The sequence below is a fragment of the Micropterus salmoides genome, unplaced genomic scaffold (genome assembly GCF_014851395.1).
Source record: "Micropterus salmoides isolate LMB-PRFRI ecotype aquatic unplaced genomic scaffold, ASM1485139v1 Ms_hic_scaffold_8, whole genome shotgun sequence".
Taxonomy (NCBI): domain Eukaryota; kingdom Metazoa; phylum Chordata; class Actinopteri; order Centrarchiformes; family Centrarchidae; genus Micropterus; species Micropterus salmoides.
The window spans coordinates 25,448,807-25,592,985 of NW_024044570.1; the positions used below are offsets into that span (position 1 = coordinate 25,448,807).

Consider the following 144,179-nt stretch of genomic DNA (forward strand, 5'->3'; position numbering starts at 1 on the left):
CTCCAGGCGATTGCGATGCTCATGTTGATTTCAGCTCTTAGTGTTTGCATGTGGGTGTTTTAATGGGAATGTGGATCTTTCAGATCAGTTTGAGAAGTACCTATGATCTCGTTCCACATTTTATTGTGTGTCATGTAATGCGAACTGGTCTTGGTCTTGACTCGGTCGCGCCCTCCCTTGGTCATGGTCTAGATTTGGTCTCAGCCCCTCAAAGTCTTGGTCTTGTCTTGGTCTCGATAAACTCTGGTCTTGGTCTTGACTTGGTCTCGGTTTGGGTGGTCTTGACTACAAAAACTACTTCCATACCGTATATGATCAGTGCTCTAGGCTACATGTGCTGTGCCTCTCTCTTGCTCTTTGTTTCTCAAACAGCCTGTGCTTTTCTAAATGTCATATCTGATAAGTCTGATTGTGGTCCGGATGCACCCACATATCTACTTTGTGAGTCATGTTGGATATGCTCAGCAGGATAAAAAAAATTCACATCAGGAGTCATAAGTTATTCAACAACGATTTCCATCAATCATTATAAGTGGCCTGAGAGGTCACTGGTCACAAATAGCACAAATAAGTTTATTACTGGCTTACAGGATACAAGGAATGATGGAAAGAATCCAGAATTAATGTCAGGATCTATTCAACTATGAAACTATTTGTATGTTTGCTTTGAGGAGAGTGTCCACTTCCATAAACACGTATGCACACACCTTGTTTTGCGTTTCCTTAAAGCTACAGCAACTTCCAGGAAGCTTCTCTTACAACTCAGCACTTCTCATCTCTAACCTGCCAGAGTGTCCAGAAACATAAACCTCCTTGTAGTAGTCTAAGCACCATGTTAAAGTCTTATCCAACCATTTTGCCCTGCACCGGGGTCACAGAAGCAGCATAATGACGTTGCCCATTCCCCCTCCAGCAGTGGCACACAGCTCTGTGGCTGGAGAGACTCCTGATTAGATTTACCTTTCCTTAATGGGCCCCTGTCATCCAGCAGCCCTGAGGGCCAAGTCAGTGCAGCTCATGACAAAAATCAAGCAGCTGGAGCCCACAATAAACGTATGAATGATTGGCAGAACTACTGCTTGTTCTGCTAATCATACAGTTGTGTGCATAACCTGCTCATATAATCATGTTCACGTGAGTGTCCTGAGTGAGATGTGTCCGATGTTGGCTGAAAAATATCCAGTTTACACCAAAGTACAGTATTAACTCTCTTCTCACCTTTGCATCATATGAGCTGCACAGGACACAACATACCAAATGCTCAAAGTGCATAATGTGTCCTTAGTGCAGCAAAAGATTGTCTACATGCCTGCACTGAATTAGAGGCCCTTAAAGGGGGCAGTAGCTTGCACAGCTGTGTGCCACAGAGGCAAAATTTCTAAATCTAAACAAAGGTTTTCATAGGCTGCCAATTTATTTCAGAAAGATGTGATGGATGTGGTCGGTCTGTTGATCTGTCAGCTGAAAGCAAAGGGTGATGTGCAAGAAAGAACTTTGCAAGAAAGTTTTTCTGCACATTTATCTTTTAGGGTTTTTCAAAGTTGTTGTTAAATTGTGGAGTTTGCTCAGTCTGAGGATGGAGTTTGCAGTTTGAAGAACATGAGATGAGTACATTATGCTGACACATTTTACACTTGTTCCCTGGTCTGACCTAATCCCTTATCAACCGCCCATGATGAGTTGAAAATTTAGGGCTAATTTGAACACCCTAAATGTTTATCTCTTGGCATCAATCTTTGGCAAAAGTAGGAACTAGAATCACCCCCCATGGTTATATGCCTCCGCCAACCAGTCAAGTTGCAGTTTTCATATTATATATTTGTGTATTATAGTGTATTTTTTGGCTAAATGGAATATATCATTCTATTGATTGTTTGATCTATTGATTGTATGATTTCAGTGAATACACAATGTAGAAATGATTAATAAAGTATTATCATAGATATATTTGCTACACATGTACTTGATTACTATGTAAAGAATTGTTATAAAGAAAAGCTATGCAAAATATGGTGCATTTGATTTCTCCAGGCATTTTTAGATCTGAAGCCTCTCTGTGAACTGTAGGTTACACTCCCTCACTCACTCACAGGATCACGGCAAGCTCCAATACGTTGTTTGTAGTCACTTGTGCCTATGATGATGCTGAGGCAGGAAGTGAGTTATGGCCAAAAACCTAGTCGTCAAAGTAATTTTGAGGCCACAGTGACCTTTCAGTTAAAAATGGCATCAATTCATTGCCGACCAACTGTGAAATACGTTCATCAATTCTTGAGTTATGGCCAAAAACTTATTTTTTGAGATAGCAGCAACCTTGAACTTTGAACTTTGACCACCAAGTTCAAATCAGTTCATCCTTGAGTCCAAGTGGACGTTTGTGCCAAATTTGACTCTTGATTCCCTCAAAGCCATGGCTATTGCCGTAAAATATCATCAGCAAGTGGCAGCCTGTTGGGCTCACTGAAGGTTACACATTGGTTATTGCTTCCTAGGCTTGCAATTAACATACTGTGGTCGCCACACTAACTGACTGGGCTGGTCTGCCCTTAGGAAGCACAAACTCAACTGTCTTCAAACGGAAGCACCAGAAGCAGATCTCAGTCTGCTCAAAGGACAAAATGTTTGGTACTGTCCATCTTATGCAAGTCTGTGGAAGTAACCTGAAAGCACACCTATTAAATGTATATATGCCTATAAAAGTAAGTGAGCACAAGTTTGGGAGAGCCACAGAGCACTTCTTACTTCTTTAAAATAACCCCAATAACTTACTTACTATTTGTTTTGGAGGCAACAAGACAAATGGCTTTGATGAGAGTGAATGTCAAATGTCACATGTTTTCTTTAGATCGCTCTTGTCAGAGCCCCCAGACTCCATTAACAAAATACCTCATCTCTGGTCTACCACTACCTCATTTGGTTAGTTTGTGTTATTGTGTGACTTTGGTGTTTTTAAGGGTTAAAACACCTAAGCCACACAATAACAAAACCAAACAACAACAACCAAATCACACAATAACACAAACAAACAAACAAACGAAGGCAGCAGTAGACCAGCAACTCCTGTGTTCTGCAAGGTAAAATTACTGTTTTTATCTATGGAGTCTGGTGGCTTTGAAGAGAGCGATAGTGACTGTTTCTGGTAAAACAAAAAGGTCTGTCTCTGTAGGGATCCTTTCCATAATGTTGTCAGACACTTATAATAGCTAACAATATGAGCCTGACAGTGGCAAAAACAAGCATTTTAGTGGATGGGTTGCAATTGCTCGGAAGGATTATGTTGCAGCACTGTTTCACTGCTACCAACTGCAGCACGCTCACTCAATACTAGACAATTTCAAAAATATTAGTCACATAAATATGCAGCATATAATTTTTTACTGAAAACAATCCTGTGTTTTGTGCTAGAGCAGCAAGAATCTACAGCATGACATTCCAAGGTGAAAATAAAACTTGATTAACTCTCCATTATAATGTGCTGGATAGAGAAGCGTTTGAATGTAAAGTAAATTGTTGTTCCTACAGGATACCAACTTGTGCTCCCACAATATGCTGATCTTGGTACAACAAGTGCCATCTTTCGGGACATCATGGGCTTCGTAAAAGAGCGATCCACCACTGCGGTTATGTCAGAGACAAAACCTTAACTTAAAGCACATGCAACTGTGACTCCTACTTTGCTGTTACTGTTACGTATGGACACTAAAAACAATCAAACAATTCTCTCTTTTTTTTTTACATAGTAATTACATCAATGACAAAAATGATGAAGGCAAGTGTGCCCTTGATCGAAAATCCTTAACTGTCTTTTTTATTTTAATAAACCCAGTTTTATTGTCAAAAAGTTGATGCTGAAATCACAGGGGGAAAAGAGTCATTTACATTTTGTCAACACATAAAATTTGTCATTGTGTGTGTCTGCGCATGTGATAGTAGGTGTTATGGGTTGTTTTTGTTGGTGGCTAAAAGGGTTAGCTGTCGTTGCAGAATCAGAATGATGGAGACAGCAGAGGACAACAAATAGAAACAAACAAACAGACAGGATGTCATAATTGAAATTGCTTATCGGTGCAGATGAAAGTAAATTGCACTCAAATCGCGTAAAGCGTGAGCGGACAACTCAGCCTGCCATAAGTTTGATCAATGGCTCTGCTGAATATGTTACGCATGCAGGACCTTCTGACGCAGCCACCTCAGAGGAGATATAGTAGTTCCGCTTGCCATTTTTCATCCCTCACCCTCCACCCAAGACCTCCTCCTGTGAATAATGACTGCAGCTGTGTCAATGTGGCTGCTAGCCGTGTGTGTGCTTGTTTTCTTCTTTTGATGGCTTTTTACAGTCAGTGTGTATTTGTGTGCCTGTCTGATTATGGTGTACAGATAGGCCATTACCCATGTGTTAGGAGGAGAGGGGCTTAATGGACGACAGGGGATGCAAGGGCAGGATGGCTTGTAAACACTGCCCTGTCCTCCCGGCCATATCAATACTGCCATCTGGGAGTTTGGCCACTTCATTCACAAAACCAATACCCCAGTGGGATGAGCTGGGCCATTGTAGATGCTGTTGCTACGTGTTCAATCAACGGAAAAAGACCAGGGCTATCATGATATCCACTGTCAGGAGGGTGTCGATTATTTTCTTCTGTTTTCCCTACTCTTTGTGTGTGCGTGTATTTGCGCAGGTGAGAAACAAAGACACAAAACAAGAAGAAAAGAGGCATTGACTAGACCACTGTGGCTGAGCTAAAAATATTGATTGGAGAGATTTTACAGATCAATCAATGTATGAGAAAGTAAAGACAATTACATGCAAAGGTTCAATCATTCATTTATTGTGTAACCCACTTATTTCTATTCATGCTCACGGAGCAAGAGCCTATCCAAGCAAACATCTGGCAGAAGGCAAGGAGACAACTTTGTCATCGTGTCCCCAGTTGGTTGCATAGAGAACGACAAATACAATCACACCTGTTTTGAGTCTCTGGTCTCTGTTCAGCCAACTTGTATGTTTTGGGAACAAACACCTTTTGGAGGATGGAAAGAGATGCTTTGCATAGGTGGCGTGTATGCACAAGGGAGTATAAAACAAAGAATATTAAGGAAATATTAAGGAACAAGAAAACAGTCTACTGGACTGTAGCATAGTTGCTATGTTGAAAAGAGAAAACTAGAGAGAAATATAAAGCGAGACATGCATTTAACTCGTACAGGTTTTGGGTAAGTACTACAATTATTATTACATTATCAAGGCAGTGGCGTCATGGAAGTCATGAACTCTGTTGTGATGGTTTCTGAGATTCTTCCAGCCTCCAACAATCAAGACAAAGAGTGATGTATGATGAGAGCATGGATCCGTGAATGTCACTTTTTAACATTCATTCTGTAGTGCTTTTTCTGTAATTCACACACAGTGAAATGTGTGTACACACCACTGAGCTCTGCCGTGACTAGACAAGTGGAGATGCACCACCTGTATCCTGCCCACTCAGAGGGTCAAAAGACTGAGAGGGGGTGTAATCTGGGATTACTTACTGACGGGCTGAAGCTGTAAAGCACAACTTTGTGGGAGAGCTGCAGGTGTTACTATTGTCTTAAAATTTCACAGTCATTTCAATAAAGACTTAGGCTGAGGATCGCAAAACTGTCAAAAACTGAATTTAAAGTCATTTTTGTTCTTTACACTGAGGAGATAGTGGATAATGAGCTCCACTGCACATTTAACCACACTTTCCATTTCAAAAAACAATACCATATCACCCTACATTTCCAAAATTAGCAATTTCTGTACACTTGTTTCTAGATCCCAAATGCTACACAATCACATTTGATTTCTTCTGTGAGTACAGATCCTGCTGGTAAATGTCACACTGTGACAGGCACAAAGCCTGGTCACCACAATCGTACCCTGAGGGGCCCCAGCACTGTCACTTCCTTTCAAGTGTGTAGACTACTCAGTAGTTGATAGCAAACAGAAAGTAGGCCGGATTTTAGTGGTTTTGTGTCTGTTACCCAGTAGGCTATTTCCACAAAAAGCACATTTCCAAAAGGGAAAAAAAACTTTATGGTAGATCAGCAGAACACTGTATATATACAGATTTTCACTTGTCTGATGCAAGGGTGTAGAATTTAGTATTTAGTATTAATATCTAGCAACTACTGAATTGTCCCTAAAAATATTTTTGATCAAAACTATTTAAAATAGTGTAATGGGAATTCCAAACATATTGCATGTAACCCTGGACTCAGGGAGACTAATCTGTGATGCGGCACTGAATCTATGTAAACGTAACAGTCAAAATATCTCTGTTCTCTGTGTTATCCAGACTTCTTCTCCAGTCTCTGTGGGATGATATGATTGATCCTAAAGCTGGATAAATAACAGGCTCACTGAGCTCTCCTCACTCATCCGAGCATACACGTACACGGTGTATGTGTGTTGCTGTGAGTCCTTCTGCAGAAGACTTGAATAAAACTCACAGAAAGACAAATGTTTGCCTGAGCCGTTTATTTGAACACTCTAATTCCCACAATAGCCACTGTTGTCCATCAGTGTCTAGTCAATGTATTTAGGACACACACAGCTCTTGTTCTCTACTATTAGTCCAAAAAGTTTTTTCAGTTTTGAAACATTATGTCCTCACCCCTCATTTGCATCACAGTGGTTTGGTCCACTGCCAACCTTTTTCAGACTTTATTTCTAAAAATATCCTGCTGGGAGATGCTTTATTGTCCCCGACACCAACAGTGACAAGATACTTCTGCCCTTGAGTAAAAGAATATTCCTACACAAAATATGTCTTAAGCATAATAGAAGTATTAAATCCAAATTACAGTCGCAACCATAATATCAAGAATTGGGCTAGGCCTATGATCCTCTCCTGTAGAAGACAGCGGAGGGTAAGAGAAAGTACAGCAGCAGCTTCACAGAGAGTGATCAGAATTAAATAGACCTGTTCTCACTTGTTATTTTTTAAATAAAACAAATATTTCTGCAGCAATTTAAGTGTTTATTTTACAATATAATATAAAATTCACACTTCACATTATTTCTGAGTTTAGTAAATGCCACTAAAATCAGTTCAAACAGGCAAAAAAAAAGAAGAAACTCACATACTCTGATAGCCACTGTACTCTACATCCTCTACAGGTTCTCATTCCTATCCAGAATGTGAACAACATGTTTTCATCCTGTCTGAGTTTAAAGAATTTCTTAATAAAGTCGTAAGAACACAAATGTGGGGTTTCAAACAGGAAAACTGTGATTCACTAGTGCTCACTAACACAGATTTTTTCAGATTTGTGAACAATATTTGAGAGAAATAGGCCTTTTGTGTAGATAGAGAAAGTCTTAGAGTTCAGCTCATGATGAATGGGGGCAAAAACAAAAGTGTTGCGTTTATAATTTTGTATAGATGGCCAAGATATGCTGCTGTTGTGATGATAGCTATAGCAGCAGGAGAGTTGTTAGTATCACTGTTGGGAGCTGGTGCGCTGGCTCTGGGACCTTCTCGTACTCTGCATGTTGCATGTCTGCAACTGTAGCGACAGTTTGCTAACCCACAAATTTGCTAACGTTAGTGTCATTACTTTCTGTGTCGTTGTTCACTCTATATCATGCTATTTGTCTTGGTGTCGGATTTCTCCAGAATCACATACCCCACCTTTAACCACTGTTGTCTGTCAGCGTCTAGTCAATGTATTTGGTACCCAAACAGCTCTTTTCTCTACAATGAATCAAATGTGCTTTTTAAGTTTTGAAAGATTATGTCCTCCCTCCTCATATGCCTGCATACCTTTTTCAGACCCTCAGAGAGTTTATTTCTAAAACCCTCCCGCTGGGGGGATGATTTTACTGTCCTTACTTACTGAAACAGTGACATGATATATCTGTCCTTGGTCTCCTGCAAGATGTCGGTGCGGTCAAATTCACACATTTTATATATTTTTTGTATATTTAGATTTTTTTTATTTTTATGTTGCTATGTTTTTATTTGTGGGAATGCATTGTCAGGATTGCATTCAGTTTTGTTGTACTCTGTGCAGTGACAATAAAGGACTCTGAATCTGAATCTAGCATGTTTTGTGCACTTGTGACAGAAAATTTTAAAATAAACACCTAATTTTTTAAATAAATATGATGTGAAATATCAATGGATTTTCTCATTTGAGATGTAATTTCTATTGACAAGAGAAGAAAAGCAAATAAGTCCGTTTGTGGATGCTGACAACAAGTTATTAATCACTTCCCACTTTGAATCACACATATTTAATATCTCCATCAATCTCATCTCTTGGATCCAATAAAAACACTGATGCTATCTGACAAGGCAGGTCAATGACAGCTCTTGTCCTACTGCCTGATTGTTTTTGGTGTAACAATAAAAAGTAAACACGGTATCTCTGCCATCTACAATAATCACTATCTGCTTCATATTCAAGGTCAAGGCCAAGGTCAAAGTTTATTTATATAGCACGTTTACAAACAGTTACTGACCCCAGAGTGCTGTACAGATACAGAGAACAGCATAAGATAAAAAGCATAATAAATAGCCGAATAAAACCCTTCTAAAACAGATTATGCCAAAAACAATAAAAACAGACAACAAATAAAACCTATACTTAAAGCAATAACAACAATAAAATGTCACAGCTCAGCATGTGTTAAAAGCCAGTACAAAAAGATGTGTTTTTAAAAGTGATTTAAAGCTCTCAATAGAGGTAGCTGCTCTAATGTTGAGAGGAAGAGAGTTCCAGAGCTTAGGACCTGCTACTGAAAAAGCTCTGTCCCCTCTGGTTTTCAGTCTGGACCTTGGACAGTCTAAAAGCAACTGGTCAGTGGACCTAAGTGCTCTGACTGGAGTGTACAAAATCAGCATATCAGATAAATACAGTGGTGCCAGCCCATCAAGAGATTTAAAAACAAACAATAAGATCTTAAAATGGATTCTAAAAACGACAGGCAGCCAGTGGAGAGACGACAGTACAGGGGTAATGTGGTCACTGCGCCTTTTCCCTATCAGCAGGCGTGCAGCCGCATTCTGAACTAATTGTAATTGGCGAACTGAAGACTGATCAAGGCCATAGTACAATGAGTTACAATAGTCCAGGCGATTTGTGATCAGGGCATGCACAACTTTTTCCAGCTGGCTATGGTGACACCCAGTTGGCATACAGTGACACTCATTTCAAACTAATTGACTAATACAACTCTGCTGAATTCTAAGGTGCTGTTCCTGTTAAATAGCATGTTTTCATTGGCAAAATTTGGCTTCTAATGAATATACTGTATGTCTTCAATTACATTATTTATTTAGAAATAATTTATTGGGGGGACAACGTCATGCTTTTCAGAAGTTCCACCACCCCCCTGGCTGGAATCAGCTCCCAATAATGAAATATGTCTGAGAAGAGTGAAAACAAGTACATTTGAGTCTCTCACAATTGCTATAATGGGAATACAATACATGAAAAATGTTGAGTACACACACTCACCATAACACACACACATGCACAAACATCACCTGGTGACGTATTAATACATTTACACAATATGAGAGCCTCTTTCAGTGTACTTTCACTAATAGAGTTACTGGCTCCTATGAAGCACGGGTGTATGAAGCCCTCTTGTGGTCTTAACAGAATCTGTCTGATTCTTAAGGTTTTGGACAAAAGTGTCTGCCAAATGAATAAATGTAAATAATATCAATAAGCACTCCCAACATTAATCAATAGACTAAAATCTCACAAAGCTACAAGATGGAGTCGTTATTACTTTCGACCAAAAGGACTTCTAATATGTGGATCACAAGTTGTAATTAGGACTTCTGAATTAATTTGCAGATTTTAGGTGCAGCTTTGAAATAAATATGTGGCCATGTAATTCAGTAAAGCTGTTATCTGAAATGTGGCAGTTGCTATTTAGAAGTCACAGGATGGAGAATGCAGTGGCATCTACACAAAGGGCAAACATTAAAAAGCGACACTTGGGTTGACCTCTGATGTGACATTATAGCAGATACTAGGTGAATAGCATTTCAGATGTCCACCCTTTGCCTTTTTTATTTGGCTACACTCTTCCAGGAAGTCAGAGGGTGAAGCTGAGAGCTTGTCAGTGATGAAGTCCACCTGCTCTGCTCAGGAGTCTATAATACATAAACAGACCTCCAAGATCATCTCACCCTCTTCCCCTGGCCTGCCTGTCTGTGCTTTTATTTCACATCCACACACTGACACAGGCATTTCACACACCACTAATCTGCTTATAGACGCATTTCATTGAAACTTTTGAATTTCATATATTTAATGTAAACATTTACGTGTATTTGTGGTCTAGGCGTGATATTTTTACTATGTTAGAACAGTTTAGGCAGGGCAGAAATTATGAAATGTGTGTGTTCAAACTAAAGAGAATATGGAGACAAACGCACAATGTGAATATTGTTTTGAGATATGTTCAATAAAAGTGCTTTACATTCTCTCTAGATCTTGTGTTTTGTATGATTGCCGCAGGAGAATAGATTTAGATTTATTTGTGCAAATACTGATTGTTTATCCTTCGTTACTGTTTATATCCTCGGGATTGTCATTTTCGCAACGCAGCACTCGAATGCAGCACCACGCCCCGCTTCACCAGCTGTCCAATGAGAACCCAAAATGCTGGAGCGCGTGTGTTGTTCGCGCGTGGGGGTTGAGGCGAAGACGCGTGAGCGACGCGACTAGCTAAAACTCCATTAAGCTAGAGGTAAGATGCTAAAGCTAGCAAACTCAGACATTTCGTTAATACGAACATTTACTTACATGATAGTGTATTAATCATTACCGCTACGAGTTATCTCACATATTTGACAGACGGCTGGTGAACTGTCTTCAAGACACTTTACTCTAACTCTTGGTGTTTTTACTAACACGCGAGCTAACGGTAGCTAGCTGATATTAGCTGGTCAATGCGCTAGCCGTAGGCTAGTAGCTGTGACCGTAACGGATAGTTTTATCGACATAATAAAAAGGCAGAACATTGCAGGTCAATAGCACGCTGTATCACAGTTGTCTTATACGAATGCGATAGAAAAGCTTGGCGTAACGTTATAGTGTTAACATTCGCACTTGCTGTTCGCTAAAGCATTGTTCACAGCACGTTGGGTCGTAGTTTCTTACTAGCTAGCTACACAGACAGCTAGCTAGCCCGGTTAGCCGCTGTCAGATCTTTGGCACCGCCCATACAAGGTGGTTAGTATGTGCTTGCTGGTAAACCGATGTGCGCGTGTACATTCATTTGATACGGTTTTATCTTATCAGTGATCCTCTGTTACTGTCAGAGGCAGCGATGGTCATTTCAGTAAGTGGAAATGGACAAATGCTAACTTTGGTTGTTGGAGCCCAGCTGCCATTAGCTTGTCTGTGCGTCATCGGCCTGCGCTTGCTCAACGCCTGTGTTGCTGATCGGCTGGTCTGTCGCTCTGTTTTCTAGCTGACGCTCGTTTCAGTTTGTCAGCGGTTTAGCATTTGAGATTTTAATACTGATTACTTCGTGGCATTGTCATCATGAAACACATGTAGAATAATTGTTAAATGACATGCACTCGTCAGTGAAATACGATCGACACTCCCCACATTCACTGTCAGTAACGTTAGTTTCTCAACCAATGTCTGCGACTCATGATGAGTATATCTGATATAATTGATTTGTTTCTTTCAGAGGAAGGAGCTGCCACTCGGTAATGGACGCCATTAAAGGTAAAGACAAACGTGTTTTAAACTTAACTTACTAAATTAAATATTCAGTGTTAGAAAAGTTAGTTCATCTGTTTTGACTATGTGTTTAACCTCAGCTGTATATATTTATAAATGTTAAAGAATAAAGTACAAACCTGGTGAAACTTTAAATGTTAATTACAACCTCAAAAAGTTTGTTTAATCTGCCACAAACAGTATAAACACAAATGCAACTTGGCAGGTTTCACAGGACATTTATTAGTGCTATTGTATTGCTTTGTGTTGTACTGTTAAGTGTATGGTGAGCCACAATTTAAGTGAAAAGGATAAGCAGTTTGTGTAATGATAATGTGACAGGCACACATTAATGTTCTTTGCTGGTTTGGCAGGTAAAGGGGATCAAGGGATGCAAAATCCAGGTGGGCAGGGCGACAGACCTGTCAGTTTCCACTTCTTGGAAAGGTCAGTGTAGATGGTTTATATTTTGTTTGTTATGTGAGAGAGAAGGTACAAATGGAAAGGTTGTCATGGTTACAATATGCTGTTATTCACATAATTTTCCAGGTAACTTAAGATGACATTCGGCAAAATGGTAAATGCTTTTGCTTGTCATGCTATATTGGCAGTTTAACGATTTTAAATTGAATACCTATTAGACAGCAATTATTATTACAAAACAGCATGTTTGTATGTTCCTTGGACACTTTGATATTCTTTACTGCCTGTGCAGGTTGAAACATTAAAACACGTACAAGCCAAAAGATGGCAATTACAGTAACTTCTACAACATGGTGCTGTGTTACCCAAGGTGGCAATTGTGGAGAGGTGATCTCATAGTTAATGATGTTCAGGATTGTGACCATGATATCATTTGGTAGTTTTGTGTTAAAGTATACTTAAAACTTAATTACTTAGGCTCCAAAATCAAATATATGCAAAATCACATATCAAATGATCCACTTGTGGTTCAATACACTGAACTATTTTGCTGTTTATGCTTAATATCAGACAAAAGTTTTCACATATGTGAAACATACTTGTTTGGTAAATTATTGACTATTATTATTACTTTCTCTGATCAACATATACAGTTGACAAATGACATTGATAAATTATTTATTTTTTAAAATACTGAAAAGATTACCACAAACAAAACCATCTTTCATTCTTATAAAACCACCTTCGGTGGTTCCCAACCCTCTAGGTTCAGGAGTCACCAGTTTAAAGGATTATGTAAGAATTGGTTCAGGATAACAGTTTTACTTCTAAAACATGGGTCATGATATTACAATTTCTGTAAATGATTTAAATTCACATCAGTTTTCATGTTTCCCTTCTCTTACAGCATGCTTCCCAAAGCAGTGAAGAGGCGAGTACATGCCTTGAAAAGGCTACAGGTGCAGTGTGCCAACATAGAGGCTAAATTCTATGAAGAGGTCCATGAGCTAGAGAGAAAGTATGCTGCCCTCTATCAGCCACTTTTTGAGAAGGTACTGTGAATAAACAGATATTAACAGAACTTTGTCTGTTACTTTACAGTAACACCACACACACATAGAATTTATAGAATCGTCTTTGTTTATTGTATGTTGATGCAAACAGAGCTAACAAAGAGATAAAAGTAAGGTCACTTATTTGTTAAGAGACCAAATATGTAAGAATCACCTGTGTTGTTCTCTGCACTAATGGATGGTGAGGCTTGTCTCTCTGGTCTGATCTGAGGTCAGTAAGGATGCATCCTTGGTGCTAAATTGAACACTGCTACAACGAGTAGTCAACTGTTCTTTTGTCAGTCAAGGCTATTTCCAGAGCTAGTGACAAGAAGTCAGCCATAGGCTGCGTGTGTGTATATATGTGTGTGTGTATATATATGTGTGTGTGTGTGTATGTATATATGTGTGTATATATATATATATATATATATATATATATATATATATATATGAGAGAGAGGCTCTCAAATGGTGTTAAGGTTAAAAATAATTCAACCTTATTGAATGAATGTTTGTTCATATAGACAGATACTATATATACAGAAATCCCTTTCTAAAATTAAGTTTCATTGTCTAACCCACTGTTTGTGTGTGCTTGTGTGTCACAGAGACGAGATATCGTTACAGGAACAGTGGAACCCACAGATGAAGACTGTGAGTGGCACAGTGACCGAGAGGAAGAGGAGCAGCTAGCAGTAAGTACAGCTGTTTGTCATTAGAGACTGATCACTTTGCCAAATCCTGCTTCATCTGGGTTTCCACAGCAAAGGAAAAGCAACGTTTTATTTTACAACCACACGTGCCGCCTTAATCTGGAGTAGTGGATTTATCAGTAGTTATCAATCTATCAATATGTTATTAGAGTGTGAATTTGCATTAGATTAATTATAACAGACTGAGGCTTAGTAGGTTTACACTTGCTGCCAGACTTTAATCGTGTAGCACTGTTTTTGAGATTAAAGAAAATCTGCCAAATCACTTGATTAAATTAAAAATAGAGCGTTTTCAATTAAAGCACAAAATTTTTCACTCCATGGTGGATGAAAGAATGAGTGCAAGAAAAAATCATTTTCAACATCTACGTCTTCTTTAGTAAAGCAAACAGGGAAAACAGACACATTTGTACAAATAGGTGAATGGGGTCCAACGGGGTTATGGTTTTAATAAGAATCACCAGGACAAAGGCTACATCCACACTACTATTTTTTTTTTTTTGCCATCCTGACTAGAACAGTGAATCCGAACACCTAAAACAGACAGTTTGGAAATTCTGAGTTTTACAGTGTCATTGCAAAACTTCGGGATATCAGTGCAGTCAGACGAGCACTTTCTGTTTACACCGGCACGCGCATGCACAGTGTATGTGAATGGCCACTTCACGTGCGTTTTCAGTCATTTAAATATGGACTGAGATCCGATCTGATGTGTAGATGAAATGCTGCTGTGGATGGAGAGCAGTTTTCGTTTTAAAACTCTGTGTTGATGTAGCCTAATAAACCTCGAACCACTGTTTTGTGTGACTGACTAGTCTTGCTTTGATCTTGTATCTGATTTAGTTGTTTTGTAAAAGGTCCTGATCTCAGTGAGACATTTTGAAATCTTAAACTAAATTGTTTAGATTTTTTCGTGAAAAATGGATTTTGATGAGTTCTCTGCCCCACTGCCTGTAGGAAGAGGTAAAGGAAAAAGCTGCTATTGAGGATGCAAAGAAAGAAGAAGCTACACCAGAGGAAGATCCAAAAGGCATCCCTGAGTTCTGGCTCACCATATTCAAGACTGTGGACATGCTCAGTGACATGCTTCAGGTACATTTAAACTATTAATCTCTCACTCAGTTCTTATACACATTTAACACCATTTCTGAACAATAACATGTGTCTCTGATCTGACTATTGATCTGCCACCAGGAGCACGATGAGCCCATCCTAAAGCACCTGAAAGATATTCAAGTCAAGTTTTCTGAGCCAGGACAGCCAATGGTCAGTGTCATCATGTTGTAATGATGAATTGATATCATTACAAATTGATAAACTAAATGGTGTTAAAATGCTGAATGAATGAGAGGTCTGTCTTGGTCTTTCTCCTACAGAGCTTCACATTAGAGTTCCACTTTGAGCCCAATGGTTACTTCAACAATGCAGTCCTGACTAAAGTCTACAAGATGAAGTCTGAGCCTGATGCCTCAGACCCGTTCTCATTTGAGGGGCCAGAGATCATTGACTGTGAAGGGTAAGAGCCTGGGCACACAAACACGCGTGTTAAACTGTAGCTTTGACACACATGAAGTTGACGTATAAGGAAAAAAGACTTTGTAGTTTATATAACATTTCTTCACTCTTTACATCCCACATATCAGCTTCCTCTTGGTACTTGTTACAACTTGTTGTTGCGTCCTGCTTTCTCTCACTTTTTGCACACTTCCTCTGTCTAGTTGTCAGATAGACTGGCATAAGGGAAAGGATGTGACAGTGAAAACTATTAAGAAGAAGCAGAAGCACAAAGGCCGTGGCACTGTCCGCACTGTTACCAAACAGGTCCCCAACGATTCTTTCTTCAACTTCTTTAACCCCGTCAAAGGTAAGAACCCACACAAAATACAAAATGTAGTGTTCTCGAGAGGTCTAAATATAACATTCAAAGTAATTAATTAATTACTTTTCAGCAACTTATGAATGTTCTCACATAGCAGTAACCATTAACTTTCAAAGCTGTGCTCTGTTAGAGAGCCACACACACGTCTTGACAGTCAACATGTCTGTGTTGTATTGGATGTCACAGGCTTTTACTATTGGTCGTTGCATTAAGCTGAATTCAACAGCAGGTGGCACCAGACTCGTTCTGCTGTGTCTAGGTGGAACAGTCAGGATGTCTTCTGCTCACTGATGTTAGACTTTATACATCAGGGATGTGATTTTTCCGGATTAATCCGCAATTCCGGATTTTCTGACCTGAAAATCGGGGGGGGGAGCTGGCCGAGTGAAATGGAAAGGACATCTATAGGCTGATGTGTGTAAAGTTTTCTTCCTTTCCAAGTATCAACAAGGATGTTCGTTTGCGCTCAGCTGCCAATTCCACACCTGCGCGGTGTGTACCACAGTCGCTCTCGCGCATCAGTGGTACCATGTTGGGCAGTAATTTGCAATATTACTTTTGCCAGTAAAGAGTAATGTAATGGATTACTATTTCCAAAACAGTTTTATTACAGTTACTAATCCAAGTAACGCTGCACCACTGAACGCACTGTCCCTGATGTGAATGCGCGACCGTGCTGCAGGTCATCTCCACCGGATTTTATGTGGTTCAAGTCAGCTGCCAAGAAGCTAAAGGAAGACAGGAGAACAGGGAGAGAGAGCTATTTTCAACAGCTGTAAGTAACGTTGTTGGCATTATTGTGTCACAGTCTAAGATGCAAAGAACATTGTCGTCTGTTGTAAACTTTGTGCGACCAGCAAAAAGTTTTTGACTGCACAATTCTACATTTATACTTAGGCTAATTGAAGCATCGGCTAAAGCAACACAGCCACGTGAAACTAGTAGCCGGCAGCTACTACCAGTGATGCATGAAGTAGAGTAGCTAATATTACTTTTTAAGGAGTATATGCTGAGTAACTAGTTGTTAATAACTATTATTTCTGAGTAACTTGCCCAACACTGAGTTGACAATAAGGATCGGATAAATTGGGCAGGCCTATGTTTTGATTATTGGTTGTTATAGGCTGTCTAATGTTTACTTTGACTTTGTCGATTGAGCAATCATATAGGCTAAATAGGCTACACTTTGCTGTATGAATGGTTGCTTTTTAAGTCGTCCTTATGTTAAAGGTTTTGGCAATTCTTGTGAATTGTTGTGACAGGGTTTATATAAGGCTGTTAGAGATGGCTTGGATCTTCAGGGTCGCTCTGCGCTCAGGTAAACAAGCACTCAGCTAAAGCAACACAGTATCTACGTAACCATGGCAATGGCTTCTGTGTAACTGCCGCGATCCTGTGAAACTGTCGCGGTCATTCTCGTCTTACGTACACGCCCGCACGCTGCCAGAGTTGAAATGTCAAACTTTTTCCTACAGTTTATCAACAGACAGAGACTGATGTGGCTGTTTGATCAGAATAATATATGAAATATATGAACCTGAATAATATAACTGTTTCTTTAACAGTCAGGCCACCAGGTCTTACACAGGCGACAACCTTTGCTGCTGTCTCTTATTCATTAAGAATAACCTATTAACTTTTACTGAACTGAATTTGAAAGTTATTTAGTTTAGCAATTGACTCAATTGACCCTTCACTAAGTCACGCCTCAAATGCACAGCTGGCCACTCACAGCACAGTATAGGACTCGCTCTGACGAGTGTCTGACTAAGGTCCGACACTTTCATGGCTGCGCTCCGTTGACTCTAATGCAAAAATAGTTGTTTTCTACTTTTTTTTTTTTTTTTTTTTTTTTTTTTTTTTGGCTGTATTTTTCTAAGATCTGGTCAAACGCTGTTCCTGCAGCATCTTGTAATAATTACATCAGCTACCCAGAGACGTTGAAAGGAGAAGCACGATTTATTCTCTTTTTCGAAAACCTAAAATAAATCCAGAAAAATCAACTGTGGATCATTCCCATTGTAATGTTAGTTAGCTAACGCTAGCTCTCAATCGTCGGGGGATGCGGTGGTTCACTTGTACTGTGTGATCGATAGCCTTTAGCTTCTGTCTTTTTTTTTTTCACATGAGTTTGAGTCAGTCTGATCTTCAAATGTATAATGCAACTGCAAAACTGTCTGCTTCTTTCTGAGTTCGCTATTTCCAACAGATTTGACAATCTCTCCCTGCGGAGTGCAGCAATAGACAGCGGCAGCGCCATAAGTTTGTCGGACTTAGCAACAGTAATTAAGGGGGTGGGGCTTAGCGAAGGGTCCATTATATCATGTTGCACATTTAGTTGTTGAGAGGTTGCGATGGCGCAGTGCATTAGACACACTTTGATTCCCACTGCAACACATCCACCAAATAAGTTATTGTCATGGGTTCTGCCGCTGCCAGTTTAATCAGGGTGTCGGGGGGGTCTCTATATATATTCCTGCTTTTTTGCCCTTTGCCAATCACTTGCCTGATATATGAAGCTGTGCTCACTGGACCATCAAACTTTTACATCAACTTTGGTTTTACTATTATTTTCCACCCAACAGAGTTTAGTCTGTGGGGCTAAACAAGTCAGTTAATGACTATAAAATGACTGTCCTAACATTAAAGGCAAATTTGTGAGACCACTGATAAAACGGAAAGAATACCAAGGTTTGTTTTATTAGCTTGTTACATTTTAGAATAATTCTGTCTGATGTTATATTTTTTTAATGATAAGGACATTGAACCTTACTGGCACAATTACCCTCATAAAGGTGAGGGAGTTGAGTGTAGAAGTCAGCAGTCTTTTGTTTCAGTTGAATAAATGGTGAATAATACCGTGACAGGTGCCTTAAGTCACACATCTTTAAAGGAATCATTCTTCCTCAAGTTTTCTGTAAGTTAGGCAGCATACACCTTTTTTTTTTATTTAATGACTGTATCGTCTTTCCTGAGCAGGCAGCTTTACCTGTCAGACATGCCTGGACCTATTCTGACTTTGAGGAGTTGACCTGATTGCTCATTGGCTGAGCAAATGTTTGTCTTACTGGTTCAGTCATCACCTTGATAGATGACTGGTGAATATAAATAGCTCTTTATCAAGTGTGTTCAGGTGTGCAGGTCAGTCCTGGGTTGGATGTCCATTAGTGAATACGCCATCATGTGTGGTCGTGTGAAAACGCACAATGAGTAGATGTGACTGGGCCGCTTTACAGTCCATGGATGTGTGAACAAGATTTGTATATTTCTTCATTGAGCAGAGTTATTAGATTAGTTTGGATTGGAGAGTAGTTGCCACAGCAGATGTTGTTTGATGGAACACCACAGAATTGTTAAAGGGATACTATGTGATTCTGCAGAGAGTTTGTTGATAAACTCATGAACGTACTTTGCCGTGGTAACCGGTCCTACTCTGCTGAAATGTAGCAGAATCCACAGCGTCTGCTGTCCGAGAGCAAGTTAGCCTCAATAAGAGGGCATGTTTTAGCAGTACTGTAGAAGGTGTGACAACAAGCCTGTCAATATTTAAATACATATTGAAGCAAAATACCTTTCTAAGCCTAAATTTCAGATACAGAGTCTAGTTTATTTATCGGTAGGAAAATCGAGAGGAACTTCAATAGTAGTTAGTTACAATTCGTGAACAAACATCATCAAACTAGCACTATGTGTAAACACACAAACGCTGCATCCAAAACACAACAGAGTAAAAAAGTAGTTATTTGAAATAGTTTGTACAAAAATACAGTGACTGATAAGAGTTGGGAAGCACAGGAGCGACTGTTTATCTCCGGGGCCGAAGTCAGTGCTAACTTTGGGGCTAACCTCCTTCACTTTATTCAACAGTTGGCAGCAACGGACGGAAGCTCCTCTTTAGTCCCTAGAAGCTCCAGTCTTTATTCACCGGCCACTGTAACTTCTACTGTACATTTACTGCTGAACAAGCCTTGCAGCGACCCGTTTCTCTCCATTCACGCACACACACTGACCACTGCAGCAAAGCTAACAAAGCTAACCACAGACAGTAATACTGAACCTGTCGTTGATGTGGAACAGCAAAGCTTACGTTAGCTTACTCACCTGTCCAGCAGAAACAGAGCAACCTCAGCATCGGTTTTCATTCCTTTCAAATCTTGTAGATTTATCCTGCATTGAAACCCCTCACAGATGTTAACACAGGTATTCCCCTCGTCTGGTCTTATAACTTGTCTCACAATTCCTCAGACCTTTCCCTCTGTGGCTGTTTCTCAGTCATCGTCACGGCTAAAGTCCCGTAACGAGTCCAGCATGTTCGAATGTACTGCTGTTTGTTTACATTCTCTCTCCGACTGCTTCCAGCGCGCCACCTGCTGCTCACTCTGAGCAGCTTTGTTTGTGCTCAATTTACAGACCCAGGGGCTGTGTAGGAAAACCGGATTTTCTTTCAGAGCACACAAAAACAGAGAGCTACCTACCCATGAGGAAGTATTCGCCAAATTTAACAAAAAGTGTATTGGATTAAAATCGCAAAGTACCCCTTTTAACAGTGGAAACAAACCATAAACAAAACTTTTCATATCTACATCTGCCCTCAGAGGAAGCTCGTTTTTTGTCATCACTTTTATCTTTTCTATCAGGATATGTGAGATAGTATTATAAGAATGTTTTGTCCAGCACCTAAACATAAGTGTTTCATTCATTGCGCAAATTCATTGACCCGTGAATGAATGCAAGACCAATATTATCCTATTGCAAATAGATTGGTGTATATGTCAGTAGATAAGTAAGAAATGTGGAAGTGTGGAAATGGGTTATTTAGATAAATGGTGTGGTTGTCTACCAGAGAGCACTGACAAGTCTAAAATGGTCTGAGTATACTGTGGTCACAGTTCTCAACAAACAAATTTATGTTAAGGGCCTCTTATCAAAAAAGTTTGTATGTATAAAAATGTATTTTTCTGATTTGAAACTTTGATGCTCATACTGTAGAGTGTGTACAGGAGCTTGTAGGTGTGACAAAGCAGTTTCCCTGAATACGGTATTTGTTGAATGAAGAGGAAGGATGGGATGATGTCACCTTTAGTCAGTTTATTGCCAGGATGGAGGAGGAGCACAGCTGGTCACTTTCTGTGGATGACGTGATGTCGTGTTGTGATGTCACTGATTATAGGCATGGTTGTAGCCTTAACTGGGCATGGTGGTTGAATTACATGTAACCCCAAAGCTTCGCCAATGAAAGTTATTATGAAACAAATGTAACATCTGCCTATAACTGTTCTTGAATTGCCTTCTGTAGTCAATATAAAGCAGTGTGTTTATTGCTTAAATGTCATGTCCTTTCCCTTACAGCTTCTCCAGATGGAGAAATGGTGAGTAAAATTTAGCTTATTCTTCACGAGATCACCTCACATTTTATTGCGTCTTGAATTACCATCAGATTTGTGGTTGTGTTAAAATGGCTTTGTTGTGTTCTTGTTTTATAGGACGAGGACTCTGAGTTCACCCTAGCCACAGACTTTGAGATTGGTCATTTCTTCCGTGAGAGAATAGTTCCCAGAGCAGTGCTTTATTTTACTGGAGAAGCCCTGGAAGATGACGAGAGTGTGAGTGTTGTTTCTTCTTAATGCACACTGTTACACTTGAAGACTTAAAAAATTTGCAGACTGAAAAAATCTTTGAGGACATAGAGTGCATTCAGAAAGTATTCAGACCACTTCGCTTTTATCACATTTTGTTATGTTGCAATCTTGTGCTCAACTCATTTAAATTCAGTTTTTGCCTCAGCAGTCTGCACTCTTAAGTACCCTTGGTATTATCCCCAGCCTTGAGTCTTCTTGGGTATGACTCAGCAAGATTTGCGTGCCTGGATTTGGGAATTTTCTCCCATTCTTCCCTACAGATCCTCAAGCTGTCAGGTTGGATGTGGACCTTTGGTGGATAGCCATTTTTATAGAGCTGAACAATTAATTGCAATCGCAACATAGCCTACTGCAATTTTTAAACTCAAGCAAGCTTTCATGCATCGTTTACTGAGGACAGGACAGTCGGCCATAAAACCCAGATCAGTGGAGTGGTACGGTGTCCAGGCTCGGCTCTCATTTAAAAAGATCCGATCTGTATCGGATTTGGAACACATATGAAAGTGGCCCAAATTCAAACTACAAAAGACCAGATTCCATGTCAGGGCCTGGCCCTGGCCCCACCGGAAACTTGCTGGCGCGAAGACGATTTTTTATTTTTATTTTGTCCCTCCTTCCGATCCTGTTAAATCGTTTATTAAATACATCCTGGATCTAAAAAAACTAAACAAAAAAGTTAAATTATTACCATTATTGTCGAGCCCCGCATGTGATGGCCTGTTCAAATGAGCAAAAAATCTGATTTGGGCCACTTTTCCCTGCAGTCTGAACATAGCCAGAGGGACCATCACTCTTCTCCCCCAGTCTTCTTCCATTTAAGAATTATAGAGGCCACTGTGCTCTTATAAGACATTTTTTGTAACCTTTCTCCAGACACGTGCCTCGACACAATCCTGTCTCTGAGCTATGCAGGCAGTATCTTTGACGGCTTGGTTTTTAAAATCTGATGTGCAAAGTCAGCTGTGAGACCTTTTTTATATTATTATTTCCAAATTATGTCTAATCAATTGAATTTACCACAGGTGGACTCCAATCTAGTCTGGCCGTGAATACTTTCTGAATGCACCTTTTATAAGCTTGTCATTGTTGTACCACATGTGGTGATTGATTTTATTGTTTTAATGCAGTTTGAAGAGGAGGAGCTGGAAGAGGGAGATGAAGAGGTCAGTAATGCCACTTTCACTCACACTGTGAATTTGATCTGACATACCAGACAGCTGGTCATCACTTTTCACACAGGACTTTGGGCCACAATGTACCACATTACTATCTCTGCTAAACCGTACAATAATATAAGTCCTGTATGTTTGTTTAAAGCAAATGTTTGTGTATAAATGTATAATGTTTTATATAATCATCTTTTCTTTGTGTCCTAGGAGCAGGATGAGGAGGGTGATGATGACGATGACGAGGGAGACTTTGACCCCAAGGTCAGAATATCTTGACTTTTTTTCTGATTTTGGCTATTGAAATCCTGCTCATAGGGTTGGGCAATAAAAAAATAATGATAATTATCGCAATATAATTTTCATCAGTGACAATATAATGTTTAATAATCGTCAATAAATATTTGCTTTAATTCATTTGAATCACAAACAAATTAGCACTTAACTTTTCTATTAAAATATTTATTTTGTTGAAAAAACTAATCATATTTGTTCTAACTCAGACTTGTGACTTTCTGACCATAAAGAATAGTTTAACCACATAATTAACCATCTGGTTTCTTCAATTTTCACTCAGGTGTAAAAACCTACCTTTTAAACTTGGGGAAAAAAAAGGATTTGACTTATATTGTGATAATTATCGATCGAATGATATGAAATCTTTTAATCGTGGTAACATTTTTGGCTGTATTGCCCAGCCCTACCTGCTCATAATGTGTGAACACTGAATATTTTTCAATGAGAGTGCTTTTCTTGGTGCAGTGAGTGGTGCTACTCAGGAATCTCAGAGAGGAGAGCATTTAACAAAGCCATAAATCTGTTGTCGTTCATTTGGGCAAATTCTCAAGACTGGCAGAGCCAAAGAAACGTATCCTGGCCCAGCCGAATGATGTCAAGAATGAATAATCAACTTTATCATTATACTTGCATGCAACAAATCTTGTTAAAAATGAATTATTTAAGAGGCAAGACAATAATACATTTTACAAAAAGCAATATTGCTCCAACACCGTCACTGAGTATGGTCACACATCTGCAGAAATAAACGTTCCTGATGGTTTTGCCTTGAGCGTGGTGGGGAGAAAGACTTGGCTTGGTAATGGACGCACTCGGGAGATGCCATTACAAATATTATCTGACATGGTCTGAACAAAGAGGAATAACTTATTTGCCCTCTCCATAATGATGATACTATTTATATGGGCTGCACCCACCTAGCGTTTAGGTAAGACAAAGTGAAAACAATCTGTAATTTGGCTGTTATAGAGGTGAACAGATTTAGAAGTGATTATCTCATTCTGCAGTAGCTGTCACCTTTTTAGGATATGTTCACCTCATCTTCAAGTGATTTGTCCTCAGACACCCCTCTATGTAACAGTACAGTTATACAGTACAAGCTGAAACTACAGAGCAAGTTTTAGCTCAACATGCAGTTTTAAGTCTCTTTCACTTGAGACCCATAATGATGAGAATGTGGTTATTCCTTCACAAAATCACTTCCCTTACTGTATCTCCTTTTTCCACCACCACATGTGCAATGCATCCTGATTATGGCCGATAATGAGGTGTTTTGTCTCGTGCTGTCTGCTCTTCGGTTGTTAATTTTAGCACTGTGCTCGCTGTGTCATTTCTGAATGTGACGATTAAACTTGTGCATATTGTTGTCTCCCCCTCCATTACAGGCATAATCAATCATTCTCACCCCATGCATTTCTAGGTAAGGGAGAAATAAGGATGGCGTCCTACATACATTATACACTCTCTCGTCCATTGGCTTTATTGGTTTTTATTCTGGCTGCCTCTCTTTCATCCATGATTCTTCCAGTAGTCCGAGGGGTTTAAGAAACCTTTAACTCACATCTTGGGTAGACACGGCTTCTAGTCTCTGTCCTGTCTTTGCTCTTTCTATCTATTTGGTTTTCCTCCAGTAGTCCCATCCCAGGTTTTTAACACCTGTTCCCTTTGCCATAACAAACCAGGTTCAAAACAGTTTCTTTCTTTCTCTAGCGTCTGCTTTTTTGTTAGCTCTCCTAGTTGCCAGTTAATGCCCAGTGGCTTCAAAAGCTGTCTGTCCTCTTGTTTTCTAATCTAGTTTCTCTCTTCCCTCTCGCCACAGAAAGAACAGCCCCAGCCTGCCGAATGCAAACAGCAGTAACCGTGGTGATCAGGGGAGTTGGAGACCTGCTGTCCGTCAAATCAGTTCTTAGCCAACCAGCAAGTCCTCCTACTCTTGCAGGCTCCGCCCTTTTATGAACCTTCATCCGAACGCAATAGAACGCAAACCAAACGGCGTTTTTACTATGTGCATGACTTCTTTTTCTTTTGTCTTGCGCCCATCTCACCCCTTTTTTATTTGGCTTCATTTGAACTCAAAGCAGGAAGTGTCTTGACTTCAATTAAAATACCATGGCATCACTTAGGGACAGTCTTCTTCTTTGGTAAGGTGGAGTAGGTTACTACTGCCAAGAACCTCAGAACATCATCATTTGGAGGAAAAAAAGAAGGAAAAGGAATGGACCCCAACTTTAGTTTTCATGGAAATAAATCAGTTACTCAGGGTTTTTTAATGCCAACAAGAAAAGTGTAAGTTTACCAGGAAACTGCTGAACAAGTTTGACTTAATCTTTCACTGGGGTTGCTGCAGAGCTTTTCTTTTGTTGTGGTGTTTTTTAAGAGACATACAGTGTTTCATTTTGAATTTTATTTACTTTTTTAAATGTTCATTGTCATTTCATTGGACTATTTATTCTGGTGTCATGCAGCTATATGAAGTGGTGCATTTTGGGAACTCTTAAGGCCCTGCCACGGTAATATGCTAATTGGCTCAAATTTTATGTGGGCTTAGCAGGTCAAAAAAACATGAATACTGCCAAGCCATGTTAGTTTATCATCAAAATTAATTTTAAACATTCAAGAACTGTGTTCTGCATTAATACTGCTCACTTCTGCCCAGGTGTATTGGGCTTAACAAGCATTTAAACTGAGCACTTGAGTGGACACTAATTCAGATCATGTGGCAAGCATGTGGTTATACCTCAAAAGCTTTTATTGCTCTTCCCTTAAATGAGCTCTTGTTAACAAGGATAATAAGAACAATTTATGAAGACATCATTTGAAAAGTAGAAAGTTGTCTCTACGTAGGTTAATGTCAGCTTGTTGGATTCCCCCAGCACCAGCATCACATCCAGTCTGGTGAAAAATTTCCCTAAAAGATAATTAAACAGACGAGTGCTGCCTTTTTGTGGTTGTGTTATAAGATACCACTTCGGTTATATATCTAGTTCTTAACAAATGTCATTTAAAGTCAGCGATGGGACAGTGTGCAGGATGTTTGGATCAAATGTAAATTCTGTTGCCAACAAGCTAAAGTGAAAGACACCGTCCTCTTATTAAATTGTTTGCCAATTGTCATTAACAAAGTGTAATCTAATTCAGCGTTTAAAGTTGTTATAAGAATATATAAATATTTCTGTTATTGTCTAATGATTCAGTAGAATGTCTTTGAGAAACAAAGAGGTTGCCAATGTATTTTATATACTGCACTTGGATTTCGGCCGTTCGGTTGGACACCGTTGCTTGGTGGCTGGTCAGCGATAGTGGTTACAGTGAAAATAATACCCACCCCTTCTCTCTTTTTAAAAAGAACGATTGTAGATCTTGTCGGACAGATCTCTGAGCCACGGTTGACATCTCCTAATCTACCACATTGGACCGTGTGCTAGCAATGGCCTTATCTGGTTCTTATTCACAATTTGTTACTTGCGCAATATTTCTTTTCAATTTGTACAGAGTTAGTTAAAATATTCTATTAAAGTTGTGCGACATGGAAATGTGTTTGTCTTCTGTGCTTTTTTTTTGTGTGTGTGTGTGCCTGCACGCCATTTGTGGATTTGCCTGTAGTGTAGAGCAGCTGCTCCCAAACTTTTTGACTGGAATTAGCCAGTGTCTACTTGCACGCCATCATCACAGGTTATACATGTCTAAATTGTGAGCAGTTTTATGAAAGAATGAATTTCAAAACATTTAAGTAAATGAACATATTGAATTGAAACCCTTTAATTTATCTTGAGACCTCTTCAAGGGCTCTTAAACCTGAGGTTGGAAAACATTGGTGTACAGATTTGATTTATTAAATCCCTGGTTAAAAGGTAGAAGGTTGTGAAAGTAAAAAAGTGATGTTTTTAAGATTCTTTAAGTTAAGTCCTAAATGTTGATGAACTACCTACTAGCACAGTGTCACTAGTAATATTTACAATGTCTCTTGTATTCAAGTGAGCCAATAAGCACAATACCAGGGTCCTGAAACTGAAGTAGCTTAATGGAATACAGACATTGATTGTATTATTTATACTGTGCTTTTCCTGTTTTGACGTGTCAAAATGACTTGTCATACTGGCCACCTCTAACAATATCTTGCTGTAGAGAACTTGTGTGCTCAATGACTTTCTCTGGGTGAATGCACAATGTGACTGGACACTGAATAGCCTCACACCCTGACTTCTCTATTAGGCATCAGGTGACAATTTGCAAATGATTAGCGAGAGCTCAGAGCAAAGCATGCGACCACAGCCTCAACGTGATTGCCTCGCCCCTCAGAGCTTGACGACTGACCCTTTCTTTCCTCACGAACACCATGGTAACTGTGTAACAGCATGGTTGACACAGGCTGGAGGAATTTTGCTTACAGTCTGCCCAACATCAGGCAAGGCAACCAGAATGTCTGGAATTGCAGATAGAGAAAGCATGCTTGCTCCTCTGAGAGACCCTTGTAATGCATTGTGGGATAATGACTTTCTGAAGTTTCTGGAGGATGATGGTGACAATGTCCTAGCAACCCAGGTTTTCTGCCATGTGCTGAACTACAGGTGCTTTAGTATCCTGTCACCTCGTCCAGGAACACTTATGGCCGTGTGTGCTTATGCCTCTATCTTCGTGGGAACAGAGGGGACCACATGGGACCGTGGGAGAAAGTCTGGATTAGATCAAGATTATGATAAGAGCTAGGTTACGGTCAACACACAATGTTTTTTTATATAATAAAATGTATGATGGGTTCTGAAGATTTGGATGGATCGAGTAGGCACCAGTGACGACTCCACAGCAGACAAACCACAAACTGAAATCTCTCTCCAGTCTCTGTCATTTTGGGGATTTTGCTCTACAGTGAACAAGACACTATTCATGCTGAGGCTGCTGTGTGGGAGTTTGAGGATTGCTTCACTGTAACAAGGAGTCCAATTGTGTCTTAACACATATTTCTGTGCTTTCTGTAGGGACTGGGCCGTGGTGTTGGAATTATTTACTTGCTTGTTTACAGTTTGCACTGAATATTGATATTTGAGGTTTCTGTGTCAACCGAATTTGCTACCTAAACCCGTAGTATGCCAACATAACATCAGAGACTAGGTCAGTAATTAAGTTGTAATACACAATACGCTGTTGAAATGATAAATTGTAAATGTGTATCAGACAAACAAATCAGGGGCAATGAGAACATCTAAAGTGTGAACCTAACATAATATGGTGACTATAAAGAATGCATCTTTGTAGTTTCAATGAAACAGTAACGCAAATGAATATTATGATGGGAACTATTGTGCTTTTTATTCCACCACATTTATTTGATAACATCAGTGATTTTGCTTTGCAGATTCAAATTAACAATACAAAATTTAACAGCAAATGAATAATTATTATAACAAATAATGTATCACTATAGCTTAAGACAAGAAAAGACTTTATTGATCCCCAGGGTAAAATTCACAAGTTTCCCAGCAGTATAAAAAGTATTTAAACTTTAGCACAGCTTTTACTGCACACATTAATGCATCAAAATGAAAAATATAATAACATATCTTAATTTGAAATTAACCATTCTGCACTACTTCTTTTACTTTTGGAACTTTAAGTATATTTTCATGCTAGTAAAATTTTTACTTCTGCACTTTTACTTGTAACAGAGCATTTCTACACTGTGGTTTTATTACTTTTACTTAAGTAAAATATATATGTACTTCTTTGACCACTGCAAATTCTTATAGATGGATCCTTCAATATTCAGAAAACTGTCTTTGTGCCCTAAGCTACGTTAGACTAGCATGTGCTTGTATTATGAGAAATATGTTCGTATTTAGACGTTCAAGGAAAGTCAAATGTCACAGGAAGGCGACATTTTAAGATCCAGAGAGTGAGAGGGATCTCTTAGCAGAGCAGGCTGTTCATAAGGCAAATGTCAAGGCAACTCATTGGAACCCGCTGAAAGATGGCAAAATGAAAAGAAAACTACAGCAAGGCTTTATCTTCTGTGCTCTCTTTGACATCCCCTGCAGGCTGCTCCTCGGCTGTTTGATGTTTTGTCAAGGGCGTATGCGCTTGGATGTATGTACGGAGAGATATTTAACACCTATCATCAACACATAAATAATCAGTTTAGTGGACTCAAAGGGAGACGACCCCTGAGCTGTGCACATGACCAGAGCAGCACAACAAAGAAAAGTATTCAGACTGCTGGGATTACCTCTTAATGACACCATCTGTCATCGTCTCATCCTCATCCAGCAGAAGTCTAATGGTGCAGTCTTCTTCTGACCTTCCTCCCTGCTGCAGCTGTGGCCACTGTCCCACTCTTGGCCCCAAGGTGCTCTTGGCAGAGCCTCTACGTGTACGTGTGTGTGAACGAGTTTGTCTGTGTGGGGTCTTTTGTATCGTCATCTCCTAGTCGGAAGTGATGTGAGCCAGATTGAGTTCCACAGCAAGAAGGGAATAGAGAGGCGCTTTATGCTGCTGATGCAGGGTCAGAGTGCAGAACTGAATCCAGATTCACAGAGACCACTCAGATCCAGATTGAAATAGCTCAACAACTACTGGATAAATTGCCATCAAATGTTGTACAGGTATCCATGGTCCCCAAAAGTATGAATAGCAATGACATTGGTGTTTCCCTAACTTTTCCTTTAGCACCATCATGAGTTTGACAGTGATTTTGAGGGAAATGTCTTGACAACTATTGAACATGATCCCTTAGCTTTTCATCCATTATCAGGTCAACATTTTAATTTGTCGAATGCTTTTTTTTATAAGCAAATAACTGTATAATTAATGGCATTCCTTTCAGCCACTTTGTGTTTAGTGCTAATGTTAGCATCCTAAAACACTAAACAAAGATGGGGAACATGGTGCTCAACATTATACCTGCTAAACATAAGCTTGTTAGCGTTGTCACTGTGACCACATTAGCATACTGATGTTATTATTTAAGTTAAAACACCACTGTGGCTGAATACAGACTCACATCGCTGCTAGCTTGGCTGTAGACTCGTAGTCTAAGTCAAAGGAAGTCAGAACTCTATGGAATTTAGTAAAATAACCAAACCTCCTGCTAATAATCCTTCAAATACACTTGACATTCTGGGAGTAAAAAGACAAACAAGCCTCGTTCATACAACCATTAGAGAGAGGGCTGAACTGAAAGAGCTCCTCTGATTTATGTTTGGTGGTCCTTCAGACTTCAGTGGAGTGTTTGCAGTAATGGTGAGCAGGTAATGACCACTATTTTGAAGTGAATCATTCCTTTAAGCCAAAAACAATTATGCTGTGTAGTACTAAATCAAAGGCCAGCAAAGGAATAAGCAATAAACATGCAAAGGGTAACAGTTTAGCTGTCACCTTAACCTCTCCCGACAGCACCTGCCATGTATAAACAAGACCCACCACAGACTGGAGAGGGAAACACAGGAAGACCACTGTCCTTGGGGAGAGTGGTGCACAATCTCCTTCAGGAGTAAGACCAAACAAGGCTGCTGATAACACTTCAGCGTGGGTTTTACAATATCTTTTCCTTCGCCTCAGGCCAATGCTCTTTTAAATCCCTCCAGTCCTTCCAATTATGGAAATGTGGAGTGATGTTTGGCAGCTGTTGGCCTAAACACAACATATTCTTTATTTTTGTTTTTTATGAGCTGTTTATTCTGGGCTGGAGAATGTTCTGTCTACCTGAACGGTATGTCTTTGGACAATGGGAGGAAATATAGCAGTATGAGGAGAATATGTAAAGTCTTTGTAGAAAGTTACACCCCTGGGCAGAAAGTTCTCCACAGTCTGTTACATTAAAGTGACTTGTCACCGTGGCACACTTTGTTCCTTTAGGTTTATCTATGTGTGCTTAACATGAATGACTATAAACTATGGTCACTAAGACCAAGCTAATCGTATTGGCTTTACTGAATTATCACCAGTTACCTTTCTGTCTGGTATGTGTGGGAAAACAAGCTTCACGCCCAATCACAGCATAGCAACGGCCGGCGCAGCACACCTTTGCCCGGATTTATGAATGAATCAGTGAATGAAAGGGGAACTAGGCGTGGCATGTTTAACCTGAATCACACTCCTAGACTTTTGAGCACAGATAATGCTTTCGGTCATACCTGGACTACATGAGCAGGTATATCAAAGGCAAAGCTGGATTGAATATATGTAAATGTTGCATGCTGCGCCATGCTCAGCTTTGTGTCAAGGTAAGCACTGACAGCCATGACAGAAATTGACAGGATAAATCTTTGTTTCTGTAATTATAAAGACTTTAATGCTTGGCTGGCCCTAAAAGAAGAGAAAGATTGAATAGATCTGATGGCATGATTTTGATTGATGACCTCTAGTCAAATTCAGACTTGTTGAATCACTGTTGCGTAAATAAGCAAACATCCAGGAGAATTTCCTGACTCTGTCATCATCTTTTCACTGTCCCTCTTGGCTTTATGTGGATAATCCACATAGTCCACATTGTTTCTGCACAACATGATGGATAAACCATCATTGAAGCAAACTTTTTAGTTGAGGCGTTGGACAGCACAGGCCTATAACAGGTTAAATCATCAAGCCTGACAGTCCAGCCCACTGGCAGCACTCCTGCCACAGATTTGTTTCGGTTCTAAGGAAAGACTCTAGGTTTATCATATAAGCCATAGTGAAGCTATGCAGACAGCAAAGTGAATGCTACATTCCTGGCAGGGAGATGAATTGCAGACCTGCATGCCTGCAATTCTTCAAACTAGAGGATCTGGGCCCTCTGAGCAAGTTGCTAGATGTCACACTTCTCAACTGACTGTGTGAAGGATGTGTAGTTATGACACACCTTTGTGTTGAAGTATGTGTTCATTTCATTAACACTGGAACACAAGAATTAGTTGCCTGAACGGCATTCTGGGAATCCACACCAGAGCAAAAAAGCCAGTGAAGGAATGTAACTGAATTTCCTCAAGTGCTGTGCTTCAGTACAATTACATGTACATAGATGCTTCAGTATTTCCACTTTGTGCTTCTATTTCACTACATTTCAGAGAGAGATGTTGTTCTTTTTACTCCACTACATTTAGCTGATAGCCATAGTTACTATTTATTTTGCAGGTTTTAAATAAAAATATCTGATCATTTTATAAAATCATCATTTTTATAAATTAAACTAAGCACATAAATGAGTTAACATAAACTCTATCTCAACCAGCTATATTATTAAAAATGCTACTTATATGTCAGTGCAACAATAATAATCCATTAAAATATACAATACTCTGACTGGCAGTTCTACATAATGAGTGCTTTTGCTACTTAAATATAAAATATTGATAAGATTGTATTCTATTTTTCTACTACATTTTCAATGCAGGATGTCTACTTGTTATTGAGTATTTATTATGTATTTATTATATTCTTGTACCTTGCTACTTTTATTTAATTTAAAGGACCTTAATAGTTCTTCCATCTGGACATATATCTCTGGCTGTAACATGACAAGAAAACAGACTGATTGATTATAAAGATTGTGATGTAGATTTGAGCCATCTTTACCTCTGACATACAGTAACAGGCCAGTTTCTCAAGAGACAGTACAGTAGCGTCTGTTTGCGTTCTTCTTCAGCATTTCTTCCTGCTGCATTGTGTTTGGCTATGCACTGCCCTCATCAGCCATTTGTTCTTTTTCCCACGCTGCTGAATGCCAGCGTGGCCACAGACACATACACACAGGGCTTATCAGAACAATGCCTCAAATAGCTCCGGAGTCTCATCACAAGGGCATGTCACCGAAGAGCCGAAGAGCAGAAGAAGATGTGTGTGTGTGCATGCTTGTATGTGTGTGTATGTGAGAGGCAGGCCAAAGTCCTAAACATGTCACAGTATGCAGCTGTTACCTGCGGGCTCTGCTGTGCTTGTCAGTGGCCCGATCATCCATACTGCTCCCCATTGTCAGGCTGACTATGTATAGTTCGCTGTCTGAGGGAGGCTTCACTGGCTAACACAATGTACATAAACATAATGTGCATGAACACACAATACAGCTTTCATTGATCTTCACTATTGTGCAGAAATAAGCAAAATACAAAAGCCAGGTTGAGAAAATGTTGTTCTTTGTAAAAATATATACTAAATATAAAATGAAGTATATAATATATATACTAAAGTCATGAGAATATTCACACTGCAAGCATCCAAAATCCAACACATTTTATAATGAAATGGACAGCATTTAAATTGGAAAACTAATTACCATCTATAGTAATTACCATTGTTACCATGTTTAGCAATGTGACATTAGGGCAAACATTTGCACCCAGGTTATTACAGTTTATTGCAGTCTTTGAATTTTTGTGTAGGCTTATTTTTAGTGTAACTGCTGGGTGTGACAGTTAGTTAATAGTTAATAGTCCACACTTTTATTGCTGCTGTCCTGGCCAGGTTTCTCTTTCATCAGAGATTTCAAATCTTTATTGGACCAATTTAAAGATTAAAGCAGCGACAGATTAACAATGGATCACATGACCTGTTTAGGAAAGGAGTAGGTCATACCACATCAATCCACAGATAGTTATCACTCAACAGTTCCCCTCAGCCCAAGTCGTTGTTGGGTTTACTGTTTTGGTTCACTGCTCTTATAGCTTCGTTTTTAGCCTCAAAAAGCTGAACTGTAAGCTACCTGCAAACAGCAGAAGGACAAAGTTAGCGACTAGGTGTGTGAATGTTGGGCACAACTCCAAAAGAATGTTGCTCCTTACCTGCTGTCTCTGACAGTTACTCTTTGTTGACAAGTCTGCCATGTTATCTTTAAAGGTGATGATACGTCAGTGGTGTTCACAGTTTGTTTCTATACTTCAAGTGTCCAATGATGAATCATCTTAAAAATGTATAGTTGCTTGTTGTCAATGGCTATAACAAAGTAGATTTATTTTGTCTCTGTTCTGCAGACCTGTTTTATGTAACCCACCAAGTTTAATGAAGTTGAATATATAAATAGAAAAGTAACTTATTTTTACTCCAACCAAATTAATTGCAGCAGGGTTCAATCAGTTGACTTCCTCTGAGTGTATTTTAGGTGTTCTGTGTGCTGTGACTCACAGATAATCCCAACACGAATATCAAACTCTGGTCCTTCCACCTACTGTCTAGTCACACCCATGTGCCCCCGGCTGCAAAACCCCATCACACTCAAGGAAATGCGGGGAAAAGAACAACAGACATGTAGTTGTTTTTTACCCTTGTGCTCAGTAACTCATATTCCATCTGTTTTGTAATTTTGTAACCAAAACACCCCTCAATTGTTGCAGATGACACATCTTACTTCCTCTCTTAGTGTGTCTCTGGGGGGTTCTGTTTTGTCTGTGCGGAGACAGTGAGAACCGGAAGGTGCTGATTTGAACCCGAGGCTGTCACAACACACCTCCTGAGATCCATCACACAGTCTGACTCCCTCCTTAAAAATAATTTTACTTTCCCACCACCCTAGAGAACAAGGTGACACAGTGGAGTTCTACTGCTGCCATAACTCAACAGTAGCAATATATGCTTAGTGAAGTTTTGAGTGCTTCAGCTCTTCCACCACTTTCACTGTCTACTGTATGTAATGTGTTGACAGCTTATTAGAACACTTGATTTAAAAAGACTGAAGACTGAGGTAGGTAGGTACATTTTGTTGTCACAATATAAACAGGTTATAGAGTGAAAGTGAGTTTTGTAACTCCCTTCTGCTACATAGCAGACAATATACATTAATACAGAAGCAATTATAAAAATGGTAAACAGAAATAAATTATAATCAATGGAGCAGTGCCGAGGATGGATTTTAAGCTTAAAAGTCTGATTGCTTGGGGGGAAAGCTGCTCTGCAGTCTGGTGGTGCGGCAGCTGAAACTTCTATATCTCTTCCCAGAAGGCAGCAGGGTGACCAGGCTGTGGCTGGGGTGGGTACTATTCTTTAGTGTCCTTTGGTTCGGTAGGTTGTACTGACTGTATATGAATATATTATACATTGTAAGGGTTACTTACTGGATGTTAACCATTAGTGTTTCTTCGGACTTGGCTTAGTGTGTCCACAGAGAATTCTTTCTTTCTTTTTTCTCTATATTTTCTCAGACACACGTACTAGCACTACCCTGCTGTTGCATATAATTCATCTCTCCAATCATCTTCACAGATGGTAAATGATGGTCCATAGACGCACGGCTAGACATGACATATTTATCCACACATGTGCACACACTCTGTCTCACATATACACACCTGGCCCTCCTTTGGCAAGCAAACTCCTCCAAAGTTAGGCGCTCCACCACATGCTGAGTCACTGCCTGGGCATGTCTGCAAGTCTCCAATGCAATACTCCCTCAAACAAAAACCTATATATGCACTATGCACACATCACACGCACACACATACTGCCAGGCAACAAAGATGAAAGCCCCTAAAACAAAAGGGGGTGGTAAAGAGGCAGTAGTGCACCTACCAACTCAACCGAAACATCTTTTTTTTTTAGATCTGAGGATTAAACTGGCCACCACAACCTGACACTGGAGCAGGACAGTGTCAGCACTCACGCAGGGGTTGCTTAGGTTGTTTAAAGTGATTCCCCATGGTTACGCCTTGGTGCTGTCAAATGTCACATAGCTAGTTGCATAAGTATGGGAGAACTGGTGTGTGTGTGTGTGTGTGTGTGTGTGTGTGTGTGTGTGTGTGTGTGTGTGTGAGGAGGGTGTCCACACTCCACAATGACATTTCAGTTCCTGAGGGAAACTGGAGGGGGGATGTTTCCAAAATGTCTGCGAGAGGAAACTGATAGCAAGGCAGAGAGGAGAGCCTGAAGTGGGTGCTTGATTCCTGTTCGCCGTAGTGCACAAAAGTGATACACCCCAGTTGGTGTATCCAAACTGCACACTGGGCCCAGGGTTGTATTTGTGTGGGTGATGTTCCTCAAGCAGGGGTGGGCGATAATGCAAAACTCTTCTTTAACTCCGATACCAAATAATACCAGTGCAAAGATAACTGTTAAAAATAGCTAATGTAGGCTACTATCATGTATGGGAGCAAAATATATCATAATTTCAGAGGTGAACGCATCATTAACAGGCTACTTCTGGGTACATTTAATTACCATCCAATCATTTTCTTTATTCTCTGTTGGTTAATCACATGCATCTTTAAACACAAGACAATGGTAAATAACACATGCTCCAGGAGCTCAGTGATTCACATGTGAAATCTGTCAGTCTGTGACAGTGTGCTCAGTTGTTAGTGAAGGGGCTCGGCATGGGAGTGAGGGCGATATCAGAGAGGACACACCTATGCAGCAGTATTTCAAAGGGCATCTGACTCATTCAATATAGTTTTCATTTTCATCAAAATCATGTGACTGTAAAATCGTGACAGATTTATAGCTGACCTTGATTTAAACACACTGTAAATTTAGTGGAATCAACTAATTCTACTTAGCATTTCTAGTTTTAACTTTCAGACCACTTCAGAACTTAAAATTTCCGAACTTAAATTCACATTGAAGTGACTTTTGACTTGAAGTGATGAGTTGAATGAACGTACTGCTGAGAGTTCACTCAATTCATAAAACAAAACACAATCAACATACTAACAGACTTCCCAGCATGCATTGTTTGAGAGTTAAAACTATCTAAAGACTTTGCTTTTTTGTAGTTTAATGAAAACATGATGGACACTTGTACATGTTAAGATCATTGGGAGCAGCCTTGCATGTATACTCTCAGTGCTAACTAATGTAAACAGAATAAACACTTCACTACTTAAGGCAAACTTACATTTACATGCTGAACCGACTTGAAAATGCATTTTAAAAACCACTCTCTGCCTGATTCCTGTCTGTTTTTAACTGCACAGAAACTGCCGCTTACATACCCATTCTGTTTAGCTGCTGATATGCAGTCATATGAATCCTGTGCTTGTGGGCTGTTTGGGTGCATTTCAGGTGCTTGACATCCAGACAGGAATAGCAGAGTTTATGTAAAACCCCACTGAAGTGAGACATGGTTTAGTCTGAAGGACCTTTTAAGAGAATCACTAGAGAGCAGGGTGGCACAGCACCTACTTGGCACAGTGGAGGGTTATAAAAGGGAATGAATTACCAGGCTGTCATGGAAAAAGTCTGTATCATAAACCTTATAAGTGAATTCAAAAAACCCTCTGAAATGAATGATGATATTAACAGTTTACAAGCTAGACTGACTTTTTATGCCTGTGCTCAGCTCACCCTGTGCACATCTGGTAAATAACCATATTAGACTGAATCACTTGCTGCAGAGTGGGCAAATATTTGCACTAATCTCCGCAGCAGGATGTGGATTAGTAATTAACATGTTGGCAGTGTAATTGGGTCCACGTTAGGACTTCCTCTGCCCATTCCCCCGCCTGCACCGCAGCTTCCGCCCACACAGCCTTGAATTACTCCACTGGCAACTGTTGATGCATTCCCAAGTCATCTGACGTCAAGTGGGAAGGGCTTGGTTCCAGAGTAGACTATAAGAGTCATATGCAAACTTGGTTCATTCACAACGCCACTCTGGATTACCAAAACCTTTTTAGAGAAGCTCCTTCCTCGGGCTCCTCAGACACAGCAACAAAGCAGGGAACTCACAAACCTGTCCGTCATAAACAATGAAAATGTCAGCAAATGAGATCTGCCAGGTCCTCAAAGAGGGAGAGCTGGAGAAGAGGAGCGACAACCTGCTCCAGTTCTGGAAGAGGAAGACGTGCGTCCTGACCACGGACAGCCTCAACATTTACGCAGACACGCAGAAGCGCTCGAAGGGCAAGGAGCTCAAGCTGCAGTCCATCAAGAAAGTGGACTGCGTGGAGCGCACCGGCAAGTTCGTCTATTTCACCATCGTAACCACAGACAATAAGGAGATCGATTTCCGGTGTTCCGGGGAGGAGAACTGCTGGAACGCAGTGATCACCATGGCTCTGATTGATTACCAGAACAGAAAAGCCATCCAGGACTTTAAAACGCGGCAGGACAACGAAAGCGCGTCGCCCGGACAGCAGGAGAGGCGCATGGCGAGGGCCCCCTGAGCCGCTGTGGGGACTCTGGCCGTTAACCACTCCTAATATGGTGAGGGACACACCATCACATACAGCTGACATGATGTATGAGGAAAAAATAAACATTACCTGTAGCTGAAGGCACGGGGAGATTCTTGAAACTAATGACGTGTCTTTTTTGATCCTCTTCTAGTGTCAATGTGGACCATACAGAAATAATACGCGGACCAAAAGGAAGACGAAGTCATCCGGTCCAGAGATGAAGGATTGTTCGGGACTGAGCTCTCGGAGAGTGCGGACAACGAATCTAAACAGACGGATGGAGAGATTACAGAAGACTGAACTCTTGAATTGTCAAAACTATTTCAAGTTAACTCTCCTGGGAGGAATGACTCCTAAACACATGATGTTAATTTATTTGTTTCCGGGCTATGTTGTTACTGGCAAACAGCTTGCATTGTTTAAATTATTTACTATTTCAATGTGTGTTTGAGTGTGTATTTATTTGAATAAATATTCATGCATTTTTGACATAACTTAATGCTCTCCTCTACTTTATTTTTCACTTCTCAACTGGAAACCTTTCTACTTGGTGTCAAGATTTGTTAGTGTCTTATTACAACATTACAGAGTCAGTAACAGAATATTTAACACTTCCTAGTGAAGAAACAGTAGAAAGGGAGTGGAGGACCGGAAAGTCCCTTTCCTCTCTGCTGTCAGGTGGAATGTGGCTTTTTGTCACTGGGAGGGTTTCAGGCTTGAGTCATAACTGATAAGCAGAGCAGATTTAGTCAGCGGCACGGGACGCTCACTGGTGCCCTTGAACACACCTTAACTGCTTCTGACATGTGGTAGGTACAGATAGTCACTGTTGGGACTGAAATGCAAAAAAAGTTACATTTAAATTTGTTATATTCATGGAGTTTCTGACAATGAGCTTTACAAAAGATGAAATTGGTTTTAGTTGATATTCAGGCAGCTTTCTAACCGGTGTTCGGATGACACATACCTCTGCAGTCTTCCTAACAGACGCCTCTGTTCTTTACAACACGGAGAAAACACACAGGATGTCATCTTTACTGCCCTGTTATCATGAAGTAAAGGCAGTTTGAATGGCTATAATGTGACACCAGGTACACACCTAGATAATTACTGTAATAAACCCAGTGAGCGTGGCCTTAGTCATGTTCAGAAAACCTTGCAAGGCCTTCAAAAGAGAGATAATTTCAATGCAAAAGTGGAAACAATTAGGTATCTTAAATGAGCTGTAAAGAGCTATCTATAAGCCATGCTGATGTTAGCCAGATGTTGGTAACGATAATTAATAAGTCAGGTGTTTTATAGTGTGTTTAATTTCCGACTTCTTTTATGCAGTTGTCTTATATTTGTAGTAGATACAAAGAATAAAAAACTAGTGTTGCTTGTGTTTATAACTACATAGAAAGTCTATGAAAAACACAGAACACTGAACATTTCATTCAAGCATGAAAATATACAGTTTAGACAAATAAGTACTGGTTAACTTTATGTCTATAACACCGAGGTGCAAGGTGCTTCACAGATACACACATACAATACAATGCCGGGAAGTATTTCTGTGAATGGTCAAAACAACATAAATAGGACAAGATAAAACTACTGGACTAACAAGTAAAATGTCAGTCTATAGAGATGGGTTTTTAAAAAAGACTGAGGGGGAGTTTGATCCACAGTGTTGAAATTAACAAACAATGTTTTTACTGAAATTCAGGCCTGTGTGGACTTACAGCTAAAAAAAAAAAAGAAAAGTAAGTGTCCTCTCTGCCCTGAGCCCTCCTAAATACCTCTTCGTCGTGAGTGTGTGTTAGGAGCACAAATGAGTCAGAGGTGGTAGTAAGCCGAATCTCGGGCCTGCAGTAATGAAGTGTATAGTAGAGTCAAATCGCCTATCCATCCCATCCCATCCAGTCCCTGTGTGCAGCTTTGAAGTAGGATCACACTACAATGAACGCATCAAAGGGTTAGACTGATCTGAGAAGTATTACCGGAGCGGACGGGCCTCCTTTCTAAAAATACTGCTTCACAAATTGGCACCACTTTAATCTCTATCTCACACACACACACATACCTTTGGCCCATGGGCCAAGGGCCATATGGGTTTTGTCACCAGTGCCTGCTATGCTTTCCTAAACAAATTGATGCAGAAAAGTGCTTCATGTTGAGGCAACTGCTGAAATGCATTAGAATTGGCCCTAAGCAGTGTCTTCAGAGATGTCATAATCCACATGTACATCTGGCTACACAATATAAGGCTGTCTTCTTTACTTCCTCGCTCATCTGGACACATGCACACACCACCAACCACAAGGACACACACACTGTGTCTTCCTCTCTGATCTCAGGCTGTATAAACATCCTCTGACGCTGCACTGGCACACACACTCAGGCAATACTTGTAGCCTTGCCGTCATCCCTCCATAGGCCGTCATTATGTGGACGGAGCACGGCTACGCAACACTCAACGCATTGTTACATTCTTGAGGAATAGATAAATGCAACAAATAGAGAGGGTGTGGAACAAGTGTGTGCAGGGCCCTGACCCACATTCACATTTTCAATTAATCTTTTCAATTTTTTAAGCCGAGCAGGAAACAAATGTCTGATTCACAGGCGTTTATTGTAAACACGAGGTGTAATGCTGACAAGCTGAGGCTGTGTGTATGGAGTAACAGCTGAGCAGGGTGTTCTGAGGTGAAGGTTGGTGGCCAGACGATGCATGTCTCACTCCAGCTCTCCCACACAAACTCCTCTCACATCCTCAACAGCAATAACTCAGTGACTTGAGCAATTCTTAAGTATATTGTCCTCTTCTTGGAGCAGTTTGCCTCACCATGAAAAATGAAGAAACTTGTAGTGGCAAATGTTTTTTTATGTAGCAAATATTTTGCTTGGGAAATTCAGAGTAAACATAAAATGTTGATTAGACATACATCGTGCCCTCGTTACAACTGAGGACAATGTGGTCATGAATTAGACCTCTTTATTTCTAATGTCCTGTTTTACATTCTGGATCTTACAAATGGCACTATTAAGAGCGGAAGTTCATCCAGACCTTTGGAAACAACGTGTGTAACAAAATATTCCATTTACTAGCTTTCCAGAGCTTTCAATCACCTGTCTTCTCACTGTCTTGTAATCGTGTGATTGAAAGTTAGACGCTTAGATCACATCATGACACCTGCCAGCTCCATACGATGAAGAGTTTAAGATAACGCTCTGAAAAGCTAATAAGAGGACCCTTGAGCATAGAACATTTTGTTAAACGTGATCAATTTACTTTATGGCAAAAGGATGAAAGAGGTAAAGATCTAAGTTTGGTGGAATTACGTTTCTCTGGATTAGAAAATGAAAGGGTCTTAATTTGGCAGCTTTGAGGTTTAAATATAGTCAAGTTGTGATTCAGACTGTAATCATAAGTCTTACCTAAAAGAAAAGAGAGCTTGTCTGGGCTCTTCAAGTTTTGTAGCGTAGCTTGATGACACATCAACACCACTTCACTCCACAGCATAATTTATAGCTTTGTTCAGGTACGCGTCATGGCTTAGTACTGTTCCCTGCACTGAGTGCGGGGCTCACCCTGTTTCCTGTAAGCTGCTATTATGTAGGAACCTGTATCTCTCTTCCACTTCAACCTACTGTGTAATTCCCTCACTCGCTCTTCACGTCAGAGTCCAATCTGACGCTAGCAGGACACAACCGCTAGTGCTTCATGTAAATATAAACCTCCTAAAACCCAAACAGCAGAGACTACCAGGAAATTAGCCAAGGCCTCGTGGGACAGTCTGATTACTAACAACCTCAGAGATCTGTGTCAAACATGATCTATTAATTGTGTAACATAGTGACTTACTGTTATTTTTTCTCTGATGAGGGTCAGCGGGGTGGCTGTTCTTTTGTTTTGTTTTTAAAATAGCAATGGGATCATCTCGGAGAAATGCTATCCACAGGCTCGTTTTAGCCGTTTTAGGTATTTCACTTTGTGACAATGGCTCAGGTGAGCGCATACCTCAGTCAGTACAGAGACAGACCATGGCTGAGGCAATATAGAGTCACCAGGTTTCTACGGTGAAATGAGAGTCATATTGGGCTGCAAAAGAGGGAAAATGAATCTGAGTGCTTGACCCAAATCCAGCTCTCCATGGTTCACTGCTGTTTCCCATTTATCATGCCTTCATCCAAATAAAGGTCATCTGATTCCCAGATCTGGTCTTGCGGATAAATTGGACAAATTTCCCCCCTCCTCTAATCCACAAAGGCGTCATTCTCCTAATCGTCTGTAACCATGGCAATAGTGTTTGTTTTTTATTGAACATCCATTTCTGTGTACTGAGTCACAGGGAAAGAACTCCTCAGATCCACATCTTCAGCTCTATCTGCCCACTCTCTGGCCGTGACTGTTACAGTCACAAACCTGTACCTCAAATAACCTCAGAAGCAAGGACACACCGCTGAGCGTAGATAACAACACAGGGATACAAGGAATATTGTGTCACATATGTTGGGACTAAAGGATTTTTAAAACCTAATGTCAGGAATCATGGCAGTCGGTGGAGATTAAACATCAACAGAGAGGTAACTCAACGTGTTCTGTTTGTGAGACATTCCCTTGATGGGACCTAATAGCTCTGTTTGTCCAGATTACATCCGCTACTCTGTAAATACATTTTTAAAAATCCACAAAACAAGCTCAACATTTGTCAGAGTAAGGTGATATTTCCCTAAATATACATAGAGTATCTCTCTTTGTAGGCCTGTTTTTCAGTAAGAATCTTACAAATGTGGCACCTCTCATATCTAAGACATGTGTGTGTATTGGATGTACAAAACCGCACACACAGGCTGTATACACACACACACACACACACACACACACACACACACACACACACACACACACAGGGACTGCTGAGTGGGGATCATGTTGCTTAAGACCCAGCTGTCCGGAGAGCGGCCTCAGACAGAGAGAGGAGACGCTGTCAGGAATGTCTACAAGGCAGTGAGGGGGCGGATGGCCGAGGAGCTCCACGTGCACTTTGTGGCCTGAGGAAGGAGGAAATGCAAAGTATCACACAGAGTAGACTTAAAACTGGACTACAGTTGGACTTAAGTAGTCTAAGGACTTTAGCTTTGACTCGGACTTAGAGGAAAAAACAACACAGACATTTTGGCCTTTTTCAATTCCCCATCTTAATGCTTCCTTCAACTCATAGCTTTACTCATTAAGTATTAGGTCTTGGCCTGCGCATTGATGGAAACACTACTGACAACTTTGAAATGAAAAGCACTCTAGTCACTTCAATGTTCTGCATTCAGAAATCTGAAAGATGTGTAGCTCAGCTTTTAATTTGTTACTTGTGACTTGACTTTGATCTGCCCAAAAGACTTAAAGTTTGGGTGAAGAAATGTTGGAGAAATTAGCAAGATACAGCTAGATTTTGAAAAGATGTCTGTGAAGATTCTCATTCATCTAAGTCATAGTTATCCAAGGTGGGTTAAAAAGGTAACTGGACTTGTTTGACGACACTGGAAGACATTTTGCCTCTCATCCAAGAGGCTTCTTCAGTTCTCCCACTGCCTCACTTCAGGCCTCCCTACAAAGCTCAGTTTCATGCTCAGTGAGTGCACAGGCAGAGGGCAGGAAGGTAGGCCAGCCAATCATTTTATTTATGCTGTCGGAATGGGAAGAAAATTTCTATAAATATAACAAAATGTTCTTCTGGAATAAATTACCCTCACAAGCTTTAAAAACACTCCTCTTTTTAAGAAAACATCTTACATTTTAGCTTAATTATACAGTCCAACACAGTGCAACACAGTCTCACTCCCTACTCGTCAAATGTCTGACTCATGGTCAAGGCCCTTTGTCGTCGCTTTTTAAAGACTTGGGTAGCCCTTTTGCATCAATTATTGACGTTTAGGGATCCACAGTCAAGTTAGCAACGCTTAGCAACAATATATATGCAATATCCGGTTACACTTTCAAGATAAAACGTAACGTTTCGATATATTGCCATGTTGAAACGCGCATAATTAAAGTCGTGAAACGTTGCAGTTTCGTTAGGTTTAGGCACAGAAAGTACTTGGTTGGGTTTAGGCAAGAAAACTACTTGGTTAAGGTTAGGAAAAGATCATGGTTTGGGTTAAAATAGCTATGTATGTCAATTAAGACTTAAGTTAACTAACGTTAATGTCAATTTACCTCACTCGCCTAAATAAAAACATTTAATGTTTTGTTTCGCACGGGACACAAACCCTGTTCTCCTGCTTCAAGGTCCGGGTTCTGGCCCTCTATCCACCCCAATCACCTCCTTACTTCGTCTTTTCTCTTAAATATCATACTTGCCTTTACCATCAAAAACTGACACAACAGGGCTTCCCTCAATACGTCGAACTATGACGTCAAAGGGATCCCTAGTGCGTCACAAACTGACGATTATGGCTCTTGACCAAGCGTCCATATGTGACGACTTGGGAGTGAGACCTGGTACAGTCCCCTCCAAATGTATTGGAACGGTAAGGCAAATTCCTTTGTTTTTGTTGTTCACTGAAGACATTTGGGTTTAAGATGATGGCCCTGGTGGGGGGGGGGGCGGGGGGGGGTGAATGACATGAATATCTGTTGAAATTTAACAGCAATCCATCCAAAAAATGTTTGTCAAGATGTTTCAGTCTGGACCAAAGGACCGACTGACCAACCAGTAAGCGTGGCTCTATATGGATGGCAATGCAGACTAAAAAAAACTCAACAGCAACAGCTCTTTCCACAAACAGTGTTATCTTTGCTCCACAAATATTCCAAAGACCTTGATCTCAACAATTTTCATTTAAACTACAGAGACAATGTTCTCAAAACCTGGACAAAGACGACGAAAACTATCTGCGTGGCTGGATTGCAGTGGAGGTACGAGGTTTAATATTGGTGAACCAATCCTTTAACTTGTCGGTAAAAGAGAGATGTGGATCACAGTGGATGATGGGAGTGTGAGCAGTGGAGCAGAGCAGCTGGGGTTTAGGAGTCTGATCACAGCCTACCGTAAGTGGGCTCCTGAGGGGGGCTTTAGTTACCAGCACCTGCCTGAGTGGGTGTGTGAAGAGATGACCAAGAACAGATTACAATAACATTACATTTCCCAATTTCCTCCAGATTCTGTTCTAGCTGTACAATAAAATCAGTTGCATCGAGTTCATTGAAGCTTTTATATTTTTTTACGCACCCTGATAAAAAAAAAGCAGAAAATTAGCAGAAAATTTGAGTGCTGGTTACACTGTGTGATAGCCATGTGATGGCTTTAAGGTGCCACTTACTAACTCCACAGCAGCTGATCACCACTCACATGAGTTACAGTAAGTTACATCAGATCGTTAGTGCAGCAAATAAGGCTACAGGGTTACCTTTACCTGACACGAAAATGAAGGTGAAACGAATGGTTGTAATAACCTGTAATGATGACCCCCGGTCCAGAGCCGTTATCAGGGCGAGGGGAAATTAGTTCACCGTAGATATTGCACAAGAGGAAAGCGAGTGAAAGAGAAGGAAAGATAAATGAGCACATAAAGGGAGGGAGGGAAAATTCCAACACAGAGTATATTGAGTTTGCTAACAGGAAAAAAATGGATGCAGGAACTCCCCCCTGAGCCACACCAAAGTCAGCAACATACCAGCCATGATCTAATCGACTAATAATTCAGTAGGGATACTGCACCCTACACAGTCTGCTAAATGATTTTCAATCTATCACTCACTTTGTCTTCACTTGGAGGAAATGGTTTGGCATGGGCAAAGAAATGGAACAATACACATTACGAAAGAAGATAAACCTTTATGAGAGCAGTTTTTACAGTTTATTTGGTACCAAACACTGGGAATTGTATCTATACCTGATATTTAGTACAACAGTTGTACAACAGGGACATTAGGGCCGCTTGTCTGAAAATGTCTTTCTCGGTGTGATAGGACCCCAAGGTGCAGACAGGGGAAGCTGGAAAGTCCCTTCATAAGAGGCCAGGTTCTTGGTTCTCACACAATGCATTCCTGCAGTCATAGATCCTATGTATAGTTCCGCTGCTTGACTCCAGCTCCCTGATCACTTCAGCAGTGTGATATTGACCCAACAATAAAAGTGTCCATCAATCATAGTAGGACACAAGGGGAGTATTGTTCAAAGACAAAGCAGAGGGTGTTTAATCACTGCCGATCAGAGTTTAGGCTTGTGTTTCTGGCTCTGCATACCTTTGCTGAGGTGATGCAGTCTCTCAAGTAGTCTCTCAGGAGCAGGACGTCTTGCGAGGGTTGATCTATGAATGGATGGGTGGATGGACGAAGGGCAGCTTGAAGCAAAAGGAAACAGAGAAATAGACCACAACACAGAGCATGTGTTTTTAAAGAAAACTTTGATTTATTATGACTTGGGTTTTATTTTCAGAGCTCTGGCCATCAGTTGCACCCACCAATGTGAATGCTATGGATAAAAATAGGTCCAACAAACATTAGCTATCAGACAATCATACAGGTTAGGCATTTTGAGTATGATAAGTGATAAAATAATAGATACAACTGCTGGCAGGAGTTACAAAAATAAAATTCCATCTGTAATAAACTGTAGTTTACATAGGATGCTGATAAGAGTGAACCAGAACAGTAAAGGTTCAGTCTGTAAAACCAAAACAATGAGACTTTCGAACCATTGTTACATTGTTAAATATTAATTAGAACATGTTTAAATCCGTACCTCATTATTAATTTGACTGGTGTTAGTAACATCAGTTAATTTCTGCATGGAAGACAATTTTAATGTTGTGGGGTGTGGCGATGGCTGCAAACTAGAGCTGTTGATCAACAGTTGAATTAACACACATTAACACACAACACATCGACTCTACTAAAGTTTGGATTTTAGCTACATTGTAAAAATCAAGCTAACAATAGTAGCAGACATTTTGATTTGGGTTGTGTTAAATAGTTAAGCATCTCTTATAGGTCTTTTTAACAGCAGACATTGGGTCGGGTCATAGCAGGAAAAGCACAGGTGGAACCGATTACCTTAATGATGGCTCAACTGAGCCAGCATGTTCAATACTGGAACTCCTACATGGAACAGAGGTGCCATTCATGGCATTAATTACACCTATGCTTGTCATGCTATGACAGGTCAAAATGATATCTGTTACACATTTAAAAATCTGAAATGGTGATGGAATTTCTTATTGAAACTCAAACTGGTCAAATATTGGACACACTAATAAAACTTCATCAAACCTGCTGCTTCCCAAAGCTGAATTCATGTGACATTACAGAGCTGTAAGAAGCTTCCCATATAGAAGGACATGTGAAGACTGAAGCCTGAAATAAGAGGAAATCCTGTTTGTCATGGCTCAAGGGTCTTTCCCAAGGAGCATGGGAACTCACAATGGTCCCCTCTGTACACACGCTGCCCTGAAACTAAGCACAGTGGCAACCTTTTGCCAAATAGACTGCGGTTGTATTGGAGGTCAGCATTAATCAAATTAGACAGCGCACTTAAAATGCAGCTAAAGCACACTTCAACAATGTAAACACAGGAATTTATGGAACTATAGCTATAGAAATCTGGGACCTTGTGCATTAAATGTTTCCTTAATCTTTTTTATCCTTACTTGCATCACACAGGTGTGTAATTTATATGCCAAAATAAACTTTGAATTTAGCATTAAAAAAAAGAAGAAAAAAAGAAGAAAACTACAACTTTTTCTTCAATAATAACTTTAGTGATTGTCTTTCTCGTTTTGAGTTGTGCAAGGTGCCAGGAGCCAAATTATTCTAATGTTTTGTGAATCAGTACGCATTTCAAAATGCAGTTTTACTCTAAGTGCTCCAGACAGGAAGACCAAATGATGTCATCTCCTATGGATGTCATCTTTAATGAACACACTGTGTACAGACACCCACTAGTATGTGAAAAACATATACATCTCCAGGACCAATTGCTAAAACATGGACGCAGATGTCTGCTTTTGTCCCCACGAGGCGCGCAGATGTATGCTTACACCAGTTAAAGGTGGGGGTATGACCCATGGGAACTGTGGGAACAGGAGTTTGTGGTGTAGGTTTACACAACCCCCAAGGAAACACAAAGAAATGACTCCAGCAGGAGAGATGGAGGCAGGGACTGGGATGTCAGGTTTATACAAGAAAAAATGAAACATTAAATATGAAAACTGAGATAAAACTTGTTCCACATGCTGTTCATACTGAGAAATATTAGATTAGCTAGTGCATTGGCTGTGCACACTGACATCCAGTACAACATGACACACACACACACACACACACACACACACACACACAGAGGAGCCTTTCACAGCGGTTCGGTCCACACAATCCATGTTCCGCTGAAACAGAATCTCTTTTCTTCAGTCAGCGGCCGACGTGTGTGTGTGTGTGTGTGTGTGTGTGTGTGTGTGTGTGTGTGTGTGGGCTATCTGCGCCAGAGGACAAGGGGCTGGGGCGAGGATGGAGATGTTTGGGGGGTGTAGAGGACATGAAGGGTGGGTGGATTGTTGGGTAATGAGTCACTGGAGCCTCCTTCAAAGCCTGCTCCCCAACCTCCAACACCCGAGCAGGGAGGTCCACTGGAATCTGGGCCTATGGAAGGAAGAGCTGAGTGGGCAGGCCACATACAGTGTGCACACACATGGACGACAGTGCACACACACACACACACACACACACACACACACACACACACACACACACACACACACACACACACACACACACACACTTCTTGTCTCTCTAACTTTAGGGTCAGGATCTCGCCGCAGAGGCCCCCTGCAACAAAGGCTTCTACTGTAGAAATCTGAAGGGTGAATGTACAGTGTGTACTATTCTGTACTTTGTGTAAGTGCAATGCAATTTATTATCTTTCCATAGCAAGCTGGTATACACACTGTGAAACTGTGACTTGTGTGTGAGTGTGTATGTGTGCGTGGGTGAACACAGATTCCATTTTTTGTAAACTCCCTAAGAAAGTGTGGATAGTGAAGTAAGTGATTTGGTGCTGTTGTGTGTCTGCAAATTCCTTATTTTAATGTCACTTTCTCTGGCACATACACACCAGCCTGTTGCCCGGCTTTCACTCTCCTGTTTACTAGATCACGAGCAACTGTTTGACTGACAGAGAAGAACTGATATTAAAGAATAGCTTGGACAGTATATCAAAGGGTTGGCAGACCAATCAGACTGACCGATGCTGAAAGGACAGAACAGTGAGAGACAGACAGGAAGCAAGGAGCTGAGCTCAGTCAACAGTAGCTTTTAACTCGTGTCAACAAAACATGCAGAGGTGAGAGGATCAAACACAAACATAATCTTGGCACTGCGCTCCATACATAGATGCCACAACTATATTTAGATGCCATACATCCTCATACGGCTGCAGAATTGCTCGCATACTGTATAGGTCAAAGGTCACCCCTTTTAGTGACGCCGCAGTTCATAAAATCTTATGAGATGTGATAAAAATGATGGATTCTTGTGTCATTTCATAGCCATAATACACACTCTCTTTTTGTGCTTGAACAGACAGAACATGATGGCCTATTCTCACCAGGAAGGATTAAAGTTATAGCGAGGTGGTGATGGGCGTAAAACAGTTTTCCTTTTATAGTGAAGCACAATGTTTCATCCTTTTATAGTGAAGCACAATGTTTCATCCTTTGAATCATCAAAGGCCATAAGTCAGTTTAGATAGAAACCAGAAGTTTGAGTTTGGTTTCATTATCTCTTCAAGTAAACAGAGATGGTCAGACTCAATAAACACTAATGAAATACACAGATGTTCACAGACTGAGGCCTCATTAACAGTCTGCAATCAAATACAGAATTCAGAATACTGTAGTCTGTAAATTGTTGGTTTAAATTATGTAAAATTGAGGTTAAATCTTAAATCTATGGACTTTATCTGCTTAGACAAGGGAAGATTAAAATCAAATCAAAAACAACTTTAAGGACTTAAAAACATCCAAAACAATCATCTGATGTTTTTTTTCATTTGAGTAAAATGATCTTACTTAACTCTAAAGTACAGTGGTGGAAGAAGTAGTTAGAATCATAATTAAAAATAGCAATACCACACTGTTAAAATATTGAAAGTCCAGCATTCAAAATTTCACTTGTAAGAATAAATGTAACATTTAGACTTGACTTGGACAAAAACATCCATGTCTCACATAAAAGACTTGCAGATGATATGTTTTATAAGATCTGAAACTTGCCCCAAAAACCACACAGCTTTGATTTCAGATGTTCTACATCCTGTTCAATATCTGAATCTATAATAGTTCATTATATTTTACAAGTTTATCATTTTGTATAATTAAAAATATTATTCTGCAAGGTAACTAATAAAAAGTACAATACTCTGTAATCTAGTTGACTACAAATATAAAGTACAGTATAAAGACAGTTCAAACAGCAGTATCACACGGTCTTCACTATCATTATCTTGCAATATGGTAGAAAGCTCCATAACAAGCGAGAATGCAGACCTTGAGTAGAAATTGTTTTGTCTGGAAACTTGAAATTTAACTTTAGAGTCAACAATGATGAGAAGTTCTCTCCTCCCTCTTCCTGTTCTACTCTTCCATGGCAACGGGGCAAACTTCCTCTGCCGATAATGACCATGTGTTAGGGTCAAGAGCTCCAGAACAAGCATGTTATTGGACTTTCAGTGGAGTGTCAAAAGTATAAAGTAGCATAAAAGTACTAGTATTAGTTAATACTTAACTAAAGCATCAGTGCTTTGGTTACTGCACTTACTTTCCACCAATGCCAAAGCCAGACAAAGAGTTGCAGTGAGCAAGGCGTCACCTACATAGCAGGACTTTTGCTAAAGTCAAGCTCTCAACAGTGATTTACTGGTTTTAGTTGGTGTAATTAACCTGACATACCTGATAGCATCTGCTCTCCTGCAGCAGAGATAAAGAATACACACATGACACACATTGCCTCAGGGTGCACCAGACTGCCAGACTCCCTCTGTCTGTTCTCCATCTTCTCCTCTGCTCTCAGAGAGGCAAGTCCAGACAAGTCCGCTGTCTCTGCCTCCCCCTTGCCTATTCAGGACGGGCCTCAGCTGCAACAGAGGCAAACCACAGAGCAAACAGCCAACCTGACTCCCGGTGCCCTTCAGGCAAAACAGACAGGACACGCCTCGGTGCAGCTGGCCTGTTACCTGGGGATAAAATACAGAGTGGAGGCCATGGATCATAGATAGAAGAAAAGGATTAGTTTTGTCTAAATATGGCTCAGTGATGTTGAAAGGTGGAGGAATAGTCAAAATGATTTATGCCCATTATACTAAAACATTTAAGTTATCATTAGATTTATATAATATGACATGATCAGTTTCATCTTAGCTTGAATGTAAAAGAATAGTTCAACATTTTGGGAATTCCGTGCATTCATTTTATTTGCTGTTTGCATGCTAAATTTAAAGCTACAGCTAGCAGCCGGTTAGCTTAGCATAGCATGAAGCCTGGGAACAGAGGGAAACAGCTTGCCAAAGATAACAAAACGTGAGTACCGGGTTGATTGTTTCCCTCTGTTTCCAGTCTTTGTGCTTAGCTAAGCTAACCCCTGCTAAGCTAACTGTTTATTAATCAAGAAGGCAAACAAACGTATTTCTCAGCATGTAGAACTGTCTTTAAATGTTCAGCATTGAGAATCGCCCGCCCCTAGTACATAATGAGAAACATTTTGACAAAAGAGAAAAGAAAATTATAAAAATTAATTTATTCCTCCACTAACTCAGTGTTGTTTAAATGTTCTCCTCACTGTGTTCATTGATACTGCCAGCATGTGGGATACTGTGCTAGACCAGAGAACAGTTTACACCCTTCGCTCATCCAGTGCCAGGAGAAGTAAACACACACATGGAGACAGACAGAGAGGGATCCAGAGCAGGGAAACTGTTACAAACTCAGTCACACACATTGAGGTGGAACCTCCTTTGATGGAGTGCTTACTCCCCGTAAAATAAACACACACACACACACACTCCCCTCTGGCCTAATTTGGGCTGTCACTCCTTCCATCAGCCCCACACATACAGTCGGACAACACAATGGTACAGTGTACACCCACTCAGGCATCCATCTAACTGGAGAATAGAAGCAAGCCGTGGGGGAGGAGATTACCCCTTGCTCTTTACTCTGCTACCAATCTGCTTCAGCCCTATGCCTCACTCTGTTCACCCCGCAAGCTCGTTTTAGAAAAGAAAACATGAAACTATCTTGTTAACATTTGGGTAAGTGATGGTAGAAATGTGGATTCAGATCAAAGTTCTGGGTTTAATCCAATGTTTTCGCAAATATCTGCCTTGCTTTAGTGTCTTTGAGCAAGACACAGAACTCCCTACCACCTTTGCATATTGTTCTGGTGCTAAACCTCTGAACCTGTGGAGGTGGAAGAAGGCAAAGAAAGTCATATCTCTGTAAGATAAATAATTTTCATCTTTTAACAAGGTCTTTTCGCAGACAGTCAGAGCAGAAATGGAAGCCATCTGTCAACCCATTCATTTGCTTTCATGGTAACACAATGTATAGTACAGTGTGGCACCACTGCAGGCTGTACTAATAAGATAAGATGTTACTTTATTGATCCCACCTAGGGGAATTCAAATTGGCACAGCAGCACAGGGGAATGTGGTGCAAAGAATAATGTCTAGAGTATCACTCCTCTCCACAGGGTTGGCAGTTTCTAATAACGGGATGTTTTTAATTCAGTTCAGGTTGAGTCACTTGTAAAGGCCTGAGTGAACTAAACCACACAAATGCATTCCACTTCTGCAGATTAATCCCTGTTTGGATAGACTTGACACTTTGAAGTGTGATGAGGTGAATACCTGACATAGCAAAGGCTTTCTCTGTAGAGTGGATGGGAACGAGACTCTGCAGTGCCATTGTGCACGTCGTCTCATGAATAAAGGCAAGAGGAAGTGGCGGTTTGTCGACTGTTGATACAATTTAATTTCGTCATTAAACTGTATACACAGTAACTAAATATTAGCATATTTCGTCCTATCTGTGTCATTGCTTCTGATTTTAAAGACAAAACTGGCGCTCCTGCACAGTTGTCCTGAGATTACTTTTGTGCCTGTACTTTCTGGCCTTTATTGTTGCTTTAATTTAAGATTGATTGGCAACAAACAGGTTGCTTCATTACCTGAGACACATTTCTTAAACTACATACAGTATGTTGTCAGCTTCCCATTAAAGACTACTGACTGGACAGCTACAGAGCCATTCACAGTTAAAGGTCTGAACATAGAGCGTGCCGTATGCAAATCTTTGATATTGGGCTATAAAAATAAAAATTGATTTATTTGTGAGCAATGTTTTGTGATTTCTAACGACTGAATCCAGTTTGAATTCACATTAGTATGCTGCTCGTTTCTAAAAAACTAACTTTCCAACTTTAACTACTTTTTACAAAGAAATAGTACTTTTACTACTTTAAACACAAGTAGAATAACCGCACGTAGACATTTTGTTTCTTGATGCTTGAACATCGTTCACTCCACAGGCCTCCTGCATTGTGGGGAGGCTCCTAAACACAATCCGGTTACCCTCACTGGGGCTTAAATCTGTGTGTGGCAGAGACGTTCATCCGTGTGTCGTCTACCAGGAGATTTTCATCTGCTAATGTTCAGCTCTCAGGCCCATGAGAGGACTCTGCAGCCACTGTCGACTACTCATCTCAATTCTTATGCAGTTTGCACAAAAATGTTGCCCCCAACGCTGTTAAGCCCTGTGTGTGTGTGTGTAAGGATCTTTGTTGGAATTAGGAAAGGATTGTCACCTGTAGCTGCCTTCTTGTTTTCACTAGTCTAAACCAAACACCTCTAATATTTTTCTGCTTGACTGCTACAGTGTAGCTATGTAAAGAGACCTCACTTCTTGTGATGAATACTTTGGTCAACAGTCCCGGTTTACAGACCTCAGTTTACACACATCAACATCTCCCTCTAGTGGAGAATATTGAACAGGTGAAAAGAGTACTTTTCATTGTTTTGCAAACTAGGGGATACAACTTTCTAATTTAAGACATTAATGAGAGCCAAGGGCAGTGGTAGGGTTAAAATGTTTTACTGTAGTGCTACAGTACGCAACAGGTATGAATGAAAACATTGGGCAACATCCTGTTCTCTGTAGTTTCATTCCATATGACAAAAATATCTGGCATGTAAAATCATCACAACATGGCAGTAGAGTAGAAAACAGGAAAATAATGAAAATAAACAAATTACGGTGTAAATAAAAGCATTCAAAGAGTCGACTTCCTTCTTGTGCTCTCCGAGTCTCTCCCGATGGGTAGATCAGTACTGGCAATGGAGACTGAAATCCAAGGGTTAAAAATCAGTAAAAACCAAGATCACACACCTGGTTTTGTATAGCACAACTATAATGGCTTACTCGCAAACATGCTCCCTCACACTGTCACACTGTGTCTCACACACACACACACACACACACACACACACACACGCGCACACACGACGAACCCACACAACCCTGGGAGAGCGATTGTCACTCCTGGTCTCCGTCCTCCAAGCTGAATTAGATTAGGAAAGTCAAGGTTAATCGCCCAATAAATACATTCTCAAATCTCTTTTTGAAACACAGACCTTGAGACAAATATATACAAAGTGATTAAAAGAAAAAAAAAAAAAGCTCATTACTAAGTGTTTACATCTTAAAACAGTCACTTGAACATGGTGTGGACCAAGATGCACACACAAACCCCTTCTGTTAGGCCAAAGTACTCAATTTCTTTTATGTTTTGTCACTCGTTCCCTCTGCCCCTTCTTCCACATGTTGCATCTCTATGTAACTGATTGTACACACTAGTGTCATGGTCTAGACCAAAGCAGTGCTATGTTATTATCCCTTCGGTTACAGCACTACAGGCACACAAATACAAAGACACTCTGGCTCTCTGCCCTGCCTCATTCCCCATTATCCTTCCTTCCTGTGTGTCAATACAAACACAAACAGTGCTCCCTGTAAACAAGTACTCTTTGTCCTTTCGGATTATAAATACTGTTTTGGTAAATTCATCATCATTAAAAGATGAGACAGAGTGTATTTGAGCGTACATCGATACAAAACACACACAATTGCACTGTTGGAAGATATTCCTTCGTTTGTATACGTCGTGGGTTTCTTCTTCTTTTTGGCTTTAGCGTTAAGGCCCAGAATCTGGAGTGGAAGGGGAGTAGAAGAAGTCCAAGCGGTGATCTGCCTGCGCCCATAGGGCCTACTGTACTGTAGGTACACAACACACATACAGGCACACTAACAGATAAACAGTATTGCAGGGCAATATAAAAAGACACTAAGGAATGGTGAAACATCCTCTCTGTCATATCTTTTTGCAAAAGCATTCTTCATCTTCATCATACATTTCCTCTTTTTTTATTCAAAATCTTTTGAGCCATGCTTGTTTTTCATCCCTCCTTTCCTGTCCAAAGTGCGTGGGTGCTGTTTCAGTCTGGCTACACTAGGGGTGCCGTTACTCTCTGCAGATGGCTGACAGGCGGTGGCTGTGGCTGTGTTTATTGCTATAATGTCCGTGCTCCTCATCTCTTAGAGGAAATCAGAAAGGGACAAAGTTGCCCTCCTAACACTGATCCGAGGTCTCAGCTGCTGATTAGAGACTGTGCTTTTTGGAGGGATCTAATGCCAGATCAGTGCCAGAGGGAAACCCCTCCCCAAGGAGCGGGCTCAGGTGAAGACGTAGTTGAGCAGGAGCTGTGAGAGGAGCAGTACACAGAGGATGAGACAGTGGCGGCCTGTTAACGATGCGCTGTCGTCTGTTGCCCTCTGACGAGCCAGCTGACGACTCAGAGCCACCAGGTTCCTACAGGGAGAGAGAAGGGTCAGCGTGAACAAGTGATTAACAATGCTCAGGAGGAATTTAGTCTAAACAACATCAAATGAACGAAAACACAAATGTGCAGAAAAAATATTTTTTCAAGTTCTGATACTGGCGCTGATATCAATCAAGTACGGATATTTTTGTTACAGATGCACTGACTTTTCTATCCATCCAACAGTGGACGTGACAGTTTAATTGTTTAAATTTGAGAAACATCTTTCTTTTCACAGATAAGAAACAAGATCCGTGTGAAGGTTGTTTTTTTTTTTTCACCTCAAGAGGAAGGATGTTTGTACCTCTGACCTCTTAAGACATTATGCTACCCCTCTTCCCTCCACAAGTGTGTGTGAGTGTAAACGTGTGCGTTATTTTCACCTCTGGATGTCCTGCTGTGTCTTCTGAATAGATGTGATGGTGGTCTCTATCATGGCAATGTCCTTCACCTCTTTATTGCACCGTGCACATTGGTTTGAGAACCCTGGACACATGACAGGCGAGAACATAACGACTTCGGTAGCGCAATTTAAGATTTCGTTTTTTGAGTGCGTGTGTGTGTATGCCTCACCTTCACCCTCTGAGGATTCGTGTGTGGGTTCTGGTGTGGTGCTGCTGCTCTCAGTGTTCTGGCTGCAGCTGGACGGCTGACTGCTGGCTTTCCTGTGCTTCCCGTTCACCTCAGCCTGAGAGGAAGCAGAAGGGTTTTACTGTAAGTGATTCAAACTTCCCTTCAGACAAACTGACAGTGAACTGTTAACAGCTGAATAAAGCTATACTGCAACGATTAACAAGTGAGAAATAAAGGCGCTGATCATGCTTGCTAGTTTTCCAACAGGTGCAGACTTGACAAAAACCAGTGCAGCTTTCAATTTGATTAAATGTCAATGACACACCCACGAACACCAAATCAGTATAACTCTAGTTTGGAGGTGTGCGATTGGTCTGGCTAACCTTCTGTCGGCTGGCCCAGCTGTGGCTGTAGGAGAGTCTGTTGTGTCGCCTCTGGCTTTTCTCGTGCGTCTGAATCACTCCATCCTTCTCGAACTGAACCAGAGAGCGCTCAGGGTCCCATGGTTGCGTGCTGCCAAATAGGATAATACATGAAGCTGTGGGCGCAGTGCAATGTAAATCTGAACATGTCATTATTTCCACGTTTTTTTCTCCTCTCCTTAATCCGCGGCTAAATCCTCGTTATACTGACCTAAAATCTAAACTAAAAAGACCAGTGTGTGCCATCCCCTGTGTTTTATTGGCTTGGTGTGAGTGTGTTCATACTCCATGTGCCTGTAGGTCCACTCGGAGGTGACGGGGTCCTGATGGAAAAGTCGTGGGGTCCAGGGTTTGTCTCCTCTCTCCCTGGCCTCGGTCCGCTGAGCTTCCTCCAGCACAAACTTCTCCTGGGTGGCCCTTAGCTGGTCCCGATCCATGATGGCACTGGTCACATGCTGCCACAGTCTGTTGCATATTAAGCGCATATTAAGATTGCATGAACACGAGGCAGACAGATTGCACATGTAAGTGTTGTTGAAGTCAGCAGTAGTTTAGTTTGTTTGCTTGTGATGTGAAGTGGAAGGCATGCTGGCTCACTGACAGATGCCATTATTAATGTCATTAATTACACCTCTATTTTACCTGCAAAATGTATTCTGTGGGAAAGATATTTTATCCTGTTTTCATGTTTCATGCTTCCTCAAATTATAAACTGAATTAAGTTAGGAAATAAGCGCATGTGGTTTACCTTTCAGACTCAAACTCTCCCTGCTGGTCTATTTGGACCACTTGTCTCTTGAGGCGGCTGCTGCGAATGTCTGGACTCGGGTTCCACAAGGTCTCCTGCTGGCCCGAGTGCTTCTCATGAATGAACACCTCACCGTCCTGAATCCATCAAAATGCCAACAAAATTATTAATCAAAAGCAATTCATCACACAGACGGCTCAATATTCCTATCAATGTTCATTAATTATGTAATAAAAATGTAATGCGATACTTTTTTTCTACTTTTATTGTTTTCGCTAACAATGTCCAGAACGTTCATTTTCAAACTTTTCTATACTTTCTTACTATGTCAGACCCTTCAGCCCACTGTAAGAGCCCTCTAAACAGGGTCATCTACTTGCCTAGCTGCTCCTCCTAAACCTCTACTTACCAATTCTGCCTCTAATTACTACAATTACTGTATACTGAGTGGCAGCAAGTAAGGGGCAGAGAGTGATGCTGAAAGATGAATTTAAAAAGGGAGACTGAGCTGGCTGGCAGGGGCGGAGGGTTAAAAGCTCTCACCCAGTGTCCATCAACGGTAGCCAGTAGCTCCTCTCCCACAGAGATCTTCCCGCTGATCTGATTCACAGAGCAGGCGCCTCCGAGGAAAGGCTGCAGTGAACAGAGTCAATGTGTCAAACACCTTTACTAAAACTGCCGTCATCTCAGTGTGTACAGCATCAGTTGCTGACTAGTCAAGCAACTATTCGAATGTAAGAAAATAGTTAACTGGTGAAAGAACATTTACAAACATTACAGATGTTAACTAAATCTTTATACCTTGAGTTTGAACTCCAGCTCAGTGAAACATTTTGTTTTCTCACACTCAATCGTAACCTTCCCACCCAGCTCTAGTGTCATAGTGCCGTACAGGATACCTACAGGAGGCACAGATATAGTGTTACAGCATCAGATAAACGGCACAACATTGAACAGAATATAGATGAGAAGAGCAACAAAATCCTGTAGGAAGTCAAAAGGTAAATCATACCATTCCCCGTATTACTGCAAGGTGAGGAATATAATTCATGATCTAGGCACTCGCAGTGAGCGCGTTGCTTGACTGGACCGTGACACAAGATAAAGACAGTAATTTATAACGTAACCCATGTACACTCGCTGAATAAACAGAATTGAACTGACGTAGTCTGACAACGAGGACCATGGCAACAAACAGCCACGGTCAGATGGGTGAGGCATTTTCCACAAACTAAAAACCATCCAGGGAGTAAACAAAGAAGACGAAACATGCTGTATAATGATAATTTGCTGTAATGAAACAGGAGATGTAGTGTGAGCGGCACGTTAGCAGAGCAGCAGCAGCAGCTTCAGTGCTCAGTCTGTGTCTGCACAGGATGCGTTGAGGCACAGGATTGAGTGCAGGTCACCCACGTTTTGGCAGCGCTCAGCGCACTTAAAATGGACTTGACGCGTAAAAAAAACGCTTCAGGTCAAATTTATGCTTGTTTAACATGAGTAAAACTAGAACCATCACAAACCCTGTGTAGACAGCTGGACTGATTAAAACCATAACATACCCTAACCATGTAATTAGCTGGCTAATGGATCTAATAGTATTTAAGGGGACAGTGAAGGTGACTGTTAAGTTCTGAATGAACAAAACTGGATTGTTATTAGCGTAACGGCATTAAGAGGGACATCAGCACCTTAAAGTCTCTAAACAATGTATGGCAATAAATAACTAAACAATACTTTTCCCCCCCAAAGAGATGATGCAGTGTAAAGGAGATTATGGGAACCTACTGCCAATGTAAACATGGCATCAAGGGCATGGGCAGATTAATTAGCAGTGATAGCCATCAAGATCGGTTACCTTTGCAGTGAGCGTACGGCATGGTGATGACATACTCCTCATCCCTGCTCAGGAACAGCAGCCTGGCTTTGCCATCCAGAATAGCTGACAGGGAGTTACCTACAACAGCAGAAGGACAGAAAATCCCTTGATTAAAAAATACAAGTATCTTTTTCCCCTGTAGACTCCCCTTAAAAAGCTCATTCCGGCAGCAATTTGTCTTACCTCGAGGAAAGGGTGGGGATTTGTCTTTACGTGCATTTACATTTGATCATATATAACATATGTATGTGTAGTCCCTGTTGCTGATTTTTCTGCTATGACAAAGGATTACATATTGTAGTGTACATATTGTAGTGTGCTGTGTATTGTACCGTAGAACTTGGACTTGGCCAGGATGCTCCCGCTGATAGAAAAACCATCCTTCCTATTGCAGATATAAAAGGCAGAGATGGGAGGATGGTGGGACACCTGGCAGAGAAAAAAAAAGAGAGACACTTGAGCAGCAGAGTGAGAAAAGGAGGTGTGAGATAACCTCTGGCACATTTTATGCAAAATATTTCACACAAGGAGCGAATCGTGTCCTGTGCATTTACACGTCCTAGTTATGAATCTGGTTTAACCTGTTCAGCTATGTAGAAAGTGCAGCTGTCAGTTTGAGGATGAAGCCAGCAGCAGCGAAACGTTTCCCCTAGGATTGGGTTGTATGGCTTCTTCAGACCCTGGAAAAAGCAAACATATACAGCAGTGTTAGAAATTGTCACAGATAATAAGCATCACCACGGAACACATTACCACTTGTCTGGACTCAACAGTTCAGCAGTACTGTGCAGGAAATAATGCACACTACTGCAGCACACAGTCGCCTAGACGTCCTGATAATGATAAATCAGGTTTCTACCCAGCCATCTCCGTTAGTCAGCTCAAAAAGTGTTGAGCAAGGCTTGTTTAATCTGCAGCCATAATCTGCTGGCTCATGTTCAGTGTTTTGCTGTCACTGAGGAAATAAGTTCCTAAGGAGTGTCTCCTGCCGTTTTTACAGCCGAAACATATCCAAGACAGAGTCGCTCGTTAAGCAGCCAAGGAACACAGAGTCACAGAATATCAAGTTAGAAGATGGTGAGTCCAAAAGGGACGGTTTGATAAATGCTAACACAGAAAATATTCCAGTACTTGTAAAACGGCCACGTCCAAGAGCCTGACAAGAGAGAGTGAGTGTGAGACTAAAAAACAGAATGGAGGGAGCTGTTATTCAGCTGAAAGCTTTGGCAATGCCACTAAACAGCTGAATCATCTGGTTACTGCTGATCTTTGAGATGGAATCTGAAAGACCATAAAGCTATAGTTTATGTTGACTGTATTTTATTTAATGATTCTCATAAATTCTTTTGAAAATGTTGTCTGCTTCACTGTTATTTAGTTTTTACTGATTTAGCTGTTTTAGTTTATGTAATAACATGGTGTTAGCTACGTAACTATCATCTTCCAAAAGACTTTATCCAAAAACAGGTGTTGCATCTTATAATCAGGGTTGTCTTGTATATTTGGGCCACTATGATAGCAGCAAGCCATTTGGCACTATAGCAAACAAATCTTACCTTGGGCTTCTTGTAGAAGCCAGACAAGTACCATCTCAGTACCTGCTTGATCCGACCGTATGCACTCTCCTCCAGTGCAGCTCTGTGGCAGCAAAGATGGTGAAGGAGACAGACAACAATTATGACAAGAAAAGCAGGCAAATAATAATTCCAGTCTTCATCTGAAAAATCCTAAAACGTACACACTCCTATGGACACACACGCACAGTATAGTGACTTTAAGTTACTCACTGTGAGAGCAAATCGGCGTGGTAGTAGTAATCAGACAGTTTGTCCAGGAAAGAGCGTGGCTCCAGGATGAAGGTGGGCAGCACCACCTTGGACAGGTCCATGCCTGGCCGCAGCTGCTTCAGCAGGCCCCAAATCAGACCCTTGTTCTCCTCTGATACAGTCTCCACCTGGGACGCCTCCCCAGCCTGAAATAAAACATACAACATGCACATGGGTGGGGTTAGCAGAGAGTCACATTATTATCTCTCTGGTCAGAGACCTGGGTTGAGATGACAGGGACAATCAAGAACAGAATTTCTCTAAGCCAACCAGTTTTCAGAACACAACTAAATACCACGAAACTTTGAACGTAAAAAAAAAAAAAAACAATATAACAAATGACACAGCTCCCTAAATAAATAAATAAATCTGTAAACTCAGCCCCTCACCTCAGCCATATCCTCTGTGCTCTGCTCTACATAGGCTGTAGCCTGCGGCCCGGGGGACAGCTCGTCTGATTGGTCCATGTCGCTCTCCCCCGTCAGCCTTCCACCGTTTTCATTAGCTGTCGTGTCCCAGTCATCATGAGCCTCACGCTCGGATTTGTCTGAAAAGCCGTCATGCTCCATGTGGTGATTGCCCAGCAGCACAGTGTCATTTAATCTGATAGTAACAGAGAAGAAGTGAACACTAAGGTTAGAATTATAAGCAAGCCCTGATTGTCAACCATTTTATTGCTACGGCATGTCCAGTCATTGATTAAGCTATGTCAAAGCCGTTTTGGAAATTATGTTATAAATTACAAATGAAGAACAATCACAGGATTTAATGAGGTAAAAAAAATTTGTGCACTGATCTCTGACTTACAGTTGTTGCATCTTAGCAGATGTGAACTGGTATCATATGTAGCTCTATCAAGGTCAGTAAGTCATTACCAGGGATAATCTAACCGAGTGTGGGCGCTTGAGGATGTTTTAATGATCAAGATTAGACATTAAAGATGAGTAATGTCACATGACATTACTGTATAATCATCTTACTTGATATTAGTTCAGTGCTGCCAAAGCTTTGATGATTACCTCTTCAGCCAGGCAACCTATGAACAGCTCGAACATGGCGCATCCAAGGATACTGAATTTGTTATGTTCTCCCATATCCTCCTCCTCACGGCTATGATGAGTAAAGCCCACTGCGTTAGAGACTATCCACTTTAAAAACCTGGCTGACCTGGATGGTCTGGATGTATTTAGTAAATCTGCCATGTCTGGTTGTCAGGACAACCAGACCAAACCACACCAGTTCATCCCTTATCCCCCCTGATCTGCCTGGTCTGAATGTGACTGGCTGTCTCAGGGGACACAAACAGGGTACTGTATGCATATGCATGTACTTTACTTACATACACATTCTGTACATCTAAGCACTCATGCTTTCACACACACACACACACACACACACACACACACACACACACACACACACACAATGTTGGGAGATAACTAATTCAACTGCATCCTTTGCTGATTTGACAATTTCTCAATGTGGTATTCTCCAGTCCAGTCCAGTCCAGTCAAAACCAGACATCAGATGTGTCAGCAACTGGACCAGAGCAAAGTAAAATGAAATCAAAAGAAATAAAGTGAAGAAAGTCATGCGTCAGCTTCTAAATGGCCAAAGAAAGGAGAACGAGAATGAGTAGGGCGATAAGAGGGGTGAAATCGATAGTTTAAAAAAAAGGAACATCATGGTTCCAATCCTACAGCCATTTTACAAGTCAGACAGTCGATGTCTCTGTGCTCTGGTGGGTGCACACGTCCAAAACCTCACTCAGGCACATTCAAAGGGACACAGAAACAGACAGACAGAAATTAAAGCAGGTCATGCATATTTCACACCCTCTACACTACTAACAAATACAGAACAACATTAGGACAGGGTAGTGTGTCATATGCTTTCAAAACCACATTCAGTGCTGGGATTATGGTGACAGAAAACAAGGAAACAGCTTATTTGCCTAACAACAATGGAAGGGAGTTCAATTTTCAAAATGCCTGAGGGAAAGATAGACAAAAAGAATCAGATTCCTGCACACTCTGAATCACTAACACTAATGTTATTCATTAACCCAAACACGCCCTGGAACAGAGGCGACCTACCTTACCTCAAAGACATACAGCATACAGACAAACTCTTCTTCGGGAATCAAAACACCACCAATGATGTTACCAGTAAATCCAAATCCAGGCGCAGTCTGTCCTTATCTCCTCTCCTCTCTTGTGTGCACGGAAATGTTTTTAATCTAGTCACTAAAAGGTGCTGTTTTGCTTCCTCGACTCTGGCACGCCCGCTTCCTGAATGTGTGTGTGCCTGTTCTATCTGTGTGCCTGTGTCTGCATGCGTGTGTGTGTGTGCGCACTGTATTGCTGCCGTCTCTTTCTGGGTGGCGTATGGTTAACATTCTATTCCATCTTCCTGCTCCTCTGTCAGTCATGTGATCGTACGGGCTGCTGCAATTGGCTGGGAGAGGAGCAGAATGGGAGGGAGAGCTGGGATGGATGGCCCAAGGGAGGGTTCATCCATGGAGGGAGGTTAAGGGGGAGGAGGGGGTGGGGAGGAAAGGGATGTCTATGTAACGTAGCATGTAAACAGTGCAAGAAGAGCGCTGCACAATTTCAAGAAGAAATAGGAAAATAACTATGATGGATAAATACCAACATATGTGAGGATTGTAAAAAAAAAAGAAAAAAAAAAGACAGACATACTCACAAGCATAAGCACATGAACACATACTGTTAAATACTAATAATAAACAATAACACAATTATAGCAGATGCAAAACAGTGTAAGATTTATATATAAATAGAGCTTTTACAAGAAACTACATATACTTGGGAGTTCAGTATAGCCACAGTCTTCCACTCTCCACCACATTATGGGTGTTGGCTGCCTTGCTTATAGTCACTCTTTACACTACTTTTTCAAAATCTATATCTCAATTTAAAACTCAAAGCTCTATTTATTATAGACAATATAAATAATATAAGACTGACACATTTTAAAGACTTTAAAGACTGTTCCTCTGACATTTCCACACTAATAATAATAATCATAATAATATTTTCAGCTCTAAATAATCTTCACCAAATTTTCTGTCCGATGCCCAGGAAAGCAGATTTTAATCAGTTTCACAAGGTGTTGCTTTATACACAAGTGGCTCCAATGATTAAATGTAAAAACAATTATAAATAAACAAGGATTACATGAGAGGCTCAAACTAAAGCAACATCACACTATACTTGTTCTGTTGTCTGCGTATACTGTACTGTTCCAGCACAGGAGGAAAGCATCACAGTGCTGCTGTGTATTTATACACCACATTTCATCAATGAAAAATGACACACCACAAAACCACAGTTAATTTCTCTTTAGGTCTCCCCTTTCTCTCTCTCCATGTGTCACACACATACAATATGTATGACATGTTTAACAAAGATGGTCCAAAGCTGGGTGCCTATTTTGTTTTGCATTGTTAATGGTTACAGTTTAAACTAAAGACATGATTTTGGAGTCCTATTTTTTCCCAGGATGCAGTTTCGTGACCTAATGTCAGAATGGTAGCATACAATGTATACATTTCACAACATCACATGTCATATATAAAATTTTCTGGAGCTGCAAGATCTAAAGGTACACTTGTGTGTGATGAATCATTTAACAAAAAAAAAAAAATCACTTTTACTAGAAACATGCGGCAGACATAGCTAACACTGAGTTGCACTGAGGGGCAGTGCAAGTATAAGGCATATCTCTGGGAGTCCATGTTTCTTCAGCTGTTATTCCGAGTTGATGACCAGAAATCACAGGGACAGTATTTTATGGACCTAACACCTGGGAATTTCTGACTACTGCACACATAAGACAGCATAGATGTGTAGCAAAGCAGTATCGTGCATGAACTGGCAAAAGCAACATCTTGTAGTGTGATTACAAGAAACATTGAAAAATAAACTGTAGGCGATTCCAAAAAAAACAAAAAATAAACAACACCTTTTAAAGATATTACTTACTGTAGCAGCTCTGCATCAATGAGTGTGGTAGACTGCAGCAGGTGGAGTATATTGGAAGACTCTGAAGACGTGCTGATATCTGCTTCTCTCCCACCTTTGGTGGTCAGCTTATAGAGACTGGAGCAGCTGAGAGCCAGCTCCAAGGCATCCATCCAGCACCGGCCTGGAGAGACAGACACATTTTAAATGAGTGTCATAAATACGTTTTGCTCGTAAAAAGGCGAGAATGTACACTTCCAACCGAAGCGACCACACATAAGCCTCACCATCGGACTCAGATGTTGCTCTGAAGATCAGGTAGTTGCTAGGTAGAGGCTGCGTGATGGAGCCAACATTCTCTCCTTTGGGACCCTGAGCATATGGATGAAACTGTGAGTCACGCTTCATCCCATTTTAGTCATGTTGTACCAACAGAAACAAGCCTTAATGGATCCCCGAACAGGATAATTGTCACTTTAAAATTAAAACTTGGTGAATAAAAATGAAATCAAATATAATTACAGATAAAATTGCTTTTGTTTGAATCAATGCAAGTAAACCCAGAATTTTCAGTGTTTCTAAAACAAATTTTTCACTATCATCTTCTTGATCATCTGTTATTACTGGGTTTATAAAAACCAAAAGACACGAGTCTACAAACGTGTGTGACCTTGACAGCCCAGATGGATTTGTCCAGTGGGTGATAGAGCTTGAAGCAGAAGCCGTCCTTCTTGGAGGGTCTCTCAATCAGCTTGCATGCACTGAGCAGGACGGTGCCCACCCAGTGGTCCGTTTTGGGGGTCTTATAGATCAAAAGAACTCCAGGCTTCAGGGCACACCACAGCTTGGTCCAACTCTTTAAAGAGCCACGGATCTGAAGGACAAGGGATAAGAAATGGAATATGGCATTATAGCATCAGAGCATAACATGAACACAAGAAATATGATAATGTTGTTTTTTTACAATTACATATAGCAACATTATGTTCAGTAAACTGAACATAAACATGAACACATTCCGAGCTGTAGAACTATTCCATTGTTGCACATTATTTGTAATTCATAGTTTTCACGTGACATCATATTCCAAGGAAAACGCTCCCTTGGAGGGCAAAAAAGACGTTATTTTCCGCTGCACACCAACCAGGAAGCAAGTGATACAGTGTTACTTTGAGTTTGTTACAAGAGACAAGACTGAGCTGTGTTAGGTGAGGGATTCCCTACAAGGTAAACGTAAACATTACCACAGAGCGCTGGCAGGGACACGGCGGGTTTTTAATGGCAGAAATACCGCAGTGGGTGCTGTTATAGGGATCGCAAGTGCCCAACGCTTGCAGTTTGTGTCCATATCTATCTTTTTCTTGAGTTGAGAGGTGATCCAAATAAAATTTAACGGCTTGGGCGGCATCTCTACGAGGGAGTCCGGTGTGGGCCGCTATCTTGGTGTGTTGTTTTGCCCTCCAGGTCACCGAGCATGTCACATGACTGAAAACTATGAATAGCAGATGAACAAATTACAACCAGCATGATAATTAGCAAAAGGTGTATTGACAGATGAGACAACATCTGAACAGCTTGCTGCCAGTGTGACTCCAGAGATATCATTATTTTGGGTGCCAATGCAACAGCTCTCCCTAACAGACAACATCCCCACACCTTTAGCCAGTTGGACATGATGACAACACTGGGATCCTTTAGTGCACTAAACATTTCTTTAGCTGCGCGTTTCTTCTCTTGCCTGTAATTCTGCTTTTGGACCTGTGAAACAGGAAAAAAAAGAAAAAAAAAAAAAAAAAAAGAAAGAATGAGTCATCAGTCTTCCTGTTCAGGACCAATCTAAGAGTGCCAACACTAGGTGGAAGCAGAGTCAAACAAGTGCAAGCAATCGTGCCGTTAAACTGTTGTCTTCATTGTTGATCATTTGAAACATACAAAAGGGTACACATTTAAAATATAATTAGGGGACATTTCAAAAGTTTCCCAGATGGCTCGTATAAATTGAACTCACTGAGCTTAGATTGACAGAGATACCGAAGAGCTAAATTATATGGACTTCAATGCAATCCAAATGAAAAATAATGCTCAATATTTGTCCTGTTCCTCATGCAAGGAAGTGATGTGTACCTTGAGAGACTCCTTCCGGGCCAGCTTCTCTGTGGGAGAGGGGCAGTCCTTCTCAACACCATTGAACATCCTGGACTCAGACTGGAGGGAGGGAGGGAGGAGACAAGACAGTTAGTGAAAATGAAGAGGAGGGAGAAGAGAGATTCAAACTAATGACTGACTAGTAAACTAAACTAGTACAGCTTCTGTTTTGTATATGAAAATGAATGACTGTATTGGCTTGTAAAAATTGAAAAAAAGTACAGAAACATAGTTCAGTCTCATCAAATCTAGACTAAATGATTAACAATCAGAACATTAAATACGTTATTTATTTTAGAAAATAATGCTGCAGCCTTATTAAACAAACAATACAAAGTCAGCCATTGCGATGAACCACCGCCATAAGAGTTAACCAACTTGACTCGCTTGCATTATGTTGTTTAATTGTTCCCTTTTCCACGTGGCACATCTGACATGCCACGAGTGTGTATGAAGCAGGAGGGTGGCCCTTTGGATCAGCAAGGCAACTTAGCTGACTGCCTGACTTCCTCAGTTAGACAGCAAAAGGGCATTGACCGATGGTCATAGTGAGTAGATATTTAGAATCTCAGTGGTAAATTATGCTGTGATTTCACTGTGATATGTAATTACATAACCACTTGTTTGGTATGCACTAAACCAATATGACTCACAATATCATTTGGTGAGCCTACACAGGCGCTTATATCTGTTTGTATTAAAAGAAACCATTCTTAAAGCGCGGGACACTATTACAAGCCTGAATAAAGGAAAACATGCAAGGGGAAGGCTGTGCTCAGTCTCCTATTGTCCCATAAGGGCTTTCAGGGGGGGAAGAAAGGGCAAAAAGGCCAGAGATGCAGCTGTGCCTGTGAATTATTCCACATGTAAATGGAAAATTTTGCGAGACAGGTCGACAAGAGGAGACAAGACAAGATGAGATTAACCAGTTGCCATTGGAAACATTTACTGACCACTCTTAATTAGTATTACTAAAGAATGGAGACAGATTGTTTGGACTAATACAACATAAGCAGGATAGGCAGCACCAGGACCAAAGAGGTCATGGTTGCCAAATAAATGGCTTGTGCTGAAGACACAGTTCCCACCATGGCCCGTAGCTTTTATACGACTTTACTACACTGGTGCAGTGTCATGACTTAAAATGCTATTCATTCCTGGTTTGTTAAAAAGTGATATGTCTGTTTTACATTTCAAATGCACTGATATTCCTTGACTTCTACTAAAAACAAGACTTCAAAAATTATAGTTGTGTCTACTTAAAATTTAGTAGATGTCTCAGGTTGCTAATATTGGAAGGAATCAAGAGAAAAGAAATTTTCATAGAACACAAAAGGCTCACCTAATAAGTCAGATAGAGTGAGCTGTTGAGGAGCTGCCCAATCAGGAACTGTGTTCTTACCTTGCTGCCTGGTGATTGGGCAGGACTAAGTTCATTACTCAGCATGGAGAGACCGTTCCTGTCTGTCTCATTGCCTGGTGGGAACCCACAACACACAGTCACATACAAATGAACTGAGTGAAAAAAAACTTGCAGACAGACAATTAAAAGCATGGCAGCCCCAAAAGCTGCTGATAAGCAGCAGCTAGGGTTTGTTGATTTGTATGGAATAAGTACAGTGCAACACAGTACACCATCATTTCACAGACACTGGAATCCACTAGGACATGTCACTGAAATATACTTTGTCAGATTGAGATTTCATTTGTCAGCTTTGACGTCTTGGCATTTTACCTGGGCTGAAGCTGTAGAGGTCGTTGTCTCCTCCGTAAGACAGGTTCCGGGTGAGGGTGTGGGGGTCAATTTTGGGTGGGGAGGTGGCATTAGGGCACAGAGAAAACCTCCGATGGAACAAATTCTCCTCCTTCATCCTGACAACCTGCTCGTCCTCTGGGGGGAGGGAAGGAAAGATTTAGAAATGGAGGGGGAAACAGAGGAATGACAAAAAGATTCAAGCTTTTTGCATGTATTCAGCTAACATTAGATTTGAATAGTTCAGGTGATTCATCCTGTCTTTGTAGCTCTTCTTCTTTTGAATATGATCTTACTTGTTGCCTCTCCCAGCGTCACCGACTCTGAGCTCCTAAACTCCATCCTCACTCCGTCCCTTTGTGTATATCATTCTGTCTGTCCGACTCCCGTACCCTTTCTCTCCTCTCTGACACTAACAAAGACCTACTGTTCCAGGACATGTCAGCCTGTCCTCATAATAGCACTGTGTGTGGCAGTGACAAGCACATTATCAGTGTATGTGACAGACAGCGTCTCCAACCAAGTTCAGCCACTCTGCCCACAGAGAGCCACTGTCCAAGAAGACCTCCTTCGCCATTACTCCTCCATCCACCCCTGCCTGCCTGCATCAGCTTTAGTGCACAAATTGCTTCACCTCCCCAAAAGAACTGTGCTCAGTCATTCCTTTAATATCCAGAAGAATCTACTAATGAGAAGCACACAAAAGGTGACAAATGCTACTGCGGATGTGTGCAGGATCAAGCTGTGGCGCTGCAGCTTCATGTAGTTATTGTGCTGTTGTTCATTTACAGCAGTGAGTGGATTAGTCATATTTTCAGGCCACCATGCCCACATAAAGGAGACGAAAACAAGCACACATACCAGAAACTGCACAGGCATATGCATGCTTGTACACGAATCCAGAGACAGAACTGTGTCAAGACTTCTGTCTCCTGTGTATCTGTGGGCTGGTAATGACAGACGTGTTTTTCTCCTTTGATACCTGGAGACAGTGACGTAGCACTTCACCTTGCTTTGCCTGTCCTCTCCTCTCTCTTATGCACAGTTCTCTCCTCTACTGAGCTCTGTAACAATCAACATGTTGCAAACTAATTATAGCATCTTATTAATTGCTTGTTCAAGCGGGTGGTGAGCTGATCAGAGCAAATCAGAGCCGACGGTAAAACGCTAAGGTTAACGGAGCTTAGCTGGTACCACCTGCGTCTGTCAGATTGGCCACACTGTGCATTGCACAGATCAATGTAATCCCATTCATTTTCTTACAGTGCACAAACACGTACAGCAGACAAGACCCTCTGACTCCCTGCCTCCAGAGCTGTCTCGCCTACAAGTCAATTACAACATCCAGGAACATTTTATGTGTGTTACATAAAATTCATTCATAGAACATTTTCACAGACTGATTCATCTTTTGACTCTCCCACATTATTCAACTGTGATTACAATGAGGCAAGTGCAATATGTCAAAGCGTACATACTGGTAAGAAAACTTGTGGGTTTAAAATGGCTTTAACTGGAAATTGGAAAACCACATGTAATGCTGGAGGAGTCTTGGTGCTTAACAAATTGTACCCTCCCTCATCAATTACATACATATAGTATGTACATATCAAAAATATACAAGCACACTCATATCCGTATACTCGTCACACCACTCCCTGCTTCCCTCCGTTTTCTACCCTGCCTCTGTGACTCATTCTCTCAACCTCCTGACTCTCTTCTCATTTCTGATATTGCAATCTTCTCTGTACATTTCTGCCTACTGCCCTCTGCTCCTTTGTTCTTTCAAAAAGGCAGATATAACCAACCAAGATAGCGTATAGGTAAATGTATTCTTCCAGAAAAGGAGCCTTATTTGTCCTTGTGGGGCAGGTCTATAAATAGCATTCCATTGCTGCAGTGCATGAATAGTACAGCAGGCTGCATGGGAACGAGCATGAAGCTTTAGCATTACACAGTAAACACACAATGGGCTGCCAAACTGTCACACACACACAGATAATTAATACTGCTTACAATACAGGCCCTAAGGCCGGTCAAGATTTGGGCAGACATGCAGACTGACAGGACAAACCAATCACTCAATCAGGACGGGAATTGTTTGGAGAAAACCTGTGTGTGTGAGCGTATTATGTAGTCTAGACTGAGCATGGGTGTGGAATCCACGCACGCTTAATGTGTGTGTTGGGGTGGGGGGTGGGAACTGTCAGTTGCGCATATAGTGTTTGTTGAATGACGTAAGTGTAAAAAATGATTGTGTGGATGTGCATACGTGACCGTGTGTGCGTGTGCCTGCCTTGTTGCTGCAGACTGAAAGGATGATTACACATGCACATGATGTAGCGCCAAAGGAGAGGAAAATGCCCCTCTCCAACTAGCCAATCCAAGCAACAGTGGCGGAAAAGCCACATTTAGTGCGCATTACCACAAACACACATACATGAACGCACAGATCACACGCACACACCAGCAGTTACTCTGTGAGTAGCAGTCTTATTACATCAGAGCAGGTGGTCTACGTCATTTATTCAAACGATAACCAATACTATTTGCTTTATTGCAGTACTTATATGCATTATTCAAAGGAGTATATTTAAAAGTAAATGAAAAATATACTGAGGTGTTTTCGTGTCCAAATATAAATCAAAACATTTGGCTCCCGTATCTTCTGAGGTTAAGGAGTTCAGTGTTGGCCTTTACAGAAGTAAGAGAAGACGTGAAGAGGTGTGTGCAACAGAGAAGTTGCCACTGTGAGGGGGAAACATAACAGGACATCAACAGCAAAAGGATATATATATATATATATATATATACTGGCTGGAGAAACACTGAAAAAGTTCTAGACTCAGCGAATGAAAAGGTTTTTCAGTCCACACTGGTTTATATACTGACAATGGAGAAATAGTGAGCGGAACATATCCAACGAGTGTCCAAAGAGGAATTCAAGGACCATTTTGCTTGCTCTAAGCAGTCACTCTACCCTTTGACTGACCCTCTATTAATACTGACACACAACATGCAATCATGCTAAAGTTTGCCAGGCTAGGCTAACATTAACTTCATCTACCACAGTCATGCTACACATGTGCTAGGCCTAATATTTACCCAGTGAAAGGAAAAGATAACTGTAAGGTAGCAGTGCCAGGCCAATCAATAACATATTCCTGTGTCACACATTCAACTTCAAGTATGAAAAGAAAGACAGAGACAACAACAACAAAGGAGGCTGACCCCCAGTTACCTTGTCGAAGTGAAAGCACTTGTCACTTGTTGTTTTTAGTAATAATTACACCATCTGGGAGAAGGAGGGAGGGGTCATGAAGGGACAACGTTGACATGTTCTAACCTGTTTCTGGTTAATAAGCTTGACTGATCTGACTAGCATGAATCTCAGGGACACACAAGGCTGGGCTGCAGATGTAGAGACTGATAGTAACCCTGGCTGTACCAGGAAAAATGTCATAGCTTGCATTATCCACAGATCCAGGTCAACCCACAACCTGAATTCTGCTCAAAAACACTGTATGATTATCTGGCTAAGAGACGGTTTACTCAATTGACTAAGCACACAGAGACACATACAAAGCACATCGGGGAGCAGCGGGGAACATGGCATCATGCTGGGTTTTGGCAGTTCGCGCTAAATTCCTTTCTACACTAACACATCTAAATTTTGTAACACATCTTTTGCTGTCCATTTTGGGCTTCTGGCCATTTTGTCATAATTTTTCACACCCCAAAACTGTACTTTTTGAAAACAATCCCAGTGGACAAATCTGGGAGTGCCGGCTTCACTGTGTGGAAATGAAATGAAGGAGAAAATTAAGCTTTTCCCAAAACCTTGGCATATGCCTTCGCAGACAGACAGCAGTCTGTACCAACAATGTTTAGATAATGTTTAACTTTGTGTCACCTTTAACTCTCTCTGTCATTGCTAGTTTCCAATGCATGATTTCACAAACGTAAAAGTAGATCAGCAGTATGGCTGCATGATTTGGAGAACAAGTCATATTGCAATTATTGTGGACAATATTGTGAGATGCAATTCGATTATAATGGAACAAATGGTACTATGAGTCTGCTTGCTTGATTATCAAGGAAAATGCAAAAAATTAGGACTGATCCCCAATAGTCGAAGATTCGATGCTTCGATGGGCGGAGCCTGAAAATATACATTTCAATGTTTAATGCTGTAAATAAACATGTAAAAAGAATAAAACTTTCAATAAGTGCGTAAATAAATCCAAAATTGTAACCCTAACCCTGGGTCGTCATGTGCGCATGTGTAGGTGTGTAGTATGTAGTTGCAGAAGAGGAACCCTTGCTGAAGAGACCGAGCCCCTGCTTCAGTGGTGTTGTGGCGAGTTGTCCACACCTTGCGAGACTTTTGGATAATTTATCACTGTTGATGAACCACACAGAGAATATTATATCGTTTTAAAATAGCCGGCTACTTGAAATAGACCTGCGAGGAACCGCGACGTGCATGCACAAGACCGGTGAATGACAGGCGAAAGAGTAAGAGAGAGAGAGAAAAGGGTCTTCAAAAAGCCTCAGTTTAGCTGGAAATTTACAGTGTAAGTTGAATGAATAGAGACTGCAGTTCTGCAGCTTCTCAAGATTAAAGTGGAGCTACCACTGTTACAAAAACACACAAATCTACTATTAGTTGACTATAGGCAGGACTTGACGATTCTGATTCGACTATGTAAATCCTTAATCAGGGACAGCCCTAAACAAATTTTTGACATTTTGAAATGTGTATTTCTCAACTTGAACAAAGTTAAACAATATTTATAACAATAACTAGTAAAACAGATGTAAAACAACAAGGGAAGTGTGTTGCTCTACGGAGGAGGCGCAGCAAATATTGGCACACTGGCACCGGCTCAATGTAAATCTTCTAATGCAGAGTCTCTATCCACAACCTGGAGGAGGAACTGTACATGAGTGTATTAAATAAAGAGTATAATGTTTAATTAATAGTATACTGCTAGTATACCAATAATATATTAAATACTACATTCATTACAATTTCATATAATAGGATACTTTCTTACCACTAGTTGAATGTTTTATCCAGTTATAACTGTATCATTTCTGTGGGTTGTTTTTATTCATTAAATCCTTGTGCCGGAAAAAGGCTCTACATTGGACCCTCATTTGTTAATACTACGTACCAACTTGTCAATAATCATATTTTGTTCTACATTGTAAAGTTTGCTGTAGCACCCCAAACTTTTTTTTAATTTCCTGCCCCATCCAGGCTGTGATTGGTCAGTTGATGAAAAGTGACAAGCACATCGGCCCTGTGAAAATGTTGAACAACAAAGGGCACCAATACAGCTAACGTTAAATGGCCAGCAAGCCAAACTCAAACCTTCCTTACCTCCCAGTTTTCTTCTGTCTTACTGCTTCTGCTGCTGTCGACATCTCTCTGTCTCTATTACAGAGCACCGGCATTTCTCTCGGTCCCCCTGGTGAGGAGTCTGACTGTGTTTTAAACAATTAGCTGCGGGGCGGGGAGGGAAGGCGGGTTACGGTAGGTTGTTGTCTTAAAAGTTACTTAATAATTCAACAAGTTCTGCCCAACTGATGCACTTTGTTACATTTTAATATGGGTGAACATTTTCACATCGTGATTTTAAGTTTATTAAAAAAAAAATTAGACGGCATCTAATTAAACTGAAACTGCACATGGTTTGTTTCTGCCATGATGCACATGTTAGGTACAAATATATAAGGTCCAAGAGGAAAAGACTTTATTACCATTTCAACATAGCCGATGGGAATTAAGTTTGGTGAGCTCACACCAAACAAAACAAAAACAATAAGACACAACACCTCATATTCCGACCTTAGGACATAAGAGTGAAAAAATGTACCTAATCAATATAAGAAAAACACCCTTAACACCTACCCCATATTTTTACCTAACTTATGACAATTGTTTGGAAAAGCTTTAAATGATTTTATTTAAAAGAAGGAAAAAAGAAAGGGGGTATAGAAGTATACTATTCTTGATTCAAGAACAATACTGACCATCAGAATCTCAATTCTCCAGGAGACTCCATTGTGTGTGAACACACTGCAATATGTGCTCGGCTTGTGTGTGAGAGCCTTGCAATACTGAGAGCCAGCATAAAGCCAGCTGTTGCTAATATGATGGCACAGATTAAGTCCAGATCCTCACTCCATCCCTTCCATAACTCCATCTGTCCTCTCTTCAGCACCCCCAACCCTGTTAACCCCCCATCTCCAGTGACAGGACTAATGGACGGCCATACGACCTAGATATACACAAACAGGTTGCCGCCAAGTACAGTATATGCATTAACAGCGTAAACCGCAACATATTGCAGCAGACGGGCCACTTTTTTCTTTTTTTTTTATAAATGGTGCACTGGGCAGGGAGGCGACGTGCGCACACACACAAACAAGATGTGCAGACATTTGTTCTTCCATTTGCTCGTGTGCTGTGCATTTCATCCACTGCCACCTATAATACTGCAACAGGATTGCTTACAGACACAGACATCGTTTTTTATGGTAACTACATCCACCTGTTCAATTGCTTTTATTATTCCTGCAAAAGAAACATGTAATTTTTCTATCAATCTACTGTCGCATCCTGTAAAATATTAAACTACTGCTAAGGACCGCAATAAAAAAAATGAAGAAGCAGCAGATGGTAATTGTGTTTTTTCCAAACGCAGTTATTATCATCAACAAAAATGAGAAGGAAATTAAATCTATCGTTGCAAAAACACTATCACTAAATAAAACAAGAAAACTAAAACAAGTTGACCCCGTTGTATCTCATTCTATGCAAGGCTTTTCAGCATCATGCATAGTTCAAAAGACATCTAGCCCCCCTGTAACACGTATGTTCATTCACCTGAATAAAAGTGAATAAAATGTTAATAACACTGGCCTAGTTCAATCCCAGGAAATGGGAGAAGTAGCCTTGAGGTGCCCACATATCAGTGGTAAAACTGCTCTTCACTGGCTGTGCCATTGTTTTCCTATGGGAAGACTGGTGGCGCCCAAACATGACAGAGCGCTACCTGTGACGGGGCGGACCGCTCAAAATAAGAAGAAAAACTAATAGCCTACTGTGTGTTTCAGAGTTCCCCGAACTGTAACATTAAAAACCCACCACAATCTTGCCAGGAAAAGTAATGTCAGCAGTCAGATGGCTCTACCATGTTTGTGAATAGGCATATAGTTTACAAACGTAGCTAAATCCAGTGCTGAAGTTGGCCCACTTTTAGATGACGTATACGTGGGCTGCCTTTTGCCTCTGCACTATGCTCAAATTGCAAATTTCTTATCATCTGAAGGCAGCTTAAGAAATATACTGACTACTGTACATTGATATTTCTAACATTCAAACCATCTAAAAATCTCGAACTAAATGAAAACAAAATGTGTCTAAGAGGACATGAGGAAGGCAGAACTAGGTCCAGTGCTACTGTTTAAAAAAAGGAGACACAGGAGGCTAATTTTGTGACACTCTGTGAGAGGATGTGTGGTTTAGTTGTTCTATTCTGAGTCTTGCGGGGGTTGCAGTATATTTTAAGGAATTCACATTGAGAAAATGCCTTCCAGCCAGACTTCCCATTTGATCTTACTTAAAATATGAAACTCTCTTTGTTGTGTGGCGACTGCGGTGGTCCATAGCCATGGCAGACCTTCACTACTCCTTTGCAACCACAATCCCCACCTGTTCTACCCAACATGCCCCTCCCTAATGCTGCAGTAATGTCAACAATCTACTGGCTACCTTCAAAGTCTTGCTAATGTGAAAGAGCATTTCAGCTTGCACCTAGACCAGGAAAGTTGTCAGAGAACTTGTTGCCCAGCTGTGACTTGAACGCTGAGGGGAAGGAGAGGGGCTAAGGTCAGTTGGGCAGAGTGACTGTGCTACAGGTTAGACTGGCAGGAGACACAACCTCTCTTCATAGACACAGCTGGTTTCTGAGAACAGACGCTACTGTCAGGGAGAAGGGAGAGAGCAAGGTAAACATATCCTGAAAGTGAGACCTAGAATTCCCTACAAGGGGGTTGGGAAACTAGCTCAGATTCTGGTTCAAGCTGAGGGTGACAAGTAGGGGTGCAAGGATGAAGCAGTATATATCTGAAAACAGAGCCACAGATAGGAGTACATCAAAACACCTCTCACTCCCTCTCTGTGTGTGTGTGTGTGTGTGTGTGTGTGTGTGTGTGTGTGTGTGTGTGTGTGTGTGTGTGTGTGTGTGTGTGTGCGTGTGTGCGTGTGTGTGTGTGTGTGTGTGTTTGAACCTTCCCCAATCACTTGATGAAACAGTCATGTTCCCCTTTCTTAATAAATCTAAAACCTCTACCAATTCATGGATCCACACACTGGAACCATGTTTGACCTGGCAGACAGACCATGCCAGCTGGCTGCCTATATGGATGGATCCAGGCCAGGGGTGGCTATGTGTGAGAACCAGCAGGCCTGGCTAGGCTAAGGATGTTCTTTATTTAAAATTGCAGTGAATAGTGAAGAAAAGGTAATAAAAAACATTATAAAAGCATCTTAAAACCTTCCAAAATGTATTTTAAACCTCCTTTAAAGACCATGTGAGTGTTTTGGCTCCTCAAGTTAATATTTTTTCTGCTCCATTTAGATTTCCTATGAACAGTGAAGTATGAATTTATTCATTTACACATATTTTAGTGTTCTGTGGCACATGATGCTAGTAAATATTGGTTTATGCTGTTTAAATCATTCAATCAATCATCATAAAATCAGTATCTCCTAAATTTGAATATTGTGAAAAGGTTCAATATTAGAGACACCAGGTGCCACACTCTAATCAGCTAATTAACTCTAAACACCTGCAAAGGCCTTTAAATGGTCTCTCAGTCTACTTCTGTAGGCTACACAATCATGGGGAAGACTGCTGACTTGACAGCTGTCCAAAAGACGACCATTGACACCTTGCACAAGGAGGGAAAGACACAAAAGGTCATTGCTAAAGAGGCTGGCTGTTCACAGAGCTCTGTGTCCAAGCACATTAACAGAGAGGCGAAGGGAAGGAAAAGATGTGGTAGAAAAAAGTGTACAAGCAATAAGGATAACCGCACCCTGGAGAGGATTGTGAAACAAAACCCATTCAAAAATGTGGGGGAGATTCACAAAGAGTGGACTGCAGCTGGAGTCAGTGCTTCAAGAACCACCACGCACAGACGTTTGCAAGACAAGGGTTTCAGCTGTCGCATTCCTTGTGTCAAGCTACTCTTGAACAAGACACAGCGTCAGAAGCGTCTCGCCTGGGCTAAAGACAAAAAGGACTGGACTGCTGCTGAGTGGTCCAAAGTTATGTTCTCTGATGAAAGTAAATTTTGCTTTTCCTTTGGAAATCAAGGTCCCAAAGTCTGGAGGAAGAGAGGAGAGGCACAGAATCCACGTTGCTTGAAGTCCAGTGTAAAGTTTCCACAGTCAGTGATGGTTTGGGGTGCCATGTCATCTGCTGGTGTTGGTCCACTGTGTTTTCTGAGGTCCAAGGTCAACGCAGCCGTCTACCAGGAAGTTTTAGAGCACTTCATGCTTCCTGCTGCTGACCAACTTTATGGAGATGCAGATTTCATTTTCCAACAGGACTTGGCATCTGCACACAGTGCCAAAGCTACCAGTACCTGGTTTAAGGACCATGGTATCCCTGTTCTTAATTGGCCAGTAAACTCGCCTGATAGAAAAATCTATAGGGGTAGGGTGAAGAAGAAGATGCGATACGCCAGACCCAACTATGCAGAAGAGCTGAAGGCCACTATCAGAGCAACCTGGGCTCTCATAACACCTGAGCAGTGCCACAGACTGATTGACTCCATGCCACGCCGCACTGCTGCAGTAATTCAGGCAAAAGGAGCCCCAACTAAGTACTGAGTGCTGTACATGCTCATACTTTTCATGTTCATACTTTTCAGTCGGCCAACATTTCTAAAAATCCTTTTTTTGTATTGGTCTTAAGTAATATTCTAATTTTCGTAGATACTGAATTTGGGATTTTCATTAGTTGTCAGTTTTAATCATCACAATTAAATGAATAGCGTAATGAATGAATATCCAAGTTGAATGGAATTACTGAAATAAATCAAAACGCGCGCGCGCACACACACACACACACACACACACTTTTATTTAATCAGTATTACAGATTCAGATGGACTGGCTCATACATTATCTTCCTATCACTAGTGAGATAGAACCAAAAAATAAGTGGATTGTGAAGACAATACTAGAGAATGGACATTGAAAATAATAGCTGAAAGTAAGAATGAATGAATGAATGAATGAGGAAAGCATGCTGGTAACATCAAAGCTGATGGAAGACATACAGGGGGTAACCTCTCTGTCCGATTTAGTTTCTAACAAAGTCCCCCCCTGCAAGGCACTTCGCAAACCAAAACAAGGAAGAAGCAGGGGTTTGCCCATCCAACAGTTTGACAGTATCAGTGAATTTCATGCTAAGGCACCCCAGTGCCTTATATACCTACCCTTCAGCTCTAAATGCCACAAGTCAAGGCATGAAAAGGCAATATATCAGCCAATTTTACTTATCATATTGCACTTTGAATTATATATAAGTGCTATGCAAATTTCATTCTTTCTCCTGTTCTACTTCAAGGCGCTGCAGCAATTTATAGGCCCTTTTACATCATGACAAGGCCTTTTTATAGAGCTGAAAAACTGTGGCAGAAAAGGAAATAAGCTGTGGAGGCTGCAAAGAAAGAGAAATAGATACAGAAAAAAGGAGCAGAAAATGAGCCTGTGTCTGATTAAGCCAGCACAGGATATGGGCTGGGTGAAGTGTGGTGCTCAGCGGAGTGAGTGTAGTGAGGGCAGGGGCTCTTCTGTCTGTCTGCCGCAGAGACAGGAGGTGCAACGGGCTGGGAGGAAGATGTCAGCCAGCACAGATCTGGAGACTGCCTATCCTTTCTCGACAGCAGGAAGGCTGTTAAGCAAGTAGATGACAAGGTATCCGATAAATTACTTTAATTACAGATGCTAAAGCAAAGAACAACCAAGTAGGAGGCAGAGGGTAGGGGCCCATTACAGACTCCTCAGACTGTAATTTATCATTTAATCAATTACCAGCTGCCAAATGGCTCATATATTTTCTGAAACAAAATTTTATTTGGGTATTTCAAGCAAATGTGTCTGTTTGTCATGACTTCTGCAATAATATCTCTGCTTGGCAAAACAAGCCTGCTGCTTGCACCTTCCCATCAGCTCATGAACCGACATATTTTAAAAACTGAATAAAAACACTGTGGCTATGAAGTTGAAACTGCTTTGCCAAAAACGTTGGCATACTGAAGCTATAAAACTTCACGAATTAACAAACTGAGGGAAAAAGGCAAGAAGCTATGGAAAAATAAGCAAAAGACCAGAGTTCCTGATGAGTCAGAGTCTGAGCTATCACACACCTACACAGGCACATTTAGCACACACAACGTTGTCTACATACAGCTAATATCTGTGTTTTCAATGTATTGCCAGTTTATAGAGAATAAAGTTGGATTATCAAAAACGCAAGCAATAAAATTAGTGCAATGAATCCAATTAAACTGTCAAATTAAAAATCGCAAAACACACACTTTCTGCAAATAAAATGAGGCACCATATTCACTCTGAACTTTAAACCTATCATCATCTTAAATTAATCCTCACTGCATTGGCTGCAACCATCTCCAGAAAACTGAGAAACTAGGTGAGATCTGTGACCTGCTACCCTCCTCCCACCTTTAATCTTAGCACGGGACTTTTCCAGCTCTCCTTCCTAGTAAATGAATGGTGAGAGAGGGCACAAGCCAACTTCACACCACTTCTCACACAATCTCCAGGCTTCTCATATCTGGGGAAAAAGAAACTCTTACAAAAAAAAAAAACAGTTGGCTTCCCACTCTATATTGGACTGCTGGGTGCTCTCACACCCGAGATGAATGGATACTGCCACAGCGAGACTCGTTCATGATTTGTAAAACACTGAATGGGAAGTAATTGGGTCAACCAAGTTCAGCCCTTTGTCTAAGCAGTCAATTGATAGTCCTGTCACAAGCCAGCCCATGAGCTACATTAACGTAAAGTAATGACGCTAGGCTTGTTCTATAGATCTAATGACGATGAAATCATCTCATTCTTGTCCAGCATTTTATCTGGAAATATACAACAATCAGTACTGTTCTGATATAATTGACAAAATGCACAGAACAAATGGTTTCAACCATTTTATGGATTCTCCCTTAAAGCTACTAGAGTAGGAAACATTGGCCAAACTGATGAGAGACTGATCCCAACCCAAAGCACAACGACAAAACACATTTTCATCGGCACTGAGTGCACGAGCAGACTGTGTGCAGGTACGTAGGCAGGTAGGCCAGCCAATCATTTCATTTGGCCTTAATGAAATGATTGCCTGTGCTTATTAATATCCTGCGACAGCCACAGATACCGGATTTGTTTCACTTTTGTGTCAGAACATTTGATTTATTGATTGTTGGGATGTAAAGACAATTTCAACAAACATAACAAAAAATGCATCTGAAATAGATTGCCTACCCTAGCTTTAAAACAAGAACCACCAGGTTAGGTGAAATTTAAATACTCTGAAAAAGGCCAAAGCTATGCGCATAGGTTGATTTCTTTCTTCTGTGGGAGAACAGTGTGACACATCAATTAGTCATATAATATGCAAATGATCATATCAACAGGACTGCTGCACCACAGACTGACTTCAGGAATCAGTTAGCCTTTTCAAGAAGATTACATAGAGCATCTAGAGTACCATATGCCAACCACATGACACATTTTAGTGTTCCTGAATAGCTAATATACTTACTCACTGATGCAGATAGAAAGTGCAGATCTTAACAAATAGTACCTTTAAGGATAACACAGACAGTCCCCAGGTTCGAGGTCTCCACCAAAGAGACTTTTACTGCCACCCTAATAAATCTACATTTCCACAGTGGTGTGTTACTTTTGCTGTGATTCTGCTGTTTCAGAAAGAATGGGGAGTCCAGATTGGTTTCCATGTGTCACTAATACACAGGGAGAGTCTCAGATCCAACACAAAGATGGAAAAAGCCACTCTCTAACCATCAGGAACACAATAAATAAACAGAAATCTCACACTGGCCCCCTCAGTGTTGATCTCATTAAACATTACACTTTGCTTTGCTGATCAAAAGAGACTGCTGGGTACTCCATTTTCTGTGAATGCAGCTCTTCCTAGTGCAGATGCTATTTAGCACTACTAGCACCCCCCTTAATTTATTCTGCCTGACAACCAATTTGGACTTACGGTTCCTTTAGATTCATCATTACAAGGTCGGGCCAGGTCGGCTAGTCTTTCATGAACTGGCTCCAGGCTAACATTAAGTAAAACATATACGCCTATGTTACCCTTTAATTTAAGGTAAGACCCATTCATCTCCTTTTCCCATCCTATTACTCTGACTGTGCCTTAAATCATACATATTATACTATGCTACATCAAGTGATTTGTTGAAATGTTAAGCATTAGACCCTTAGGAAAGACGAAATATGGAAAGAAAAGCAATTCTGCCGTTAACAAAAGCTTTCATATTTCTATTTATCTTGTTATTCCTCTTTACACCAAGGCAAAGACCGGTAAAATCAGTCTTTGAAATTTAATTAACAGTTAGTAGAGGATGTGACAAACGAAGGACACGAAACGTCTTCAAGTATCTTTAACAGAGTCCAGTTGCCCTTGATTTTAACCTTCCCAATGATATGAAGTCTCCCATGTTATTTGGTCATTACAGTTTTTCGTTGTAGTTTTAACATGTAAGACCTTAAGAGTACAAGAAAAAGAACAGAGACAGACATAAAAGGTGACATTTTAGTATTTCAGCATGTAGGTACTAAGCAGTACCTCTTTCATATAATTAAACACAGAAGTGTTTGAAGTTTAAAGTTGAGTTGGTGGAGATTGAATAAGGAGTGTGACAATTTCCTGAAATCCTCCATCTGTTGACAAACAGTTCATGAATTTCTTTAATACCATGACCAGTAAACGGACACTACACTGCGTGCACGATACTAAGCCTTTTGAATGGAAAACAAAACTTATAAGGGAACTCTGTAACCAGTCAGTTAGTTGACTGAAACATAAAACAAAGTATTTATAACCATCTCTCTAATAAAGGAAGAAATCTGTGCGTGTGTTTGTCTGTCTGTATTTTGATTATGTCAGTAACATCCAATCAACTTCAAATGTGGCAAGTGTGTTGCTGCTGTCAACATATAGAAACAATTTTTTTTTTCAAACACAGTTATAAGAGTTTTATGAAGTTCTAAGGAAGCACTGAATATCTAAGAGTTACTCCACCACGGTCATGTTGTTTCAGTGTTAACGCTGTAGGTCAGGGGGTCGGCAACTAAGACTGAGTGTTCGGTTAGCTCGGTCAGCTTGGTCAGTCGTGGACATGCCTTTCAATTGGAGGATTATATGTTCGGTCCCCTATTGCGCAAACATGTTTTTTTCCCTCTTCAACAAAATAACTATGAAGAGACAGTTTCACATGTTCACAATAAAAGCAGTATGTGCGTCCCAGCGAATGATCCACATCCAGCCTATGGACGCTTATTTTCATTTCCCCAGCATCTCCAGGCAGAGGAAAGTCCTGTGCTTATTATTCAGGGGAATCCAATCTCACGTTTCCGAACGGCTATTTCAGAGGTGTGTTAAGCAAGCCACAGACTCTCTTGAATGTCCTTCAGAACTTTTCAAAGTAAAAGCTCAATTCAACTCAAAATAAACCAGTACTGCTAAAAAAACATTCACATGCTTTTATTTTGTAGGCACAATCATTTAAGAGGAAGTGATTATGTGAACTGTTGCTGATATGACTGAGATCTATTTCAGCACCAGCCGCTATCAAAGTGTTTATTTATTTCACCGCTTACTGCCGACCACTACTGTAGATGAAAACGATGTGAGACGCAAAGTTAAAACAAAGACAAAGACAGACAAAAACATGGGCCAAGAGTAGCGTGGGTGTGAGCTGCAGGTACAGGTTGAGACCTTTTGTCTGGTTAATGTGTAATCTGCAGTAAAAAAAAAAAACTTGTCTTGCTGCTGCAGGCTCATGCCAAGATAAACAGCATGGGTAAGGCGGAATCCAAACGCTTCCTGACTGATATGAGCAGGTGTTCAGTGTTTTCACAACTAGCCAAGTACAGTCCGCTGCCATTCTACAGAACAGAAAAGCAAAAAGCAGTTTCAGGGTACCAAAATCAAAAACAGCAAGAATACTTAACTTTATCAATGTGATTCCACCACACCAAACACAACGTTTTTTACAGTAAGTGTTAAATGTGTAATAATGTGGTTGGCATCTTTGCACCCAACAGCTGAATGTCTCCAATACCATTTATTCAACTAGCTAGGGCGGGGATGAGTCATCGATTCAGAAATACGCTGATTTGCTGATGTGCGTCGATGCATTACATTGCAGTGCTATGTCCGGCTTATGCAGGGAGTCACCCGGAGAACAAGCAGTAGCTAAAAATCCTCACCTACGACCATGTAAAGCTCGAGAGAATTTTAGACCCAAGAATGTGGAGCTCCATAAGCGCTGTAAATTGGAAATGGCTTATCACAGCAGTACATCTTGTTGTGCACGAACACTTGAAGCGAAAGCATCCTGAAGCGTTTTGTCAAGATGGCATTAAGTTGGCACCGCTAATCCTGTTTACTTTTTGTCCCCACACAAGCCTGACATATTAGGATTGTGTTTCAGTTAGTAGTACTCACTTCAAACTGACTTTCTAAATGTTTATTCGTCGCCCCCACTATAATAGTGTTTTGTGCAACACCATACGTATCTAATGTGTGTATCTAATGTTCCGCCATTTTATATTCTCTTTACTTCAACGGGCCACTTATGAGTGAGAAAATGGCTTATACTAATATTACAGACTGTTGTTACAGTCAAGTACTTGAGTAAAACTACTGATTCTCCACTTCAGGGAAAGGGTTGGCATGCAGTGTTGTTTATTTATAATTTATCTGTGTCACAGCAATTCCTTTGAGGTCCAGTATTTTTCTGATCCTGCATCTGACAAATAGGGTCTAATATTATTATTAATATCATAACACAGTAGTTACTAGGAAATTTTACTAATTTTAAAATACAATAGGGCTCGACAATAACGGTGGCCCAATAGCCCGGGGCCAGTAAAAAAGTAACGTCGGGACAGTTGAACCAGCAACATTAGTATTTAAAAAATAAAATAAAAATGAAACTCAACATTCTGCAGTTGTTTTGCAGCTCTTGGTGCACACCAATGTCCAATCCAGAGTTGTAGTTACGTGACAAGAGGTTGTCAAATGTTATTTCTCTAATCTCAATCACGCGGCAACCTCTGGGTCAAAAGTGAAACCATGCAGACAGAACTTAAAGCTGCATTCTCTCTAACGGCCAGCAGGGTGCGAGATCCATTAGAAATAATGGTAAAATGTTGCTACTTCTCAGCTGATTTATTACCTCAGTAAACACTTTTAAATGAGTTTATAGTCTCAGTCGCTAGTTTCAAGTCTTCTTCAACACAGCATGATGTTCATTTAGTATATTATGGTCCTATTTACAAATAGAATAGAAAATAGACAATTATGCAGTGTATGCTTTTGTACGGGACTACCTTGTGATTGACAGGTCGCTACCATGGCAACCCGTTCATCAGGATAGAGGGGACTCGTGTCTGCTGCTCTGTGTACATTTTTCATAGATGGCTGTCAGCAGGAGAGCACGTCCTGTTTGAGTTAACCTTTTTATTTTTTATAATTTTAACTATGACTACATTTTTGTTTAGTGTTTTATATCCAGGATGTATTTAATAAACGATTAAACACTTTTGGAAGGAGGGACAATAAAAACTGTCTTCAGTAAGTTTCAAACCCACTGGCCCAGTGGGGCCAGTTGCAAAAAAGTTTAATGTTGAGCCCTGAAAGGTGTCTCTTTTTCAGGATGATGACTTAAGAAAGTTTTAATAATATTGACACATTTTTTATATTTATTTTGGATAAATTAATTGTGATAATTGCAATATTAATCAATTTCAAAAATACTCATTAGGTGTGGCCCTACAACTAACCAACATGCATTAAGACACTGATACAACTATCCTTCAAGGGGAGACCAAAATACACAGCGTACAAGGATATGAGGCTGAAAAAAGAAATGGTAACTAATCATTACACTTTCTCCGCCACTGTATGAAAGATCGACAAGCACTCCCGGCAAACTGCCTGTTTTAGGGCTTTGTGTTTTGCTCTGAAGTATCATTCTGTAGCCAGCTGTCCTTGTGCAACCCCAAACATTAACTCCCTTCTAACCCATATGGATCTGACACACCCTGTAAGCTGCTGATCTCAGTTCTGTCAAACTGTTCTCTCTTCTGTCAATGCTGCGCTGTGTTCCAACTTTCAAACACTAACACACAATTAATCACATAGAAATGCAGAAGTCACCAAAACAGCACAAATGTAAGCTTTACGGCACTATGTCTGATGATATAGCTACAGAAAGATTTAAATGTAATACAAACAGAAAGTACGTCTACTTCACATCTTAAGAGACATGCCCTAATTCTCTGTTCTGCTCAGAAAGTGAGTTATCCCTCCTGGCAACACTGGGTAAAAATGTACTTGCATTTGTGTCACATTTTAAAAGTAGACTGATGCCTGAGAGAAAACAGGTTCACAAATGAAACATTAACCTTGAACTGTAACATGGCACATGCCAACCATTCGATTAACTGAAGCTAAAACACCATATGCATTATTAAGACATTAAAGAGTTGGCCAGCAGGTCAGAGCTCAGCTTACCTTTCACCTGAGTCGCAGGAGACACCACATCCAGAAGCCTTTGTTGGAGCAGCCTGTCTCACCTGCACAGATATAAAAGTTAGTGTAAGGTTTCACTTTGACTCACACAGTACAAACCAAAAAACTGCCTCATTCCCAGTGTCTCTCCTTCCCATACTCCTCCTGGTCACACCACTGTGCTGAGGAGGGTTGGAGCCCCACCCTACCCACCCAGTCTCAGTCCTAAAGGAGCCGCTAAAGTCTCCTTGGGCCAATGGCACAGTCTGTTTGCCACCTGCACACACACACACACACACACACACACACACACACACACACACACCTGTCATTCAGTTACGGGTCGTCTTCAGCTAATGTAGACTTAGGGCAAAATAACAACTACAGTGCATCACAGATCCAATCAAATAAAAACATAACTGTATAACTGCTAGCACTCTCAATCCTTTTGAAGAAACAGGATTCTGTGCAGAGTGAGTGTTTGCTAAGTCAACAGCTACAGCAGTTAGCTAACAGCAGTTAGCTACAGCTACTAATCAAATACACACCCTAGGAGGATGTTAATCCAGGAAGTCTGGACGAATCTCACTTTCAAAGATTTAAAGGTGTGTAATGTCCGTTTTAAACAAACCCACTTGTTTATTATTATTATTATTAATTGTGACTTTAATTGGTTGTACTTGACATATATTATGTTGTTTACAACTAAAAATGCTGTTTTCAACATTCATCCATTCTGCTCTGACTTTTATTTTTCCTTGAAATGCCTCTTAATCCCGCCTGAGCAAAGAACAATGCATTCTCGAACAGCTGGGATGTGTGATAAGCCACAAATCCAAAAAACAAAACAACACACACTTAAACACAGAGAAGCAGGCACGCTCACACACATAACACCTAATATACAACACACTACCACCAAACCTACAAAATTTCAGCAGTTCAAAACTACAACTTAGCATGGATCTCTACACCCTAGCTAATGATCTACTGGCAAACCAACAAGTGTAAAATGGGTCGTGCAGCGGAGACCGAATCTGTGCCTTTAAATCCTATCACTGAGCAAAAGAGGAAGCCATAACACTTGAGTATGTATAACCTAAATAAGAATTGAACTGAGAGAGAATCCCTGAGCCTACAGCGTTTGAGGGACAAAGAGTGCAGGGGACATGGGAGCCAAATACAGCCTGCAACAAGAGGGAAACAGAAAGACATGGAGAAGAGGGAAGGAAGGGGTTATTTAAGATTGGCTGAGAACACCACGGCATCCTCAAAATTCTCAAACAGCACCAATTTCGATTTTATTTATTAATTTTGTCCCAAACAACAACAACAACAAAAAGTTTTGTATGACAACATGCACAACATATGGAACAAGAGCAATAAAGTTTTGTGAGAAGTGAAGGAGACACTGTGACCCAGAATGCGGCATGGTTTGGATGGAAGAACTCCAGGACTACACCACTTTCTAATACACACTCCTAGCTGACCTACATTTTCTCATTTAGACTAGACATCAACCAAGTATCTGTTCTCTGGTCCCATTCACTGTGCAATAAAATAAACTACACTCCACGTAGAAGTGACGCTTCAAGATTATGAAGTTGCATTCAACACTCAACCGGTCTTCCTTTTTACCTCCACTATGCTTGCCAAAAACAAACCAAAAAAACCTAGCAATTACCCACCATTTTTGATAAAACCCAAAGACAGACCTGCAGAAATTACTTGTTACAATGCTATAACTTACTGTAGAGCCATGTGGGTTTTCCCACAAAGTTTTTTACTTTCTACTTGTAGCTTCAAATAACTGAGCACAAATGAAGCAAGGGAACAATTAGCCACACTAGCCCTGCAATTAGAAACTCGGTTATGGTTATGGATGGGTGAAATACTGCCACATGCACACTGTATAACCAGCACTCTGCATGCTTCTTTGCAAGCACACAACTAAGTAATATTTACATAAGAACACTGTGAGCTCGCCCATTTTCCCAGCACAGAGCCAGGACTGACTCATAGGAGGGGTCTAGGCCAGATCCTGTCCGCTGATTTATAGTTGTGTCTCTCGCTCAATTAAGGGAAACAATAGGAAGGGCGTGAATAATAGCTTGAATCTAGAAGTAGGTGCTCCAGCTGAGAACATAGTAGTGGCTAGAAAGTGGGGCAAAACTGATAACAACTGGCTGATAGTCTATATAACTGACATGAGATTTTAATAACCTATTCAAAATATAACAAAGACTCCAACATGTCTGTGATGATGAACAAAGTCCTTGCACATCCACATCTGTCCATCCAAAGTGTCTGGAATTCAGGTCGAGCATTTTATCAGCAGGCACCTCCACTTCCCTCTCCATTGGCACATGGCCACTTAGCTAACATCCAGGCCACACAGGCTGTGTGAGCGTATGTGCGTCACGGGAACCTCCGGCTTTTCATTTTGGTGCCCATGTTAACAGGTTTGAGCGGCTAAACAGCCCTCAGCTGCAGCAACGCTTCATCTAGAGTCAGCGTCTCTCCGTGTGATGCATGCGATTCTCAGCAAAAAATACACAGTGAAAATGATCTGTTCGTAGTCACGTGGACATACCATCAACCTTTCACCTTTCACTACAGTTTCAATGTCTATCTGTAGAATGTGTTTCAGACATGAAAAAAATAAAGTTTAATTTTAAATGTCCTCTAACATTTTTGTGGACAGAATCCCTTCATCTGTTAACAAGGTTTTATTGTATGATATTTATCAAAAGGCAAACTCAACGTGGAAAGAAAGCGCTGGCAGTGGACACCATATGCGTGCGAACTGCAGCAGTTCACCAAGGTATCTATTAGGCACAGGTAGAGGTAGGCAGTAGGGGTGGGAATCGCAGGGTACCTCACGATACCATACACGATAAATGGCTCATGATAATATCACGATACAGCAATTCTGCGATAATTGATATATCGCTTGATCTGTCTAACTATTAATACAAAATGCCTGAATGAAAAAGTTTACTATTTATTCGCTGCAAATCCAAACTGTTAGAAAACAGCACAATTCTGCGCAGTCTGTAAATAAAACTACAGAGCAACTGTGAAAAATTATTATCAAAACATTTGTTTATAAAAGGCACATAAAATGCAAATTCACTGAATTTTTTCCTGCAAATATAAATTGCTGTGTACCACCTCAGACTAATCTGTACATCACATTATATTAATAACTGTTCAGTGACACAGTGTTGTGCTGCCCTTTCTCTTCCTACTGATTGCTGTAGTTTTAGGCCACTGGGAATATTGGGTTTGAGTTTTGACCCTTTGGGGTTGCTGTAGCTGGTCTGTGTGGAGTGCACAAGCAGTAGAGTAGCAGATCGAGACAGTGAAGTTAGCAGCTCTTTTTTATTTCACACAGAGCTCAGGAAACATGTACTTTAAGTATTTGTACAGTATGTCACTCAGGATGTTCAGCATGTGAAGCAAAATGTGTAGTTTATGTTGTTATATTTTCGCGATCGCGATGCTAATGTCCGTTAGCACGTTAATGGAGATTCCCATTATATGTTAGCATTGAGCTAACCGTCGAAACACTATTTTTTATTAATATTATGCATCGATATGATGGGCTGGAATATCGACACAGTATCATGGAAAAATGTACAACAATATAGTGCCGTATCGATTTATTGTCACACCCCTAGTAGGCAGTAGCATTAATGTAATCTAAAGCAAGGCTGAAGAAGGTGACACATGGCTCTCTGCTGTGAAGGTAGACAGTTGTCAAAAGTCAAATATGAAACCATTGTCTGTTTAGGGATTAAGTGTTTTCAATTAACTAATTATAAGACAAAGACCATCACCTGCTCCTGGACCTGAGACCCTAATCCAGGTGGATGGGGGGTGGTGATGGCGCAATGGGTAAGACACATGCCTTTGGCGTGAGAGACCCGGGTTCAATCCCTATTGTGACCCATCCACCATTGTGTCCCTGAGCAAGACACTTAACCCCTCGTTGCTTTTGTAAGTCGCTTTGGATAAAAGAGTCAGCTAAATGAATAAAATGTAAATGTAATAATGGAAAGCTGATATTTACAAGTGCCCTAAGGTACAGGACACACAGAAAAACATACCATAAACTCAATCATTCTCCCTACATAAACGCGGAAAATTCTGAAGCCTGAGACACAAAATGAGCACTCACTGCTCATAACGCCAGCAGATTAGACTTTTCAACAATGGCACTGGGTCTAAGGGCACTTAAATTGTCAAAGTGGATTCAAATGCCTTACAGACTAATTACTACTCATAACATGTCTTCCTTCCCTGGGTCTCAATGTCTGTGCCATTAGGTTTAACTCTGGGCTGGCACAGTGAAACTGGTAAGCGACTGATCTATGGGATCCAGCAACATGGGACCAGTTAACAGCAACCATCTAAAATAGTTGGTTGGGAACAAATGGCTGTGCTCTTAACAATGAGAATCATTTAGAATAGACAAAAAAAGTATGAAAGATAATGTTTATGTGGCTTTAACTTAAAAATTGCACTGTAGAAAGAAAAAAAAATCTAACGAAAGGTAAACAAACAGTTGTAGAGGAATGTAATTTACATTTAACTGAGTTTCGTCACTACGTTGAATACATAAGAAAAGAAAAGAAGAAGTAACGTTAGTAGTAGTAGTCGACTGGTTTATTAGAAGTAAGAAGAGAAGTGAAATTTGAAACTTCTAGTAAATAAAAAATGTGTCAGTACTGTGTCACACAAATATATTTCAGATTCTTTTTTTGCTCTGACGAAGCCCAATTATTAAAATACATTTTGCTGGAAACATAAGGAATATTTGACAGTATTCTTCTACATAGACATAGAGCCCAACATTCTGCAAGGTAATTACCAAAATATTACCTTGAATGGTTTTTCATCTTTATAAGTGAACCGTGGCTGTAGGGAATCAGGTTTCTATTAGGCTGTGATCACCAGGTTGGTCATTAAATGTTATAGACCTCAAGCACAATTTGCAAAGGAACCTGGAGTCATAGTCTGCAAGGAAAGAGCAGGGTGTCTTAACACTCCTTTTATACAGGAGACATAGTATATATTATACAGGTATGACGTGGTTCTGTTAAACCTTACATAACCACCAAAGAAATTTCAGTTTCAGTTCTCCTTTCACTTGCAAGCTCCCCCAGTCATGCCTTCTCTCTGTCCCGGGAGTTGGTTAAATTGCATTTTAACATCAATATGATTAAATTAAAGTTTCCAGCCCTAACACAGAGACCTTTTCTCCAAAGCCTGGTAGTGTCTGACCTGCGTTCAACCTAGGCCGGGGGAAAAGCTGTGGACTCAATCAGATCAACTGCCAATCCGCTTCACTGTGTCGATGTGGATAAGGCTTCTTTTTTCCACTTTTCTTCCCACTGCTTGATAATTCACATATTGTGAGCCCAGGGATTTACACAGTATGTTACATACATGTTGGCCACAGACAGGCACATGTATAGCATTCCTCTGCACATTGGTGGACATTGTTTATATGTGAATGTCTTCTTCAACATAGGATATACATGTTAGTGACAAAAACCATAGCTTATAGTCCATAGTCATGTCCCTAGCTTACACAAAGGTTAGTGGAGCAGCCATTCAACAATAGCCAGCTGTGTTGGCTGCAGTAGCCGTGTTGACTGTGTGTAGAAATGATCAGAATGATTGGAAGATGACACTGATCAATCACTTAAAGAAGCTTAAATATCAAAACCAGCAGCAAAATGTAAGCAATGCTGCATTAACAAAGCCATCATCAGGCATGTGATTGTCAAAGGGCAAAAAAGCAGGAAAATATACTGAGCGCCAGTTACACAGAAGCCATTGCCATGGTTACTTCGCAAGCACTTGTTTGCCTGTCTGTTGATGAGGAGTGCAGAGCGACCCTATGGATCCAAGTTGTCTGAAAAGGCCTTATATAAACCCTGTCACAACCATTCACAAGAAATTACTTTATAAGGTGCCAAAATCTTTAACATAAGGACTTTAAAAGCAACCATTCATATAGCAAAGTGTATATAGGCTATATGAGTGATCAATCAACAACGTCAAAGTAAACATTAGATAGCCTATAACAAGCAATAATCAAAACATACCCAATTTATCTGATTCTTATGGTCAACTCAGTGTTGGGCAGGTTACTCAGAAATAATAGGCCTATAGCTATTACCTACTAGTTACTTAGCATATAATCCTTAAAAAAGTAATATATAACTACCCTACTACTGGGTGATTAAATGCCACTCTCACCCGACGAGTCCAAGCATCACTGGCAGTAGCGTTTCTTTCTGTCTGAGTTTCACGTTGCTGTGCTTAGCTGATGCTTTAATTAAGTATAGATGTATAATTGTTCGCGGTTGAAAGCTTTTGGCTGGTCGCAAAGTGTACAACAGATGACTATGTTATTTGCACATTAGACTGTGACACAATGGCAATAACGTTACTTACAGCTGTCGAAAATACCTGTCTCCCTGTTCTCCAGTCTTCCTTTGTTTTTTTTTAACAGCTGACTTGAACAACATAAGGTCCGGTGCCGCTGAGCTGCAGCGCGGTCACGCATTCAAGTCAGGGATTGTGGCTTCAGTAGCGCAGCGTTGCTTGGAAGGAAAAATACACTTGTTTGCTCCCATACCAGGCATTATATGAGAAGATCGATGTCAATTTAATCTCTGTGCATTCAGCAGACAGATCAGACAAAGACATGTTTATCTAAGTTCAAAAGAGCGGATGGTGGTGGGGATGCTAGAAGCTGAGAGACACAAACCCTGGATGGAGGGAGTGTGGAGAAATGAATGCTGCAGCAGAGGTTTAAGAAGTTTCTACAAACATTTCTGATTTGTCTCCTGTGTGACACCTGATCACAAATCAATTATTAAACTATTACTATTACCACTATTAAAAACTACTACTAAAAAAAAACTATGGAAAAAGTCAAAGGTAAAACCCTTTTACAATCACCTTTCGTATACAGGGGGTGAGTACTGAATACCCAAAAGATTGATTTTGGGTAGAGTATCACTTTAAGACTGAGGTCACATGTCATGGAAACCATCCATGCACTGAAACCTGAGGTCTTTCTTAAAGGTTAAGGTGAGGCTTACTTTCTTGGAACTGCTTGGCTAAGACAGCTACGCCTGAATGGCGCAAGTTTCCTTATAGTGTAATCTAACACAATGTCACTTTCTCCACTCACTTGACAACTCTATTAAAAAAACAGAGACTACCCCACACAGCTTCATAAATACAATGCTAACACTTAGGTATTCAATTTCAAAAGCAACCTTGTGACATACCAGTAATATTAACTGATTGATCTGTAGCCAATAAAATGCCATGACATGAAAATATCAGCAGGCAGATGCTAAAGAGCCAATCTGACCCAGTCTATGCAGACCACCTTGCTGACCCTCCAAAGAGGGTTTTAACAGGCTGACGTTAAAACTATGATGTAATCAAGCCTCTCAGCAGCACATTCTTCCCAATAAAACACTCAGTGTAATAAAATGATGTCAAAAACCTACAACAGCCCTGTTGTAAACTCAACACAGACGCAGCAGCTTATCCCCTGCAGACTGAAGATTATCAGCATTTGACATGGGGTGTGCACAGTGCCAATCATTTTCAGGGACTGGACAAAGTCCCTGTGCAAGGCTTGCCGCTCAGAAACAGCTTTAAAACAAATGTAGATAGTGACAACGAAATTTCTGCCACCGTCTTGTACTTGTACTGTAGGTCATTTGCAGTAGCTGATTAGTGCACTGGAGTACATCAAAACATTATTAATGTTGTAGCCAATTTTGATGTGTGCTATATGTTGTGTGTGTGTGTGGTTACCTGTGCATCTGAAGGCGTAGGCAGGTAGTTACAGTAGTCACATAGCCTACATACGGGAGTCACAGGTGAACAGCTGCAGGGAATTAGGCCTCGGGGAAGCCACAGTTTTTCAACCGTATGTGTGTGTCTGCACTGGTTTTGTCCAGTCATATTATTGTTGTTTTATTTCATATTTGCAAGCTCCTTTGTGGGTGTTTTCTAATCCATGTATAAATAAAGTGTCAAACAGTAGTGTTTCCCATCAATTAACGAGACCATGGCGGCCCGCCATAGTGTAATTTGCTCCGCCAGTCTCAAAATGAACCGAAAATAGTTTTACACATCTCATAACAACAAGACCTCTAACATTATGTTTTGTGGGCGCTGCTGTAAGCTCGCACGCTCTGGCATCTGACTCGAGACAGACACTTTTCTTTAGAGGTAACGTTAACTCCAGTAACGTTAACGGCCTGTTTCTGTCACTCGTTTGTGAGACGGCGATTAAGCTAGCCGCGCCTACATTTGGAGTGCACATGTATTAACGCCTTTATGGGAAATCCACTTTAACGGCCAAGAGCGAGCTGAAAGGCAGGTTAGCAACTTTATCCTGTCAGTTTGGCTCTTTACAAAGACTAGTGTTGCAGTATTAGAGTCCTACCTGAAGAGAGGCTGTGAAGTCTTCATGTTACGCGATACAAGAACCACATTCAACATTATTTATCAAATTGGGTCAGACTTGATGACTTTAGCGCGAGGAGGACACACATGTGACAATGTCCAGTTTTCAAAATAAGGTGTCTATACAGTATGGAAATAAGATCAATTGGTATAAAACATATTACATGTATCCATTAAAAGTAAAACAACAACAATAAAATGTTAGGGAAGTTACTTATTATGTTTTCTATTCTTTGATAGAGGGTTTTTTTGAAAAACATAATAAAATAAAAATACTTTTGTTGCTGTTTCATCACTATTTATAGCTATACAATGGGTTTATGGTTAAATAATTTATTAGAGCACAACATTGTTTAAAAGTTTACATTTAATTTTTCACCAAATTAATGCATTTAACTGTAAAATTTAGAAAATTTCTTCCGAGGGGGCATATGCCCCGTCCGAGGTCCACCCACCATAGTCTTTTAATTTTCCTGTGGGAAACACTGAACAGATGTTTTTTTGCACCATGATGTGTTGGAAATGTCTTCAAATTCCCTCAAGTGGCTTTTATGTTGTAGTTATTCAATTGCCATGACAATTATTGAGCATAACACAGGCAGGGAGCATCAGCCCTCAGTCTGAATACTCTCTTATTATATAATAACAATATTTTTCGTGTTTCATGTACACAAAATATGTGAGCATTGTATTGTTCTGTGGCATTTGAATTTGTGTGATAATGTGTGTTAAGTTTTGCAACTGTATCTACAATTTCCACAAAGTACAAAAAACCCCGCTGGGTCCTGAGTAAAACTTGCAGAATTTACAGCAGCTCCATACATTAAGCTAGAGTTGAGTGAGAGGTGGATATCGATTGCAGAGGCGCTAGCTACCGTGAGGCTGCCCCTGCCTGTGTAAAAGGAAGAGCAGTAGATCTATGGTGTTAAACCTGTTCTATAAATACATGCACCAGCTACCTAGCAGTCTGTGAACAAACGTCAAGGGGTCAACAAGGTTAGCTGCACACCTTAAATTTGTGTGTGTGTGAGTGTGTGTGTGTGTGGCATACGGTAGGTAAGAGATGGACAAAGAATTATGTTTTTTTCTGTTGAAAGGATAGAGGAAAAAAAGACTGTAACAGGCAATTATTTGAAACAAGACATGCATGCAAAGATGGAGATGGGAAAAGAAAATGCCTGCGTTTTCAACTGGAGTCAAACACCTGGCAAATTATCTTCAGACTACTTATTGCAACATCGCATTAAACAAACTAGCACAGGTTGTTGCAAGCAACCCCACATGTAAAAGTGTTCAGGAGTGTGCAAGTAGGAGACAATATGGGCCCACACAGCAGAACGACTGAGGAAATACTCTCAAACTGTGCCGTTTAAAAAAGGCTGCCCTTTTGGAATTTTAGTAAAGAAAATTGAAGAGACTATTAATTAGATTTGACTAGATTATCTAATAATCTATGCAAGTAACATTACCAGGACTCTGCAATCTGAATGGAAATCTCATAATGGAAAAATAAAGTTTCCAGTTATATAGTAAAATGTTGCACCTGAGTCATACATGTGGTTTCAGGGGTCTTAAAAACAATCTTTGTCTGACTTTTGTAGTGAGAAAAGGGAAAGCTGCTTCCCCAGATTAATTTGGTACTAACACAGAAGGCTACTGTCTACCGACATTAAAGGGTGTTAACATGCTGGTGTCAGATAAAGAGCAGCTAACATTAAAGTAGTTAAAAATGGGCCAGAAGGGATCTGCATCTCACAGACAGGTGTAACAAAATTCACAATGATGTGATGTCGCTTTTATGCTACAATATCTACACAAATAATGAGTCCAACTGAGAAAAAGATTTAATCTTACCACGTGTATGGGACCATACTATATGCAGAATATACTGTATGTCACTGTGTGTGCACCTTGAAAATGTCAGCTCTGCATTATTGGGTTCACACAGGTGAGTTTTCTCTGGGTAAAAAAGTGACATTTTGTGAGAAAGGGACCTGCTTTTAGACATAAAGGCCAACTTACAGCTGTAAAATAACTTTGGACAAAAAATAACTCTGCAAGACCATGCGAGGGTAAGGGAATCTTGGCACAATAGATGCTGCTAAAAGTGCATTTGCTCTCTCGGGGCAGAGAGACAGATTCAATATGGAGCAGTATTAGCCTAGATTCCCCCACTAGATGTTGGGGAAAGCATTCACATCTCAGGGGAACGGGAACGGCGCTGAGCCACTTATCAAACCCTGCAGTAGGATACCTCCATTGTTACGAGCAGTCAGATTGAAACTAAAAGTTTATAGGACTTACTATCTTTAGGGAAATTACTAGGCAGAATTTTCAAACTTGTTTTCAAGTTTACTTTTTGACAATACAGCCTGTCTATTTTGAATTTGGCAGTTCAGGCAAACCCTTTACTTACATTGGCTATCAGTTCTCCTTGATGTCTATTCTCACGTCTCTCCTCATCTAAACATTCATTAAAAATTTAGCATTATCAGACCTTCACCTCTTCTTGCTGCTCCCACTCTTGTACGGCCATGGCAACACACGTCAGCAGTGAGAAAGTTGAATATTGAATAAGAGCCAGCAGAATTTACACAATGGCATGACAACAACAACTCAGATTAGTCAGTTTAAGGTCAACAATCTTGTTAACATATTTTTATCAGTAAAATAAACATCTGAAACACTATGTGGGACAAAACCTTCATTAAAGCTCTGACTCAACATCACAGCTAAACACAAAGCTGTGGCGCTTTGTCACATGTCATCATCCCTTCTCGCTGTCTGTTTTTCTTGTCTCTCTGTACTGCCATACTTTCAAATAAAGGCAAAAAAGGAGAAAGATTACATTTAAACAATGAGCAATCCTGGCAGTGCTGAGCTGAAATTCCAAAGAAACATTATATATTCCCCTAATGTGACACCCTGACAGAGGGCGCCTGTATTCTTAAGAGTGGATATTAGAGATTGGAATTGAGGGTAGTTAGAGGATAGGTGATTTGCAAAGGCCAATTCTATGTTGAGTCTGCGGCATAGCCGAGCATTTATACTTGTGCTTTTTCTGCATCGTTCTGCATTTACACCGCCAAAATGCTAGTTGGCAGTGAGGTTTCCATGTTCCACTGTGTTGAGTTTCTTCTTCATTGGTGTAGGCTACTACAAACAATGGCGACTGCGGATCATATTTGAGTTGGAGCTGATCGATGTTGAACAGCAGTTACTTTAAGTGAAATTACTAAAATGCAAAAACAAGAGAAGGTGTCAGAGGAGATGGTATGTATGACCCTTGAACTGGTTAAGCAGAAGAAGGACAAACCGTAAATGCACAGGAGGAATGCTACCAAGTAGAGTTGTTCCGATTGGCGATTGGATCGCTTATCGACGATTGAAGGGATGATCAGCGATTGGTTTTTCATGCGCCGATATTAAGGCGATTTTAACTAACTCACTTTCAGAACTAAGATGCAGTCTCTAGAAACAGTCTCTAGAATCTGCACCACACTGCAATGTTTCCCATTCATTGATTTATTTGTGGCAACACGACATGCCTCAATATCAACGCTGACCACCACATACTATATACTATTTAATAGGAGTAAAATCATAATTCATTGTGGAGCTGCGCGCAGTGCATAAAATCACTCAGCACCTCCGCTTGCTCACTCCCTCTCTCTCTCTTACACAAACACATTGAAATGGAGCCGTGTGTTTAAGTGTATTGGAGTTAACTCAGAAGTTAGTCTATCTATTTTCTTAACAACGCTGTGAGTGTTGGAGACGGATATGTTAACGTTAGAATATAGCTGGGTGATCGAGGTTGACAGGCTGTACATAGCTGCTATCGATTGCACCCTCCTCCTCCCCGCTGCGCACATGGCGCCACAGTTACACTGTAATTATGTGGGAAACACTGTACTGTGCATTAACAGATGTTTCTGGTGGGTTCTCTTAAAGCTAATAGGCCTGTTTCTTACATGCTGGTATTTCACTCACTTGCTGCAACATAACACTGCCCCCTGGCGATCAGATCACCAATCGGTGATCTCAGGTAGCCATGATCAGACGATATGAAAATAGAAACGATCGCCCAACCCTACTACCAAGCCAACCAATTACTGTTCCTGCGGTCTGCGTCGTCGCAGCATGCCGTTGCGCATCAGGTTACAGCGTACCTATGGCGTACATTTGTCGCAGAGGTATAAAATTGCCTTAAAGTTCCACAGCTGGCCTCAAACCTGAGACACTGCAATTACACATTAAGCAAGTCTTAAGGCCCATTTATACTTCTGCGTAGGGTCTATGTGCGTACCTGCGCCGTAGGCTACGCACATAGCCATGAATTTATACTTGTGCATAGGTGTGTCCGTCATTCTGCGATTACATCCCCAAACGATAATCGGCAGTAGCACTGCAGCGTCCACCGTGTTGACTTTTGCCGGCCGAGCAGGCTAACTTACGGTTTAGCCCTCCGCTAACGTAAATCGCGGTAAAAATTGTAGCCTTTTCAAATGTTACTGACCGAATGGATCACATTCTGATAGCGAAACGAGTCATTTCGCTCGAGTTGCGACGGTCAAATATATTGATTCACTGTGTTACAGCTGCCGTTTTGGCCGCTTGTAAACGTTACTTCAAAGCGCTGGGTACTTCCGGTCGGCTCGGTGGCATTGCGAGGCTACCCAGCCGACCAATCACAGAGCTTACGGTCCGCGTCGCCTCAACGTGTAGTTACATTTTTGAGGAGGTGCACGTCAGGTGACGGCGTAGCCTCTGCGTAGCCTGGGGCCTACGCCGTCACCTTCGCCGTCGATTCAACGCACAAGTATAAAATAGCCTTTAAACCCCTAGGCAACCAGGACGCCCTTTGGGTGGCTTGTCCTATAGATTCAGATCTACAGTATGTGGTTGGACTTGAGTATTCCTCACAGCACAGCATGGAAGTCAGGACATCTGTTGCTGTGTCTTCCTGCTAGAAAAAGCAGTGATAAAAAAAAACACCACTAAACCACCCACAGAAACAGCTCTCCACATTCTCACCAGCCTTTTCTCTTTCCTTCATTCACGACTGCTCTCCCTCTCCATTTGTCATTCACGGCAGAGCAAAGCCACAGTTCTAGTTGATAGGCTTAGGGACAAAACACCATTAAATATCCCCCACCTGATTAGAGCAAGGTAGTCTGTCACATGGCATGACCAGACTTTGGGTGTTAACAGATCAGCACAAAAAAAAAACTCCCATCATCATAATCTAAGTTGTAAAAACACAGGGAAAATGGAATAGATGTTGATTTGTTTGGTTATTGAGGATTAAGACTCAATCTGGTGAAGGGCATGAGAGTATTTAAAGCAATGCAGACTTGATCAAAACCGGATATGCAAATAGGAGCAGAGTCTGTTATTGATCTAATGACCTATTTCCAAAGGGCACGCAGTATTAATGACCTTCAAATGCCTAATATGTTACCTTACCTTACCCTACTGACACCACTTGCAGTCTGACATTTTGCGGTCATTCAATACGAGATCAATTTTTGTCCAGTGCCAGTCTGACAGAATCCTAATACTGGGTATCAGGCCTTTATTATTCTGTATAACCCAGTCTAAAAGATGGAGTCAACTGAAAGTGCAGACAGATTACAGAAAGACTCAGACAACAGAGCAAATAAGGACTTAGCAGAGCTTTGACAAAAAGAGAAAGTGGGGAACAAGAGACAGACTGTTAAACTGTCTTTTCCCACGCAGCTGCAATTTCCCAAATATCACCTGACATTTCACTTCCAGCACTCTGGTAATCATTTCCTCTTGTGCTTGGATTGCCTTCACTTGAGATTATTTTTTTTCCAGCATTTGGAGCAACACATTCTAGTAACCCCTTTTAACTATTAACTAAAGTGCACTTCTGTATTATTCTCATCTCTAGCAAAGCCTAACTCCACATAATACCACACGATTAAAGATGATGAGCTCTTCTATCTTTGTCTGCACTGGAATAGACGGAGATGGATGAGGCTAAGTGGCACTGTAAAATCTCCACATTTAGGCAATATCTCATCTACATAAAATAAAATATTATACATAAAATATTCCAAATATATCCCGAGCCGTATTGGCTTTTTGAGGCTGACAATAGGCTGAGAGTTTTAAAGAAAATGGAAAAATTATATATTGATCGAGTCTTTCTTTTCCCCATAAATATAAAATAAACATATATGTTTATTTATTTATGTATATGTGTGTGTGTGTGTGTGTGTACTGAGTCAAACATATTTCGGCATTTATGTACTGCAATTTCCAGTTACTTTATCAGCAGATATATTCTGGTAAGGCTGGGCAAAAAAAACAATAATGAGAATTATCACGATATTTTCCTCAATAACAATATAACAATAAATGTTTAATAAATGTTTGATTTAATTCATTTGAATCACAAAAACACATTAGCATCTTTGCAATTAAAATTTTTCTTAATGAGATATTTCAGAGACTGAAAAAAAGATTTTACTTCATTTTACTCATGCATTTTTGTTGAAAAAAGATTTTATCATAATTGTTTTGAATGTTCTACCTCAGAAATGTTAAATGATCCACAAGTGTTTGTCATGTTCATAAAGAATAGTTAAAAACCATCTGGTTTCTTCAACTTTACTCAGGAGCAAAAAACAGCCTTTAAACTGGAGAAGAAGAAATAATGATTTGACATTTATCGTGATAATTATCGATATCAAAGGACATTACATTTTTTATTGTGATAACATTTTGGCCATATCGCCCAGCACTATTAATCTGGTACAAATATGTCTGCATTAAGCCAATATTAGCAGATTTATCGGTCTAGCTCACATTACAAGAAGAGCATGTCATTCCTAATCCTGAAAGTTAAATTCATATTATAAAGGCTGCAACATGAAAAAAAAAAATTCGTTGCTTCCATTTTGTACAATCTATCACAAAAACGCAACATTATTAGTGCTCTAAATATTAATTGAGAAAGGCCTCTTGAGAAAAGGCTGTTGACAGTCATAATGTGCTGGTAGTGCACACGTTACACCAGCAACACTGGACTGAAACCATGCTGGAGATGCCTTGGCCTGCACTGCATATATGTATACTTGACATTTAAATGTCCACCAGCCTCACAGCTCTCCTTTGAATCATCTACAATGCCACATTGCATTAACTTTAAGTCTTAACGTTACATCATTCCGACGATGTACTGAGTATTGCGATTCCTTTGAGTAATGGAGGTTGTTTTGAAGTAACCAGTAATCGCTTTGGTTATTCCTCCGGTGACTGCTCTGACGCCTTCGCTGTTAAACATATAAAAATAACGTTATCCACTTTTGACCGCTCCAATTTACCAATCCATTACGCAGGCGATAGCAGGAAGGTAACACGGCTAAATATGAAGAAATCACAATAATGTTACTTGCCCTTGCTGGTCACCGTACACAGCGGCTCGGTTCATGGTTGCCATGCAAACAAGTGACAGCCAAGCCGCTGCCGCACGGTCTGCTAACGTGGTGGTGAAGGTCTACTACACGAAGCTAGCTTGTGACTGTAGCCACCACCCAGCCAGACGACACACTAAACACACACAGATAACGTTACTCCCACCAATGAGCCCAAATTTCTCCAAACACTGCGACGGTTATGATGCTCAAAACTATCGTCTGGATCCTGGGAACATGCAAATCCTCCTCATTGTACCAGTTAATGCTAACGGTACCGGAGCTCCGCTAGCTAGCGTAAGTTAGCAGATAAAACATATGACCAGTTGCAGAAATACAGAGGACGTTTGCTAAAAATAGCAAGTTATCTTTCTCGCCGTGTTGGAGCAGCGGTTCAATGTAAACTTACTCTGTGTCGACCAGCGTGGCGCTCATACAGTTGTTCCCGAGCTTTCTTCCCAGTCCAGCGTCATAGCACGGGGCTTTCAGACAGCTGCCTGGGTCGTGGGGAACAGCAGGCGGGCTGTGGCGGACGGTTGGAGTCGGCTGGAGGCGAAGTTGCTCTGTTTCAACATGGAGAGTGTGGAGTGGACTGCATCCTCCTGCTGCGGTTCATCTGGCTGCTGCTGCTACTCAGAGAGCCCTGGCGACACCTGTGGCCGCAGCAGCGTACAGCACCTGATGCGTTGTACTGTGTTGCAGTGGAGTTTTTTGTGGAGCATTATCGGCAAAGTGCATGTAAAGTTTCAAAAGCATTAGTCAGCACAATGGTCCCTTTCAGTGTTATGAATCACTTTACTGGATTATCATTACTGACGCAATAACATGTAAGTAAGACATTCTGGTTTATATGCTGATGATTAGTTTAATTTATAATAATGCATTATATTTTGTAAGCTTTGTTTACCCTCGCAAAAAGCTAAGAGGTCAAATTTAGGGGTAAGGTAAGAGGTGGGTAAGACAAAGGCAAAAAATGCTTCTTAATCATAAGGCATAAAGTAATTAGTTACCTGTCAGATACAGTACAGTAGATTAAGAGGAATTTTTTTATCTGAAAAATAGTGAAAGAAAATGGATATACTTGAGTAAGTGCATCAAACCTATAAGGACAGTACTTGAGTAATTGTACTTAGTTACTTCCCATCACTGTATACAAGTGCAAACATTATCATACATTTTTCATTGTCACAATAAATATTTAAGACCTAAAGAAAACTTCAAGCTGCTTATCTGAAGTGTTCCTCAAAAGGAATTGTACTTGGTTAAGTACAAGAACCTCCAAACTCAACTTAAGAACAGTACTCTGGTATTTCAGAGGTTAAAAAGTGTGTTGGCTCTACTTCTGTTGTTAGCAATTTGATGATGAGTATTTTGCCCTTGTCTTTTTGCTTTAATTTGACCATTATGTCATTTGTGTTACATTCTGCTACAAACTGAATGTCCATCATAGCTTTATTGACCTAAACATAATTTTAAAATGATGTTCAGCCAAGTGAGCCAAATGCATGCTAATTTTGCACCGCAGGCCAGACATCAACAGCTACATGTAGAGTCCTTATAGTGTAAACCACACCACTACATAGATGTGAGTTCCTCTGATTAATAAGACTTAAATGGTCATTTGTGATGTTGTGTGCTACATAAAAAAAACAAGCTTTTACGTCTGCAGTCAGAAGCTGATTTAACCCGGTGTAATCCATTATAGTGGATTTACTGGCACATAAGCATTTGAGCTCATCATTAATTTTGGATCACCCAGTTATCTTTTGTCCTATTTTAATTTTGTGTTTGCAGGTTAGATTTCTGTGAAAACGGCACCAGCTTTCTGTATACTTTTTATTGCAACTCATAGGAAACTACAAAGAGGCATTCAAATACCAATTCCATTTTTAGATCCAACTTTTGTATATGAGAGACATGAAACAAGGACGATAAGGAGGAGTGGAGGGGAGAGATGGAGAAAAGGGGAAAGGGGGAGGGTATACTTTATAGGACGTGAGCAATATCAAGGCTTCTTGAGGCCTACTTGCTGACTAAATCTTTTATTACCACCATGCCAGGAGTGCCCAGTACTGTGTGGAAATGATTGCCCTTAAAAACACCTCCAAACTGTACAAAATCCCCCGAGTGTAAGCCTGATGTTAGCTGTAAAATTAGAACTTTTAGATGTCTCTGTAAAAAGCTTTTTCCTCGTCAAGTAAGAAAAAGAAATGGCATTATTTATTCATCCTCTGAGGGTGCACTTAGCTACCTGCAACCTCAAAGTTGCTCTGAATAATGCAAAGGTGTTCCAGCTCAGTCCTCCTCTGCAGCATGCAGCATATTATGCTGTTTGTTTCTTCTTTTGACAGTAACAACTCAGAAACTATTTGCATTGGAATGTGCATCAGCAGTGCAGTGTTTAGTGTAGCTGTCACACAACTCAAGCATGGCATGTTGTTAATATCAGCTTGTGAAATGTTACAAAACAAAAAAGACTAGCATTTTCTGAGTGACACCAGCTTAGAGATATGTAACACTATCAAATGTCATGATTCTAACAGATAACATTGGGTTTATCATTAATCACCTTTGTTTTACAGATTGAAGGGTATGCAAAAATTAATTTGCTCTTTTTACATTGTACATGCAAGCACTGCATAAAGCATTTCAAAAACATTGTGAATATTTGCTATTGTTGTTTTCATTAAAAATACAAGTACCTTAAATGATTAGGTATTTCATGATACAACTAAAATATATATCTACAGGCTAACCACACACATCAATTATCAACAAAACATGACCCTGCCTCATGGAAAATTCTGTGTTTTAGAAGCTGAAAATAAAGCTTGGTGCTCCTCTGGTAATTTTAACATGGCAGGAAATGTCCATAGACACACCACATACACAGCAGGAAGTGACATAATGTTGTTTCTTTGAGGAATATACAATGTAGAGATGAAGGACATTAATAAAACAAAGACAATGGATATGACCGCTAAGATTTTCAAAGTACACACTGTTGTAGTATGGATCATACCTCACTTTAAAATGTTCAGTTTTCATTGTTTGAGGTCCAGGGCTTTTGTTTAATGTGATCCTTCTCATCTCTTAATCAATCAAAGTAAAACTGTATGAATCAAATGTGGGCTGAATAGCTAAATGTTTCACAAAGCACTGGCCAAAGTGTAATCACCATAATGATAAAATTAATCTCTATCAAAAACAACAGGACACCTTCATTAAAAGGGAATACACAGTTCAAACTGGCTAAAGAGCTACAAATAGAATTGTCTAGACAATATGACAAGCTTCAATAAAATATGATATATTCAGAAACGTAATCTTCCCAATAGGGTCCTAATATAAGGTAAAACATTTTCCTGTTTGTCCTTTCAGTTTAAAACGAAAATGAAGGAATGCCACCTATTGGTGATAAAGCATAAAAGTTTTTTAACAAGGCACAGCATTCATACCAGCATTTTCTGTTCTACAAGGCAATTCCAAAAGTTGGAAGTGCAAGGGGGGTAAGCCGGAGGGCGTCGTGGAGAGGAGGAGGCTGGGAGGCAGATGTGAGTGAACCTGGCAGGAGGAAACAGACAGGGTTAGCAGGTGAAACAAAGGAAAATTTCAAAAGAGCCAGAACAAAGCAGTAACACCAAGTCAGGAGCTGCGACCATCAAGTGAGGATGGAGTGGAAAGCCGGGGTAGAAATACTGGTCATGATGAGGCTGATGGCTGGCAGGTGCGGCGGCCGGGGATGGAGGTTAACGAGGTGCAGGTGTGGGTAGCCAGCCGGGCTCCGGAGCAGAGAGGGAGAGAGCACACACACAGAGAGAAAGAGAAGGCACAGGAAAAAAACAGAATGCGAGGGAAAGGAGAAACAGGATACTCACCAACAGCCGGGCTGTCACCGCAACAAAAAAAGCAGAAAATCAAAACTGCAATAATAAGAGAGAATCCAATTTTAGATTTGACCAAAGGTTACATATAATCCAAATATTTTTGGTCAGTGATTATGTCCACTGTAACCTCCATTATCAAATATTTAACATTTAACAAATAATTATATCCCAAAATATAAATATAAATAAAGAGAGAAATAGAAGACCTATACAGATAGTGCAGCCTTGTTTCGGTCTATTAGATCCTCATTGGTTCCAGTTCTTGATCTGATGATGTCCATGGAACACTGGTTTAAGAACACATACTGGTCCTGCAGTGACATCAAATACAAACATTCACTGAGCTGCAGCGTACTCATCATTTCAAACATCTACAGTAAAAACACAGTGTACGTGACCGTGTCCTACCTCTATCGGCACCATAAGGGGCCAATGGACAATGCCATACACGTCCACAATATTTTTCCTTCAATCTGGAAAATCAAACAGTCAATGGCTATGAAGATACCTGTTCGTCCAACTCCAGCACTGAGGGCAAACGATGTAGACACACAGACAAGGGCGAGGAGAGAGAAAAACAGAATACCAGATGATTTTAGTTTAGTTATACAATTGTTATATACAATTGAAGGCAAAATGTGTGTACGTGTGTTCTGTCAGACCAGCAGTGGACCACAGTGGGAGAGTGTCTGGAGTATTGGTCCATGTGCTCTCTGACCAAATGTCTTAAGTTGATGAGGGGCTCCGTGGTTTCTGGGACCCTGTGATCCTCGTGATCTGGCCAGGCTGTGAAGTAGAAGTGACGCACAGAACAGGTCTCTGCTGTTTTCACCTGGAGGAGAAACATGCACTCAAACTGTGATTGAGAAATCAGCATGTACAAACACACAAAAATGTATTTTGTGTGATTTATTAAAATCACATACACATGCCCAGAAATGTTTCAGTTATTGACAAGTTAGATCACAGGTCTTTGGCTCAGAAGGTAACTGGAGCACACAACTTTTTTTTTTTTATCAGTTACTGGTTGCAAGGATTCATGTTTTAATGTGAATGTGTAAAGTGTTCCCCATGGCTCCCAACACTGATTGCACTCTCAGCGGTTCTGCGCCACATTGTCTTAGCTGCGCAGTACCACAGAACTTCAACCATTCCTGTCTGGTTCCCAGTCGGCTGCACGAACGAAAACATGTTCCTGCCGAGCTGCCGCTGTTCCTGATGCTGTTCTTCCTGGTGACGGTCCTTGGTGTAGAAGACTTCAGGCTGTCCACCTGAGGTCTTCTACACCACCCGTTCTTCAGTTCTAGACCACTTCCCAGAATGTTGGTTATGTTATGTTGCAATGTGCTCATATCTTGGTTTCCTGCATTACCTTGTGTTTTGACTTTTTTGCCTGTTTTATTGGACTTTGCATTTTTGCCTGCTCCTTACTGGATTTGTTTGCTTGTGTTAGACTTCTCTCTGGTTTTGAACATTGCCTGCATCACCTTCCCAAAAGCCTTTGTACCTTCTATTTGTATATAAAAATCACTGAACTGTACTACCTCTGTCTCAGTTGTCTACTTTAGGGTCCTTACCCTGTATTCCTGTTACCCTGCTTGCACAAGCAGTGACAGTGTTGTATGATTCCTGCACATTCATCAGATTATTTAAAAGTGTTGATATGTAGTACTCCAAACTAAAGGTGTAAATAAGCACTGATGGGTTATGACTTTTACTTACAGTGTTGATTTTTACCATTTTGCATAATGTAACATCTTGCACTTACATTTTTAACATTAAAGTCCCTGATGGTCCAGTATTCAAATGTTTTTTCAGAAGTTGTTATCTCACTGATGTTGTCAAAGTGCTTGGTCCCAGATGCCCAGTACTGATCACATTTTACCTAAAAAACAGGATAATCATTCAGTTTTTTTTAGTTACTCAGAATATAGAAATGTTTTGTATTCAAGCAACATATTTAGAAACTCCAGTATTTAGTAAATGTAGTTTAATACATTTTAATGAGAGATTTAAATTAAAATTTTCAAACAAGCAAGGCCACAAAGGTGGTCGTCACATCGTCTGTAGAGTGCAGCAAGAGGCTGATTAATACACTGCACTACATAAGGATGGACCACACACTGAGATCACATCAGAGTTTGGTGCCTTCAGACTGTGTAGATATAGATATTTTAAATGTGATGGTAAGAGTTTAACAGTGGTTTTATGTAACATAAAGCAGCTTGTGTCAAGCAGATATTCCATGTAATCTAAAGTCTGTTTTGCAGACTTACATACTCTTCTTCTCTCTCTCACTTTAATTGTATCCAAAATTAACATTAATGTGGGAAATGACAGATACTTCAGGTCAGTCCAATCAGCTGCAGCGTCCATTCAATAACTGATTTTCAAAAAGGGGATCTGTCGGCCAGTGAAAGACTTCTGTGAAGGCTGCTTTCATGTATCCTTGCTGATGGATCCTCAGAGATCCCATTTCGCACCTCGATCCTCAGAGCACAAATAAAAGCTTCAGGTAAGGGCGGAGCAGAATGACTTACGGTTTAACGAGGACATATCAAATAAGAGGCTTGGGATGTACCCCGTGTTACCATGTATGTAAACATGGCATGTTGCTGCCAGACGTTGTGTTTGTTTGTGTTTGTACTCACTCGTCCCTGTTCATTGCAGCGTGTCAGCATGACCAGGGTGTGTACATTCTTCTCCCAGATCATCCTCCAGAACTCGTTGACTGTGGTGGGCAATGGACCCTGAGCTGCAATAAACTCCTTCCTGGAGTTGTAACCCTGCCAAACAAAACATCAACCCAGCCACACAACACAAACATCCATCCTGTTCAGATTTTCTTGGAGTTTCTTGAGTGTTTCAAACATCAATGTGAATGAAGGTAGAATAATTTAAATACAGTGGGGGAAAAAAGTATTTGACCCCTTGCTGATTTTGCAGGTTTGCCCACTTACAAAGAATGCAACAATCTACAATTTTAATCATATGTACATTCTAACAGTGAAAGACAGAATCCCAAAGAAAATTCCAGAAAATCACATCATATGAATTTATAAAAATTGATAACCATCTGATGAGGAAAAACAAGTATATGACCCCCTACCAAACAGCAAGTATTCTGGCTCCTACAAGCCAGTTAGTCTTTCTTTAAGACACAGCCCCAATCCCAACCAATTATCTACATCAAATACACCTGCCTCACCTCGTTACCTGTATAAAAGACACCTGTCAACACCCAAACAACCAGCATCCAACATCCCCACCATGGGCAAGACCAAAGAGCTTTCTACGGACATCAGGGACAAGATTGTTGATCTGCACAAGGCTGGGATGGGCTACAAGAGAATCGGAAAGCAACTTGGAGAGAAAAGATCAACTGTCGGTGCAGTTATCAGGAAATGGAAGAAGCACCACACCACCGCCAACCTCCCTCGGTCTGGGCCTCCACACAAGATCTCGCCTCGTGGGGTGTCCCTGATCATGCGAACGGTGAGGAATCATCCCAAAACCACAAGGGGGGAACTGATGAATCAACTGAAGGCAGCTGGGACCACAGTTACAAAAGAAACGGTTGGTAACACACTACGCCGTCATGGATTGAAATCCTGCAGCGCACGCAAGGTCCCCCTGCTCAAGAAGAAACATGTACAGGCCCGCATGAAGTTCGCCATTCACCACCTGGACGACTCAGAAGAGGCCTGGAAGAAGGTGATGTGGTCAGATGAGACCAAAATAGAACTTTTTGGCCTCAACTCGTCGTGTTTGGAGGGCAAAGAATACCGAGTACAACCCAAAGAACACCATCCCCACCGTCAAGCATGGTGGTGGCAACATCATGCTTTGGGGGTGCTTTTCAGCCAAGGGGACGGGACAACTCCATCGTATTGAGGGGAGGATGGACGGGGCCATGTATCGTGGAATTCTGGACCAACATCTCCTTCCCTCAGTGAGAGAGCTGAAGATGGGTCGAGGATGGGTGTTTCAGCACGACAACGACCCTAAGCACACCGCCAAAGCAACAAGAGTGGCTGAAGAAGAAGCACATCAAGGTTCTGGAGTGGCCTAGCCAGTCTCCAGACCTGAATCCAATTGAAAATCTTTGGAGGGAGCTTAAAATTCGAGTTGCCAGGCGACAACCTCGGAACCTGAATGATTTGGAGGCTGTCTGCAGGGAGGAGTGGGCCAACATCCCTGCCGAAATGTGCACAAACCTTGTCACCAACTATAAAAACTGTTTGACATCTGTGCTGGCCAATAATGGCTTTTCTACAAAATATTAACATGCTGTTTGTCCAGGGGGTCAAATACTTGTTTTTCCTCATCAGATGGTTATCAATTTTAATAAATTCATATGATGTGATTTTCTGGAATTTTCTTTGGGATTCTTTCTTTCACTGTTAGAATGTACATATGATTAAAATTATAGATCGTTGCATTCTTTGTAAGTGGGCAAACCTGCAAAATCAGCAAGGGGTCAAATACTTATTTCCCCCACTGTAGCATGATGGCATTAAGTAGTCATCATATGGACTCCCATGGATAATAGAGAGTTTCACCCTGGAAGAGTCATCTAAGAGGCGAGAAAAGAGGGTAAATGAAACAAACAAACTGCCATGTGAAAAATGGTGTGGCTGCACTGACGATCACTTTTCTATAATATGAAAACTACCTTGAAAGATGTCAGATCATTTTGATTTAATGTCCAATTAAAATGGGATAATAGCAGATACATTATGAGAGGCGAAGGTGACTCACAGGGAAGCACGTTGTTGCAACGGTTCTTGAGCGTGTTCTCCACAGTCTGAGCACTTGCTTTTGACTGAGCTGTACCAACAAGCTTCAGGTCCTTTAAAAGAAAGATTGGTGATTGTACGGCTCGCTTTATGGTAAAAATCTGGTGCATGTGCAGTACCAAAAAGATCCCAATACCTTTGTACCAGTGAAAGTTTATTTCTAAACATTACACCATTCTAGTATCTGACATGTCTGAAGGAGATGAGAACAAATTACTTAGACTACAAATGAAGCCTTGCGAGCATCCCTATTATTTTTTAATTATTATTATTTAACCAGGGGAGAAGACCCATTGTAGCTGTCTCTGCATAGCTAATGATGGCCAGTCCACAATTTCATATAATCTGCAGGGATGTGTCTGTGTGAGCGATCTTACATTTGTAATAAAATGCACCGCTGCATGGCATGCAGAATCAAATGCTGACTCCTACACTGTCAAATCAAATCCCTATTTATAAAACTCATTCCATGAAAATCCAGTCAATGATCACAAAAAATATTAGAAATGCACAGATAGTTAGATATTGACATTTCATTTTAAGAAATGATGAGCAATTGTAACATTTACATTGTCAAAGTTATTAAAGTAAATGATTCAATCTATGTAGACTAAATTACATAAAATATAATGGCAATTTTCTGGCAATAATTGCTTCCTATGAATATGCTAATTTAAATATCAGAGTCATTGAATATTACACTTGTGTTTCCAGGGGCGGTTTGTTGATTGGGGCGATCGCCCCACCAAGCAGGGGATTTTTCTCACATTTTCTACAACACGGTTAGTAAGCTTGGACTGAAAGTTGCCTCTGAATATCGTTATCCAATCAGTGTCAAGTCGTGTTCCGCGGAGTCCCTCCCCTTTTGGAGCGATTTCAGAATGATTGAAAATCGCCCAGATTGCTCTCATAGACTTTCATGTAAAAGCAATTTTTTTTGAGCTGTGGGCGCTGCAATGCAATCTCTATGGGTTCCGGGAGGGCTTGCACTTACGTCATGTGCTCAGCAGCAGAGCGATTTATCTGTCATCTGTCTGTTTCATTTTTGCTGTTTGAGGGATTTTTAGAGGGCAATATCTCATAGTTGGTACAGTATAACCTTATAATATTTGTACCAGTGACACTAGAAGACACTATGATATGACAATTGTGATGTCACCTATTAAGGAATTCTTTTAGTCAAAAGTCAAAGTTCAGAGAAATTTTAACTGTCCGTTTAATTTTCACTGTTTCGCGGATTTTTGAGAGTGTTTGTGCCAGTGATAGAGGAACTCATTAGGAAGTCGATGCCATGATGGTGCTAACTGCTGAGGAATTACGTTGGTGAAATGTCAAATTTTACATAAATTATGTTCACAAAATAACAATGAAAAGTTACATTTTGTATTAATAACAAGTAATAATAAATGTTATTATTATTATTACTATTATTATCACTATTGTTATCATTATTAATATTGTTATATTATCGTGGTATGTGTTTGTGTTCATATAATCATTAAGAGCACCACCAACACTCATGTATCTTTCAGGACCTTTGGCTCACTTGCACCCTGTCCTTACCATCATAACACTGCTTTAGGCGCAACAGAAATCAGACGACTGGCTTGACCACGGTTTCGCAATCGGCGGCTCACGTTACCACAGTGTTTTATGTGTGGTGTTGGAGTCAATTTAAAGTTAACTTTGCTGCACTTAACCAGTAACAAATATTTATATAAAAAAATCACAGAAGAAAGAGGAGTTAGCATGAAGTGGCCATCACTTGCATCTTTGTCAGAGGAGGATAAAAAGAAGAAGGAGACGAAGGAGAGCAACACAGAAAATAACCCAAAACAATATAAATACCTTTTTATATTTCCCCTTACATGCCTTCTTGTTTATGTGTAAATACAAAGTGAGAATGGAAGAACAGCACATAGCTCACTGTTACTGTGTTATTATAGATCATGGGAGAACAGTAGATACAGTTTTTAATACAGCCCACACCCCTAATAATACTGTGTAACTACAGGATAACAAGTGGAGAACATTCAAGATCCATTTACAACTCTTTTACCTCTGCTTACCTTATTAGTCTTGTGTAATGTGTGTAAATAATAAAAATTAATACTAGGTTCAACTGTACCCCATTGAACATTTAAGATTGGCTATATTTGATCCACCTTCATATAGGTACGGTGACACAGTGTATATGTGACATTATTATATTACTGTATTACTTGAGACAGGTAAGCTTGTTTTCTACTCCAGCCTGTCCCTTAGTTGCAGTGCAGGATGAACTGTAAATAGTTTTATTAATTGCACATTATCAGCCCCAGTGCCACTGCGCTTTATTCTGGATTTGTTGTGCCTAACAGCTAAATCAGATGATTGTGAGAGTTAAAGATTTTTTACACTAATGCTAAAGTAGTTGCCTTTACATCCAAAGGTCTTTGAGGGTGAACTGATAGATGGCATCCCATCTGTAGTTGATCACTGTGGACCATTCATTCATTGTAGATAGCCTAAGGAACAATCCTTGTCTTATAGCTGACGTAGACCATTGAACTGGTAACCTTAGCCATCATCGCAGCAATTGCCCCCCCTGAGAGATTTAGCAGGAGACGCCACTGTGTGTTTCACCTCAAACTCTTCAGCAAAGCCTCAGTTGGAGTCAGTTTTCTGTTTCTTGTTGTACGCCTCGTAGTCCTCCCCCCTCACAGCCACACTTCTGCTCAAATGGACACCAGAGGTCAGACAAGAGTAATGTGGTTTATTTAGATAACCACTGTTGCTGGATTTCTGTACATTTCAATCTGTTCCCACCATAATGTAAAACATTTGATAGATTTGATTATAATTTATGACTTAAAGGATAATTACACTCTGGCTCTGGAAAAGGAAAGAGGAAAGAGCAATGTTGACACACAGTTAGAGAAACAGTTGTTGTCCAAGATAGATAGATAAATACTTTATTTATCCCCGAGGGAAATTCAAGTATCCAGTAGCATACAAAACATACATACATTAAACATAAATTTAACCTATATTAAAATCAAATTAAAGTGCAAAAACAGTAAACACTAAACAGTGCGAATGGAGTGCGAGTGGAAGTAAACAGTGCAAACAAACATTTCCTTTCCGTATAATAGTAACGTGGCAAAAATGAAAACCTTACCTCATGGACAGACTCTTCATGTCTGATGTTTCTTTTGTGGAAAACCTACATGGTGCATAATTGTGAGTTTAAAGTTTAGACCTATACTGTGGAACATTTTTTTTGAAAAGTTCTTATGATATTCAAAATAGTCTGTGGCTTGCTTGACACACCTCTGTAATAGCCGTCGGGAAATGTGACATTGGATTCCCCTGAATGAGAAGTGCAGGAATTTCCACAGCCTGAGGATTCTGGGGAAATGAAGTAAGCATCCATAGGTTGATGGACGTGGAATAATTGCCGGGACACACACACTCCAGCATATGCTTTATTTTGAGCTTATGTAACGGTCTCTTCATAAGACCTTTGTTAAAGAAGATAATTTTAAAAAATCATCCAAAACAGGAATTGAACACACAACTTTAACTAAGAGCCCTATACTTTACCAACTAAGCTAAACTGTAACACTGTCAGGTTCCCTGAGAAATTCACCTGCCAGCCCCTGTATTAAACTGTTGTTTTGTTATCTTGAGATCAGTATAGCCTATAATTATACAGTTGTCACAGAATGTTGTAATAAACTGAATAAAACAAATGTTTGAATGGATGGCCGCTTGGGCCTTCTGTACTATATACACTGACTTAATACTATTTTTTATCAATTATGACAATGACCAGTGGTGGAAGAAGTATAAGTCTTTACTTAAAGTAAAAGTACTAATACCACACTGTGAAAATACGTAAAATAAGTAAAATTCTTGCTTCACACACCTTATTTAAGTAAAAGTATGTACTTTATTATGTTCATTATCAGCAAAAAGTTAACATATTAAAATTAAAAAGTTTAAGAAGGAGAAGAATATTCTCAACCCATAAGGAACACTTTATCCTTCAGTTAATCAGAAAAAAATGAAGTTCACAAAATTTGGAGATGGTGGTTTTCACTGGTGGCAGCCCAGCTGACAGTGAGTGTCCTGTTTATTTATCCTTTTTTTGCTTGAGATTCAGCTTTCCCCTGGTGTTCTGTTTTTCCCTGTACTCTGTCTGCCTCCCTGTGTCTCCTCCCTTGCATGTGCTCTGCTCCTGAGCCCAGCCAACGACCCGCACCTGCACCTCGTCAGCCACCTCCTCTGCCTGCCACACCTGCCAGCAATCAGCCTCATCTCTGACAATACTTCATACTCCAGTCAACCCCTGCTTGATCGTCGTTGCTCCTAACCCGGTGCCACTTGATCACTCAAGCTCTCGTATAACCTGCATGATCTGTTTCCCTGTTCTTGGTTTTCCCTGAGTCACTAACCCTGTTTGTTTGTCTGTCTGTCTCTCCCCAGGTTCACTCACCCTCATCCTCTGTCAAGTCAGCTGGGCTTGCTCACCTGCCCTCTCCCCTCAGACTTCCCCCACGGCATCCTCCCAGCTCTTCCTCATGCCTCCCCAGTTAGCCTGCCACCACACTCCTCCACCAACCCCCTGATCAGTTCTCCCGTGCCTCCTCTCTTCCTCGGCCCGCTGGTCTCAGTCTCCTCGGTTCCCCGTGCCTGCGTTTCCCCGGCATCCACCCCTCCCTCAACTCCAGTCCCTCAACCCCTTCTTTCCCCTAATAAAAACTGTTAATCTTGAGCGTTGCATTTGGGTCCACTCTGTCCACACCACAACATAAAAGTACAACGTTTCATCTGAGATGTAGGGGAGTAGATGTATAAAGTTGCATAAAATGTAAATACTCAGGTACAGTAATTGAGTAAATGAACTTAGTTACATTCCACCACTGACAATGACAAACCATTTCCAATAGATAATGAAGCCGATCAGGACGATGAGAACGCAAACAAATCCCAGTGCTCCAATAGCAATGCCAATTGCTAAAATGTTGACAAAAGTTTAAAAATAAAGAGACAGACATCATTTGCATATAATAGCAAAAAAAACCAATGTTTTTAAATGTGGTACCTGGGTTCATTGGGAGTTCAATAACAGGATAGAAGTCTGTTACTGAGACCAATGACAATGAACCATTCACAAGCGTGTTTTGCACAGACTGGTGAACAACACAATAGCATATCTGTAGGATTGAACAAATTAGTGGTTTATATACATTTTACACTGTGACTTTTTTATTTGCTCCTAATCTCTGTCATTGCATATCTAGAAATAGCTGATGCTGTAATATTTGCTGGATTATGTAATTGACTAATTTGTCAAAGTTTAAATACACCACCATGTTTCTGCTTGTAAAACACAAGTAACCAGATTTTGCACACTGTGACTGAAAATGTAAAAGCAATATTTACAGTAAACACTTGTCAATTTAATGACTGCTGAAAAAACACATTATTTGACTACATAAAAAGTACTAGTAGCAGTTCATGTACCAATGCTTTCACAGAATACAGCAATAATCAATAAAGAAGGTAATCTTAATACATTTTCACAAGTTATTGTATCATCAACAAGTTACTTCTGTTTATTATATGCTGCTGCACACCTATTCATACACTATATAATATGGTTAGTGGTCTTACTGGTATTTTCGACTGGCATCCAGAGCACCATTAATGTAGCCCTCCCACTGAGATCCATCTCCTACTTGTATGCTCAGAGGATTTTCTTCGCTGCGTGTTTGGATGGTCTTTTTGACTGTTGCCAGGTATCTTGGAGTACTCCCTGCCTTCCACTCATTATAAGTGTTCCCCAAGTACTTTGTAAAATCAGAAGTGTCATCTGGATGGACAGGAAATGAATGAAAACAGGAAATGGCTTTTGACAAGAAAGTTCTTGTCAAGAGTCTAATTTATTTTATCATGTGAAACAAAAACAGTTATAAATACATACATTGATGTCATGGACAATAAATATTCACCTCAGCACTAATAGATTACGATAGCATGACACAGTTACAACACTCCCTGACATTTAGAAGAGAAAAAGAAACCCACCAGAGAGATTACTTGTCATCAGCACCCCAACATGTGTGATTGGCCCACTAGTGTTGTTCAGCAGGCTGGAGTCAATCTTAAGAGAGAACTTGTTGTATACCTTTTCACTCACTCTCACCAATGACTCAAAGTTATCTGGAATGGGTGGAACTGTGAAAAAATATGAAAGAGAAAAGATTTGATTGAGAAGTTTTGTCCTCAAATACTGCAAAAAGAATGCAATGATGCAAATATATCCGTTTCTATATTGATGTTTTTCCCCAATAATACCATTATCTATGCTAAACAACACAAGGCAATCTGTTGTACTTGAACCAGAAATACTGTCAGCTACAGATCAATCAAGGAAACTGACCACAGATACGTTTTTGAATTAAATGGAATGAGCATCTGAAATGATCGAACATCTTTGAGCATTGATAGGTTCTCATTAGCAACCGCATATAACACCTTGCTATATGTTTCTCAAACACTTTTAGAAACTTGTATTTAAAGTGGAGGTGGAGGAGATGTTTTCCCTTCCCCGTTGGGTTGTGTAAGTCAGCTGGTAGAAGAATGATGCACCAGTCATGAGAGGAGCGTCCCTCCACCTGATGGTGATGGAGCTGGTTGTCTTCGTCAGGATCTCAATTGGCCCAGGAGCGTTAGGGACTTAGAGGGGAGGAATGGCAGAAATTTAATTTCAACAAGCAGAGTGACATCATTCTAAAACTGATAGTGCTGATATATGCCTGTTTTCTATTATGTATAAAACATAACAATTTTACACTACTGCAAACCAGTTTGCAAAACATACCACAACTTTTTAGTTGTCCTCACTTCCACTTTACTATAGGCTAAATATCAATCTGCAGACATTTAAATTTTGCTTTACACAGGTAAACAGTACACAGTAAGCATTTCATTGCGCACAGTCACATTATACAGTCACTTTATCCTGTTCATCCTTTTGATTTTCTACAACACAATTTGTCAATGCAACATCTATCAGCAGCCATATACAGTAGCTGCCTGTAGTGGGCTGCCTGCCTTATACACTTTTTAACCCAATAATAAAATATGCAACTGTGTAAACTGCAATCGCTTCACGTCAACCACGTGTTACAAACTTGAGTCTATGGTTACAAAGCCCTGACGGCTTAACTTCCCATTTGGGTCACAGCATTTAACAACTAACAACCATGCCATGTTCAAAGTCACTTAAATCTCCTTTCTTCTGAAAATTTGAAATAAATAAACAGGAATGACAGTAAGTGTCTTACGAGTGTACTGAGAGGTGCAGTTTGCCTGCCCTTCGGTGCCATCCACTGCCCTGACATAAACACAGAAGGTGCAGTTGGTCCCAGGGGTGAGCTCTGAGATCAGTGTGTCTTCTCCTGCGACGGTTATGTTTTTGGAGCCACAGCCTGTAGTCGTAACCCTATATGTGTATCCATTCTTGTAATCCAGCGGTTTCATCCAAACCAGATGTATAGCAGTTGTGTTTAGGGTTTCCACCTTGGACCAGCTAGTACTATATGGAGTACACAGGAGCTGCCTGAGTGCCATCTGCTGTCTGGGCTGTGACGGTGAAGCTGTAGTTGCTACCAGAGAGAAGTCCAGTGATCGTGATTGAGGTATTCAAGACTGCTTTAGATGAGCTAAAGGAGCTGTTGGAGACCTGCACCACATATGAATAGTAAGATTTGCTCTCCTGCTGCTCCCACATCAAGGTCACTGCATTTGTGGTGATTCCTGCCTGTGTCAGCATGGTTACAGGATACAGTCCTGAGAAAGGGAGACAGATGGAGCAGGTATGTGTTTTTCTTTGTCAGATTTGGGCCATATAGTATAAATAGGGTCTGTGGTTTACATATAAAGATTTGGAAGTCAATATGCTGTGTTAAATAGTTACATGGTGCTTCTAAATGGCCTTGATAGGATAAAACTCACCAACGTGGTTCATAAAGGAGCTAAATAATATCACTATCAACATCAGAATCTGTCAGAATCTAATTGAAAAATTGTATTTAAATATATATTTTTATATATTTAACAGTTTTCTTTCTTTTTTTAAATTTTTTTTTACAAAGCCTTATAATTATTTTGCAGATACTGTTGCTTGCAAACATATACAAAATATCTGTAACCTATCACTATCACAGTATATTGCAAAAATAGTAATAATGCAATGATAACCCATACCAGAGAAAATTAAGTCTACCGGTAAACAAATAAGAATACTCAAACATCACATCCACAGCCCTGGTATGATCATGTTAATCACACTCACTGGTATAGTTTTCTGCTATCACTTCTGTGCTCTCTTAGTTCCACACGCCTACTGTAACAACAGATATGTTGTAGTAGCTTCCAGACTGAAGATTGGCCAGCAGGAACCAGTTGTTTTTAGTTGAAAACAAGCCCATAAAGCTGGACACAGTGAAGTTGTACTGATTATAGTCCATGTCCTCTGGAAAGGGCCAGGTAAAGTTGATGGACTCCACAGTCTGAGATGCCACCATGATGGGACCAGGAGGGTTGGGAACTGAACAGGAGAAGGAATACCATTTCATTAGTGCTCAAAATATTTCCTAAATACATGCAGTACATGTAAATTGTATATTGAGTATGCACAGGTTTATAAGGCTTGATGTCGATGTAACTCACAGGTTGCGTTGCAAACACGTGAACTGTTTCTGTGGCTTTAGACTGGTTATATATCTTATAAAATATACAGTGAAAAATAACATTCAATTTGCCTAGCAGTGCCTTTTTTTAATGCGTCAGCATGTACCACAATGCAGGTGTCCCCTCTAATCAACCCTTGTCTCTTCATCCCCTACTGAATTTAAGGACTTTCGTTCAACAGTAAAGTGTGGGTTTGACAAATTAAATGAGTCTGTAGGTGCCTTTACTGTGTGTAATGTGGATTTAAAAAACTACGATTTGTGTGTAAATTGCAAAGAGTTTGGAATCATGTGGCCCTGGCTTCCTGCATTAATAATAATTAATTACTGCACTAACCTAACCCTAAATTGATTCAAAGACTTTACCTAACACCAAGAACAAAATCCTTTGTGCACTAAGTACTTACATGTATACAATGTGGGAGTACTTGTGGCTTAAGTTGCTGACATACTCTATGACATGTTAAAGAGTTATTAATCCTGTATTCCATAAATCTATTTAATTTATTGTCCTAGACTTATAAATTCAGCAGCATTAGACAACTGCTATGTATTGTAAAACTGGATATACATGTACATTATTAAACAAAAGACATTTAAGTTTGGCTTGTCTTGGCAGGGTTTTTTCTCTCTCTCTACGACCAAGGGGTAATAGGTGTGGGACACAAGGGGAGGTAAGCAGAGGCTTTTCTTTGATACTTTTAAGACCTAAAACAGAAAATGTTGATACATCTCGTCTGTGTTTATTGTTTTTCTTCTTCTATTTATGTTTGTAGAATATCTGGGAAACCTGAAGCTGATCTTGGAATACCTTATCTAGTCTGAACAAATGTTGTTATGTTTTTAAGTTGTAGAAACAAAAAACAAAGAAAAGCAGCAATGAGTAAGAGAAGCTAGGGGAGCAGCAGTTAGTGATGTCGGGATTTTGTTATTGTTTTTTTTTAAAAATGGAATCTGTACAACACTAAGCAGATGAGCCATCAACAATGTCAAGAGCTACAACCCAGGTCCAGCACATACAGTACAGCTCTGATGTAAAAGTTGAAATCATGGCAGAGAGTCTTCTCCACCAGGTGTCCTCAGCAGACTAGCTGACAGTATGAGCCCCATTTAAACTTTTACTTACTTGTGTACTGGGACACAGTGGTACTCTGTCCGTACGTACTGCCATCACCTGCCACTGCAGTGACAGTTATGTTACAATGAACGCCAGCAGTCAGGTTAGTTATGGTTGTAGATGTTCCAGTCACATTTACTGTCTCAGTTACACTGCCATTAGGCCATTGTACTCTATAGAAAGAGCTTATTCCCTCTGGTTTAGTCCAGCTCAGAGACACAGAGGATGTTGTAAAACCAGTGACAGTGAGATTCCTGACTACTTCAGGCTCTATGAGTGACAGAGAAGTTGGATAATTAATAAGAATTGAATATTTTCCTCTCCGAACCACTCATTATTAGTATTATAATCTTTGTATTTGAGATGTGGTTTATTTATACTGACCCCTTTTGTTTGTATTCATACAAACTACAATCAATGCAGCAATGCTGTAGGTACTATATTGTATAAAGTCATTTGTTGTAGGTCTTGGATATAAGTGATTCAACAAAGGAAACAGACTTACTTGTTGTGGTATTTGTGCAGCAGTTGGAACAATTAATGAAGATTTGATAGACTATTCCAGGAATCAAACCAGTTATCGAACCGTTTCCAGAGATATTGTTCCCAATGGATAAGTTGCAGTTTGGATCATTTCCATAAGTTATACTTGTTGTTGTTGTTGTTAAGTTTTCTGTCTGAGTGCTGTCACATTGACCTAAAAGATAGAAGAACAGGAAGACAAACAAGACCAATAGAAGAAATAAGCACAAAGGTTAAAAAAAGAAGGAAATATTTTTGCAAAAAAAATATTTTGTAATAATATTACAGATCTGACAGGAGCAATGTAATTAACAAGCCTATATTTAACACAAAATACGGCATTGTGGGAGAACCTATATTTCTTTAACTATATAGAGACAAATTAACCAGAATATAGTACATAAAATAAAACAAAGAAACAGCACAACAGTGTACTTACTGATACATTGTGATTGGGAGATCTGTAGAGACGAGGACAGAGAAAAGTAAAGTAAATAATGTTGCACCAGTAGACAGTAGATCAGCACTGAGTTTAAAACAGCTTCAGAGCATCAACTAGCAACTCAAACACCTACAGTCCTCTCCAAAAGTATTGGAACAGTAAGGCAAATTCCTTTGTTTTTGTTGTTCACTGAAGACATTTGGGTTTAAGATCAAAAGATGAGTATGAGACAAGAGTTCAGAATTTCAGCTCTCATTTCCTGGTATTCACATCTAGATGTGTTTAACAACTCAGGACATACCAGCCTTTGTTTGAACCCACCCATTTTTCAAGTGAGTAAAACTATTGGAACATGTGACTGACAGATGTTTCTTCTTGCCCAGGTGTTGCCTTTTAGGTTGAGTCTAAGTTTTCATCCTTGGTTCAAACCTATAAAGACTGCATTTCCTGTTAAAGAGGATAAACCAACATGAAGACCAGAGAGCTGTCTATGGGAGAAAAGCAAGCCATTGTCAAGCTGATAAAAAAAGGAAAATCGACCAGAGCCATTGAACAAACACTGGGCATAGCAAGCACAACAATTTGGAATGTCCTGAAAAAGAAAGAAACTACTGGTGTACTGAGCAGCAGACGTCGAACAGGTCAGCCAAGGAAAACAACAGTAGTTGATGACAGAAATATTGTGAGAGCTTTGAAGAAACCCCCCAAAACATCAGGCCAGATTGAAATTTGCAAAGACGTACAGAGAGAGCAAAAGTTCTGCAACACAATCTTATGGACTGATGAGACCAAATTAATCTCTACCAAAGTGATGGAAAGGCCAAAGTGTGGAGAAGAAAGGAAGGTAATGTCATGGCTTGGGCGTGCATTGCTGCTTCTGGAACAGGCTCATTAATATTTATTGATGATGTAACTGATGATGGTAGCAGCAGAATTAATTCAGAAGTGTACAGAAACATTTTGTCTGCCAATTTACGGAGAAATGCATTGAAACTAATTGGGAGGAAGTTTATCATGCAGCAGGACAATGACCCAAAGCACACTGCCAACAAAACAAAGGACTTCATCAGGGAAATAAAGTGGAAGGTTTTAGACTGGCCAAGTAAATCACCTGACCGTAACCCAATAGAGCATGCATTTCACCTCATATTGGGGTATTAAAAGTCTTACTTGAAGCACTCTAGCACTCAATCTGGAAAGGCCTTGTGATCAAGTGATAGACAAGTGAAACATTAGAAAAATAATATGACTCACTAGGAGTCTACTGGTAAAATGATAGCTATCTGTTGACAATAAGGCCTTTTTATTTCCTTTTTTTGTGTTTCTATCCAATCTCTGTCAGGGCATTGTCTTGTATATTCCGTGTGTCATCTGAGTCCTGTGCGGCTGCCTGAACCCATGCCTGTTGTTCACAATCTTTGATTTTTTGATTTTGATTTATATTCTCACCTGCCTGCCACTGACACCTTTGAGGCCGAGAGAGGAGCCTGTAGCTGTGTCTCAATTCGCGCACTTCCATACTTACACTTACTATTTTGAGGGCATAAGTGTGTTCACACTGAGAAGTACGGCAAAATGTAGTGCACTGTGAGTACCCGGATGGTGCACTCATAATGGCCAAAAAGTTGAGTGTGGCACGGCGGACACCTCAATGACCACCATTTTAGCTACATAGCGGAAGGGGGCGGGACCAACAACACGGCCCTGGCGACCTGTCCAGGGTGTACCACGCCTTTCGCCTGATGTCAGCTGGGATTGGCTCCAGCCCCCCGCGACCCTGTACGCAGGGTAAGCGGTTGAAGATGGATGGATGGATGGATGGATGATTATTATTAAAAAATCAGACATTACATTGTTAGTGTACAGTTGTGGTTACAATACTTGCTTTCTTTTGATTTGATTTTATATAATTCTTGTATGTAGCAATATACCAAAGCAAATTACTTGTAAGTTTGAACTTGGCAATAAACCAGATTGACTGACTATTAGTTTGGAGCTCTGCAGGCCGCCTCTGTGCTGAGGAGTATTAGTGATAGTCATTTCCAGTTAGTGCACAACAGCAGTGTTTGATTTAAAACAACACTACCCTTTTAACGCCCTAAGCAAGTAAGTACATAGCGTACGCAGTGTACTGCATGTTAGTATACTAAAGGAAGTACCCAAATTGAGACAGCATGTCCCAGTCGCACATCATCATCATTTTACAGTTAGTGCAAGGCATCAGAAGAGCAGTGTGACGGGCCTATCAACCGCCAACACCTAAAGTGGTGGTAATAGCTTTGTTTTCCACAAATAACCACAAAAACTATTTCTTTTTATATGTTTATTCTTTTCACAAATTATGCTAAAATTTCCAATGTGAGTGCACACATTTTGGTTAATATTAGTGTTAATTTTATTAGAATTGTTAAGAAACTTGTTCCTATTCTTTGTTTCTTCAGATGCTGCTGCTGCTGAGTCATCTGCCACCATAGGAAGACCTACTATGGGTTGTGTTGCCAGTGGAACCAGCGCACTGGACGGTCAGTGGTCATTCCCTCTGGCTGGATGAAGTCCGATGCTCCTGATTTTAAACATAGCCGAATCCATGTGTTAGCCTACTGCAGGTGGAAGCTCTCTACAGCACCGCGCAACTTTCTAAATTCTTCCATCTCACAAAGAGTTCCTGTCCCAGTTGCTAGTGAGTTACAAACTGAACGGCGAGCCTCCTGTTTTTCCAACTAAAAACCCACCTATGTTGATGTTCAAGCTCATCTTAATTACATTTAATCAGGCACCGCCATCGCCCAAGTGTATCTGCTGCAGGTTTATCAAGTGTAACACACAAAGCCACACTAATCGGACACATTAAACCAATATTTTTCCATTTTGGTTTTAAAATGGAAACACCAAAAAACAACTTGTTTTTTGTTTTTTTCTGATTCAGTTTTGAAACGAAATAATCAAAGAACAAGGCATACACAGATTTAGATTAATATTGGGTTTCAGTAATGTTTGTTAGTATTTTCTTATGGTTGGTTTTTGGGTTTATTTGGGGTCTTTTTAATTGTAGTAAGTTAAGATTTCTCTCCTTTGTGTTTGGTGTAGGCTAGCCTATGTACCCCTCCTTTTGTGTCATTCAGGTCAGGTTTGTTATGTTCAGACTATTATGTTGACCACAGTTTAGTTTAAAGACCCACTTTAAGAAATTCTGTTGGTACTTTTTTTGTGTAATGAGGTTCAGTAATTTTAGCAGTTCTTGTACCAAGATGTCACTATTCTCTCATTTCTGCCTGTTGTGAGGAGGCCACAGACAGAGAAATAGAAAAAGACCCAGGGGAAACAGAGAACGCCTCCATACCAGAACTCATGCAAAGTACTTTTCCTGGATCATTTATGGGTGCATGTCAAGTATTGCACGCACTTTCCCTAGACTGCAAACCTACAAAGGTGGGGGAGGAGCGTAAATTACTAAAACAACAACAAAAAAACAGATCAGTTAATTGTTGTCACAAACCTTTTCTCCATAAAACACGTTTGTATGTTATTATAAAAAGAAACGATTACACGTTGTTATAACAAGTAAAAGATCAAGTCAAGGCTACAAAGCGGTATAACCTACTCCACCTCAGATAAATGGAAAAAGACTTGTTAATGACTAATTAATTAAGTAATCTAATCAGGAATGACAACCACTATATGAACAATTGGAAGCAGAAGCGACCTCATTAGATGGTTTTATCGGTCCTACATAACCTTGTCCATCTGCACATGTGTTTACAATTATTCTGCCTAATTATACCTCTTCAGAGACAGGAGTGTTATATGTGATTGATCAGCTTGAGGGACAAAAGGCTGCATGAGTTATATTAAGCCCTGTTCGGTGATTTCTTTTACAACACATTCATGACAAACAAGTAAGAAGATATATTAATTTGATTACAGCTGTTAGAGACAGTTTAGCCTGCCCCACGTTGTTGACGTGGTGTTAGTTTGTCATTTTGTTTGCTTCTACTATCAATAACAGCTGTCTGTGAACAAGCATTTCAGAGTAAAAAAGTTTTGCCTGCCTGATTTTGCTGACTTGTTCAGATTTTGTGAATTTGTTGGGCTGTCCTTGATTTTTGTGCTTCTACCATGGTTAACTAGGCTATGGAGTCAAATTGTTTATTTTTTTGTCTGTTTTAACTGTGTTTATCGTTGATATACAATCAGGAGTCTGTAAAAGGTGCCACATCAAATACTCACAGTAATGCTCCTGATGTGTTTTATCTATTACACAGTGACTATTGAACTTTAACTAAACTTTTTGTTTAAATCACAAATTGAATTGTAATTGCAATATCTGGCAGAGAAATTGCAATTACATTCCCCACCCGATGGTTCAGCCCTTCTGTTCAATCAGCCTGTCCTTGATTAATCGGGTGTACAACTGGGGATGGTGAGTCAGCCTATGAGATATAGAGACTATTGACAACAATCATTGTGGTGTAGACAAGCATATCACTCAATTACATGAATTGGGAGGAGTTGGGCCGGGCTTATTACTCAGTAAAGTGTGCCACTCCTCTCATCATCAGCTCACCTGCTTCTGCTCCTGCATCACCGCCAAAACATGATCGACACAGCCTGATCTGTGGACTATGATGAGAGGGCTGCCTGGTCATGCAGAAATGAAAAAGAGCCACTCCACATTCTTACCAGAACTTGGCGATGCAGAGTGACGGAATGCATCCATCGGTTCTCTTTACCAATACCACAGAAAGCTGGGCTGCCAAGGCAAACATTTGAAGTTACTCTGGCCTAGTTTCACAGCAATAAGTGGTGTCAGTGATATGTAGGGGCGTACAGAGGAATTATTGCCGATCTTGAGCGGAAGAAGGGACTTCAGGCACAAGGACAAATGGGAGTCAGGTCATGTGACGCCCAGAGACACTCTTGCCATCCACATTACAAGAAAAACATCTGTAAAGCTATTAGGAGAAATTTTCTTAGGACTATTTTCATCATTGACTGACTATCAATTACGTTTTGAATTAATGGTTTAATTGTGTATAAAATGACAAAATAGTCATCACATGTTACCAGAACTATAGTATACATCTTCATATAGCTACCTTGTTTGTCCAAAGATATACAATTTACAATTATATAAAACAGAGAAAAGCAGGAAGCCCTCACCTTTTCGCTTGACAAATTTGTGATTGATTATGAAAATTAATATTTGTAATTTTTCTGTTAATCAACTTAAAGGTTCAGTGTGTAAGATTTAGTGGCATCCAGTGGTGAGGTTGTGAATTGCAACCATCCATCCAGTCTACCACTGCCCCCTAACCTTTCAAAGAGTATAGGACAGCTACGGTGTCTGACACAGCACAAAAGGTGACTCTTCTGAGACAGCAGAGAGTAGCCAGTCAAGAAATGAGGGTTCTTTTATTTAAGTTTTATTAAGAAATTATATTTACTTAATTATTCAGTAAAACCATGTGTTATTGTGACTTGGCAACTGACAGACAACATGAAAAATGTAAGCCAAGAGTATGAAGCACTGTTTCTGCACCACAGTCCATTATAAACCATACATTAATTAAAGTTTATACAAACATTGACAAGGGAAACAAATTAATTCTCTCTGTGATTATGGACCATTGCCAAAACTGCCCACCATCAATATTATCTGGCCCAAGATTATAGTGCTTTGATAGCAGCAAAAAATATAAATAAATAAATAAATGATGAGTTTTTGATAGCAGTGCTGAAATAGATCTCAGTCATGACAGCAACAGTTATTCACATAATCCCTTCCTCTTTAGTGGTTTTTCCTACAAAATAAAAGCGCGAGAAGCTTGTTTAATGCAATGCAGTATTGGAGCTTTTAAAAATTCTGAACGACAATAAAAGAGTCTGTAGCCTGTTTGACACACCTTTGGAAGAGCCGGCAGAAAACGTGATTACCCTAAATATCCTCTGCCTGGAGACACTGGGGAATTGCAAAAGCGTCCTTAGATTGATGGATGTGGATCAAACACTGAAGCAAAAACAGTGCAGCACATGCTCTAATGTCAGAAACATTCGCTGCAGAATCCGTTTGTTGAAGAGAGAAAAAAAAAACTGTCACTAGGTGGGTTACAACCACCAACCCCAGGGTAATGGGCCCTGTGCTTTGCCAACCAAGCTAACCAAACAGCATTTCTGTTTCAATATTTCACTATTATGGCTTATATTCTCATCCACGATCTAATAGTTGAAAATATTTCTCTGATGCAAAAGTTATCTGCTGACCTTGCAGTATATTATTACTACTACTTCTTCTTCTAACAGACATATTCAACATAGTGATGGGTGTATGCACTGTCTGAATTCTACCAGAAGTAGCGCTGTTTATCCGTTTTCAGCTACTGTAGAAACATGATGATGCAACGTGGCGACGTCCATGGAAGGGGGTGCCCGCGGTTATGTAGAAATGTCTCATTCTAAGGTAATAAAAATGGTTTGGTCTTTCAAAAATCACACTTAAATCACATTTGGACTCGCATAACATTTTTAATGAAATGCAATCCGGTTTCCTGTTAGGGCATAGTACAGTAACCGCCAGTTTAAAAGTCATGGATGACTTCAAAGAGGCTATAGATAACAAATTTACCTGTGTATCTTTGTTCATAGACCATACGAAGGCTTTTGATACTGTGGACCATCCATTACTTGTTAATTCCCTGCTGAGAGCTGGCATTGGATGCAAAGCAGCTAAATGGTTCCAGAGTTACCTGACCAATCGTTCACAAATGATAAAACATGGCAACGACATGTCCAATCCAGTCCTTGTTACAAAGGATGTTCCACAAGGATCAGTTTTGGGACTCTTACTTTTTCAACTTTTTAGATTAATAATATTTGTGATTAGTATAAATTCTGTGAGTATCATCTGTATGCAGATGACACAGTTCTGTACTCCTGTACTCTCACAACAGAGGGCACTTTTCAAATCTGCAGGCAGATTTTGATACCCTGCAACATGCTCTATCAGATTTGAAGTTGCTTTTAAATTCACACAAAACTAAAGTTATGATTTTTGCCACTGAGCGAACAAAGGTACCACCCCTGTCCATCACAACCCTGGATGGAGTCTGTAACCAGTCTGTTGATAATTACAAATATCTGGGAGTTTGGTTGGACAAAAACCTAAATTTTAAATACCATGTTGATTATGTTGCAAAGAAATTAAAATTCACATTGGGTTTTCTGTATAGGTTAAAGTCCTGTTTCTCCATGGCTTCATGAAAACGCTTAGGTGCTGGCCTATTTCTGTTACAGATTGATTATGGGGACACGGTTTGCCTCTCTGTCTATCTTGTCCAAACTTGACCGCTTTTATCATTCATCTCCCAGATATGTCACTAACTCTAGTTTTACATCATTGTATATTATACAGACTGGTAAGATGGTCATCCCTTCACTTGCGCAGGCTTGAACATTGGTACCTTTTAATTATATCAGATAATGTTAAGTAAACTTCCAATTTATTTAAACAAGGCATTTTTAACTTTACAAAGCAGTTATAATCTCAGGTCATATAACTGGGTACAGTTCAAAGCGCCTGCTATCAGAACAGAGGCTGGAAAGTTGAGCCTGTTCTATAATGGACCTTGATCTTGGAATGATGTGCAGACCAAGCTCAAACTTAAATCCCTCATTTCTCTAGATGATTTTAAACATAAATTAAAGGAGGTGGTCACTGCTAACTGTAGCTGCTTTGCCAATTCTATAACCACTTAATTCCTTAAAAAATATATGCCCTAATATTGTTGTTTCTTTGTGAACAGTACTAGGTAGGGTATTATGTTATACCTAATGTTGTTGTTGAGATTTGTTGTGCTGTGTCTTTCTGTTGTACTTAATGATGTTGTTGTGATTGGTTCTCATTGTTGCCTGTTTATCTGTTAAATCCTGCTATCTGACCCTGTCTTGACTAGGTCTCACTTGTAAAAGAGGTTTTAACCTCAATGTGACTTCCTAGTTAAAACATTATTATTATTATTATTATTATTATTATTATTATTATTAAATTACATAAATAAATGGGATAGTTATGTAAAAATATTTATAGCTTTGCCACCCCAGGTGAAAAATAAATATACTTAAGTAGCACTTTTTTTGGATGCACTTTTCACATTTTAATTGTAATATAAGTGTATATTAAATGTGTTATTTTGGAACAACTTAAAGTATGTAAAGTCATTTTAGAAAGTCAACTTTAAGATAATTGCAATATATTTCAATATTCTTAGTTGTGTTAAAATGACCTACTTTAAGTACCTTTACTGTAATTGAACTACAGTTCTTTGAATTTAACTTAAAATACCCTTTAGTGCTATACTTGAAGAACAGTTTAAATATATTTTAAACTTCACATTAATGTGTTCCCTGAACATTTTTATTAGCATTTCAGCTTATTAGTAATTTATTACTAGTATACTCCAAGAGCCACTATTAATATCTTGGGAAGCTGCTTTATGAAACCATTCAGTATGAGAATAATGCATTATTAATGCATTAAAAATACCTTGCAAAATGCCCTTTTAGCATATTAATAAAAATCAGTAAAAATGTATTTTACAACACATAATAATAATATAATAATAATCTTTATTAGTAGAGCACTTTTCAAAAACAAGTTACAAAGTGGTTTAACAAGTGTAAAGACAATAATACCCAAAAGACAATAATACAAAAACAATACAAGATAAAAGCAAGAAAACATTGAAAAGACTAAAATACACGTTGAAGATAAATATAAAATCAAGTCAAATAGAATAAAATAAAATGGATAAAATAAAGTCAAATAAGATCGGGAAAGGCTCTCCTATAAAAGTATGTTTTAAGAAGGGACTTAAAAGAGTTCACTGACTCAGCCGACCTGATTTACTCGGGCAGGCTGTTCCAGAGCCTCGGGGCCCTGACAGCAAACGCTCTGTCCCCTTTAGTTTTCAGTCGAGACTCTGGAAGAGACAACAGACCTCTTCCCGAGGATCTCAAGGTACGTGCTGTGTATGGGACTAAAAGGTCAGAAATATAACAAGGCGAGAGGCCATGAAGAGCTTTAAAAGTGATCAATAAAATTTTAAAGTCAATTTTAAAACATACTGGGAGCCAGTGTAATGAAGCTAAAATAGGAGTAATGTGGTCATATTTCTTTGTTCTGGTTAAAAGCCTGGCAGCTGAGTTCTGGACAGTCTAGAGTCGATCAATAGATTTTTGGGTTAAACAAGTGAAAAGGCTGTTGCAATAATCCAGGCATGATGAGATGAAGGCATGTAAAATGGTCTCGGTGTCCTTAAAAGTTAACATAGATCAAATTTTTGCTATATTTCTAAGTTGATAAAAACATGATTGAACAAGCTTTGTGGTGTGCTGCTCTAAATTTAAATTACTATCAAACCAAACACCAAGGTTCTTTGCAACAGGCTTAATGTGATTTACTAGCAAACCAGCAGATGGCAGTATTTGTTGTTATTGTTTTGCCATATGCTGGGACCCAATGACCAGGATTTCTGTTTTGTCTGAGTTTAGCTGGAGGAAATTATTTGACATCCATTTTTTAACATCACAAAGGCAGTTGTTAAGTGAACTCAGCATTCCAGGGTCTGTGGATCTGACAGGCAAGTACATTTGTGTGTCTTCAGCATAAATATGAAAAGAAATACCATGTTTATGGATAATATGTCCAAGGGGAAGCAGATACAAGGAAAACAAAATGGGTCCTAAGACCGTAATGTTGTGTAAAAATTCAAGACTTGGGCCAGATAAGAAAGCTTGAACCTTTACCAACATTTTTATTATCAACAAAAACAGACACCAATTAGAATACAAAAGTTCCACCGGAGTGTGTCAGAGATCAGCGCAAAATAGAGCCCCTGTTGCCAGAACAGAGACCCGAGTCGACATGAAAACCATGTAACGACTGACTTTCACCTCCTTCTGGACCTCCTTTTATAGCTCTGTTTCTTGGCTTCACATCATCTCTTGGCTCTCTTTCCCACTGCACCTGAATCTGGGAAATTCCCTGACTGCCTGCTCCTCCTCTCTGTGTCCTTTGCAGGCACTCCGCTTGATCATTCCATTTCTTCCATAACCTGACTTTGTGAAATAAACTGGTGTTGTTTGTGCTCTGTGCTAGAAACAGGACATTCTTACTGTGATGGACTATATTGATGTATGTTTTGTAATACAATTTTTACAAAATCTGCGTCTGTATTTTCCTTTGCAAGTGTTTTTGATGCTATCTTACTGTGCTTCCTCCCTTTTCTCCCAAAGCACACGAACTTGCTCACACACACACATGTGCTACTGCTGAGCCTGGGCAGTTAGATACAGAAAGGAGCACACACACTCAGAACTATAGAGTTTTCACACTGTGATCCTAACTTTACACTATAAAATAACACTTTAAATGATGACAATGTAGACCTCCATTGCTCGCAGTAATTAATGATAACAATTTAGGCTATAATGCTCCAAAATAATTCACAACAACTGACCCCTGAGGAACACCATATTTAACTGGACAGAACGAAGAGACATAGTTGTTTACAGACACGCAAAACTTCCTATTTGACAGGTAGGATGAAAACCATTCTAGGGCAGTACCAGAGATCCCCACCCAGTGCCTCAGTCTGTCTAACATGATGTTGTGATCAATGGTGTCAAAAGCAGCGCTAAGGTCCAGGAGTACCAGGACTGAGCACATACCTTCATCAGCAGACATTAAAAAGTCATTGGTGACTTTAAGCAGGGCAGTCTCAGTGCTGTGGTACTTCCTAAAACCAGATTGAAACTTTTCAAATAATTTGTTATTATCCAGTACAGTGAGCAGCTGTTTGGACACAATTCTTTCTAAAATCTTTGCAATAAAAGGCAGTTTTGAAATTGGTCTAAAATTATGTTGGAGGGAGGGATCTTAACCAGGTTTCTTTAAAAGTGGGTTCACGCAAGATGTTTTAAAATAATCAGGGACACAACCAGTAGATAGGGAGCTGTTGAAAACAGAGATCAAATGGGGCCCAACAGAATCCATTACTTTCAGTAAAAAATTTGTAGGTATTACATCAAGTGGGCTGGAGGACACTCTCATTAGTGATACTGTTTTTAAAAGCTTAGACAAGTCGATGGGATAAAACTGGTTAAAACTCTGAGTAAGAGGCCGCGGGGGTAATAGAGGCTCTGATTGACACCACCTTATTGGTAAAATAAGATAAAAACAATTCAGAGTCATCATTTCTTCCAGCTGAAGCACAAGGAGGGGTTGGGTTTACCAGCTGATCCACAGTCTTAAACAGAAACCTGGGATTATATGTTTATGTGTAGTAATGAGTTCAGGAAAATAGTGTGTTCTCGCATCCTTAACCATGTTATTGTAGTTAATTAATAAATCCTTCAGACTGAGGTAATGAACTTGGAGACTGGATTTTTTCCATCTGTGCTCTGCTTTCCTGCATTCCCTTTATAGGCTGCGAATGCTGTCATTTATCCAGGGTTGCTTACTACTAAAAGCCTAACCTTTAGAGGAGCAGTAATATTTAATGACAACAAGCAGATATGATTGAAGTGATCGACCAGATTGTTGGTGTTGGAATCAGACAGGTGTTGGCTTTGGCTCTGAAAGAATGTGCAAAACTCTGAAACACTTTGTTCATTAAAGATGCGAGAACACACAGAGCTTGGTGAGGCGGCATGAGTAACAGGCGAATAGCAGCTAAAAACAATACATCTGTGGTCAGATATGGTCATGTCCACTAATTCCACAGAGGAAATGCTGACACCCAGGGTAAAAACCAAGTCCAATGTATGACCACGGTTATGTGTTTGCCCTTTGACATGTTGTTTGAAGTTAAAAGAAGTGGCCATATTTAAAAAGTCAGTTGCATTAACATTATATTATAATATTAAAATCGCCACAAAGTCATAATTTAAAACCAGAGTAGATAAAAATTCAGGAAGTTCTGGTAAAAATCCTCCAGGCGGTTTTGGGGGGTGATAAATTATAACAAATATGATAGGTTGCAGCCTTCCAAGTTTAAGAGTGAGAACTTCAAAGGAGTTAAATTCATCACAGCGTACTTTTCTTATACACGCTCATTAGCCTACCACCACGACCACTGACCCTCAGTTGACTAAAACAATCATACTGAGGCGGACACAGTTCAGCTAGCTGGCTACAGTCATTCATTTGCAACCATGATTCAGTTAAAAACATAAAATCTAGATTTGCAGACAAGATAAAATAATTTAAGATAAAAGTCTTACTTGACAGTGATCTCACATTGAACAGAGCCATTTTAAATGCGTTTGTTTTGGGTGCTGGAGTTGGTGCAGTTGTCCTAATCCTTATAAGATTACTATGATTTCTGTGTGGGATGTGTACATTTCGGTTTACTGGTCTATGCGTGATGATGACAGGAATAGAAGTCTTTGGAACAGCACTGGGAGCAGACGGCTTTACATGCCAGCAGGTGGAGACAGTTGTTTGTGGCAGTGAGGCAGAGTTATGTTCAGTGACCGGTGGTGTGTCCAGGTGTGCTGCATGAATGATTAGTCATTCATGTAAGTCATGTGTGGAAAACCGCACATGCTGTATGTAAGCAGACATTTCTGAGTTTGTTTGGGTGAAGTCCGTCTGTTAAAAAGAGACAATCTTTGCCAGAAAATATTAAAGTCGACATAACGCACACCGTGAGCCCTGCAGGCGGACTGGAGCCAGTTGTGGAGGCCAAGGAGTCTACTGAACCAACTGTGGGAATGGGACCAGAGATAAAAACGGACTTTCCATACTGCGAAAAAGTTAAAAAGACGGTTAAAATCTGATTTTGTCAGCTCAGACTGCTGAAGAGCTGTGTCATTTGTTCCCACATGGACTTTCACTCTTGTGATGGAGGACGGGAGCTACGGCATTAGGTCCTGGAGTTTTTTTAAAATGTCAGCCGTGGTGGCACCAGGGAAGCAGTGAGTGGTAGCGTTAAAGAAACGGATGTTTCTGGTTATGGAGTCACCAATTATTAGTGTGGTTGGGGAGAAAAGGGGATGAGGAGGTGCCGGTTGTAGGGTTCCAGAGCAGGACTGAGCAGAATCTACTTCCACACTGCGTGCGGACTGAGGATGGAGTGTGTGAGCTGCCGAGTGTTGTGTTGGAGTAGCAGTAACAGACCTGTAACAGCCTCCTTCAGGATCCAACGTCGGGAAATGGAAGTTTTTGATTGGGATGACGGCCCAGCCGATCACTGTTTGCCGCCAGTGCAGGAGATATAGCCGGTGGAGGAGATGCAACAGTGTCAGCAGGTACTGTCCGCCAAAAGGGATCCGTGTCAGTGAGACTCAAAGCCGCAGGTGCATCCGTTGGATGGACCGGAGTGTCGTTAGACAGGGCTGCATAGCGGTTGGAGAGGCCGATGTGCGGAGGACAGGCAGCCCCGTCCGAGCCTCTTTTGCAGCCACGGACCACCACTTCAGCCCAGGTTGACTGATGCTTCGGAGTCGAGCAGGATGAAAGCCTTGGAAGGGTAGAGGGGTCCCATAGCACGCTGTCCTGGATGTTAGCGGTTGCGCTAAGAGAAACAATCTGTTTGGCTTGTACTGAAGCCACATCCATAAAGCCAGTCAGCAGGGAATCTTTCTCTTTGAGTTCCTCTGAAAGTCGTCAGATGTCTTCCCTAAGGTCAGCAATCTTTTTGTTTGCTTTCTTAAGGAGTATGCAGTCCTCAAGGGGCAGAGTTATCTCGCCTAGCATAACGCTAGTCACCGGAGCTTTGTTATGGTCAGTAGCATTGATAGCGTTTTTACGGTCATCTAGCTTAAAATCCATGTCGGATGACTAAAATCTTTAACCCACATAAAACTTAAGTTAAAAACTTAAGTTCAATAAAATGATTTAAAAATGTAATGTAAAAGTGTGGATTAAAACTGGATAAGAGTCAGGTTTAAGACGGAGCTTCCGACATGTAGCTACAGACATCAACACATACACATACAGACAACTAAGAAACTTAATTTTGTGTACATTACAAAAATAAATTCCTATACATTAAAAGGTACAGCAGCATGTATCACATCTTGACCAAAACACCTTCATATAAAATAAAATCAGTAAAATGATAAAATATGACCAGTATTACTGAAAAGTACACTGTACACATCCCATCATTAATGTTACCCATGGGGGTCCCTCATACGGTTCAGACACTGGGCACGGCTCAGATGACCTCACTGCAAGCCATCCCGCTTCTGACACCATATACAGCCAAAGGCGAGAGCAGTCACCCTACCCAGATTCAAACACAGGTCTACAGGGTACCACACATGCAACTTTGACAGCAAAGCCAAAGAGCCAGGCTCCTTGGTACGGCAGTCCAAGCGCTTACTCCAACTGTAGTGAAGGTACTCCATCACAAGCATACAGTACAAATGCTGGAACCAAACTGAAACTGAAAAATGTCACAATCCTTATCCTTGGAGTGGAGGGTCGGTTATTTTTGAGTAGGACTCGTTGCATTTTCTGCGACTGCAGAAACTATGGGATTTGGATACTGCTTTATCACACAGCATCTGTGGAAGGGAAAAGGAAATATTTTGTTTATTGTATTTGTCAAAGTATTTTGTTTGTTGTATTCATCAAAGCAATATTACCTCTAATTAATTAACAACCATTCTCCTATTTGTTTATTTTGTTTAAAGTTGCTGAAATACAATATGACATCATGTCTAACTGTTCTGATAATGCTAACTGTTTACATTCAGGTGAAATGGTTTTCCACCCCTCCCAGTTAATGCTCAGTTCTTTCATTACAACATGATCAAAAACATTAAATAAACACTACTGTACATTCAACCAAGCAGCTGTATATGATAAAATGTTATTAAACAGGTACAACAAATAACACAAAGATTCAGACTTGCTTAACAACTGTTCTGTCTACATGTCATTTCACATTAACACAGCAGTCAATTTGTGAAGTACAAAAGTAGCCAATTAATGCATAACAACATTTTAAATATAATTATTTTTTCACAAGAATATTTGCTTATTTAGTCTGACCCTGTTTTTGTACTTTGTACTGAAAGCAAAAACAGTGACCGTGTGCAGGAGCCAGACATACCTATGAGCACATTGAGCTTGTGAGGGTCCAGCTGGTCCTTTGAGGTTTTCGTGGCCTCTAAGCCATCTGAGTGAGGCAACGATTCCAGGATGCTGTAAAAGAAAAGAAACGCAGTTGCAAATGAGATAAATAGAAGAGATAATAAATATTCAGTTAGGCCAGTACCTCCACCTAGTTTAGTTCTTCATTTGCGTATCATTATAAACACTGTAATTCTATTCTTATCAGCAAATCCTTATTATTATTCTTTATTTACTTTTCTTGCACTAAGGCAGGAAATTGCAACTCTGGGTTTAGTATTAAGTTGGTTTAACTTAGAAAAGGGTAGGTTCAACTTGTAAAAGTTTAATACAGGATCTATGACCATACAAATGTACATAAAGTTGACCAGTATTTTATTTATGGATGTCAGCCGTGGTGGCACCGGGGAAGCAGTGAGTGGTAGCGTTAAAGAAACGGATGTTTCTGGTTATGGAGTCACCAATTATTAGTGTGGTTGGGGAGAAAAGGGGATGAGGAGGTGCCGGTTGTAGGGTTCCAGAGCAGGACTGAGCAGAATCTACTACTATGGATAGCATATGGATGGTAAAGTAGGACCCATGACAATAACTTATTTGGTGGATGTGTTGCAGTAGGAATCAAAGACAAGTTTCTAATCCACTGCGCCTTCGCCACCCCTTGTTTTTTATTACAGAGCTCTATGATTCACGTGGGTCCGATTTTAACTTAACTTCCTGTAAACATGGACATCTGAGTATTAAGGTACACTATAAAAATGTGAACCTATTCTTTAGCACACAGACAGTAACATATTAGTAACATTTATTACTCTGATAAAGACTCACTGGTCATTTTAACAGTGCAAAAACAGAATTGAGGGCTCATACACACGTTCACAGGCCTGCCTTGTTGAAATCTCATGCATCAAATTCCAGCAACAGGGTTAATGAGATTGTATATTACATATATTAACATTAAAAACTGTCTTACAGCAAAAAGCAATACATTACTGTAACGTTAATTGCGTTACTTTTGTAAGCCGTTATTCCCAACACTGTTTATAAGACAGACAAAGTTACTGTCTCGATTATGAAGCTATTAAAATGCTAACTAACGCATGCTAGCATTAGCTAATGCACACCAGAGCTATCCAGCAAGGACAATATCTTCAAACCCAGAGTGAGCTCAACTTTAGTTAACTTACACAATTGTGTTGTCTTGCTAACAACAATAAACTTACCAAGAAAGACAGTTTTTGCCTCTGCGTCTGTCCTCTCCTGCTTGTACTTGTCAGGCACGCCTCTTTAGCTCTTTTCACATTTAACTTCTGCAGGGAGCTGACCGCATATTCTTCTCTTCTGTGTTCTTTTCTTATTATGTCTGAAGTGTCCACCTTCGCCAAGTCCGAGTTTTATAAAGTAAAACAAAGGAAACCTGAGAAACAAAATGATTTCTGGACAAAAAAAGCTTCCTCTCAACGTCAGTAAACCGTTAACTTTCGTGAAGCGGACTTTCACGCTGTGTGATTGGGTCATCGCTTTGAAAACCTTGATTCTGATTGGGCGGGAGGGCACACTTCAACCCTGTGTACACGTGTTTACTGTTTACAAACAGAAATAAGTGTAACTACATTATGATTTAAAGTATGCTTATATCTATATGTTGTTGTTTGTTAAGTTAACAACATGTGCAGCTTTCTTCTAGGCCATGTTACCCTTATGAAAGAGGTCTCTGATCTCAACTAGCTATTTACCTGATTAAAAAAAATTAAAAGAAAGAAAGTAAAAAAATATATGAAATAATATGCTTTTGAAAAATATATTTTAATATTAAGAAATATGTTTTAAAAATCATACTTCTGGAAATCAGGCTGAAACATGTGGTAATTACATAAATAATTACAATATTTTGCAGTAGCCTACACAATGAAGCATATTTGGCATAAATATATTTTTAATCCACTAATAGTGAAATTGTTTAACAATGTACTTTCACAAAGTACACCTAAATAGTATTTACTAAGAGTTAAATAAATATATTTTAATAAATATAAAATGTTGTGAAAAATATGGTTATATTTAAGCATATTTATTAAAAGTTTAATTAAGTATCTATTTATTACCAATTTATTCAAAGTATACTTTTGAGAAGTATGTTAAAGCTCAGGAGAATATATTTTTAACATACTTGTAGTTGGAGTATGAATGTACAATAAGCATACTATGTGAATTTCTAGTACATTTTCAGTGCCTTTAAGTGCACTTCTTTTTGACCTGGGACAGAGTGCTGTTCAGGAAAAAGCAGATAACGGCTCTTGTGCATGGCTCTGTATAAAAACAGCAGCCAATCCACCTTGTGACAATATGTAGAAAATAATATAATTTTAAACACACAAGTGTACTATAAAATGTATAGACTATGGCATTAAATACTCCAGCATCTCCTTCTTCATCCATTATTCTGTTTTTATTACTTCCCTTTATCTCCCATGTTTAATTGTTAACAGTTGCCTTGATAACCTTCAAATTCACAACCTAGTCAAATTGTTTTCAACAATTATCAGCTTGTAAGAACATTTGTTTGTTATTGAATTTATGGATCCATGTTCAAGCTTTAAATGGTCACACCACAGCCCCCACCCAATATTTAAGTAGTCTCTGCATGATAGATGTGTAGCTCACTGAGATGATTTAAGTGCGCATGTGCGAAACATGGCTGAATAGAAGTTTGATATGACTTTACTATCACACGTGTAGAAAATACAGCAGTGCTCTCTTTTTTTACATTCTTAGAGTTTTACATGTTTACACCTGAAAGCTGTCCGCTACAACCACAGTCTGATCTGATGGCCACATCCAGCAGCTGGACTGGACCAGCTGGGGATTAAAGGGCTATACTTAAAAAAGTGTCATTCAAATTATTACTAATGTGATTTATGCATTACTGAAATAAAAACAGTTGCACAACATAACTTACATAAAAACTAATAGTTACACATGCCACAAGGTAGGTGTAGAGCTGTCACAGAATTATACACTCACTAATGGTAAAACTGCCGTTTTTCTGCCCTTCAGAATAATTTCATTAATTGCATGTCATTTAGCTACACCAAAATATGATATTTCAATATCGATCTAGCTTACTATGATGTGCTAAGATGCCAAGTGGCTACCTAGCCAGAAAGCTAATGCACACGGCTACTTGCCATAGTTATGACTTTACACCTAAATTAAACTAGTGAAGGGCTGCCAAAGTAATTGTGCTGCAACCCACATTAGTAGCTGATTTAGTTACAATCAAACTAGTAGTTACTTAACCTCTAGTGTGGGCTTTAGAAGATAACTTCCACACAGCTGGGGCAACAGGCTGCCGGTGTGGAAAACAGGAAATGGTCAAAACAAACGTGCTGATTGGCCGAAAAGGCGCTCTGTGCATCTGCACTCGATTGCTCTTCCTCAAGGAACTTGACCTGTCTGTGACCTTAAAAGTGAATCTTGTGGATTGAAATTGAATTGAGAGAACTGAAAGTGAAAGTACAAAAAGAAAATTTTCTGGTGCTGGTCGTATAATTAGAATATCATCAAAAAGATTTATTTCAGTAATTCCATTCAAAAAGTGAAACTTGGATATTATATTCATTCATTACACACAGACTGATATATTTCAAATGTTTATTTCATTTAAAGGCAGGGTAGGCAATTTGCTTCTAAAACACTTTTTGTCATGTTTGTTGAAACTGTCTATATACACCAATGCATATTAAAAAGTTAGGTGCACTGAAAAAGAGAGTATAAAAATCAATTGTCTGTAGTCCTCTCAGGGCTGCAGTAAACACAGCCACTTGTTTCATTCGGACCGAATGCAATGATTGGCTGGCTGACTGTCACTCTCCCTCGCTGCCATGGCTACCAGCCGTTCTGCTACAGGAGCTGCCCCCGTGCGCGCACCCGGTCAGCTCGCTCAGACCTGACGAGAAGCGGTCAGACCAGAGGTAATATCTGCATGGCTTTTCAGCGATAGTGACAACTGAGGAACACCAAGGGGCTGACACGGCGTGGTGGCTTTGTTTCTGCTGGACAGGTAACCTGACTTTTATCATTTGATGGTAATTTTGTTACTTTCATCGCTAGCAAATGTAGCCACCTACGCATAGAGCTAACAGTAGCTACGAGTGCAGACTGGTGTAGGAGCCAGAGTAGAGACGATGAATTATATCTAGCTGTAGGTGAGCTGGAAACAGAAGCGCAAGCTGTGTTTTCCGACGCTAACATTAGGTAAGACAATGTAAGTGTAGACTGCGCTGGTTTAGTTAATCACCATATAGGTTTATTGTTATACTATGTTTACACCTAACTTTAGTTATCTTTACCTTGTATCTAATCTGTGATTATCTCGTGTCTGCAGTTGATGTTTGACTGTATGTTACTTTTACAAATGTGGTGATGTAGCTGTGTGTTTGTAGTTATGAGAAAGACATGTCAACGTTAGTATACGTAAACAATGATGGCTAAAGGTCCCCAAGTATCTGTGTTTCTGGTATATAAGCTACCTATAATATAGTTGACATTGTTCGTAGCTAAACCTACTGTGTGAAAACCTTTTACTGTAACTGGTGCTGTTATGCCATTACTTATTTTGCAAGAAGTAAAAAGTCCTGTATGTTTTATTTCTTCTGTGCCCTCAGGTCACCTGCAGAATTGGAGTCTTCCAACACCCTGTGCTTATCACCAGTATACACTGATCGGACCATGCTGGCCTGGATTACAACCACCATGTCCCCAGTCCAGCCAGGAGAAAAGCTGATGACACAGTTCAGTATGTTACAGTATGAGTACTTGTGCATTTTAGTCAATACATTTATAAGTGATGAATCAAAAAATATTAAACAGTATGAGGAATACAGATAAATGGTGCTGATTTATTGTTTTGATTGCATTTTATGTGGAAATGCCAATTGCTCTATAAGAGAACAATGTAAGGTATTACAAACTTTTCACTAAGCTGATCCTCCTTTCTGTATTATCAGGTACAGCAAGGTGTACAACAAAAAGTCCAGGAAGTGGATTGAAGGTGGAGAAGGACTACAGTTACATTGCAGACCTACAGAGTGCCATCCTCCTCCTCCTCCTCCTCCTCCTTCTCTGGTTGTCTACTACTGAGGAGATGCCTAGAAGCAGAACCAGGAGACCTGATGATCCCTGTCAACACGGGGTTCAGTCAGGTGTCCCTGCCCCAACTGTGTTGCTAGATGTAGCAAAATATAAAAGCATAATCAGTCAGGACACCTCCGGACACTCCTTGTCTTTCTTCCTGTATTTACTTATTTTTAATGATGTTTAAAAATGATCTATTTGTGATAAAGGTTGTAGTTTTAGTAGTATTTTAATAAACAAGTGTTATACCACATTTTAATATCATTATTGGAGACATAAGACATAAATGTAGTTGCTTGATTGTTTATGCTTTAAGTGTAAAGAAAAGGCATTTATCATTTTCAATGTTTTATTTAAAAAATGAGTCTAACACGAAATACACGTTGTGTAGTGTATCTGATGGAAACGGGGAAATGTGTATCAGCCTGTTTTTAGCTTTGCCCAATGTTACCGCATCTGTTAGCACAGCTACCTGATGCTAACAGTTAGCTAGCCAACTCGTTACTGAATCAAAGTCAGTCTTTTTAAACCTATCCAATATTAACATGCTAGTTTGATAGTGAATACTAACAACCGGGTTAGTTATTCATTTTCACAACGATTAAGTTAAATGTTTTCTTACCCCTGATGTGAGCCGCTGCATCGCACTGCTCTCCGCTCGTCACACTGTCCTCGTCCTCCAGCTGAGTCGGTAAGCGCGTTCACGTGTTTTGGGGGCATGACTTTGAAAGGAGACCAGAAGGGAGGGGTGGGAGTTTCTCTGTTGGATACTTTCAAAAATCTGCAGTTTCTTGCTAGTTTCTCAAACTTACCTACCCTGCCTTTAATTGTGATGATTAAAACTGACAACAAATGAAAATCCCAAATTAAGTATCTCCGAAAATTAGAATATTACTTAAGACCAATACAAAAAAAGATTTTTAGAAATGTTGGCCAACTGAAAAGTATGAACATGAAAAGTATGAGCATGTACAGCACTCAATACTTAGTTGGGGCTCCTTTTGCCTGAATTACTGCAGCAATGCGGCGTGGCATGGATTCGAACAGTCTGTGGCACTGCTCAGGTGTTATGAGAGCCCAGGTTGCTCTGATAGTGGCTTTCAGCTCTTCTGCATTGTTGGGTCTGGCGTATGGCATCTTCCTCTTCACAATACCCAATAGATTTTCTATAGGGTTAAGGTCAGGCGAGTTTGCTGGCCAATTAAGAACAGGGATACCATGGTCCTTAAACCAGGTACTTCAGGCTCTGTTATACAGTATATGGGTACCGGGTGTATGGCTCCTTATTTATCTTAAAGTATAAGGTAGAAAGTAAAATTTCATTTTTTAACTTATACTAGACTGATG

General features: G+C 40.2%; 4 protein-coding genes and 1 long non-coding RNA gene across 18 annotated transcripts; 2 read left to right on the plus strand and 3 right to left on the minus strand.

Annotated features, from left to right (window-relative positions):
* The first annotated feature begins 10,627 nt into the window (after nt 1-10,627).
* nap1l4a (nucleosome assembly protein 1-like 4a) lies at nt 10,628-26,422 on the plus strand. 3 transcript variants are annotated; one of them, XM_038705553.1, is made up of 15 exons: nt 11,556-11,614; nt 11,693-11,730; nt 12,099-12,171; nt 13,055-13,199; nt 13,811-13,897; nt 14,873-15,007; nt 15,110-15,181; nt 15,292-15,431; nt 15,634-15,779; nt 21,144-21,163; nt 21,278-21,397; nt 22,561-22,596; nt 22,810-22,863; nt 24,282-24,316; nt 24,716-25,977. In XM_038705553.1, exons 1-14 carry the CDS (start codon nt 11,571-11,573, stop codon nt 24,285-24,287), a joined length of 1,116 nt encoding a protein of 371 aa, XP_038561481.1. In that variant the 5' UTR covers nt 11,556-11,570; the 3' UTR covers nt 24,288-24,316; nt 24,716-25,977. The 3 variants fall into 3 exon arrangements, with proteins under 3 accessions (XP_038561482.1, XP_038561481.1, XP_038561480.1); XM_038705554.1 differs by lacking the exons at nt 11,556-11,614; nt 24,282-24,316 and adding an exon at nt 10,628-10,738 and having other exon boundaries at nt 24,716-26,422; XM_038705552.1 differs by lacking the exon at nt 24,282-24,316 and having other exon boundaries at nt 24,716-26,422.
* A 10,994-nt stretch (nt 26,423-37,416) lies between these two features.
* Nucleotides 37,417-38,299, plus strand: phlda2 (pleckstrin homology-like domain, family A, member 2). The gene is made up of 2 exons (XM_038707034.1): nt 37,417-37,995; nt 38,119-38,299. Exon 1 carries the CDS (start codon nt 37,539-37,541, stop codon nt 37,953-37,955), a length of 417 nt encoding a protein of 138 aa, XP_038562962.1. The 5' UTR covers nt 37,417-37,538; the 3' UTR covers nt 37,956-37,995; nt 38,119-38,299.
* A 15,774-nt stretch (nt 38,300-54,073) lies between these two features.
* On the minus strand, nt 54,074-104,075 carry osbpl5 (oxysterol binding protein-like 5). Its single transcript, XM_038706590.1, has 23 exons — nt 103,456-104,075; nt 87,088-87,149; nt 69,185-69,340; nt 68,852-68,925; nt 67,429-67,509; nt 66,961-67,062; nt 65,975-66,178; nt 65,592-65,676; nt 65,326-65,488; nt 61,708-61,921; nt 61,280-61,464; nt 61,049-61,130; nt 60,074-60,172; nt 59,825-59,921; nt 59,472-59,570; nt 58,418-58,515; nt 58,160-58,249; nt 57,617-57,753; nt 57,154-57,333; nt 56,830-56,959; nt 56,447-56,561; nt 56,257-56,359; nt 54,074-55,863 (listed from the first exon to the last, which is right to left on the minus strand). Exons 3-23 carry the CDS (start codon nt 69,318-69,320, stop codon nt 55,728-55,730), a joined length of 2,610 nt encoding a protein of 869 aa, XP_038562518.1. The 5' UTR covers nt 69,321-69,340; nt 87,088-87,149; nt 103,456-104,075; the 3' UTR covers nt 54,074-55,727.
* A 2,031-nt stretch (nt 104,076-106,106) lies between these two features.
* Nucleotides 106,107-109,881, minus strand: LOC119894086 (receptor-type tyrosine-protein phosphatase eta). 12 transcript variants are annotated; one of them, XR_005442869.1, is made up of 7 exons: nt 109,585-109,881; nt 108,702-108,818; nt 107,596-107,765; nt 107,442-107,461; nt 107,140-107,244; nt 106,925-106,935; nt 106,107-106,610 (listed from the first exon to the last, which is right to left on the minus strand). XR_005442869.1 is itself a non-coding variant. In XM_038706593.1 (6 exons), exons 1-5 carry the CDS (start codon nt 109,645-109,647, stop codon nt 107,180-107,182), a joined length of 435 nt encoding a protein of 144 aa, XP_038562521.1. In that variant the 5' UTR covers nt 109,648-109,881; the 3' UTR covers nt 106,107-106,969; nt 107,146-107,179. The 12 variants fall into 12 exon arrangements, 4 of the variants coding, with proteins under 4 accessions (XP_038562521.1, XP_038562522.1, XP_038562520.1 ...); XR_005442868.1 differs by having other exon boundaries at nt 106,925-106,969; XR_005442874.1 differs by having other exon boundaries at nt 106,925-106,969; nt 107,146-107,244; nt 107,342-107,461.
* A 7,024-nt stretch (nt 109,882-116,905) lies between these two features.
* LOC119894087 lies at nt 116,906-117,975 on the minus strand. The gene is made up of 3 exons (XR_005442876.1): nt 117,808-117,975; nt 117,394-117,592; nt 116,906-116,933 (listed from the first exon to the last, which is right to left on the minus strand). It is a non-coding gene; the product is annotated as an uncharacterized LOC119894087 (long non-coding RNA).
* Between the last annotated feature and the right edge of the window lie 26,204 nt (nt 117,976-144,179).

What these genes read in the sequence shown, in the direction of transcription:
- nap1l4a (XM_038705552.1), top strand. Translation starts at nt 11,571, where the DNA reads ATGCACTCGTCAGTGAAATACGATCGACACTCCCCACATTCACT. An exon ending in GAGATCATTGACTGTGAAGG is followed by an intron (nt 15,432 to 15,633) that starts GTAAGAGCCTGG and finishes TCCTCTGTCTAG; the next exon opens with TTGTCAGATAGACTGGCATA. An exon ending in AGGGAGACTTTGACCCCAAG is followed by an intron (nt 22,864 to 24,715) that starts GTCAGAATATCT and finishes CTCTCGCCACAG; the next exon opens with AAAGAACAGCCCCAGCCTGC.
- phlda2 (XM_038707034.1), top strand. Translation starts at nt 37,539, where the DNA reads ATGAAAATGTCAGCAAATGAGATCTGCCAGGTCCTCAAAGAGGGAGAG.
- osbpl5 (XM_038706590.1), bottom strand. Translation starts at nt 69,320, where the DNA reads ATGAAGGAGGAGAATTTGTTCCATCGGAGGTTTTCTCTGTGCCCTAAT. An exon ending in ATTGATGCAGAGCTGCTACA is followed by an intron (nt 61,922 to 65,325) that starts GTAAGTAATATC and finishes TGTTACTATCAG; the next exon opens with ATTAAATGACACTGTGCTGC. An exon ending in TGGACCTACAGGCACATGGA is followed by an intron (nt 56,960 to 57,153) that starts GTATGAACACAC and finishes CCTATTTGGCAG; the next exon opens with CACGCAACCATGGGACCCTG.
- LOC119894086 (XM_038706591.1), bottom strand. Translation starts at nt 109,647, where the DNA reads ATGATCTGGGAGAAGAATGTACACACCCTGGTCATGCTGACACGCTGC. An exon ending in GCTGCAATGAACAGGGACGA is followed by an intron (nt 108,819 to 109,584) that starts GTGAGTACAAAC and finishes CCTGTTTTTTAG; the next exon opens with GTAAAATGTGATCAGTACTG. An exon ending in GGGACTTTAATGTTAAAAAT is followed by an intron (nt 107,766 to 108,701) that starts GTAAGTGCAAGA and finishes TTTCTCCTCCAG; the next exon opens with GTGAAAACAGCAGAGACCTG.